This window comes from Athene cunicularia, assembly GCF_003259725.1.
Source record: "Athene cunicularia isolate RWA chromosome 1 unlocalized genomic scaffold, athCun1 chr1_part1, whole genome shotgun sequence".
In the NCBI taxonomy this organism is placed as follows: Eukaryota; Metazoa; Chordata; class Aves; order Strigiformes; family Strigidae; genus Athene; species Athene cunicularia.
In genome coordinates, this window is record NW_020799091.1 from 69,341,233 (window position 1) to 69,466,060 (window position 124,828).

General features: G+C 39.2%; 1 protein-coding gene across 20 annotated transcripts; it reads left to right on the forward strand.

Moving 5' to 3' along the window:
* The first annotated feature begins 23,989 nt into the window (after nt 1–23,989).
* INPP4A (inositol polyphosphate-4-phosphatase type I A) lies at nt 23,990–121,642 on the forward strand. Of its 20 annotated transcripts, none has more exons than XM_026859685.1 (29): nt 23,990–24,240; nt 39,770–39,829; nt 58,647–58,711; nt 62,945–63,007; nt 65,053–65,181; nt 65,384–65,602; nt 66,474–66,518; nt 67,974–68,092; nt 68,207–68,323; nt 69,344–69,423; nt 73,923–74,076; nt 75,020–75,110; nt 75,758–75,905; nt 79,377–79,507; nt 79,854–79,958; nt 80,763–80,871; nt 82,527–82,544; nt 85,176–85,359; nt 86,696–86,914; nt 88,043–88,316; nt 91,774–91,806; nt 97,737–97,909; nt 99,329–99,452; nt 100,280–100,406; nt 102,601–102,741; nt 104,252–104,349; nt 108,259–108,371; nt 108,722–108,876; nt 118,607–121,642. In XM_026859685.1, exons 6-29 carry the CDS (start codon nt 65,497–65,499, stop codon nt 118,737–118,739), a joined length of 2,997 nt encoding a protein of 998 aa, XP_026715486.1. In that variant the 5' UTR covers nt 23,990–24,240; nt 39,770–39,829; nt 58,647–58,711; nt 62,945–63,007; nt 65,053–65,181; nt 65,384–65,496; the 3' UTR covers nt 118,740–121,642. The 20 variants fall into 20 exon arrangements, with proteins under 20 accessions (XP_026715486.1, XP_026715458.1, XP_026715513.1 ...); XM_026859639.1 differs by lacking the exon at nt 65,053–65,181 and adding an exon at nt 29,021–29,088 and having other exon boundaries at nt 23,991–24,240; XM_026859620.1 differs by lacking the exon at nt 65,053–65,181 and adding an exon at nt 45,018–45,063 and having other exon boundaries at nt 23,991–24,240.
* Nucleotides 121,643–124,828: the final 3,186 nt, after the last annotated feature.

Below are 124,828 nucleotides of genomic sequence, written 5' to 3' on the forward strand. Positions count from 1 at the left end.
ATGTAGTTAATTTCCAGAGAGGAAGAAAGATGACTTAAAAGTAAAACCACTGTTGTTCAATTGACCATGTCTTCAACAAGCCATTGACACTAAGGAAATGTCGTCTTATCCTATAGTTGGTAATCTGCAGTTGTGATCTTATCCTTCCCATTTCCATCAGGTCCAAGATACACACCAATTTCTTCTCTCTTGTCCCAAATGAGCAGCTTTTTACTTCTGACTGGATGATTGGTTAGGATCTTTTTTAAGGTGACACTCTTGTGGCTGTTGTGTGTTAAGGCTGGAACTCTGATGCATTACTAAAATGTTGGTTTGTGGTCCTTTCTGTCAGGTAGCTCTGAGTACCATGGCATTTCAGATGTAATGGATTTTTTGTTTTCTACTGAACCATAATTAAGAGGGTGACATCCCACGAGTGAGAAGCAACTCTGTCCTCCTCCAGACCAAGCAGCGTGAGAGTTGGTTGTGGTCAGAAGAACTGCGTCTGCCTCTGAAAGCTTCTTCCTGTCCCTGTAAGCCTTCCCAGGCTGTCAAATGACAGTCAGCCCCCTTCCCGGTCTGGTCACCTGCCTCCCTGTTTACTTTTGAACAGCTGTTGCACCCTTTACAAGGTGAATGCTATGTGTTGAGGAAGGGTTTGGTTAATAGTGTTTAAATGCTTTGTGCAGGTGAGTTACTGTAGGGAAAATATTTTTTGTTTGCTTTTTTTTAGCGGATTTACTTTGTAATAGAGTCTTGCATTTGTCAGAGTTATTGTTTGCAGACAGGAATGAGATGATATAATGATGCAGGATATATTTGTGCTTTCCTGTTGTGGTACTTGTGGTTGGAAGTAATATGGGCGTAGACCTGGTTTTCTCCTAAATGACATGTTGCGCAGGTCAGAGAGCAGCCACTGTGGGTAAGGTAGGGGGAAGGTAGCTGAAGGTTGAAAAAGAAGATAAAGCTACATGTTTCCTTTTTATGGCTGGATAGGTTTGTTTTGTTGGGTTTTGTATGGTTTTGGGCATTCATTTGAATATTCTTAAATAACATCTAGTGAGATTTCTGTGAGAAAAAGAGACTTCCCCCATATGTGTATATAGCATGTGCCCATATTTATCAAAATAACAGAATGGCTCATAACTCTTGTTATGTTCTTGTGGCAGCCCAGCTAAAGCCGTTTTCCATGTTGCCTTGCAGACACATGTCCTGCTCTTATTCCTCTGATTTTACTCTTAAGAAACTCTGCCATATGGTGTTCAGACCTGATGATATTCTGGCTCAGTGTGCTTCACATGCTCAAAGTAGTCCTTTCCCAGAGACCTCCTCTTCTGTTGCATTTGCATTTCAAAGTGCTATTTTGGTACTGATATATGTGTATGACATTGTATTTATCGGATAATTAATTCCTCTGCAACATTCAGTGTTTGGTGCTAGCAGGGGTGGAAATGAGAGCAGGGTTTAGACCCAAGAAGAGAAATGTCCCTGGCAGTGATGTACAATGTGGAAATCCTTGAAATGACGCATATGACAAGCAAAGTTTTTAGGATGGGCAGGAAGACAGTGGTCTCCTCTGGCAAACAGGAGGGGTATGAAGCTGGAGTGGGAGGTATGTGATGTCCCCATAAAGATGATTTTTACTGGAAAATGGGGATCAGAGGCACATGCAACACATAAAAAGGCTTTGGAAATGTGATACTGTCATTTGCTTGCACTGTCAGGCTGACTGGCCTACTTTTTCTCTGAAAAGGATTTGCTAACAACTGTGTGAAAACCCTCCAAATGAAGATGTAGCCTCACATAGCAGCAGTCCCTACCTGTTGGAGCTGGAGTTTCTGTCTTCCATCAGCTTGAATCTGAAATCCTTTGCTGGCAGCAGTCCGACCTCCAGGCTTTAACTGAATTTCCATATTCAGAGCACTGGATGCTGGCTTTCGTATGGAAGTGGAGACAAGTTCTCTAGTAAAGAGTCTCAGAAAATCTGCTGCTGTCTGCACCTTCACTTTGCTGATACCACAGCTTTTTAATATTTCACTCTTAATTACCTTTATACCTCACTTCCATATCTTGGTGCCAGAAGAATGCTTGAAGCCATGTGGCTTCATATCCCTGTCCTTGGAGTATTGATTTCAGGTAAAGTTGAAAGGAAAGAGGAAGTGTGTAAGAGAAACATTGTTGCAGTTTGATAACACATTTAAATAATTATTGTTTTAAGGTGCAATGTATCAGAATCGGTTGTCTATATTTTTAACAGAAGTCTTGGGTTTTAATTTATTGTTAATATAAAAATATTTTGGTTTTATAAAATGTGTATGCAGCACTTGAGACAGCATTGCACAGAGTGTCTTTTTTTAATGCTGGAGTTTTAGCCTCTCTGGAGCAGGGTATTTACTTAATCATACTCTGTTGGATCTTATCTTCTTTTCCCATCAGTCTTTTTCATCCATAGTTCAAATGGCTGACTGAATATATGTTCTTTAGACGCATCAGCATGAAATTTTGCAGATGGCCACCAGTCTTAATACATGTGAAACTGTGATCACAGTTTTCTAAACAGTGCCAGAGATGCTGAATTATGTTTGCAGTATTGCCAAATCTCTTTAATCAGTCCTGACCAATAAAATGATGGCATAAATCCCAGATTACTAATGGTGCTTCAGTGAGTCATTAGCAGTGTTTGTCTAGATCAGATTGTAAAAGATATTTTTTACAGATACAAATGGGCCAGTGCAGGGCAAAGGGGGAACTGCTATGGTATAGCTTAGAGCCATTTTTAGGTTCTTGGGCATGTATAGAAGAAACTTCCCATGTAATTCACTCAACATAGTTATGGGATCTAGAACGCCATGCTCTCTGCTGAAAACAATTTATAGCTCATTACAGGTGCTGTTTTTCCTGTTGTTGCATCAGCTGTTTGAGTTGTGGGACTAGAGCTGGGTGGAGAAATGTGACTTAGCCCAACATCCTGGTGAGGTGGTAATTGCACAACAGTAGGGTCCTGCCAACACCAGCTCGAACAATGCAACCTGTGTGGCAGGGAGGGAGCGCATGGGTCTGGATTGTGTGCGCACATACATTTTAGTTGTAGGGGACAGTACCGGGGACCTTCATCTTCCCCGTTTCTCTTTTGCTGAGAATACGAAGGGGAAGGGCAAGGGCTGTTTGTGTGTTGAGGCAATGCAGGATACTGCCTGCTCTAAGTGGAGAGCCCTTCTCTGCCACTCCATATGAAGAGGAACCAGGGCAGTGTTGGGCCATAACCAAAGTGCACAATAGAAATGTTTGATACTAAACCAAAAAAAAAAAAAGCTCACCTGCAAGGACTTTCACACTTGCAGTGTTATCCCCATAATGAGTATCTTGGGGGACATTCTTGTTGTTTTTAGGCTGGCTGTCAACTGTGTAAGAGAATTGTCCATTTCAAAAGGCTTTTGTGCCAGGTCTCCCCTTGTGAGCCCAAAATTGTTTGTGAATATCTTCTTTTTTTTGATTGAAGGTTTGAACTGATGAAAAGCTGCGTTTTGACAGCTCAGAGGAATTAAATCTTAAATACTGTTTAAAGTTTGAGCAACAGCAGCATATTTTCCTTCACACTACAGGTCTTGAACTGGAAGGCCAGTTTTTAATGAAAAAAGACCCCTACAGAGAAAAAAGGCCCCGTTGTTTAACTCACCTTGGTTTCATACAAACATTAAAAAGATCATTTTCAAAGCTCTTGTCCAGAAATATTTCTTAAATGTACAGGCTTAACTGAGCAAAGTGATTAAACTTTTCCTTTTTTCAGAATAAGAGCTTTGTTTGAAGAACATGCAGCACTTGTCTTCTACTTGGATTGAATGCTTCTGCTTTTAAAGCAGTCTATTTCTACTCATTAAACAAGAAACAGGAAAGTGAAATGTGCAGTGTTTAATCCTTCTTGAAAACATTTGCATGAAGAAAATTCTGTACATTTTTTTCTGGACTTATACTCAAGTTGTATGAGAAAGGATATAATAGGCTTTAGTTTTAGTGGCAATGATGCATCACTTATTTTTCACCTTGCATTTTGTCTGGAAAGTTTGAATAGTGATTGCTTTTATATGTGCAGACATTTTCTAGCATTTTTGTTTAACATTTCACTCTTCTGATAGCTAACAGCTGTCTTATTAGAAACAGAATTTTACATTTATATGCCAGAGTTTCAAGATCAATGTCATGAAATATCAATATTTCGTTGAATCAAAGTTTCAGTGATACTTGTGATATCAATACACTTTCCAAATTCTTTAGCAATCGTATACTTCAGATTTTGGAGAAAAATATTTTCTCAACTGACATTACAGCAAAGCTTGACATCTAACTGGTGACATGGGTGTTATCACTTCTGTTTTCTACATATCTCCAGTAAATAAAAGTTCAATACTGTTTTGCCTGTGTTACAGTAGTAAAAATCAAGTATTTAGTAAAATCGCTAATTGTTAAATCCAAATATTTGTTGTCCAACACATCATACTTTTGAGTGAAAAACAAAATATTCAAGAAAAACAGCAAGTTTCTGGAGTTTATATAAGAATACATTTTAGTGAGATATATTTGACTTTGGGATGTTCTCTTGATGAAAGAAAAGCAAACCATTTCAGACCAAGCACAGGGCAACAGCACCTGTAAGCTAGTCAACTTCTCTGTTTTTTTTTTTTATTCAAAGTGACTGTAGATCAAATAGAACAGAAAAACTTCATTCTTATGTCCAATTAATAGGTATCAGTGTCTATTGATTGGGTAGATTTAGAGTAGCTATAAGGAAGAAATTCTTTACTGTGAGGGTGGTGAGACACTGTCACAGGTTGCCCAGAGCAGCTGTGGCTGCCCCCTCCCTGGCAGTGTTGAAGGCCAGGTTGGACAGGGCTTTGAGCAGCCTGGTCTAGTGGAAGGTGTCCCTGCCCAAGGCAGGGGGGGTGGAACTAGATGATCTTTAAGGTTCCTTCCAAACCAAACCGTTCTGTGATTCTATGATTATGTGCAATGGTAGTTTCTACATAAACACATATCCCATACTCCGGCTTTCGGATAGTTCTGTATTTCTGTGTGTTTTCGTTTTGGTGTGCTGTAAAACTGGATTTTGTTTCGGATGCTAAATTTGTTCAGATCATTCTATTTTTTCCCCATGACAAGTCTAAATGTAATTAAATATATTGCACTGTATGATTTCTTTTTTTTTTCTTTCTTTCATCCTTCCTCCCTTTTTAAGTAAAGAATACAAATCCCACAAAATTAATTCAGTATTTTTGGATTCCCACATCTATTTATGGCTGCTTGCATCATGGGGGAAAAAATGCGATGTGGCTCATAGGAGGGTGACATAAAGGTTATATGTGGCTGTTGACTTGTGAGAGTTCCAGTCTTTTTAGAATATCCCAAGAAAAAGTGTAAGCACAAACATCATAGTAGTTCTTTAGTTTTTTGAGTGGGTTTATTGATTTTTTTCAGTACAAGTCACCACCTGTATTAAAATCTGCAGGCTTTTCTCTCCTTTACTACCTCTGGTTCTGTCCAAAGCGATGGCTGATAGCAGGGGTGGTTGGCTACAGGTGGATAGAACTCAGTCTGGGACCCCCTGCAGTGCAAGAGGAGACCTGTCAACCTTGTCATAAAAATGCTGTGGTACCCAGGACGAGTGTTCAGCATTTCCATTGGTTCTGTTGCTTAACATGTGCAGCACAAGTATATGAACTGGTGCTGCATATGGACTGGGTTTCTTAGGTCATTATGCCAGGTGCTTTTTTAGTCAGCTGTCTCTTTTTGGACAGTTGAATGAGACTGGGGTCCTGAATTTGATAGGTATGTTCTGAATGTAAACTTGATTTTACAGAGAGATGTGAAGTATATGGCGGTTGCTGATTGTTACAGTACAATCAGTAATGATCTTGCTTTGGAAAAAGTATGTGTACTTTCCCATGCAGTATGCATGTCGGCTTTATGACAGAGAACTTTCTTAATGCATGAGAAATTAAAATGAGTGCTTTCTTATTGCTCAAGAAGAATGAAGTATAAAAAAGGAGACAACTTGTAACAGTAAATTATTATGATAATTTAATTGCTGGATAGAATTGTTGCTACCCTTGAAACTGGCTTTTAATTTCAGTGAAACAGAAAACAATTGGTAGCTGTTTCTTGTACAGTGTGTTATTCAGGAACTCTCCAAAAACAATGAAAAAGCCAATCAAAATATGTTTCTTTTTTTTTTTGGTGTGGGGTTTTTTTTTTTCTTTTGACCTGTTGGCTGCTTTCCTCTTTGAACTTGACCTAATAATGACAGATTTGCTTAAGATAAAGTTCTGGGAACCTGCATTTATTATTTTTTGGCTATGGACACAGAGAGCACAAATAAATGAGACATCTGTAGATGGTTTTCTGCTCAGGAATAGGTGTTTCTATACTCCTTTGTGGGTGAGAAACATTTACAAACATATTAACTTACATATGCATGTAAATTACATATACACAAAAAGTCCTAAATTTGGCTTCATGGCTGTACTGGGCATGTACTCAGGTAAGTAGGGACAACAAACTACAAACTTTTATAGGTAATAGATGACAGGATAAATATATGTAATATTTCCTGATTTATTTTTTTTCTTTCAATTTTTAAAAAGGATTTTCAGTTCTGTTGTGTTTTAGGAGCGTAAATAGGTCACAGCATGTGAATGGAGTTCATGATAAGTACACAGAGAATGAAGACCACACAAAACCCATCCTCATCTTTGTTTATGATACCTGCTAATCTCCAGTGCAGGGAGTCTTTGTTCTTGGCTCTGCTTCATGTGATTAAAACCTGCTAAAGCCAGATGCTACATTGGTCAGAACAGACATTTATAACCTGGATGTTTTCCTCTCTTTATGGTCTGATGTGTTGCTTCCTCTGACCTCAGTGGGTGTTGGATCAACCCTTTACTTCTGTGAAAATCTTAGAGACTGGGGATGAAAAAAGCACTGGTAAATTTTTGTAGCAGGAGAAAATGTAAGTAATGCCGGAAGAAGTTATTTAAAACAGACACCCAATTTTGTCTTGGTAGCAATTGGTACATTTGTTGCAAGTTCATTAACTGACTTCCTACTGTGGTTTGTACTGCTTGTGGTTACAGGCAATTAAACCAGAAAGGCTCATGATCAACACTTGCTGTAGTTTTGGGTAGAGGCAGATGACCTTTGTTGTACAGGAAAAGGCCACCTTTTGCATTAAGTCTCAGTCCTGTAGCCTTACATTTCTGCCTCTAAAACCACACAATTGGACAAAAATATGCAGTGACCATTCAGACCCTTGGAATGTGCATTTAGACCTTCACAACTATTAATGATGAAAAGTGCTTGTTTATACCCATTTTGCTGTTCATTTTGTTTTAAGGATGGTATTTTGTTGCGGGATTTGCATTTTACCTGAATTTCTCATCTGAATTATTTTACTATGTAGTAACTGCTCCTGCAAAGGTAGAACTTCATAGTGAAACAGACTGAGGAGGAGGGAGATAAATTTGTAATTAATCATGTGAACAGACAAAAAAAAAAAAAAAAAAAGTTTATTTCTCTCTTACAGGGTGCATAAATGGAAAAAATTCTAGTGGACCGCTGAAAGTAATTTTTAACTGGGTGGTTCTTCCCTTCTGGAATATAAATCTCAAGAAGTTTAATATAGGACAAACACACATGGAGAAAGATAACAAGCAATGTACAGAAAACAGAAATACTACTAGAACTTGTAGCTCTTTGATTTTAGATGAAAAAAGGAATTTCTTTTAAGCAAAATGGCATCATGTTCTGGTTCATCAACAAAGTCTGAAATGTTTAGCTCTTGTGAGGGAGAGTTAGAGTGGCTGCATGTGGCTTCTTTGGGGAATAAAAAAAGCCCTGCTTTAGCTTTGGTATCTCCTTTCTACTTGCAGACCTTTGAAATTGAGAAATGATTAATTAGAAGAAGAATACAAGGCTGGTAGTTAAACGTAGTTTAAGTGAAGTTAAGAGGTTTTTCGGTAACTGTTGGAAACCGACTGAAACAGGATGTGCTTGTTTGCAGCAGTATTTTACTGTTTTTGTAAAGGCTCTAAGTGCACTTGTATTTGTCTGAGCTTCAACCCAGCTGTCTGCACTCAGGGATGTGAGCCTGCTGTTGGAAGTAGGGTGTGAGAGAAGGCCTGACTCACATTGTTTTTGCTGCAGGTTTTACTTGTGAAACCAGCCCCAGTCTGGCTTGAACCAATTTGCTTGGGCCACTACAGGTAGGCATGTTAGAAAGTTTTGTAGCAAAGAGGTGAAAAAGTATATATTAGTGGCATGAGTTCTTTCTGATGAAGGGTTATGAGAATAACAGGTGCAAGCCAGAGGCAAGTTGAGGTCGAAAGCTTTGACAGATTTCAGATGGGATTTGGGGATTGCTATCTGAAGGCAGCAGATACAGTCAGAGAGACCTGAGGTCTCTGCAGTGTTAAATACTTTTTGTTTTCTTAATGTTTTTAATTTGTGCCACTATAATATTTAAAGTAGTTTTGCTGCATTAAGTGTGGAACAAGGAAACAGTTGCTACGAAGTATTTCTTAAGTAGTCTACATTTTACCATAGAGTACCTCCTGTTTTGCTGTTGCTTTTGCTTATACCTGTCCAAAAAAACCCAGAATTGTGGATCACAGATGTGTTAGGCTTTGCTGATCTCTCCTTTTGATATGCCTTGTTTCCTCATGGATTCTCTGGGGATTTTTTTGGTATTCATTGCTAAATGGAATATTTCAGCCATACATAAAGTGAAGCAATTCAGAGATATGTATAGTTATTGATTAGTGCTTCCTAGCCATTTTCTAAAGTGGAGAAATTTGCACGAGACACTTGAAATACTCATGATTGGTAACACGTATTGGATTTCTCCTCTTGGTTTGGCAGCTGTGCTCAGAGGCTCAAAACTCCTGCCTTGGGAAACTGAATTCTTCCTGTGTGTCACACAGTCCTACATATTGAAAAGAGCTTAAAGTCAAGCATTGGTGCCTTTCTTGTTGAGTACGTTTTACTGACATCAGTGAAGTTACTTGCAGAGTAAGGAGTTATTTGACTGGAGTCAGTGTTTTAAATAACATCTGTTAAAGAAATTACCTATAACCATGGGGAAAACCAGTTTGTCCTTGAGCTTTTTTCAGCAACAAATTGAAAGGAGTTACTGAAGGGAGAGGTGGAGGTGACTTTGCTTGTGGATGTATGGCTATAGAGTTGGAGAGCAGGAGTAACTGAGCAGGGAACACTCTGTGATGTGGCAACGTGCAGGAGATGCCTGTGTCTTTTTAGGGGGAAAGTCTCACATTGGTATTGTCCTTATGGAGGGAACCAGCTCACCTTTTCCATGGTTGTGGAAAAGAAAAAGCAAAGTTCATTGCTAAGAGTCAAAAAACCATTACTAGAATTCATGATGTACAGAAAATTTAAGGTGCTGTACAGTATAAGCTACCTAAAATAATGTTAAAAGTAGCACAGTACTCGCTCTGATTTTTATTACAGTATCTACTAATTTTTTGCATAAGAAAATTACTTAATGTAACCACTTGAGAAGCCCAAAGAATATGTCTGCAGAACTATTAATTGGGAAGATTTCTATCTTGCTCATGTAGCTGTCATCTCGATAACTCTCTGATCTTAGTGTTAGCAGTGGATTAGTGGAAGTGAACAACAATCAATTTTCATAAGAAAACCTCTGAGTAGTAAGTCTTGCTTTTTATCCTTGACTGATCTATCTCCTGATTTACTTGCATGTGTTACTGTTACATTCACTGTGCAGTAGGCGTCTCACAGGAGTGGTCTGATATGTCAAAAGGTGTTCTTCCTTCATGGCTTCAGCAGCCCTCAATCCACAAACAGTCTAGCTTCTCAAAGATGTATTTGTGTTGATTTTGTCTATTTAGGTCAGTGACTTGAAGACCAGACTCCTTATCCTGTTACTGATGTTTAAGAGGCCAGCATGTAGTAGTAATCTTATGCAGGTTTATTCTCAGCTCAATGCAGATGTAAGGTTATTTATCTGTGTAGTTCACAGTGGAGTGAGGTTAAGCTAAGTGACTATGCTGTTTGCTGTGGTTCAGCTGATATGTTACAACTTGTTAAACTTCAGTACTTTGATCCTGAGCTTTTATCTTTACAACCATCAATGTAGAATATCTTATTGTGACAGGGAGGTCTTCTGAGCCAAAGAATGGCATTTCTGTCTTTTGCATCAGCACTTTCCATGCATCTAAGATCGTCTTACGCTGTTTTGATTCTAACCAATATTCGTTTTTTAAAAATCCCAATTAAACAACAAAAAAATCCCACAAATGTTTTAAAAGTGTTATTTTTATAGAACAATATTTGTGTGGGATAGAAAGTACTAGTTATATCTGCTCTTTGACATTTGCTATTCTTGATCACTTCCTTAATCTTACTAGTCTTTCTAAAGGCATCACGTGTTTTGGAAAGAATAACTTCAATTCACTGCCCCATACACAGGTTAATACTACAGTGTTACTGCACTGAACTAAGCCTTACTTTTGTTTGGTTGCTGAATTTTAAAAAGAGAAAACATATTTCTGTGTTAGGCCCTAGTCTGACATACTGCAGGAGTGAATCTTTATATGCCTGTTTCACTTACCAGGTGCATGTTCATGTGAAGAGCAAGCTGCAGTGTTAGGAGTCCTTCACTTTCTCACATCTCAAGATGCAGTCCTGTTTCAGATGTTGTGGCCCTGTTGAAGGGATTCACAACAGACAAGTAGAAGTCATGGTCCTTCACTCGGCTAGCTGGTTCTTCTTGGTCCTGGCATTCTGAAATGCTGTGGCTGCAGGTTTCCTGGGTCTCCTGTGAGTTCATGAAGGACAGCTAGCAGCTGCCTCTGGCAGCTACTCTGTGTCTGCTCTTCTGCATTTCCTCCCTTTGAAAAGGAACAGAATAATTTGGTTGTGTTTTGTGGCAACATGAATCCTCCTTTCTGCTACTGAACCTGGGCTAAATATTTCTGCAGTATTCCAGTCCAAGCGACTGGAAGCTGGTATGGCTGCAGCTGCCTTGCTGCCAGTGGTCAAAACTCACTATTCAAGATAGCTGTAAATACTGATGAGGCTTTAAATAATCCTGGAGATCATTCTAATTGACTTCCAGCACTTGAACTTTTGTGGTTCATGTTTCAAACTTCCCTCTGCTAAATCATGAAAGAGGAGAGATTTGCAGTGACGGTTACTTAGTTTTAGAAGTCAGCCCGGAGACTTTTGTCTTAGTCTTACAATGTTAGCAATTGAGCATTTATGGAAAACATTGAATATCACAGTTTATAATTCCTGATAGGCTATATAGGTTCACAGCTGCTTTAAAACTTATGACCCTGCCTCAGCTTGGGGTCAACACAATGACAGAGGGTGTATCTTGTCAATGTAATGCTTCTCCCAGTAGTTTCATCCTAAGGTGTTTTTCTGCCTTAAATTTTCTTTGCAAATGTACCTTTCCTTGGTTTGATCTGCAGTCTCCCAGTGCAGCATTAAGCCAGATGTGTATGAACATGGACCTGTGCAGTAAGATGGGTAGGTCTGTACCTCTGTGCTGTCTGTCATCTTAATGTATTTGATGAACTTAATCTAAAGGGATTCAAGTTTTGTAGTCTGTGTAGCTTCATGTTCTAAGTGACATTTCTTCAAGAAATATATTAAAGAATTTCTTCTAAATACAAGAGTTACTTCTTTAGCACAAATTTTACATTGCTTTAAAGAATGCCAGGAGAAAACCGTTCCTGCTTTTACTTTTAAAAATGCCTATAGTAGGTAATTAGCTCTAAATGATTTTATGGCAGCTCTATTTTAATCGATTGAAGGGTGACAAAGCAGATAGACTTGGCAAAATAGAGCAAAATGAGTAACAAACTAGCTGATTGATTTTGTTTTCACCTGCAAATAAAGGTAAGTGGTTGATTGGTGCATGTGTGTGTGAGACGTTACATTTAATCAGCCCCAAGTGTAAAAGTCTCACCCTTTTTTAGCACCCATATGCAAAAATAGATTTATATTTTGTTTGCTCAAACTGGCAACATGATAAAAGTTTTCTGGGAGATTGAATACTCTTTGGATGTTTAACTGCGTAATCTCTTTCTAAAATAAGAGATACCAGTTTAATTACTTATCTGAAAAATATTGTCTCCCTTTTTTTTTTTTTTCTGTTTCTTATTAGGTTGTTTGCTCTCATGTTTGAGAGATTGAGGAGATAGAAAAAGGAGTTGCACTCATTTCTGAATGGTCTTATTTTTGTGCTTGCAGATGATAGTAGGAACACTCTAGGAGTTGATAGCTCTTTAGAGATTAGTTTAGAGACATCATTCTCTGCACCAGCTGCTCTCAGTACTCTCCCAGATTGAATGCTGAGGATGCTATCCAGTGGCTCATGTCTTGCTGGGATTAATTTTAGGCTATTTAAAAAAAACTAGGGCTGGTCTGCTTTGGTACACAAATTGGGGTATGTTGAGGGTTATGTGAGCTGAAGACAGGTTTTCATTCAGACTGGTGCTTTATTTCCCACAATGCTGCATCTAAACCAGATTTGTTTTGTACTTCAGCTGTTACTAACCTTTAGTTTTTAGAAATGAGGAGACTGGAATACCATAATATTGGTGTCTCTCTCTACATGTTCCCCACCTTCCTCCTCTGCTCTTTGTACTGTGAGAAAACTAATGAGTAAGAAAGAGACTGCTGAGGAAAAGGGAGGATGAGAAGCCTCCAAAACTTCCAAGATGTAAAGAAGTCCTGTTAGTTATCCCTTCCTCCTGTATTTGTCATTAATCCTGTCAAGAAGAGCCTGTACTTGGTAGCTCTTCCTTTTAGTACAAAAAGCAGTGTGTGGACTTAAAGAGGACAATAAAAGGCAAGTGCTTCAGGCAGCTGTGTTATGAATTTCAGGGTGTTGATTACAGAATATCATAGGAGGCTTAAATTTTGCAGTATTGTTTTTGCTTTTTCTGTGGATGTGTAACTTCTGCAGTATTAGAGGCCAAACCTGACATTGTACCTTTCCAGGCCTGCAGCCTGTGAAGTATATTGTGGAGGCTCTGCACAGCAGTTGTTCTCAAGTTACTGGTATTTTTCCTCTTGTTGGCTTTCTTGCCAGTGCCACTCAGTTCTGAAAAATGGTGCTAGGGTCAACTGACAGTGCAACACTTGGACTAAGCTGTAGTGACTATAAAGGAGTATTTCTGTTATAAGCCAAAAGCCTAGGAGTTTTAGGGACGGGTGGCCCAAACCAGCATCAAGCTCAACATGTCGTGTTTTGTGTAACTGAGCTACAGCATGCTTGGGGATAATGGGAGGATTTGCATAGCTCTGTATCACAGCTTCAGTAGCCAAATCTTTGAGCATTGCTTAATGGCAGGCCAGGAGTTTCTAATCTGTGGTCTGTGAATAGGTGGAAACTTGCATGGTATTGCTTTCCCTTTATTCATTATTACTGCCTTTATTGCATTAAAGAGGCTAAGCCAACCTTAAATGCTTCGTGTTAAGTAGCACTTGCTTTGATAGAATATTTTTTTTACGTGATGGTAAATGGTTAGTCCACTGAACAAGGAAGGCTTGATTGAGGGAATGGCTTTTGAAGCCTCTAGTAAGAGTTGTATGGTTTAGTGTCTTACTTGGGTTCCTGCCAGTCAGACTTGAACTTTCAGGGGATGATAAGTTCACATCAGAAAATGCCATTGGTCAAGATGTGATTAGGACCTTTTTCCAGACTGAAACCTGCAGAGGTCTACACGGTGCTTCAGACAGCTGTGTCAGTGGACAAGGCCTTACCGCTGTGAGGGAGCGTGGTGAAGTGCAGCAAAGTCTTAACAGCCTTAAAACATTTCTGCCTAAATTCAAAACAGGGAAAACAGCTGAAAAAAAATTTCTGCCTTTTCCAGAGACATGACAAACATTGGTTTTCTTGCCAAATAATACTTTTATAAAGCTTTCATGATGATCTCTTCCCAGGTCCTTTTGTCTCCTCTCTTTCCCTTTACCATCAGAGCTTCCCCAGGCATCTTGTTTTCTTGTGCTTGCTTCTGATCAGCCTGTCAGTCAGCTCACTCTTGCAGCATTACAGATGTGTGCCTGTGTCTGCCTGAATCACTCCTCTTCAGAATCCACCTCCTTGGGTCTTTCTCCATCATATTGTTAACTCTGCACTGTGTACTGTTGACTTGCCCTGTCATGTTTTCCCCTAAGATGACTTTCGTGGAGTTTGGCCACTACTTTGTTCTTCTTTTCTCTAAACCAGTTTGACCCATTAGCAAGTGGTTCTCTAAACCATTCTCTGGTTCTCTAAAACAGTTTGTCCCATTAGAGAGCCACCACAATGCTATTAACTTTTCTCTTTTCAAGACCATATTCTAGGAACTGTTCTCAGGTTGGTAAAGTAACTGGAACTTGTATCTTCTTGATGGTAACATGGATCTTTGCCTTGCTGAGAGTCTTGATTCCCCAGCTCTGACATTTCCTGTTTCTGTCTGTCATCTTCTAAAAACATCCCATAGCTCACAGCCAAATTCTTCCCATCTATGTTCTATTTTGAGCTCTGCTTTTACTGGATAGTCTCCCTATTTAACTTTAGCACTTAAGCCTCTGCAGCATTTCTGTATATCTTTGGCAGATATTTTTTTTTTATATGTTTGTAGGCCTGATTGGGGCATATTAGCCCCGGTAGACTCCATCCCCTTTGGGTTGTAGAGGGAAGTGACTGCCTTTAGAGAGGTGATTCCTGATACCTGTTATCAACCTAGCTCCTGCTTAGCTTAGGTGCTCTGAATCACACTTTGCCTGTCTTGTTTCTGAGAAAGTAGAGAATTCAGTGCATTTTCTGACTCTCCTGGACATTTCGTTAATGTAGTCTCTTCAGCTTCCAGATTGCATATAAGGGGTATGCATGGATTGTAGTAATTTTCAACCTATTAAAGAGATCAGAGGCATTACAGAATTTTAAGCCACAACTTTCTAATTTATGTTCTTAAATACTCGTTTTTTCTTGGTTACCAGGCTGCATCTGTAGGAGGAATCAATGGATTTGTTTCTTTAATGCAATTTTTGAAGTTCCTACTTTTTTTTTACCTTAATGGGAGATTTTTCAAAGAAAAACATATCTTTACAGACTAGTATTTTTCCTTTTTTAGTACATAAATTACAGGTTTTTAGCCCATAGTGATATGGAACATTGGAGTAATAAAGCTGAAAAGCCTTATTTTAAAAAACCCAAAAGATCACAAGTCAGATACCAGAAAGGTGTTGCTTTCCTGTGTGGAAAGATTTTTATGTAGGTTAAAAAAAAACCATTATTTCCTTCTCACTCTCTTATATAAGCTATAATTGATACCAATTTCATGCAAAGTCTGTTACTATTTGTAAAAAGGTTCAGTCAGGTCTCCATGATATTTTTTGAACTTGCAATCAGTTATTTTTTGGAGGAAGAACTGGGGGGGAAAGAGTGGGTAGAAGAAATGTGCACCATTTTTGTACAGAAAAAAGGCTTGTAGTGATTAGCTGCTATCTAAATTACAGTCTATAAAAATAAACTTTAAGCTCATTTATATGAAGCTGACAAAGTATCGGGTCCTTTTAAAACAGTGTTTGGCCGGTATTTGTGTGGTTTCAGCCTATTACATGAATTCCTTAAAAAGGCAGGCTATTTAGAAGCACTGCCTAACAGGTGCTGCTTGCATCTTCCCCTTTTTTAGACCCACTAAAAAGACAGACACCCATACTTTTGAAACTGGTTTAATGTGAGGATAGCTTTTACTTGTCTTCCTTTAATTTTAATGTGCCTCTTTCCTTTTCCGTCTTAACTACAGCTGTTACACTGAATTGCAGCCTGTGTATTTTAAGAGTCCTTCCATAGTTATGGGTGTGGATCACGTCGTTTCCATACTCTGCTGTGCCTGGCTCAAGGCAGCTATGGCTCCATGCTGGTATTTGCCCTTAGTTGTGATTTCCTCACTGAACCAGTACTGTGCAATAGTTAACTGAGCTGGAGATAGTTCGGTGATTTTCAAGCAAAATGGGTGGTTCTGAACCTGTAAATGACTAGTCTTTGTATTAGAGAATTTCTTACTCTGATGAAGAACTGACACAGATAAAGGCTCTGTCTTCTTTCTCTTTTGCTCAGCTTGGTGTCTCTGTTAAATCTTGATATAATGATATATCTTGATATAATCAGCCAAGATGAATATATTGTATTCTATTTCAGAAGCCTTTCATAAAAGGTTATTAGAATTTTTTTTCCCAAGAGAAGTTAATGGAGAATTAATGCTATTTTGGACTACAGCAATCGATAAAGTATTTTTACACTACCGATCTTTATGGCTCTTGCTGACTTACGCTTGTATTTTGTATTTATAGCTAGCTCTTTTTAATATATCTTCTTTATCTCTAAAATGGTTTCATGAGTGTTTGAAATCCTCCACTTGCAAAAGTGACTGTATTTTGATGTGCACTGGGAATGTGATTGTCATTTAATAAAATATTTCTTTAAACAGTTCTATATTGATTAGAATCAACCTCACAAGATTTGAATGGGGGATAAGTGGATATCTTCCTTGCAAAACTAAGCATTATCTTTGAAAGAAAGCTTGTCCAATATTTAGTGCACTAATTGGAGCTTAAGATTCAGTTCCCAAGACTCTTCGGGTAATGTCAGGCAAGTAATGAATAACATCATTACAAGCTCAGTGAGGTGGGCCCTAGACACTTGTGCCTCTGAGCCTCAGGCTCTATCTGTTTCATTCTTCCATTTGAAAAAACAACAGAACACAACCACCCAGTCCCATACCCCCCAAACCCCCCAAAATTCATGAGCTGGGGGGAGAGAAACCTTACCTTCCTCCATTTTGAGTTAAAAACTTTGAGATGATCTGGAGAATAGATAATGAGGATGGCATGACCTGCTGTCTCCCAGATCTCCAGGTGCATCCTTTTTCTTTATCCTGACTCTGTCTCAGGTGCAAAACACATGCCAACAAACCTATGCTTTTCACCAAACTAGTCTCCATGTCAAGAGAACCTTGGGTCTGTGGCCCAGGCAGGTCTGGGAAAGGGTAGCTGCATCTCCCAGTGGTGCAGGGTGGCAGGACTCATGGTCTGTGACCACTGCAAGCCTCATTAGGCAAGTGCAGGAGTAGCCATCAATTCCAGACAGCTAAGTAACTATATCTCAAACAATTAGAAAAAGATGCAAGTAGGGGAGAGCAGGGTAATAGAAAATATGTTTTACTGCCTTTATGATATAAAAGGATGATGCCAGTAATCTTACCAGTTTAGGCTGGTGGAACTGAACTATTAAAAAGAGGTTGTATGCACATCGCTTTTCTGCACAGCTGAAATTGTTTGGTGACTTAGATGGATCTGTTGAACAACTGAATGAAGGTATGCCATACGTTTGATGGGAAACCGAGTGAATGAGGGCTTTGTAGAATCGCAGGTTATAGATACGAAAAAATTACCTTTAAGCAGCACAGTAACCAGTGTTTTCCATATAATCACAATTCCTTGATACTAATCATGTTTCCTTAATACAGACACAGAAACATTGTTAGAGAAGGTCAATGAGACTCTAATAATGCATTAAACCTGGTAATCAAATGATGCAATGCCTTTAATTATTATCTGCCCAGTCCAGCTCCCTTGAAATTCAAGGGCGCAGGGTCTTTCCCCAACTATATGATGCAAACATCTGTAATCTCTGGTCTCCCTTTAGTTGCCAAGACATCCCATGCAATGAGACGTTTTACCATACTAGGAAGTGAAAATAATCTAGAAATATATACAGCAATATATCAATGCAAACTTCTGGATTATACATAAACAAATGAAACTGATTAAAAAACAACCACACCCAAAGCAACCACTCATTGCTCTTGTTATATACCACCTGATCTTCATTCATATATATATATATATATATATATATATATATATATATAAAAAGATATATCTGGTGGAAGAGCCAGCAAATGGAGAACAGGGGTCTGCTTGGGGCAGTCTCTATGTATCTGAAGAAAAAGAAAATTATTTCTTTAAGGAGATTCTGAACCTATTATTATTTTTTGTATTTTTTGCCTTATCTGTGTAGGTTTGCTGGTTTGTAGTTGTAGTTGACTGTTCTTTGAATAAGACATGTAGCTTTTAATGTTAAGATTTTTTGAAACCACACTAAAAACACTGAGGCACTACTTTTTGGGATCTTTTTCTGTGGCCTCATTTTAGGAAAAATCCCAAATGATCTGAAGTCAATTAAGTTCTGAATGTCAAAATTTAGATTAATCAGGAAAGAAACACTTCCATTATCAACACTTTTAATAAGCTCTTCCACCTCAGGGTCCCACTGGTCTGAATTCTGATATGCAACCCAGTGTATATAGTACCTTAATCTTTGGTCCCATTGATATTAGGTAGCATTAATCTGGGAAATAATTTACAGTGCACCACAAATAAAGGTTGGATTCACATGTAGTGACTTAAAATTTGTGAGCTTGCAGATGGCTCTTTCTGGTTGGATTCTTAGATAATTTATGTTAAAAGAAAAAATAAAGAATTTTGAGAGAGAAAGAAGAAAAATGGCTTAACCATGGCTTTCCTTTTATTAGATCTTTTACTGCTCAGCATACATTTGGGGACCCTCTTAGCTTTCTGTGAAGTGCTGTATTACATTATACTACAACAGGACACTTTTTTCATGGCAAAGGCAAAGAATAGCAATAATAGGAATAAGAGAATGTGGCCCTTAAGTGTGTCTAGGCTGGCAGTTACTTTTCATGACCTTACTAATGAGGAACACTTCAGAAGATTATTTCCTTGTTAACAGCAGGGGCTGGTTAACTTGCTAAGGAGTACAGATGACTTGAAACCAGGACAAAGCATTAGAAATCTGTGTGCAAACACAGAAATCTTGCATTACAGTTGCTCTTCCTTCATGCATATGAGGAGTAAATTTTCTAAGAAATAGTGCAGAATAGTCATCAAAACTGTCCAGCTTTACATTCAGTTTTACTGTTTATTGATTTAGTTTACCCAGTGCAGCAGATGGTACTGAGAAAACAATAAAGTCTTTGCATTGACTTTCTCCAGGATTGACAATAGTTCTTTCTGAGGCATTTGAAGAATCTACCAGTCATAGGTCACAAAGACCAGCATGAGATCTGCAAATCCTGCCTTGTGGAAACAACAGGAAAAACTTCACTTAGAAAATGTATAGGGTGTATTGAATGAGCAAAATGAATGGATGTAGCCAATTCCCACCAGAGTCTAGCATTTTGTCAGACAGTGCAAGGAACCATGATGTATAAGTCATGCAATAACATATGCCTGCCTCAAAATGAGTTTATGTCTGTGTTTGATTGTCTCTCTTGTTAGGATTCACAGATCAATGAAATATTCAAATATTCAATTGAAATCACTGTGAGTGCAGAAAATGGGGCACACTGATTTGAACCAGAGAGGTAGTTGTGCATTATGGAGAAAAATAAAGACTAAGAAATTTGTGTCTGTGTTGGTAGAACAGATTTGAATATTCTTGGAAGCCTGGAGAGACCAGGTGTTTTCTGACATGCTTTCTCTGTTATCCAAAGTGATCTCTACAGCATATACGTAAGATTTGAGATTACAGATGCTTCCGCACTTGCACTGAGTAGTTTTTTTTAGGAAAAAGCAGAGCTCTAAATCTAAGGAGAATGACATAAGGCACACAGCAATTGCAAATGGTGCATCACTTGATTATTAGGTTTAATGTATCATTAGGGTCTTGCTGACCTTTTCTGTCAGTGCAAAACATGGGCAGATGTTGGCATTGAAGAGAAAAAGAGAACAAAAGTGAATTGATATGAGCAGCTCAGCTGCCACTATGCTGACATTAAGTGAAATCTGGGGAGTCCTCCTTATCCAAGCAAGCCTTCACATGCAGCAAATGTATTGATACTTTTATACACAGGAGCCACAGCAGTATCTGTAAATGAGTGTCTCATCTGGTCAGTATATCTTTGTTGCTATGAGACATGTTTTTCTTGTCTTGTTTTGGCTGATTTCACTGATCTTAGTCTCTAGGACTCTCTTGTTTCATCTGCTGAGAACAGACCATAAAGAGGAAATGGGCATTTAGGTCACTGTGTGCATTTTCACTAGATTCACAGGAGTACTTCCCTCTGAGATTTGCCTGCAGTATGTTGCAGGCAGCTTGTAACTTTTTAGTCTTTTGCCAGTGCAGGTTATGTATCTTTGGATTATTGTAAGAAAAAAAAAAAAATTTTACATGGGTCATAGCTATAAGAGTGACTTGAGGAGGTGATCTTGGTGAAAAGATGTGTGGTGAAAATGGTTTCTCTCAGCCTCTTGCATGTTGCTTTGCTGACTGCTTTTGTAGAGATGGGTACAAGTTGGTACCGAGACCTTGGTGGATGATGTAGTGACAGTAAAAAGTTCAACCGCTATAGTGTGTCCTGTTATTTATCTTAAGAATGCTTGAGATAAACGTGATGAATAAAGGACATCCTCTACCCTCCTCCCATACCTAATCACTAAACCTCTGCTTTCATGTGTGTCTTTCCTCTGTTCATTGTCTGTGCAGGCTAAAGGTTCTGGTGCTGATGGTTTTCCTAGCAGGAGTTTCAGTTTTCCTGAGAAGCAAACAGTGCTTTTGTCATAGCATACCAAAATACCCATGACAGGTAATTAGCTGGATTAAATGTACCTACTACTGAGATGTGCTGAAAGGGAAGTCTGATAGTCTAGTGAGCAAAACACTGAAATCTAGTTACTGCGTTTGGCTTTGCTGTGGACGCGTGAAGCAACCTTGGTCAAATCAGTTAGCTGTGCTTTGTAAGATGATGCAAAAAGTATTTATCTTCTCAACTTTTTGCCTATGTCTTCCCAGAATATGTGCTCCTTTTGCACTCTTCTACTGTGTATGTGCATAGTGCTCACCTCCATGCGTGGCTGCTCACTGGTGGGGGCCTTTGGAAAGTACTGAAGTGCCTGTAATAATGGTGAAGGGTGTGTGAGCCTCTGCAGAAAATGTGCGCTGCTTTTTGTCTTGGAAACATGCAGCAGTGTTGCTCAAATACGAGTATCTCTGAACTCCCACCTTTCCACAGGTCTCAGAAAGAGAAGGCTACAAAACGTTAGGATGCAGCAGAGTATGCAGCTGATGAAAAGATGACTGAAAGGCTAGGATAGTGAGGGGGGAAGGAGGAGCGGAGGCATCACTGTGGATACTGGTGCAGTGGTCCTCAATCAGCTTCTGCTGCCTTGGGAGCCAGCTCTGTCCTTGAAGAAAATGAATACCTTTTTTTTTTTTTTCCTTTTTTTTTTTTTCCTTAGGACATTATAGTTAAGAGGAAAAAAAGGCTTGAGAATGGGAGTTCTCACTAAGAACAATCTGACTGTAGACTGAGCTTTCATGAGAAAGTATGTTAATATGGAATCTGGAACTTGGAAGAGGCATGGGAAACCATTTCCACCATCAGTGGCATAATGATGACTTAAAAAAAAAAAATCCTGAACAAATTCCCAGAGATAGGAGGATGATGAAGAACAGGATGCTTTAGCCTGACATGTCTGGGGTACCATGTTAAATAGGTACTATAGAAAGCCTTTGCTTGCTTGTTTCCTAAAGGAGGAGGAAGAAAAACTGTTATCTCTAGTCCTTAGAATGTATGTGTGCGTTAGAGTCTACATTGCCTTTTAATGCAAAATCTCTTGCAGCAGCATTTAGTTTTTCAGTCTGTACTAAATTCCTGTTCCAGATTTCATCTACATCCATGTAAGTTTTTGGGGTTTTACCTCTGCTGGGGTAAGAAGCTTCAGGTTTTCCCAATTTTAGACCCAAAATCTAAACTCTACTGTAGAAGGTCCAGCTGAGGAGACTGGTAAATGAGGCAACACAGAACTGCTGCCTACAGCAGCTAGATCACTTCTGATTTGCAGAGGAGGTTGTTTGCAGTTGAGGCTAGTATGTGCGTTTGACACAGTGCATGCTCTTGTTATGCTTTATCTCTTGAAGGCCTTTAACAGCTCTTTCCTTTGAGTCATCTTTGATCAAAATCTATGCTTTTAGGTGGACAGCAGCACAAAATTGAACGTAGATACAAAATTGTGTGCCATACATTTGAAACCAGACAAACAAAAACCACCACCACCACCCCCAAAAAACCCTAAAACCCCCAGACATTTAAAGTACCTTCCAGTTTTGTCTTCCTCTCTGCCTGTGTCATAGATGCCATTTGGACCGTATCCTTGATGTTAGTTTTCCTGTTTAAAATCTCAGGGGTCTTGGTTTGGGTTTTTTTGTTGCTATTGTTGGTTTGTTTTTTTTTTCTTTCCCTAGGCATACTGTGGATTTTAGCATTCTTTTGCTTATTCACCATATAAGACACAAAAATAAAGCCTTGAAAGATTGACAGGACCAAAGATTCACTGTCACTAAATTGGGGGAAAGGATGGGATTCAACAGAAGATTTTCCAAGTGATAGATAGAATACTGGTGGGTTTAGGCGAAAGAGTTTATTTCAGTGTGTCTTCATAGACACCAGCTATTCTTTATCCCCCTTGTTTATGTTATCTCCATGACCATGCTTCAAGGACTGTTTTGCTCAGCTTGATTCCTTCTCATTTCTTGATCCCTGCCAAGCCAGTGCTCTTGGCTGCTTTGAGATACATGGAGAGAGTAAACATTTGCCATCAGTAGTACGAAGTTCGTTCAGCAGCTTTAATAACAACCAGATACAGTACTGAACAGGGCCATGCACATATTTAGATTGGATGGGTGGGCTTACCTTTAATTTGTTTGGACTTAGCAAAAGAAGGGATTCTTAAAAAAGGCAAAATCCACAGAGCCATGAAAGTCATGCTTTGATACTAGCTTCTCCATGAGAAATCTCAACACAAATCTGTTTATCTGGGCAATATCCAGCTGGACATTTGCAAAGTATGAGGAAAGATGTTTAGCTGTAAATGCTTTGACATAAACCAAGTGCCTTTTCCCCAAAACTATCTGGGATGTTTATATGAATGGCTTTTAAGCAGATCCGTACACTTTAATGGCATTGTTCCATTGGCCAACAGCTTCTTTTGACAAAACTCTCTTGATTCATCCCACCATAATTTGTTTCCATGTGGTTGACCTGCTGGCTCAGTAGTAGAGGTCTTCATCTGCCTCTATTGATGTCTGGATTTACTTAACACTGCAACTGCTTAGTATAATGTGCCTTTCAGAAATAGAGTGTAATCAGTACAGCAGTGCATATCAAGCCTATCTAGCGTTAAGTGCCTGACTTTGGTGTCATGATGCCTGTTCTCAGTTGTATGTGTTGGGGAGTCTGGCAGGCCTGGGAAATAAACAGGAGATTAAATTGCTTCTTTGATTGTGGCGATCGGTGCCTAGTGAGATGGATAGCTGCGGGGGAGATGCCAGAATTCAACCCTAAACCCAATTGTGCTGCCCCTGTTTATAATGCAGCTATGCTCTTTTCCTATAGGCACTTCACCCTACTAAACTGGTGTCAGGCATACAGGATTTCTGCTCATGTGCATCCTGTAGTTTTTCCTACAGTTCTTTTATCTCACTGCCTTTGAGACCAAATTTGTCCTTCCCAGAGTGCTTAATGAAATCAGAGGCGCTTTGCTGTAAAATTTTCATGAATAAATGTATATTGCTCTAAATTAATACTTTTGTTTTAAGTGTTTAAAAACTTCTGAGTTCTTCCCCTAATCTTGATGAGAAGTATGAGCCCACAGATAGCTTGTCATAGCACACTGCCTGGCATACCCCAGTGTTGTCCTGGCTTGCAGAGCAAGCTTTTGCATTCAAGATAAATATATTTACAGTGAAGAAAGAAACCGAACTGCCATCCTGGAAAAAAAACCAAACCAACAAGATTATGTAGAGGATGAAATCAAACTTGCTGCTGCCAGAAGAAGCTGGGGCAGTCTGCAGGCGTACGCAGACGCACACAGGCGTGCCTGCGCGATAGAGCAGGAGCAAGCGAGCCAGAGGAAGCCTGAAACTTAAACTCCTCCTGCAGCTCTGCATCTGCTCTGAGTCACTGGTATGACTCACACTGACAGTGTTCACGTTAGCTAGCGTTCAGATGGAGCAGCTCTGGCAACAGAAGAAGCAGGTTATATTATTGATTACCTGCTGCAGCAGACGGTTGCGCCAAGAATTCTTTTTACGAGCACAGATGAAAGAGAGGAGGCTCTGTTGAGCACCGTTTTTATTATTGTTTTCTTAAGGTAAGAATGCCTGTTACTTACTAGAGAAGGATAGGAAGGGGAATTTAGAGCTTGTGAAGGCAGAGTCTCTTTCTGCTCCTGCTTATTCTCGGAGGACCTTGATCTTCGGAGCTGCGTTACTGCAAAGCTTTGTCTGACTGTTTGCAGTGCCATATGGAGAATCATATGGCTAATGGGCAGTGCATGTCCTAGGAAACAAAATAACTATATTCTCATTCATTGATGTTATGTAAGGCATGGCAGCCATGTTAAGGACAGAAGACCTCTTTCGAAGAAACAGTGCTGCTAGATAGATGGTAGGGCAAGGAAAACAACTAGTTTTTAAGCAGCACTGTTCTTTGGAGAGCACTGCCATTCTGTAGTTCTTGCTTAAAACTAAATGTACTGACTTCTGAATTTCTGTGTTAATAGAATAAATACCAGTGGCATTAGAAATAGCAGAATAATTTTTTACGTTTAGAATCACAGTGTTGTTTTGCCTTCAGCATTCAGGCAGGGAGTGTGTACGTGCTGTGATACGTGAAGTGGGTGGATGTAAACAGTTTCTTCAGATACTTTAAATGTTATTTCCAGATATTGGGGTCATTTTCATTTTGTGCCACTAAATGCCCACATATATACATATCCTGTCCTGACAATTGATTATATGCAAAAAGTGGGACATATTCTAGTTAGTGTTGACATTTGAATAAGCGATAAAGCAGTTTTTTGAAGTGGCTTTATTGCTGTTTTATTCAGTCTGGTGCTATAATTTTAATACAGTCTAAACTGGAATCACTTATTATTCTCATGTAGAATCCACTGAATCTTGAGCCTTTGCTGTACTCCCCACAAGAGGCTAAATTAGGGATTTGGTTTCTGAAACACAATAATTAATTTATCTTAAATTTATTTTTCTTTCATTTCATTCCCTCCCCCCCCATTCATTTGGATTTGCAAGGCACTTTAAAGTACATCTTACAGTGAGGTTGGCAGCTGCTCTTAGTAACAAGGGAACCTGGCTACTTCTGTATAGTATTTTCAGAATGAAAGAATAAGGATATTTTCAAAAACTGATGATTTACTATCTTACTTTTCAGCTACTTGGAACTACATTTCCTTGTAGAATTTACATTAAAATGACTACTGTCTTCTCTCAAAGACATATAGTGCTGTAGTAAGGTCATTTAAAAATTACACCAAACTTCATGTGGTTGATCTGTTTGCTAATTTATAGCATTCATTCATGCACAGTGTTTTCATTACTATGAAATAACTAGATTTGGTATTAATACCTTTTTAAAAAAATATTAGGTTTCTTAATAAAATGGAAAGTAAGGTTTATTAGTTTATTATACCACTTCTTGTGGCATCTAACTTGGAAAACTGTAGTGTGAGAGAAGCTTTTAAAACAAGGTCACTCATGGATGCCTATCTCCTAGAGCAAAATTTTGGTGACTAATTTTAATGATTTATGTTTCTATTGTAAAATATTTCTCATGTTACAGCATTATAAATGCAAGCTGGTTTAAACAATGTTGGGGTTAGTTTTAGGACTGCTCAGTTAACAAAGTTCTGGCACATGGCAGTCTTTCCCTCCCAAATCCAAACAAGTCCAAATAAAACATTTCTTTACAGTCTTTTCCATTAATTTATATCTGAATTATTGTTTTCTAAGATCGTGTGTCAGAATTGTATTTGCCTTCATGTTTGCCTTTAAGTATGTATGCTTTTAGAGTACAAATTCTGTATTATGTCAAACCAGAGCAAATAATTTACGATAATAAAACTCAATTATCTTCAATTGAGTTTACATAATTCTTTATTAATGTGTTGTGGGCACAGTTAAATAATTAACAGTTAACATTTTGGAAAGAAATTTCAAGAACATGCTTAACATCTAAAAACCAGGATGAGAGCTTCTGAGTCAACACAACCCCAAAAGCAGCCACTCCATCCTACCTGTCCATAAACTCTGTGCAAGTGTTGACCACTAGAGAGACCTCCCTCTGATTCATCTCATTCTCCTGCTGCCTGCTATGTCACTCTTTCGGCTGCTGGAATGCCACAAAGTGAAGCAGAGCATCAGCTGAAAAAAGAACAAAAAGCCCAGCCTTGCAAGATAACTGGACAGTTTGTTTTCTGTGAGTTGGAAAGCTTCTGAGAAGAGCTAAAGCAATTTTAGTGGTGTTTGTTCTGATACTGTCTTGATAAGTACATGCCGCCTTTTGGATATATCAAGAAGGCACAACTAAAATGTAAATATCCAAGGCAGGAGAGATTGTGCAGGGAAGTGATCATAACTTTGTGTTAAGTGCAAAGGAAGCAGCTGCGTTTGATCCTTCTGTGCAGGGATTTTGTAATAAGAATAATAGGGCTTGCCGGAGTCTGGCCTCTAGACATCTTGGAAGTTAGTTTTTGTTGCTTTAAATTGGCGTTGTATCAGGCCGTAAAAGCAACACATAGCAGAAGCTGTTGGGACCATTTCACCTGTACTTCTGTGTGAGAGTTCATTATCTCCTTGGCCTTTCTTTTCTGTAGTAAATGTTTGTTATTTCCAGCTCACTGTTCTCCCCTCCTGTTCCTAACCTACAGGACATCACCTGTGCTTGCATGCCTGGTTTTCTTGTCTCTGCATTACCACAGAGCCATGTTTTGTTATCTCTGCCCTAGCTGAAGCTTTTGCAGACTTCCTGTTGAAATTTAAGACCCCTTTTTTGATTCTCACTTCAGCTGCTCTACTGTAACCTGTTCAATGATTCTCTCCCCTTGGTAGGTTTTCCACCTAGGCAAGCCTTAAGTGGTGCAAAGCTCATGTAATTCAGCTCTTCCCTTTTGCTCCTGTGCAGCTTGCGTTGCGAACAACAGGTGGGATGTTCAGCCGTCCTTTTATTTGTTTCTTCCTTCAGAAAACCTGCTGCTTTTTTCTGTGGCTTCCTTTGTGGCCATGCCCTAACTGTGTTATTCTGAGCCCTTCGTCTTACTTCCTGGCACTTGGGAAACAACGTTGCTGGATTAGCTCTGATCTCTTACATGCTCTGCTTCCGCAGTCCTTGAGCAGAAGTTTTGAAACGGGCAGTGCCATGGTCCTTGTGCATAGTGTTCTACCTCTCCCTGCTGTGGCAGGGGGAAGTGACTGCAGGAAACATAGCTGTTGCTGTGGGTAGTAAGTAGAGAAATGAGTGGCATGGAGAAAATAAACATTTCTCCAAAATTCTTGAAGCTCTGAAACCTTTAGTGGGAGGGAGCATTTACACTCTGTTACGCAAAAGCTGTGTCAGCGATGATTTATAGCTTGCCTTGCTAAATGGCTGGTGAAGAGCATGGGGGAAATCCAGTCTTGTTATTGAAATGAATTTACATGAGTCATTTTTAATATGGGTGATTTTTTGATTGTATTACAGTTTTACCTATTGATCAACCCAAACTGCAGCAGTGCTGTATCAGATGCTGTTTTACACATAGTAGAAGGTGGTCTGTGAGCTGACTAATGATTTTTTTTTTTCCCCTCCAAAAAAAGGTTGTCATATTTTCTATAGTGATTTGCTATTTGACATTACTTTCTGAAAGAGGACTCTGCAGAAAAGGCAGCAGTATATTGGTGTTTCTATAGTACATCCTTGTGTCACAGAACAGCACCGCATTTCTGTTGTCACAATAAATTTGAAAAGAAGTGAGGGAAAAAGTTTGAGGGTTTTTTTAACAAGTTTTTATCTCTTTTTTTTCGAATGTTATAAGCAAGCCCCTGGAAACTGGAGTTATATTGAAATAAAGTCCTTTTGTGAGCAGTATGAATAGCACTGTTTGCAGTACTGAACATTGTATTTGTTGGAGAGCTCATCTTTTTATTTGAGAAATTTTTAGAAATTACAATTTTTATATCACTTGTTTTGGGGGTCTTTTATTTGTATATGTGCATGCATCTAAAGGGTATCTGCTTTTTCCTGTTTTCTGAATAAATTGTCTTGTCTGGATTAGATTAGTTGCTGTTTTTTTAGAGGAAGGGAAGAGAACTGTTAAATCTTCATTTATACTGTGTCCTGAAAAGCTCTTCACTTAATCCTGGAGCAGTTCAGGCAGGACACAGAGGGAGACGGTGAATGCATCCTGTTTGCCATGGAAGGCCCAAACTGCTAGAGGGCTCCCACTTCATTGCATTGCATGAGGTTTTGTATCACACAGAGAAAGTCACAGTCTCAATTTTTGTCTGTTGAAACCTTTGTGTATTTTTGAGCATGTGCTAGTTTCAATAAGGAGTTATGGGTGTAGCCTATACTGTCAATATAGCAATGATGATCCTTTCATTTGCCTTCAGGGTCTGAGTTCCCACTTGACTAGTCCTTCATGACTACGGGTTCCCCTGCCCTGCTCTGGAGTCAGAGCCAGCGTAAGGATGCCTTTAGTTCCTTTTGCTCTGATTAAATGAGATTATGACCTGGATTACAATGACATGTTACTTCTGTGCTGAAGCAATGCAGAAATCTGGGATTAACTCAGTTTTAGTTTGATGCTTCATCTTTTAAAGCAGCAGAGTACCTCTGACTCTGCTGTGTAGGTTTACATAAATGGTAGTGACTTTGTAGGTTTGATGTCTCACATGACTCTGAATTGATCTGTGTTCAGGTGAAACACAGTTTAAAATGAGTGAGTTCATGATCTTTAATTCAGATTTACTTTTTAGATAAATACTTGCTAGTGCCAGATGGCAGAGCTGCTTACAGCAGAGGTGGATAACAGAGCATGTCCATTTCTGTATGTTACTTGTGTAGCAAATCTGATTTTTTTTTTTTTTTTTAAAAAGACAGCACTGCAACATTCTAGATTGCACTAAAAAGCCAGTAACTCCATCAGGTTTCCTGTGTGTGATAGGTAAGTGTATTTTAAACTCCATATTCCTGAAATAGAAGAAGCTATAAAAGATTTCATGTTTCCTTTCAGAAGTAGACACTAATGGTCTGACTTTGAAGCCAAAAATTTGTTGAGTCAGCAGTGTGCCCAGGTGGCCAAGAAGGCCAATGGCATCCTGGCTTGCATCAGCAATAGCGTGGCCAGCAGGGACAGGGAAGGGATCTGACCCCTGTACTCAGCACTGATGAGGCTGCACCTCGATTCCTGTGTTCAGTTTTGGGCCCCTCACTACAAAAAGGACATTGAATGACTCGAGCGTGTCCAGAGAAGGGCAACGGAGCTGGTGCAGGCTCTGGAGCACAGGTCCTACGGGGAGCGGCTGAGGGAACTGGGGGTGTTTAGTCTGGAGAAGAGGAGGCTGAGGGGAGACCTCATCGCCCTCTACAGCTACCTGAAAGGAGGTTGCAGAGAGCTGGGGATGAGTCTCTGTAACCAAGTAATAAGCGATAGGACAAGAGGGAATGGCCTCAAATTGCGCCAGGGAATATTTATACTGCATATTAGGAAGCATTTCTTTACAGAATGGGTTGTTAGGTGTTGGAATGGGCTGCCCAGGGAGGTTGGTGGAGTCCCCATCCCTGGAGATGTTTAAGAGTTGGGTTGATGTAGCACTGAGGGATATGGTGTAGTTGGGAACTGTCAGTGTGAGGTTAATGGTTGGATTGGCTGATCTTCAAGGTCTTTTCTAACCTAGACAATTCTGTGATTCTGTTTTTTCCCTGGCATCAATGTTATTTCTGTTGGGCAACTGGGGGGGCTTCTCCTGAGGACATATGGACCAATATGGTAAAATGTTGATTCTTTTAATGCACATAGAAGGACGTGAAAAAAATAGTACCATATTGACAGTGTCTTCTGTTGTTTCAGGAAAGCTTACAAGAAGAGCTCTTTGAGCTCTGTATGTTAGTATGGAGTATTTGTATGAAAAGGATTGCATTCCAGGTATTACTGTCACTAAATAGTATTGTGACTGTGAATACATGACATAAAAATGCATGCAGCTGAGCTGGCTAGAATGTCTTTCTGTTATAAACTCTCTCTCTCTCTCTCTCAATGTGGGTGCCTGGGAAAAGTTCATGAAATTATTCTCTGTTCCTGAGATAAGTGGATGACTTTCAGTTGTATTTTGGTAAAGAGGAGGTAGTGAGTAATAGGAAGAATGTGGCCTTTGTGGTTTTGAAAGATAGAAAGATTTCTAATTATTGTCCCATAGCTTTGTAGACTCATTGGTGAGAACATATTAAAAACACTGATACAGGACAGTGATTTTACACACAACAGTTGCATGGAAAAGTGAGTACTTTTTTGCCAGTACATATGCAGTGAGGTGGTCTTGCAGACTAAGCCAGATATTAACTTTGGAAAGAAAGGCTACTGAGGAATTAAAGGGGATTCTTCTTGGCTGCCCTCCTCCTCCTATGAAGTCTGCAGTTCAACTGGGGAATAGATGGGAACTGGGACAAGTTTGAGCTCGAATTAATGAATTTCAGGTAAATTGCTTGTGATATTATATCAGAAAGTAAGTTGAGAGTGCTTATGCTTGCTGATTGGCCTTTTTTAGAATTTATAATGTAGTGTATGCATTCATACTGTCATGTAATTTGCTTTTTCCCAATATTATATATTGCTTTTTACTGGACCAAAGCAGATTAAATGACGTTTCAGTCTGAAATTGGTCTTGAAGGGATGTGGTGTCTTCTAGAGGATCCTATGAGAGGCTCTACAGAGATTTGCTGTCTTTAGTGAGTGTTCACAAACAGTTTGTACAATCAGTTTATCTATAGAACTTTCACTAAAATACATGAAAGTAGTCACTTTCAGGTGTGGGCAATGTTCTAGATTAAATAAAGAAATGGGAATTGAATTGAGGGGAATTGTGTTTGACAGTGTTTAATTCGTGCTTTGAGGACCCAGACCTGCGGTCTCTGGAGCGAAACCACCGCTACCGTTGCAAGAGGTGCTCAAGAGGCTTATTTTGGTGAGCTCCACAAATCCATGGCTGGAGGGATCAGAGTAAAATACAGTCAGAAGTGTCTCCTGTGCAGCAACCTTAATTTGTCACCTTTATTGCTATGTGGTGAAATTACATCCTTTATTGTTGTCTCCCTTTTACCAACATCTTTTGCAATTGAATGCACACGAGTATTATTGCCCTTTAAACTGATATGATCTGAGACTGAATCAGTTATCTGAGGAACTCCTCTGTAGTGAAACTGCAAATGCCACCCAGGAGTCAGTTCCTGTGGGCCTGAGTGGGCAGAGCGAGTCGTGACTTTGCTGCCTGTGGGGCAGGTTGGATTGTGAATGGCAGAGAAGCCTGTGGGCAGGAGGCTAAGGTAGCAACAGTCCCTCCTGGCTCCTACCATCCAGCCCTCTTCACCTCCTCTTCTGCCATGAAAGCCCCATTTCTGCCAGCTGTTCTGTGGCCCAGAGAGGGAGGTGGTGGCAGTTTGCATGGGGCAGTTAGTGTGTTTTGTTTTTCCCCCTGAAGAAGAGCTCTCTCGCAGGATCCTTTTGAAGATGCCCTGTCATTTCAGTGCATAGGGGTAGCAAAAAGGGTTGAGCAACTTCAGGTACAGAGAGGAGCAGGAGAGGGGACCTGATTGGGCATGTAGAGGAATAAACATATTTGCATAGGGAGCACTTGAAGGAAGCAACTGTTGTTGTGCTTGGAAGCCATGGGAGGCTGCCAGTGTTCGTGTGTGTGTGAACTGAGGAAGTGAGGTGCTTGGCTTCAACACTCATGGTGTCTGAATTTTGACTACCTTGTAAATGCTTTGCCTTTTTTGTGGTGTGCAAGTATTTCCTAATAACTCAAGAAGAACTGAATGTTCTTTTCTGTGTTTGTTATTGGGTTTTATATTTCAGATATGTAAACAGCCTTTAATTTAATGGAAAATAAAAAAAATCACAAGGGGCCACTGGTAAGATTTTATTGAGGGCTAGAAACAATTTGGCACACATAACAATCATCTCTAAAACTGGGGGTGTCTTTAAATATGCATTTTAGGTAAAATCTAGCAACAAATGGAGGGCACAACACTTATCAGTGAAGATCTGCTTAGCTGATGTTTTATTTGTGATAACTAGCAGACAAGAACTCCAGTAATTTGAATTTGTGAAGATTTAATACTGCTTTCTGTCACGAACAATACATATAGGGAAAATGGGGGACAGTCGTTCCTCCCTAGCACAGTGCTTACTTGTCACTAGCAACATTCACAAACCTCTAAAAGTCTTCTAAGAGAAAGAAGGGAGTTGGCAAATAGGTGTTTGGAAGGACTGTGGTAGCTGTTGGAGAGTGTAATGTTTTGCAGCATTTATTTTTTGAAAGTATGACATCTTTCCCAGCTTTGCTACAACTTGCACTTATTTTCCCCATTCCTCAGCGATTTCATATTTCTGGGACCCAAGAAAACAGCATTTTCCAAGTAAACGTGACTATTTATATGCAAAAATTAATAAGGCAGCCTAGATTTCCCCATATTGTGCTGCACATTTGATGGCTAGAGTGCCCAATGTTCCAATTCGCATCAGCTCTCAAGTTGCTTTTGGGTGTCTGTAAAATATGTCTGTGTGACGAGGTCAGTGCAATGGATCACCTTAGAAGGAAAACCCATCTTAATCTCAATGACATCTCATGGATTTATGTAAAACTGAACACACTCAGAAAATTACAATTTCGTTACAATCCATGAAGATAATTTTCACGCATTACTACTCAGATGTTTGGTTTTACAATGGGATATTTAGCCAAAAACATAGCCTCCTGTGATAAAAGAGAGCATGTGGGCATTTGGTAGCTAAGAAAAATGTGTCTTACTGTGACACTAATATAATAAATGAAAGAAGGGAATGAAAATTTTAGGTACTGGACACCATTCTTTTACTGTCAAAAATATTACAAAACTGTTCAAGTTGATTCACTGTGGCCTTGGGTGTTCTTCATACACCTCTTCTACATAAGCGTGTAGTAAATGGTTGGATCAATCAGGCTTGTAATGGCAATCCAGGACTTCTCTTTAGTATTTAAAATAGAATGTGAAATACAGGATCCACTCAAGCAAATCAGTTTGACATTGAGAATGTATTTTATAATCTTTTCCTTGCTTTCCATTTTGCAGGACAGCACTCCTTAGCTAGACTGACTTGTAGAGGTGTGTATGTAACGTTGAGGAACAGACCTAAACGTCAGGACATGCTGTGGGTTGTGGCTCCGTGTTTGTTCAACATAAGGAGGTACTGGCATGTACTATGATTTTCTTTCCATGAAAATCAGTTGCAGAGCAAAGTTAATTGTGACTGTGTTTCTGCCTGACACAAAGTTGTGACTCATTCAGGAACACAGCCTTAGCTTTAGGAATACTAAAGCACTGCTGCAACTGGTGATACAGATACAGTCACAGATGTGTGTTTTATTTCTTCCCATCTGGGAGCTGAAAATAGCTGAAGCTTTAATGTTGTGAAAGTACAGGTTGCATACATAATGCAAGCAAATCTGAAATAATTCTGGGGAAGTCAGATCAAGACAAGGCAAGTTTCCTCTTTTTCTGCAAGGCATATTTTGATATAATGGTGATAGCATTTTTGTAAGTTAGTACTACAGAAGGAGTTGCCATATTGATCACAATAATAACTTGCTCAGAATGCAGAGAGTTTATGTTCTTTAAAATCCTGAAGACTGGTGTTTCAAAATGGGGTATATGAGGGAAAACTTCAGGAAATAATACATGGTTTGCAAAAGGGTTTAAAGAATGTTACATTTTATTTGCCACAAGGCAGAGATTGGACAGAGCACAGCAGGAAACAGTATATTCTACTTTCTGTCTTCTTGACGTTTGGGGTCATAACTATCTTGACCTAGAAAAAGAATGTGCTGCCTGGGTTTATAGGCTGATTATTGGAAACTTGAGCCCTTAAAATATGTTTACAGGAAATGTCTTCTAAGCTACATGGGGTCTGACAACTTTGAGTGTGGTTTAGTTTGCAGTTCTGCTGTCATGTGGTTCATTGTCAGCTGCTTGTCCACTGCAGAGAGGTTCCCACTCCTCAAATTTGCCAGCATAAACAGCAAATATAGTCCGTCCCCAGCTTGGTTCTGTCAGAGTGCTTTGGTTTAAATTGTACCTTTTGCAGACTGTTCTGGTTCGCTCTATTTTTCTGTCCAAGTATTCTATGTGGTGGTGGGGGTGTGTGTTTGGTTTAGGTTTTTTTTTAAGTAAGTTTAGGTTGTACCAACATGTTCAGTTTTGCTGACAGGTAGGAGGAGGGAAAAGCAAGGACAAACAGTGGGAAGCAGTAGCTTAGATTGGCTCAACTCTCATGGAAATAGTATGTCTGTTGGACTGTGCCTGGATTAAAGCTACCAAAGCCAGCCTCTGGGCAAAGTAGCTCTGTTTTTCTCTGTTTAACTAATGGACAAAATCACACCTGGTGTCATGGGTTGCAGGTACCCTTCAGAGAAGTTGATACCACATTTAATTGCAAAGGAAGGGGGTTAGTTGTTCATTCCTCTCTGAAGTGATTTAGCTGATGTCCAGTGAGTGAGAAAGAGGGAAGGAGGGAGGATTGAGGACGAAATGAGAGATTTTCAGTAGGAGCATGTACACTCCTTGTCATTCTTACCTTGGCTTTGTATCACACTTAGAGGTTTCTCCACAGGGAATAGTGTCATGTGCTTCACTTTCTGCATTATTTAGGTATAATGGTGTGGCAGTTTTAATTGAGAACTGGTGTTCTCAGTTTGTATGGTAACTCTGGTTGCAAGTACAAGCAACTGGGAAAAAAAAAATCTCACTATATATCATTTCCTTACAGTAAAGGATCTGAATAGCTTTTAAAATCTGGCAGCAAGCACCAAGGCTTGAGCTGCCATCATCAGCCAATTGCAAAACAATTTCTATGTGGTTTTAATTAAGCAAAACCATGCTGCAGTCTTTGAAGAAACTTTTTTTCTATAATCATCATTTCTTGAAGCAGAAGGCCAGAGGCAGAACATGCCAAGAAGCTGGTGCTCCGGTGTGGTCTGCAGTAGAGAGTTACCACACTCTGCCATTGTTTTACTGCTATTCCAGGGCAATGTAATTTGTAAACTACGATACATGATGAAAAAGAGGGGCTTGAGTTGGTGCCCAGTTAGATTCCTCCATATGCAAGTGACATTGGACTCTCAGGGCTTACTACTTCAATTTAGTTGTTACAACTAAAGCTAGCACTTTAGTGGTTCTTAATCAGGTACCAAAGCACAATAGAATCGTAGTGCAATTAAAAAATGTGATTGTGTCAAACAGTAATTTACAGGCAGACTCTAGTTTTGAAAAAACAAAGTTGCTTTTAAAATGGGGTGCAAAGCAGGAGGGCACCTGTGGGAGGACAAAACTTGGTGGAGGATTGGTAGGTTGGATTTGCCTTCTCTGCAGAAGTTGCAATATTCTTCTAAAAATCACACTGATGGACTGATTTTAAAACACGTCGTTCTAGAATGTGTGATTTCCGGTGTTGCAATGCAAAAAGGATGTGACTTCCTGATGGTAGTGAGCAAGGTACAAATACAATTTACCAGCAGAGAAACTTGGTGTAGTTACTAGGTCGCATTGGCTCTATTTTACAGTTATGTGAGCTCAGCCACAGAGATGGAGAATTCACTGTGGCCACAAAACTAGTAATTTTCTGTTACAGGGTTGTAAATAGAACTTTTAGATTCCTTTATCACCTCTGCCATTTTCATTTCTTCATTTTAAGTGAAACAAATAATAATTTACCAGGTTTAAGGAGTTATATTAACTGTCCTGAAGGTGAATGGTGGTATAGTGTATTACAAGCTTGTAATGTAGCAGGTCCATTATATCAGCCCTTCATCTTGTGACTGTGGCTGGCTGTGACTTGCTTTGTGAATAGCTTTCACGGTGTCTAGGAGCTTTCACAATACATGCCCTGCTTTTAGAATGAGAAAAGAAAAAATAACTATACTAAATAAATATAGTTGGAAGTTATAAAGGATACCAAATTGGAACTTTGTGTGCCTTCACTGAATTTACCAGATAAAAAAATTATTTAAAATAGTAAAAAATGACTTTGCCAAAAACTATTGCATGTCATGTTTAACCCTGAAAAGAGCTCCCATAATGACAGTTGTGTCTCTCCTCATTGAGGAACTCTCCAAAAGCCAGGGTAAGTAAAATGCTTTGTAACTTCTCATCTGAACTGACAGTCACAGACTTGAAGCTTAAGTTTGTTCTGCCTTCAGCTTGGACATTGAAAGGAGAAAAAAAACTTGAGCTGCTTTATAGGCCACTTCTGCAGAGAGGTATAATTTTGTAAGAAATTTTAGATGCTTTGCTGATGAGTGTGTAGAAGCATAGGGCTGGATGGAGTTTCCTGAGTCTAGTCTTCAGACTGGCGTGATGCTCCTTTTACATGAAAACCAAGTTTTTCCTTGTCTAAACTAGCTTGCTTGGTTGCTATTATTCCAGTTAGGTTAGTTATTTTGTTAATATCCTATTTATCTTACTGTTTTTTTTTCACCTCTCTGATGTTTAGCTCTTGCCGTGTATTTCTGGAGAGCAAATTTTAACTCGCCTCAGCCTCTAATTTGCCAAGCTTAATTTCTTGGTCTGCTCTGTGGAGGCTGACTCTCCATTGTCCTCATAAGACTTTCTCTACATGTGTTACAGACTGAGGTGAACAGTTAAACTTCTTGTAGCCAGTGTTCCTGACTCAGATTCATTGCTGCTTTTTGTACTGGAAAGAGCAATTGGCTGGTACAACTTAAGACTATCTGCCGCCTTTTCTGTCTTCATTATCTGACATTGAGGTCTTTGTTCTTGGGTTTTCTTAATGCTAAACTACCAATTTGTAGCAGAAGTTCTTCTTGTTTGTCTGTAGTGTGTCTTTTTGTTGTAGTGCTTTTTAACTTCATCTTATTTACTTCAGTCCTGGCTCTTATTTGATAGCTTTGCTTTTCCTGATATCTACATATAGCACTGTAAACTGATTAATTGCATCTTAATTACTTCATCACAAATCTGTACATTGTTTGCTTTATGTATGAATTTTCTGTGAATTTAATGGTTTAAGCAGCAAAACTGCTTAAACTGTTCAATATATTTTTCTGTGAATTAAAATTTTAGCTTTCTTAATCCTCCTGTATATATTTATATATTTGCCCCGTCTATATATTTTACTAGAGAAGTATCTTCTCCACATAGGATCCTGTTGCCTAGCCACAGTTTTGTGGTACCACGATCAAAGGTTTCTAACATGGACTGTCATAGCAAAATGGCAGATACTTCAGGTTAAAAATCATATTTGTCCTGAAAAGCATAGTAGTTGAAGAGCTTTTGTTTTGGCCTTAAGGTAAAAAATTTGATCGATAGAGTTATTTGCTAACTCCCAGGTCTTTATTGAGAGTAAACAGACAGGTGAAGGTGTGAAACTGAAAGATCAGTTTGTGTGGTGCAATGGTTGTGCAGTAAGCAGTTGCTTACTTTTTTTTTCTTTTTTCATTCTGTAACTCTTTTGGAAATGCAAAATAATTGTACTACTGGTTCCAGTGGCACCCGTAACAACAGGTAGTTCAGCAGTGGAACAGTTTGCCAAGAGAGATTGAACAGTTTCCATCCTTGGAGGTTTTTAAGACACAACTGGATAAAGCCCTGAGCAGCCTTGCCTGATCTAAGACGTGATCCTGCTTGGAGCAGAAAGCTGGACTATCCTTTCCAGCCTGAATTACTCTGTAAAGTCAGATTCCACTACCTCTTGCTGAGGAATGGATTCCCTCTTGGAAAGAGATGGGTAGTAGAGGAATCATTAAGCAGAGTGTGCTGAATGCAGTAGTATGCCTTTGCTGGGTTTGGTTTCAGCTCTTCTGTAATGTCTCAGCCTGCAAGATGCTGTGATGCTGCAAAGGGGCAATCGTGCAGCTAGGCTACATGGATTCACGTAAATTCTCGTTTATTCTGACAGGTTTGTCATGTTACTTGAAAAAAAGAAAAAAAAAGGCTCTATCTGATGTGGTCATGTCTGGACTATAGCAGGAGATAGTAAATTCAGTAGGACCACATTAGGAAAAGCCTGTGCCTTGCCTTCAGGGTCAGAGGCAGAGAAGGTGAGCTAGAGTATTAAACTGGCAGCTCATTTCCCATCAGATTCATCCACATTTCATTCTCCAGTTTGGTCCCTCATCCTTATGCCTGACTTTTTATATACTGTGTGTTACTTTGCTTCTGGAGTGAGCGAGCTGGTTCCATGGACTGCTCCCCCTGTGAACAGCACTGGGCCAGGTTTTGTCTGTGTACCTCACCTTGCCCGCCGTCCCAGCAGGTTTTGCAGTATCCAACACCCCATTTGCCCTCATGCCAGGATGCAAGACAACTGCTTCTGGTTTACCAGTGTAAAGCACCATTCTGTTGGGTTGCAACACAGCTCTTGCATTATTTCGGAAACGGTAAACCTGAAAATTCAGAAGAACAGTACACTCACAAAATAATGATTGTGTCTTAAGATCACCATGGGAACTGAGAAGAGACTATGGGTGAAATGTTGAGTACTGTGTGACAATTGCGTTAGGCAGAACTGAGGCAGCCCTGGGCAGTGTGACGGGGAGCCTCCCCCTGCACCTCAGGGCCTCACTCAGGGGCTAACCCCAATAGCTGGTGGATTAAGCAGCCTAGATGTTGGATTGGGCTGGCTACAGAGGGAGCCTAGGAAGGCTATGGCTTTCTCAGGTTAAAGTTAACCTTCATGTCTAACTACCTTACTTTCCTGCAATGTGGATTGTGTTTCTGTTTGACAGTGAACTTGGATAAGGAGTCTGTACTGACTGATTTATGGGATAAAATGTGCTAGGCAATGTCTTGATTATACTTCTTGAAGGGAAAAATACCCATTAAGATACCTATTATTTAGGTGTGGTGAGTGATGTTTAGGTGTGGTGAGTTCTTTGTCATGATGGAAGAGCTATGGGTGTTGGCAGCAGGAATGAAACTCTTGAATCTCTCTACCAGTGGGATCTGAATTCAGTCTGGACCTGCAGGAAGTAAAAATCGTTTGGGGGTCTGGGTTCAGTTGTTAGCATTTCAGTTTCGCGGAGCATCCTCTTGGGGAAGGAGTTGCAGTGCTATGTGGCAACCACAACTGACGGCAGCTGGAATGAGCAGATGGGACAAGGTAGCTGAGTTGAGAAGTTATGCTGGGAGAGCTCAACTGTTGCTGGTGACATGAAATAGCTACTTTACTGAGCTTCCTATATCATAACTGCACTGAGTCTTTTACAGACTTAATAGAAAAGTGTTTTAGTTAAATGCAGTGTATTTTTGTTAATATAGTAGAAGGGAGATCTAGATAACAGTCCTTAAGTGTTAAATGTTACAGTAACAGTACCTGATTCTGAAATTTCTCTTTTGGCTTTATTCTTGTGTTCTCATTCCTCAGATGTGATCCACAGTCCAAATTCTGTTTCACATAGTAAAGGAGCTATGTTACAAAATGTTAACACGGTTCATTTTTTACAAGTTTTTAGTGATTTTTTTTTTAAATTTTTCCTGTATTTATTGCTTTCCCCCAACATTTTTTTCCTGTACTACTAGCTGGTTTATTTGGGTCCAGTCAGTCAGAAACTGTTTGTTCTATTTGTGTCTTTCAGGCTTTATTAAAAAAGAACTGAATGCACATGCTGAATTTCTTCTGTGGAAGATGGAGTAAGGTAATAAAATTTTAGTGATTGCTACTATAATGTGTGATGATCTGTGACAATGAATGCAAAGGTTCAAAGATTAAATAAATCAGAGGCAGATAAAGCAAAATGAATTTCAGCCTCAGAAATAACAAAGTGCTGACAAGATCCTATGTTCTGGTATCAGTGGCATGCTTACCCTGTGTTTTGTACTGTGGCCAGAGGTTTTCTGTTATCATTGAGTGTATTGTCCACAGAAGCTAGCGGCACTGTCATTTGTTCATCTTTGTTTCTGGAAGCTTCCGACATTGAAAGTACAGCCCATGCTGAAACGCCGGTATTTGTCACCTGTTTCCACCATGAGAATGAACTGGTGGTTCTTTAATTTTCCTCCCTTAAACATCCTGGATCAACAGAGATGGAGGAAGGCAGATCTGCCTCACTGAATATTTCTGCAGCATAGAGCAATATCCTGAATCTTGTTGGGCACTTCACAAACATTTGTCAGGTATTTAGTTCTCCACAGTGAAAGAGCTACTTTAAGTCCTGTGATGTAGCAGGGTACAGAGGCTGATGTTCACATTACTAGGCCCTGAGGTTAGTGTGTCCTGGTGGGGTTCCTGTTAGCAGAAGACTATTTTGAGACAACTCTTCCCCACTCGTTTCCAAGCAAAGTTCAGTAATAGTATTCCTCTTGCTTCCTGTGGGTCAGAGCAGCTGCTGGTGATACCATGGACTGGGTTATTTAACTGGGGCAGAATGGAATATAGTGCACAATGGGATGCCTCAGAGGCTTGTGTGTAATTTTTTACTTTCACCATCTGGAACCATTCAGTAAAGAATAACTTGGGAATCAGACGTGCACTTACAGATCTTTCTTGATCCTAAGAAGGCAGGGATGAAGTTGCCACCAGCAAATTAGCATTGCCAGACTCTGTAGTTAGCTTTACTGTAACTTAAAAGGAGTTGCAGTAATGCTAGTGATTTATATCATCTTTCTTTCTTCTATTAATCATTGTCTGCATTGGAAAAGATATGCCTGGGGCAATTCTGCATCTTCATTCAGTTCAGCGCTGTTCTTGCTGAAGAAATTAAAAGATAATTGTCATTCTTCCCCAAGACAGCTATGATTTCTCCCCTGTGGGGTCTGTCCCCACACTTTAAAAGAAATCCATAACAATAGAGGGAAAAAAACAGCATTTGGGGCTCCCCTACAGGGATAGCATGTCATCCTAATTAAATGTTTCTCAAATATGACCCAGGCTGTGCAGTCAACTCCATATAGACAGATCCCACTGCTCATTTGAAGCTTCGTGCTAGGTTACGTTTGGAGAGAAAATAGGAAAGAAAGAAAAGAGAATGCCACCCACTTTTGTTTGCTTGCTTGCTTAGCATTTTGGTGCATATTTCCTTACAACTGATTTGGATTTAGTGGTTTCATTACAAGTCAGACTTAGTTTTGCATATATAAAGCTCCACATAACCTTTTTTTGATTGAAGCTACTTAATGTGTGTGTATAAAACAGTTTCTCTCCAGTGGCACCATTTTTAAGAAGCAGTCTCTGCTTTCTCTTCAGTCGGCTCTCTGGGTGTCATCTCCAGAAAATGTGCCCTGCTAAAACATATACTGTTATAGGTGCCAAACAGAAAAACTGCATGAGTGACTAATTAAGGAGAGATAATTGTTATTAGCACAGCAAAGCTGCTTTATGATTGTTGTTGTTGCTTTTACTGCAAGTTTACTGTCGGCTTTTACAGTTTGTTTTTTAACAAAACCCAGCGTTCACTAGTTTGTTCCTTCCCTTCTTGCTTTTCCTTTTTTTGCCAGTTTGTAAAATAGAAATGCAGAGCAAGCCATGTGTGAATGCATGGCTGTGTTAAATGCGCAGTTGATCCTGTTTCTTAGACCATCATGTTCATCATCCTCTTGTTAGTGCCAGATCAATTGCACACACTGTGCTGGATTGGTATGCATAATTGCAGTAACTACATGTGCAGTTATTGCATAATGTGAGGCACTTGGCCTTTCAATTATGTTCTGTATTCCATTAGGTGTTTTTCTGACTGCTGATTCTAGTCTACAGAGTTAACCGTGACTTAGGCAGTGAAGACAAAAATGAAGGACTGAGTTTGAATATTTTAAATGAAGGCATAATCAGATTGAGTAGAGCCTGAATGCAGGGAGAAGGACAGAAAGAAGGGTAAAAGATACATGGCTAATGACAATGGCTGTAGAGAGCACAGGGTCAGGGAGAAGGAGGCAGCACAATTTCAGATATTTTAAGTGTCTGGAGACTACAATGATCTGTGGGTTATTACTTGTTTTCTTTACTGTGATGACTTCTGTCTCTTATTTAACCTACATTATGTTCTGCACAAGCACAAAAATTAGGAATTAAATGCTACTTTTACTTCAAGGCATTTAAGGTGTTTGGAATGTTATCCTGTTCAAGCTTACATTCTATTCAGTAACATTAATTTTACTCCTGTGTTTGCATTTTAATTATACAGCTGTTAAAGTGTTCACATTACAAAATGTATAGTAGCTAATTGTTAATAATCTCAGCATTACCCTTGGGAAGATACATAGATGAACTACCATAGAGTCATTATGATTTCAAAAATAATTGTTTCACTGAAACATACTGATAGGATTAATGCTTAATCTGAACCATCTAAACCAACCCTTAGCATCAGCTGCCTACCATACTACTTTAATTCTTGGAAACTTCACATATGGATCATTTCCTAATGCCAGTGATATTTTTCATATACCTAGGAAGATAAGATAGGAGGTGACCATGCAGGTCCTCAAGTCCAGACCTCCATACATCAGAAGGTCTGGACTGTGCAGTACAAACACTTGCCAACTCTTTCTATGGTCTCCAAGGCTAGGTGGGATATAATAGCTTGAAGCACTGTAATAAAAGCCAAAAATCTCTAGTGGTAGTATACTTCAGACTGGGGCATTGCTAGCATGTTAGTCTCTGCAGAATAAATACTAGAAAAGCCTCCCAGTTATTTTTAGCTTTAGGGCATGGTTTTTGATAACTTTTGGGATGGCATTGTGTATGGGCTTTAAATACCTGAAGGTCAAATTTTCAAATATGTATCTTTAATCTGAACTGGGACATCTCAGTAAAAGTTCTTTGTAGACACTGAACGCCTGCAGCCCTTGGTGAAGTCAGGAGCAGTTGTCAGTGATCCTAGGTCTCCCAGGAAGTCATGTCTGTCCTAAAGTCTGCATCAGGAGAAATCTTAACTTTTCTGTCCATTTCAGTAGGACTGAAGCTTATAGTTAGGTCTGTGCTCATGTGCTTCCCCTAAGCTGGGTTGCCTTGCTGAACCAGAGTTTATTGAGGTGCCCCATAGGTGTTAATTTAGATAGAGCCCAAGTAGAAGTTTTTAGCCATGATATTCAGAAGGAATCTTGTCTGCCTGTTTTGAACATTGTGTGACATGTACAGACATTACAAACCTACTTCTAAAGCACGAGGATGCAGAACTCACACTGCTGCTGTTTGAAGAATGAATCAGTAAGTGTCTTAAAATTCAGGCCAAATTTGTCTGAAGGAAGCAACATACACAACCTTTTAACAAGATGGTTGCTTTTAGCTCAAGGCATAGAAATGCCAATTTTGGTGAAAAAGCTTAAAATTGCAGACTACAGGAAGTTTTGTGTGCTTTTAAGGTATGTTTTGCAAATGTTTTGCATGTGTATGTCAAGCTGACAGAGATATGAAAGTGCTGAAACAACAAGAAAAGGAAAAACAGCAAAAAGGTTCTTACATCCCATTGATCAGTTTTCTTGACCTGGATAGGGTATTTATCCTTTTTAAAAGACTTTAAATTTTATCAAGAAAATCATGCCTCAGCCCAAAAACTTTTCCATATGTAGCATGCTTAAGTAAGTCTACATGAACATATTTTAACACTTTGTGAATATAAGAAATTATACTTAACGGTGGGAATCTAAGATACTGTGTAGCTCTTAAAGAGGTTTGTGTAACAGAGATCCCAGAAGCATCTCAGATTCACACTGGGGTTGACCATATCAAGTTGAGCAAGAGCCCTAGCTATATCTTGCCGTATATGTTGTGATTGTGGAGTCTCAGGAGCTTTCAGGAAATCTTGAGTATTTTACTTATCATTTCACATAGCTTTTTGTAATCTCAGAAACAGCATCCAGTTTTTGCGTCTTTCGTATTTTAAAAACAAAGAGACTTTCTGTCTGTCAGAGTGACTTTTTAAGTTGTTGTATTGGGAATTCCCAAATTGGGAATTTCTTAAAGGTACCTTTTTTTTTTTTTTTAATGTGAAATTAAAATATACATCCATTATTAAGATTTTTTTAGAGAAGTTTTATTACTTGATACTATTGAATGTTATATATATCTCTAAGGAAATGGAAAATATGATCTAGGCAACTTCAGGCTTGTTAATTTGACCTTAATAACCTTAGAATTTTTTTTGAAGGAATGAATAATTAAAGACATGGGAGTTGAGTGGAAGGAGGATGAAACATGTTCTACTTTTCTGGGATAGGTCATGTCAGACTGACCTAGTATCTTTTTTTAATAAGAAAGTAGTTTTTTTAGAAAAAGAAAAAATGTGCTAGATCTGGTCTCTCTGGATTCTACTAAACCATTTAACATGATGCTGCATCAAAATTACTGTTCAAGGTGGAGGAAAATTAGGTTAGTGTAAGAACTGTAGACTCATGCAAAGAACTGGCACAAGGGAAGACATCAGGAGGTAGATACATGAGATTAATTATTATTTGGGAGTTGGCTTGTTTAGTTTTCTTGAAGCTTTTTCTTTTTTTTTTGAGTTGATTTTGTTGTCATGTTGCATTGAAAGCAGGCTATTGAAACTTGCTGATGGGAGGAGGACATTAATTTCCAGTACAGTTTTAGATGGAATGACTATACAGTTGTACAATTAGGTAATACTAAAGGGATGAAATTCAACACAGCAAATTGTAAGGCTGCACACTGGTGGGAACTTACTTTCTCAGTTTAACCTTGGTATCAAAATTAGCAGTCTAAGTTCTTACATAATCAGTGGAAAGAGGCAGATTTTTAATTAGGCATCCAAGTCCTGCCTTTATTTCTTGACTGTTAACAGCCTAGGCACCTGACTGGCATCTGTGCTGAATTCTTGAATAGTGCTACAGCCTCATCTTAGGAAGTAATACAACAACTTTTTCTATGAACAGGGAGTTCAACAACAGAAGGGTTTGAAGGAGAAAGGCCTGTGTAAGGGTAAGTGGGTTCAAGCTTGTCTCAGTTTGGCACCATCATGAAAGCGATGGATGGGATCCAGGGAAGTGTCAGGAGAGGTATTTCCAATTGAGGGAGAGCAACTCAGCTGGGTGACTGCGAGCTGGGACCTGATCAGGCATAAGCGTGCAACACTTCGTGCAAATACCCAATAAACTTCAGCTCAGTATGTAACAGATGCAGAGAAGAGCTGCAGGGTGACCGAAGGAATGATGTTACAAGAGGAGCCTGAACCAGCTGTGTTGGATATGTCAGAAAGACTAGCAAAATGGGAAATGTAATTGCTGCAGCTATGCTGCTGGAGTCTTTGGGAGCTTTGGAATGTGGCTGATACCAGCTAGGCGATAGCTAACATACAGGATGTCTCCACTCCATCAGAGGACTAATGAAATTCTATGTGTAACAGTGCAGTATTGTATAAAGGTTCTGATACAGAAACAGAAATGTCCAGATGTATGATTTAGAGGTGTTGTGAACTGCACATATGGCACTTCTTAGTAGCTGGAGTTTGTGTGTGTACCTAGCATAGATAAAATATTTAACCCACATAGGAATGCATAGTGATAATCCCATAATATATGACAGTACTCAGTAGGAGAGCGCTTGATGTATGTTTAAGGAAGAGCATAATGATCTATGAAGGGCAATGATTGCTTGGATTCTTTGGATTTAGGCTGGTTGGCAGCTTGTGCTTTTTGATCACTCCTGTACAGTGTGATACTTGCTGTCTACTGTATTGTCCTGCAGGTTCCCTGCACTGCACAGGGAAGGCTGGGTGATAAATCAGGCATCAAGTGAATTTGTAGGGCTGGACAAAGGCATGTTAAGTTTAGCGTATGACAAAGATACGTTTAGAAGCAGACTGCTGGGTAGCAAACTCATGACCAGTGAGAGAAAAGCTTGCTCTGAAGTGAAAATTGTGGTTGAAGATCCCTGATGGGCCTGTACTGACAAATGATGGGTGCAGTACTTAAGAGTCAGTGGCAGCCCTTGCCCCAGATATCTCCTTAGTTTAACAAATGCTTAAACTTTTAACTGTATGTTGGTGAAGAACTACCCTTTGCCTATATGCTGATTTGTCCCAACATCAGCTTTGGAGAGGAACTGAATTCTTTGAACCTCGGTGAGTAATGTGTTTTCTACTCTGTTGCAAATCCTGAGTTACTCTAAGTGGCTATTAAGACATTGATCAGGTCATTCTTTAGCAGAATTATCTGTAAAATAACAGGAGGAAAACACCAGAGCAAGAAACCTTTTTAATGTACTCTGTCAACGCTATGTTTAGTTCTCTAGTTATTTGTTTATTAATAAGTGCTTAGCCTGTGTTTTTGAGGTTTTTAAGTGCCTAGAAGAATATCAGGAGAGAATAGTATGGCTTCTTTGTTTGTTTTTTTTTTTTTCCCCTGCTTCCTAATTAATCATTGCATAGTGGTACTAAGTAGTTATTGTTCTGTGGTAAAAACAATTGTGTGTGTGATCTCACAGTCCTAACTTGGAAAATTGCCAATGTAAAGAAAAAAACACTGTTTATGGACTGAATTATTACTAGTGTGGAAGGGGGCTGCTCTGTTGGAAAAAGTGCTTTGAATGACAGTCTGAGAGGATAGATGACAAGGAGGGAGGACTGAGAAGATAAGAATGAAAATGTGTGAGTGCTTTTTTAGGTTTATTGTTTATTAGAGTCATGGTCAACTCCCTGAATCTGTCCTAGTTTAGGTTTTGCCTTTTTCTATATTCTGCATTTTATGTAGTGCCAGTCACATTTCTCTGGCTGATAAACTGGGGTTTTAATTTAAAAATCTCTCTAAGCCTCTTCCTGAGAGACATCTCAGGCTTGCATGGCTATCACTTATAAGGATGCCCAGAAAAACTGGAAGAACATCACTTGAAGAGGTTTCTGGAGGAGAAAGGATGATCAGGTCTGAGGGACTTTCACCTCTAAGCTTCAGGAAGAAGGCTTCTCACACTCCTATTGAGGAAGAAAAAGAATCAAAGGAATTTCTAGTAAACATTTTCTTCCTATCACAAATCTTTTGAGCATGGGAGATGGATGAAATACGCTCAAATGAAGAGACAAACAGGAATAGTGTCAGGTTTGGAATACTTCCCTGGTCTGCCTGTTGTAGATCATTATTAAACTTGAGGTGTTGGAATGCAAATTTAATCCTGTTTCATAGTCTTTTAAAATAGCTATTTAAAAGTCAGAAAGAATTACCTTTTGAAGGTTCCTATCCCGCTCAGTTCTAAATAACTAGCTGCCTGTTTTGCTTCAGTACAGCTCAGTGAAGTGAATCCCATTCAAAGAGTATACACCTTCCTTAACCTTTTCATAGTGTGATGTTTAGTCATGGTAAACACTGTCCTTGTGGTTTGTTCACACAGATTCTTAAACAGTAAAAAAAATGAAATATGTTTGTACAATAAAAGAGGGTCTATGTGAACTGTATCTTTGCCAAACTGTATTCAGTTCAAGAGAGAAGGTTGATCCAATTTATTTGGATCTATCATGATACTTTTAATAGTATGCTTTCTGTTTGGATATATTATATGCTATAAAAATTAAAATAAACTGTGCCAAGGTATTTTGGAGGTTTGTAGGCAGGCATGACAGAGAGAATATTAATTTCTTTTTCAAATGTGTTTATGCTAATTTTGCTTTGAAATGAAATATATCCATTTTGGAATATTTATGTTCAAGATTGTTCTGTAATTTCCATATATATATAAAAAAAATAATCTTAGTGCAGCACCTGCTAGACTTTAAACCCAGAAATGCCTAGAATGCAACAATGAGATAGTCTAAAAGATGTGTTCTGGCTCAGGCCCTTGTGAGGGCTTAATCTCCTTGAAAGCATTTTAAAAATAGGGTGTCTGAAAATGTACTTTGTTATTGACTCTTTACCCATGTTAACATGAACAAACGAAGACAAAGAATAAAAGAAGTGCTGCTCAGCTGTTAACATGGAACTGGTTTTAGTGGGACATTTGAATACTGCTTTGGTGCTTCTGAAAAGGAGGTATTTTCACTGTGGTTGTGCATGTTCATGTTGGCAACTTTCCTTTAGGCAAATCATCTGTGATTTGTGATAAGGTGATTTTTGGAGCTGTCCCAGGCAGTTTCACCTACTGTGTGGTGGGTTGACTTGGCTGGATGCCAGGTGCCCACCAAAGCCGCTCTATCCTCCCCTCTTCAGCTGGACGGGGGAGAAAAAGAACAACAAAAGGCTTGTGGGGTTGAGTCAAGGGCAGGAAGAGATCACTCACCAGTTTTTACTATGACTTTACTATGAAGAAGATGAATAACCTTTCGGAAAAGAAGAAAATGAACACCTACCTTACAGAAAGAAAGTAACAGCATTGGGAAAGAAAACTGGTAAAAAACAAGTTGAAAGCGTCAAATTAGTTATTATAGTATTATGGTAATAATCTGTTAGTAATGGGAATAGAGAAAAGATGATAAACCATCAAACTCCATTCTCTTCAGCGCAATGTCATGTTCTGCAGCAAATGACAGTTTTTAATATAATCTTCCTTCTGTCCACTGTTAATGGGAGAGGAGTTGCTAGCTTTCTAATTACACGTGTGTGTGTGTGTATGTGTGTGTGTATATATATATATATATGAATAGCTTAGTTTGGTTCTCTGGATTTTTTTGTGTGATTTTTTTTGAACATTTTTAACAGAAGAGCTATATTTACATGGCAGTCTGTGAAGGTTTAAGCTTGGCATAGAATTGCAGTTATTCATCGTAAGTGATTTTCATGTTTTCGGTGTTAGTGATAAAGAAAATGTTATCAAAGCTTTTGTTTGTTATTGTCTTACAGTTCATAGGCTATATAAATGGGAACTTGTAAAAACAGAAATAGAGTTTGAGGGGATTTTTAATCTCTTGAACACTAAGGTAGGAGATAATACAAAATATTATAGGTTAACTGATGCACTTTCAAACAGATGAGTTCTTTGCTAGTTCAAGGGTGAGTTCTTTAACAGTATACTTAAATGGCTATTGAAGAGAAATTCTGAAAAAATGTCTTTTGCAAACATTTCACACATATAATAGTTTGAAAGGTAGCATTTTTTAATGAATTATAAATTTTAATAGTTTCTGGTTTATTTCCTTGGTATTTCTCTATGAATCAGCTTTGAAATCCATGTACTATAGCAGGAAGAAAAGCCTTTTCTATTTTGTATTTGTAAGTATGACAAATCAGCTTTGTTTTGTATGGTGCCTGTTGGTGCATTTTATCCTCAGACAAACAATGGGTTATATGTGTTAACCCGTTTGCTTTGATGGGTTAAGTGATAGTTATAAAATCAAATAACCCTGCCACACAGTCTTTTATTTCTTTGAGAAGGAATGAGAATGTTGGGAGAGCAGTGCTTTCAGATAGTATTTGATGCAGAAGGAGGAAAAATGGAAAGAAGTAGTTCTTGAGGACTGATTTTTCAAGAAGGCACAGCTGGGAGCAATAGTGAACTTGAGGAGCAGTGGTTATAGATTCCTATGGACAAAAGAGACACCCAGAGGATTGGATATGAATGGTCTCAAATTACTCTGTATTTTACCATAGATGTTTGTTGACACTTACGAACAAGCATCGAGTTGTATGGAGAAATGCACTTGTTGGTACTCAAAATTGTATGTAATTGAGAGCTTGGATATCTTGCTATGCAGTGAAGGGAAGAGGCAAGAACAGAGAAAAAAATTCTCATTACTTTTCTTTAAGTCTCAAAGTAAAAGTGGCTTGTAATTTCCCAACACACCTCTGGTCATCTGGAGCTGCTCTGCTGTGTCTTGTTTAAAAACTGTCCTTTTTCCCCTTCCCCAGGAGCACCAGTCAGCACCAGTAAGTATTACAAAACGTCTTTCGTTAGGCTAGACAAAATCAGTATGCTAGATAGGAGCCTCACAGAATGGGAAAGATCCCTTCCATGTCCAGCTGCATCTATCCCTACAGAGACAGCACTGGCATATTGTATCTTAATGTTTTGGCTTTGAAATCATACTGCACAAAAGGAGTAAGGTATCTTATGTCCTGAGGTCAGTTTCTGTGTTAGTGATCAGAAAAGAAAAATCTGAACATGAGAGATGAAAAGATGGTGGTTGTCAAGGTGTCTGAAAAAGAGACACAGCAATTACTACATGGTCACGGCTTTCTCAGAACTGAAGAGAAATTCATAGTATGTTTTTCACCATTGACTCCTGCAGTCTGATTTGTAATCTTGGCAGATTAAAGAGTCCTTTTATAATATGACAGATCACATTAGAAAAATCTGTTTGGGTGTTTGCAAACTCTGTTCTCACTTATGCAGGAGTGACCTAGGGGTGTCACTGGAGAGGAAAATAGAATATGTTTTAACACTAGTTATTTGGATGCCACTGTTGTCCACTTCCAGGCAATGTAATTTTATCTACAGTTGTAAAAGGCAGATATAGCTGCAGTTTCATGATGTTTGCTTTTATGACAGTTCAACTGCAAGCAAAACTGTCCATTTGTGTAGTGTTCATATTCTAGAAACAGAAATGTTAATAAATGTTATCTTTTGCATCTTTTACCAGACTGTACAGTCAGACTTCAGTAACTTCTTACACCATCTGGATCTCTGAAAGCACTCGTCCATTTGAAGGTTGGAGTTTACAGTACCAATCGTTTAAATTAACTAAACTGCTTGTGGAGTTTAGGTCATAGAAAAACTTGTAGTACAGCAGAAGCATAGAGAACAGTATTTTTGTGGCTTTATTGTGAACTGAGGCTGCATGCCTGATATCATCTAGCACTTGGATAGTTTCACAGCCAAGATAAGGATGTGATTCAGTAGCTTGTTGCATGTGGAGTTCTCCTTAAAATCTGGGTCTGTGTTACCAGAGAGCCATCTCTCAGATACTTAGCCACAGAGCTGTTCAGAATAGAAGAGTTAACAAAGTGCTTGTTGAGTACACACTAATGCCACTGTTTCTGCACGATCCTTTAGTAGCCTGAATTTTCATAGGGATTTGACACTGATTGTTGCTTCAGTGTTAGAAGATCCACAGGGCTTGAGTGGGGTGCTAGTCTCCTGCATTTCAACCAGTGGTCCCTGGCTTCATTCCTTACAGATAATGCCAGACTCTCATTTTTCTTGAACTCACTTTTATTGGGATTAGCAAATTGCTTGTTTGGTTTGTTGTTTTGTTGGGTTTGTGTTTTTTTATTTTTTTAAAGTGTATACATCATAAAGAACTATTTGCAATGTAGGGTTTCAGTTACGTTTTTTTTTTAATTTTCTTTGTTGAAAAATATTTTTTTTTCCTAATTGAATGAAGAAGTTATTATTAGACTTTCCCTTTTCAGAACTGGAAAATGCCCAGAAAGGCTTTAGCTCACACTTTCCAAATACAAATTTACTTCTAAATTGAGACCAAACATGGAAGAACTTAGAATGTCAGGTGAATAATTTGTGTAGTTCTGAGCAGATGGAAACAATGTATAAGAAAATGAAAAAAAATTAGTCTTGACAGTCATAGCTGTTTGGTTCTTATAATGTTCAAGTTGGTGGTTTTAAATTGTCCATGAAGTATGCAGATAAGTTGGTGGGAAGTGGCTGAGGAGAGCAAGCCTACGATCAGTAGCTTTAAATTCGTTTGTACCAAAGGGTTCTCCCACTGGAAAATTTTCAGGGAGTTTTCAAATCTGAAAAGATTGAAAACTATTGATATAAGAGTTTAATAATGTCCCATTGCATTTTGTCATAGTTCTAGCTTGTTGCAATTCAAACAGTTAAAATGTTTAGTTTTCTGACATTTACTGTTTTAAAGTAATTATTTGACAAAGATGCATTACACTGATGTCCATGATTCACAGTGATATCACTGTGGACAGACAGGGACAGACAGTCATTTTATGTTTTCAGTGGAAGCAAATAGATTGTGCTTGGAGCATAGATGCTATCCCAGTGATCACAAACTGTCCTGACAATGTTATGTCTAGCTCTCATTCTTGCATCTTTAGTCTATAAAAACTCTCTAAACTGAAGCTGTAGAGATGAGATCTGCATGACCTTCAAAAGCTGGAAACAGTAAAATTAGTTCTCCCAACTGTTAAAAAAATTCTCTCCTAAGCACTGGATGACAACAGCATCTGCTGATGCAAGTAAACAGTGAAGAATGGCACTAAATACCATGTCTGTGCTGTTACACTCAAAATCTTCATCTGCAAAGATGAAACACCTTATATCCAAAGGCAAGAAGTTGTTGTCATTATTATAGTTAGTCCTTACAGTGTAATCATTACTTGTTCAGATCTAATAATTACAGGAAAAGAAAGAATGCTTCTGTACAGGGGAAGGCATCAATAAATAATAATACAGCTAAAATCATTGCACGCACAAAGTGTCTACCTCTTCACCCTGCTGTAAGGCTCACCCTTCCACTGCTCCTCTGGGTCCTAAGGTATTTTCATTCTGGTGGTGAGGTTTGTGGAGGTGTTTCAGCAGTTGTCAGCAGATAAAGGACTTCAGATGCTGACAGGAGGAATATGATATTCTTGTTGATAGTTTCTTCTTCTTGACTCTAGGATCCGCTTGGGGTCTTTTTTATGTTTGCTAATAAGCTCTTAAACTTGGCTTGCTCTTCATTGTTCTGCAGCTCCATGTTATGTCCAATTTACTATATATGCTACTTTATATACATGTTAGATACTATTTTTTATTCTGTTTATTACCCCTAAAACCGGTTTTGTCCAGCCAAGTCTGCATTTCTTTAAGTGACCATGGGTGAGCTGTCTATAGCCACAGTGTCTCCCAAGTGTCAACATCTGTACCCTGCCTCTTCTTATCCCATGCTTGTACTCCTCTCCATCTTGTGTCTCCACTTCTCAAGTCCTCTGCTGACACACCACACCTGTATTTTTCTACACTACATCATTACATTAGAGTTGTCAAATGATGATAGTACCATGTAAAGATAAACAAAAGTCAGAACAAATTAGCCACAGACCTCTGGGCTGTTGGAAAAATTGTTATAACTAAACCAAGTTTAATTGCTAAAACAAAGTTGCAGCAGGTCAAGAAAAGTTCAGACAAAACAAGCCTGAAACCCTTAAGTCCTCAGGGTTTGCAGGCCCCCCCTTACAAGGTTTATGGCCAGCAACTAGTGATGGTAGTATGGTATTACAGAGCTACAGGGTAACAGTGCTGCAAGGGCCAGCGATGAATTCTGGGAGCACATTAGCTGGAGTGTTACCACCACCAGTTAAATACGGAGGTCTGAGTGTGATGCCCAGCTCAGAAAGTTCCTAGCAGCTTGTCAGATGAATCTGGGAGTGCAAACCTGGAGATGCCTCACAAAATACCAGTACTGCTCATTATGCTGTTTTTCTTAGTCTCTAGTGCTGCCCGCTCTCAGAGACAACTTCAGGCTTGGTTAAACTTTTGCTCTGACCCGGTCTTTGTATTCAGCTTTTGGTACCGCCCTTTTGCCAGAAGGTACTGCCTCTCTAGCAGAGGCAGTGGATGTGGCAGTGTGTGTCTACACTGAAATGTAGTTCAGTGTCTGAAACTTGGGGTTTCAACCCCAAGCCCCAAATTAAGGTTGACATATGGGTGATTCCCACAGCCCTTCACAAAGGGGGGGTGAGTTTGCCTTTAGGCTTCCCTCCAGGGTGTGGCCGGCCTGGCAGACAGAGCCATTGGGTGAATGAGCCCCAGGTGTCCCACATTAAATAAGCAAAGGTCAGGTGTCCCACTTAGGGATAAAAGCTGGGACCACTTGCAGGAAAGGACAGTGTCTGTCTGTGAGGTGGATGCACATTGTAGAGTTTTCTGTTGGGGAAGAACCTCCAACCTCCCTGGGACTGGGCTCCAGTCAGGTCTGGCCTCTGTGAATGCGGGCTATGTAGAGATTCAGTGTGTGGCTTCCTTGGCCTTATGTATTTGGTTTGTTGACTTGGTTGTCTCCCATCCCTTCCATGGGAAACTGCATTTCACCATTTATTCCACCCGTTGTTGGTCGTGCAGTGTCGTTGTTGGGGTCAGTGGGATTGATGTTGATTATGTATAATCTGACTTGTTTGTACTCCCAGCGCTCACCCATGTACTGACCCTTTTGTACCAAATACAATTTGGTTATTGGTTCATCTTTATGCTGGCGGTGTCTTTTATGTTAGGCCTAATAATTGGCAGAACAGTGTCTTAGTTTAATCTGTTGCTGAAAGTGGCTTTGATAAGATGGTGGACTATAGACTTGTGTGGTTGAAATGCAGATACCTGTTCTCATCTGGGCCTGCAGATCAAGACAGGTAGCTGTGGGCAGAAACATCATCTCTGCTGTTTTGTTTGCTGAGGTAGGCAGTATGCTTATGAATTTCTGATAAAGTTTGGTGGGAGGCACCAGCAGTTAGTAGGAGAAGCCGGCATCACTGTCGCTTGCCTTCAGCATGCCAAAATTGAGAGTCATATATATCAGTCATGAGAGTGAATTAGTCATGAACTTAAAGAAAGTGAAGTAATTTTGGATGCGTTCTTCACATATTCAGTCTCTTCTATATCCATGTGAAACTTGCTTTTAAAAAAAGTGAGATTCAAATAAACTTGGCCAGTAGTAACACACCAGTTTTATAAGGCATGTTAGTGCTTGGAGAATTGACAAAACTCTGACATTTAAGCTCATATTTTTGAGCAATGGGCGCTGCAAGGAACTCAGCACTAATAAAATGCCCTTTGTCCTTGCACAGCATTTATATCTTTTTGTTATCATTGCTACCATCCATGCTTTTTAAATAAACTTTTGAAGCCCTCTAAACTACATCAGTTCTCAAAATTGATCAGTACTAGTTGCTGAAGACAAACCAGTAGTTTGTGGTTAAAATTACTTGAAAAATGCTTTTAAAAGCCCTGGACTCCAAAAATCCATGGCCATACCCTATAGGAGTCTTAATTTTTTTCTGAATTTTGGACTGAAATATTTATTACACTTTGTCTGTTGGTAGATGAGAGTGAAAGCGTGTTGTTACAGCAGAATGAAGTGTTGCACAATGCATATTGCAGCTACACAAGTACTTGCTACCTTCTCTGTCTGAAAGAGCACTTTAATCTGTAATATGTTGAAGTGAGGAGACATGAACCTAAGTAAGTATGTGCAACATTTTTATGTTTCCACAGGTGTTTGCTCACTTCACAGAATAAACCAATCAGAATAGTAGAAATACTTTTAGTTACTCTTTACAAACTATACCTTTGTCTTTTCTGTCTTAGAGCTAGCATCATAATACCCACTACAACATATTTATTTTCTATACTAGTTCCTTTGTTCAATTGCACCTCAACAAAGAATATAGTATTTCAGCAAGGCTGGTAGGCAGAGCTGGGAACCCACAAGGGAATTTTCACAAGTAGGGAACAATTGTTGAAATGTGATATTCTAATAGAAAGCTGCTGATTTAACACCTGAGAATGGAATATTTCTATGAATTTGATTACAGATCAGTGATATTTGGTCTGATTTCCTCTTTTGAGGTCACTTCAAAGACACACAAGCCACTTATCTGTTTTTTTGTAGGTTGCATACTTTATTTATTCCAGTTTTGTTACTGATTTTGGCCTTTTAAATTCAGCAATCAAATATGGCAATTTTCAGCATATTCCAAACATTTTTCCAGTGTGTTTTAAAATGACCCATGTCTGTTAGTACATGTAGTCTTTCCCACACAGTTGTGTTTCAGTAAGTCTGTTAGAAGTTAAGAATCCATTTAGTAAATTATGTTATCAGTTGTCAGGTCCTCTTAGCAACAGTGTGGTTTATACTTGATGTGGAGTTTGCTTTTTTGCAAAAGTGGTGAAATATGCTTTCTCTTAAAATACAGGTGGAATTTATTCTGTGTTAAAAACACATAGGCAAATACGCTGGTCAGCAGAGTTCATTATGTTCCTGGTACAATCACAGCTTTCTATGGGCCTTGCTTACATCTTCTTGTTTCTCTTTTCTTACCTAAATTCTAGATGTACTGTCTACTGCTGATAATTCTCAATAGCAGAGTTACTAAAATGAAAACTTCTGTTGATGTTGAAATGTAGAAATGTCGGTTTCTCTGAAGTTACCATCTTAACCTGTTTTTTCTGAAGAGCGTCAGTACTGTCCTTGTGACCTGCAATGGGCTGATGGTGACATTTTGAGACCTCTGAAAAATTACTTTTTAATGTTTTCTGCCTTGGTTGGGAAATGAAACTGTGGCTTCCTTTTCTGAGAGGTGTGTGCAGCAGTTCCTTGCTTATAGCAGAAAAGCTTGGACAAGTTAGTGTATCTCGGATCCTGACACTTCATTTCCTACTTCCCCTTCTTGTTGGCCTTGTTCAGAATACAGCTGCTGTAACTGTGTTGAAAAGGGCAGGGGGGATGTATGTGTGTTTTGTGTGTGCATGTGGGAGAGAGGTTTGGGGTGCAGGGAGGAATCCTGCACATGTGCATCCACTGACCCAGAGTGTGCCAGCTGCACTGGGCAGTGCAAACACAAGATAACACACAGTGCCTTTAGTCATCCCTGAGTCTCCTCTGCCTCCTACCGAGTGCCTGTGCTCCTGAATCTGTTTTGAATGTGTAAACATTTTTGAGTATATAAAGGCTGCATCTTGTTCATGACCCACTCAGAAATACTTTGATTTCTTCTTTCAGTGCCTGTCCTACCACTTCTTGAGAAGCAGCTCAGCAGTTCATCCTTCCTCAAACCTACTAGTGCTACTCCCTTTTGACTGTCATTTCAGCTCACATTTGCCTTTTATCTAGTTGGTGGAGAATCCTGCATGAAACCCCATAGTTTCTCCTCACAACTTGGGGAAGAAAGCAAACCAAATGTTGGAAGTGTTTGGCCTGTATCCTAGGAATCTTGACAAGGTTTTCTAGATGAGATTGAGGTCTTTGACGGGCCAGCAAAATAGGGTCTGCTTGCTGTCTCAATAGATTGTCAAGGAAAATATTTTCAGAAACTGGCAAGACACTGAAGCAAACCCCCCCCTCCCTCCCCTTATATCTCACAGGGTGAGCTTACTGTTAACCCACAGGGTAGGATTGGCATGAAAAAGGATTCCTTTCACTGGGACAGCTGTCCCACCGAGCTGTTGAAATAGGAGCAGTGGTGGGAAGCACAGACTGTTGTTGGCCTGTGTGGAGTTGGATGCTTAGGCTTCCAAAGTGCCAGCCTCCCACCCCTTGTTTACATGACTCCAGAAAGGAATCCAGGAAAGAGCCTTGCAGTCAGCATCTTGGCCCATAACAACCCTCTTTCTCATTGATTTAGAAAGATCAGGGTAAACAAAGAAATCATTTTCTTTTCCAGGAAGAATAAATGAAAGCAGCACAAAGAAATCGGATATTTGGAACCAAAATAGAATTATTGAATTTGAAAAGGCATCCAATAACATGGCCAGTAGGCGTAGCCTAGGCATTCACTGTGTAAGAAAAAAAAAAAAGGTATGAGATACATGCACAAAACAGTTCAGGAGTACAAAACAAATGTTGATGGAGAAATAGGTATCAGCAGATTTGTATTAATAACGTAAGACTCCAGGTTTGCTATGCTGCCTAAATTCTGGTAATAACCTGTGTGGAATATTACTCCCACACTAACATTTATTTTAAATTTTCTAAATACCTGACACTTTTTCATTTCCTGAATCAGTTAGTAACGTCTTACTGAAAACACATATGTTAGAGAAAGAGTTCATGCATTTCTGGTTTGTCCTTGGATGCTGTTATGTATGTTTAATTTGTATAGACGTTTTAAGCGGTAAGTGTAGGAATCACTGCGAGTCAGAGCACTGCCTTGTAAAAATGGGAGATTTTTCTGTTATGCCTGTGACCTAACACAGTATTCTTTCTATGTGGGAAAATGTAGTGTCAGGAAAGTAAACGCATGTTTACATTGTGACCCGGAGCACAGTCCCATTGCACAGGAAACTCCGTGCTTTCAGAGCAGAATGTGAGATCCCATCAAGCACACAGAGGACAGTGCTAACAGTAGCCTGTGATTCCTGGGTTGTTCTGACCAGAATACACTAGCTTTAATTAGTGCTACATTAGTCTGTGAAGTGGTGAGTATTGTAGACAGCTATATCGGGTAATTCCCTAGACTTTTTGTTGTAATCCAAGCTTGAGAAAAACTGATTACAGATCTAGTTTCACTGCTTTTATCCCTATGTCTTCTGTGGTCCCCCTCTCTCATTGTCTTTATGTTTGAGGATTTTTTTACTGCCATCTGACTGTAATCAAGAGTCATATGAAATCTTCAGCTAATGTTAAGATGTGTCTGGTTCATCTCCACTTGAGGTCATAAACTGTTGGGAGGGGTTTTTTTAATTTTTTTTTTGCCTTTGTTTCCCCTACCCCACCCTTTCCTGCAGCAGGAGGAGCTCAGAGCAGGGGTTAAGCATTTTGTTTTCTCCAGTTGGTGATGCAGTTTCTGCATTGTGAACATCATGAAAGTCTGCTTTTAGAACAGGCAGGGTTTAGGAGGGTGTCTAGAGGACCATCAAATTCAGAAATGTGTTTCCAGTCCAAACTCCTCCCTGTTCTCATGGGCTTTTCCGTATCTGTATAGGTAGCATGAGAACCCCGAATCATGAGGAGAGAAGTCATCCCATGCGCAGGAAACTTCACCACAAGGTACCCAGCATGCTTCTTGTGAAGAGGGTAAAGAATAATTTAGGGTAAAGACCATTTCTAATCTGTTTCAGTTTCTGTTGATAAAACAACAGAGGAAGCTGAGAGGGTTGGGTGTCAAACTGCTCTATAGCAGGACTGATCATTTTCCATGGGATTGTGCTGTGATCAACTTGATAAAAGCTGTTCTGCAAAGTGAAACAGAGCTGTGCTTTTTCATTTTTAGTTAGCAAGCATTTGTGTTACAAATTCTTACTTCCACCTGTGGGTATGCATATTTTTGTGCTCTTAGAAGGAGGACTGAAGATATAGAAGTGTTGTCATCAGACAAGTGAAATTAAAACAATATCTCATTAACTTAAGGATGCTAATTGTGTTTCAGTTGTGAATATAGACAAATAGTCTTAATTTGCACAAAGAACGAAGTGGCCTGAATTGCAGTTTTCTATAAAAAGTACTCAAATATATTAAAGAGATAAAATTAGGTTTTTAGATTAATTGAGTTTTTTGAAATTCATAGCAGGGAAGGATCAAGAAGAAAGTTTGTGACTTAGATTTGTCTGTACATAAGTGGGAGAAGGTGGACAGGAAAGCAAAGAGAAAGCAAGCTACTTTCTGCTGCTGAATTGGCCTTTTATCTAAATAACACTGAAAGGTTGCATTTGGGGATTTCCACACTGCACAAATGAGTTCACTGTATCTTGTGGTAGTTTATTTAATTTTCTTGTGGAAGACTTTTCCCTATTGTTTCTGAAGTCACCCATTTGGTCAGAATCCTCAGGAGGGCTTCAGAGAGTGACAAGAAGACTCTTCAGGGCAAACTTTTGGTTTTTTTTACTTGGTAATCAAGATTCTGGTCAGTGGGAGGAGGAGGACATTGAACCAGCCTGTGAGGGGAACGTAGACTTCAGGAGTAGACTGAGAGGTGGAAATACAGCCTCTTTGTGGCGCTGACAGACTAGCACTTGCCAAGTATGTTTTTGGTGGGCAAGTAATTTCAGTGGGAGGCAAAGGTCCATATTGGATGCTGGCACCACCTGCTTTCTTTTGCCTTCCCAAGGGGCATGGTAAGGGAAATGTCCTAAGTTGTGGAGTGTGTGGAGTGAAACTGTTGTCAACCCGTGGATCTGCAGTAGATGTAGTCTGTGTTGCTGCCCCCACATGTTTGGCTGGAAGGAAGAATCTGTCCCAAGGTGTCAAGCTCATGGCTCTGGCTTTTCCTGTTGTGATCAGTGTGTGACTGAGGACATTCAGTCTCTCACGAAATGAGACAGAAGAGCAAAGTGCTTGTGAGACTGTAAAAAAGATAGCTCTTAATCAGTGTTGGTCTTAGCAGGCTTTTGCTGGGAGCTGCTGTCCTTCGAGCTGATGTTCTGCTCTTGGGCTGCCTCTGCAGCCATGAGTCATAGAGTTGATCCAGATCTTCACCTCAGGCCTTGAAGCATATATATATATATATATAAAATATATATATTAAAAAAGATATAAAGTTCCTTGCATGTTCTTTGAAACAGCTGTTGGAGATGGGATGCTGGAATTGCTGGATGATTGGTCTTGAGCCAGCATGGCAAATCTTGTTTCACTATCAAGGTTTTCTATGGTTGGAGGTAAAAAAAAAAAGAGATGGTGCTCTTACATGGAAGGCAGCCTAATCATAACATAGCATAGTCTGGCATTTCATCCTTTCCATTATTTTGTCCATAATGATACAGTTACTAGGATGTTGGCTGGAAACCTGGCCATGTTGCAGATCCAAAATACTTCAGGCAGTATTAATTTTCACTTTTTCATGTATAGTTGAAACATTTTCAGCCAGAAAAACTTTTTACTAAGACATTATCTGAATTTGGCTGAAGGAGCCCTCTTGATGTTTTAAAATGTTCATTTGGGAACAGGAACTCTAATTTGTAAGGTTCAGAGAGTGGTACAAGTCCTTATAATCTAGAGAGTGGTACAAGTATTTGCAGATACACCACAACTACTTTTTCACTCTCTCTTGGAGATGATGTCATCCTCTTTTTTTTTTCAATTATTAAAGAAGGCATCACGCTCTTCCTTTCTCTGTTATTCTCTTCATATAGATGTATTACTAACATTAGCCTTCCACTGCAGTTGCATTTTCTGCTTTGGCATGCCTCTCTACCCAATCAAATGCTGTAAGCCCAGAGCACTATGGCTGTAGAAAAGTACAGTCTCAAAGTAGATTTTGATTTAGTCTATAATTGGAGTAGCCTCTTTCTCCTGCTTATTGATGTGTGAACTGGAAAAATCCTGTTTCTTAGTCGTGTAATGAGTGTCAAAAAAGTAGGTGTTGGGGTGAAAGAAGGTTTGTCCTCATCTGACATGTTTGTTTCAAGGGGTAGTTTGGTAGGAGATTTTTTTCAAGAAGGGGACAGACCAAAGCACTTTGCTAGAACAATTGTGGAGGTAAGGAGAATATTAGTTTGTAGTTGTATAAGCTAATCAACAAGGGATTATTTGGGGGCTGAGATGGTCATCGGTTTTGCTTGAGATCTTGCAAGCAGTGATGAGACTAAATGTCTGCAAGTTTAAAGCCCACAGGGTGTGTAGCTGAGCAGAGTGGCATTTGCTTCCTGTGGCCAACTGCCAAGACTGAAGGTAGCAGGCCAGAAGTGGCATCTGATGAAAATCTTTTCTTCTGTTCATGTGCTTTTGTGCTAATAGAGCACCAAATAAATATTCACATAATAGAAGGGAGGCTTGTTCAGAAGCCTTTTCTGCACAGTAGAAATGACCATTACTGGTATTGGGGGTCAGCAGCAGCTTTTCATAACTGTTGAAGCCACAGTTGAAAATTGGGCTTGCAGCAAAACTTCATGAAGTGCAAAGCTGCACATATTGCCAACATCCACTATCTGCAGGATTAGTAAGGGCAAATCCAAAGGCTGTGGATGCATCATGTCATCTTCAGGATAGGGTTTGTTTGGACATGAATTACATCATCCCTTGGGATTGCTAGCTGCAGGAGTGGTACCAATCTTTGGTACCATCTAAGGAAACTGTCTGGTGTGTTACTACTACCTTTAATTTGGTGGGAATCCCACCTCCATTGATTTTTATCAAAAACATGATCATAAAGTTGTAATTGTTGAAACAGCTGTCATTCAAGAGAGTGATCAGAGCACCTGTCATTTAGGTCTGTCAGGCTATGCAGTGAATAGAGGGAGCTCATCCCTCCCTGAGCTAGCACAACTGTGAGAGGGATCCAGTTAGCTCAGCTGCAGCATCAGGCCTAAGCTAGTCATCTAAATTCTTTCTATAATTAGAGAGAGAAAGGTATCTTTATGGGGTGATTCATCCCACCTACCTTGGAAAATGGTGACTCATTCTCTGGAAGTGCCTGTCTCACCATTGACTATACAGAGAAACTGGGCAGTGAGTTGAGATCAGATAACCTGCCTCCTATGCAGTTTAAGTGAGATAAACCCCTTTCCGTAAGTGATGAGATCTCATACCTATGTTCTTAAGCAGTCTTGGGTAATTGGTAGGGCTGGCGATTGAACCAACAAGCTCAGACTGGACTTCGCAATCTCTTTTATTTAGTATGGCATACATGGAAGGTCTTAAGGCATATCCTGTTAATGCAAGTGTACTTGAATGAGATGGTACCACTAGCAAATACAAACCTTCAGTTAACCTATAGGGGATTTAAAAATGATTCACTTTTCATGTATGTTTATTGCTAGGTGTTCTTAGAAGCCTACCTCACATTTCACCCAATGGAGAAAGAGCCCTACATCCTGATCTGTAGAACTTCTGTGTTTTGACACAGGATCTTTTCTCCTGACAGTGACAGTTATGACTCTTCCAAAGAGCAAAATTTTGTAAGTTTAACTATAGAAAAACAGTATAGTAACAAAGGCTGTCTCATACTCAACATATCATATACATTCCTTTTTCTTAATAGCACCAAGCCTTTCAGTAAACATGTTAACATACATTTCTTACAGCTATTCTACCCACTCACCAAATGCTGACCTGAAGTCAGTCCTTTTCAGCATAAGCTTATTTCTCTGTGCTCCTGCTCTGACTATTGCTATGACTAGTGCTGGTTGAGGTCCAGCAGAGGATCATACTCTTTTTCTGTTTTCAGTAAACTTTAATGGGAGAGCTAGTAATCAGAAGTTAAATTTACAGTTAATCTGAGAATGGTACCCATCAGTTGGTTGTGATTTATGCTGTATAAAAAGACTGATTATTTTGTTAATTTTTTAGATGTGGATTTAACTGATGTTATGATATACAAAATCCCTCCACACATGAGGAAAAGAGCCCTCTGTAAGTATGACCAGTGTAAGTAAAGTAAAAATATATCATTAGGTAAAAAAATTAAAATTGCAATTTAAATGAGTAGTTGAGAACTTAGATTTGGAAAATTATTATGCTCAGTTTTATTTAAATAGAAATAGTTTCAAAACAAAGAAAATACCTGACCCTGTCTTAACTTCTCAAGGATGGACCCTTTTTAAGGATGTGAGCAATTACTGAGATTTTAGCTGAAAAACAGCTGGACATTTTAAGTCTGAATACTGCTGTCTGACCTGTACCTGTGTGAACATGCTATTCTCTAATGAGATATTTGTAGGATTTCGGGGAAGTGGCAATTGGCATCCTGTCTATATGTCTGCAAGCACATTTTGTAGGTGTTTTGTTTCATTAGGCAGTAATTTTAATGGACTTACAAACCATTAAATGTTACATTACATAAGAGCAAACCAAGGAAAACCTATTGCTGAAAGAAGGGAAAAATTAGGAGAATGGAAAGACTTGGAAACTGGCAAAGAATTTTGATGGAAGTTTTATTTGACCAAATCTTAGGACATTCAGTACTATTTGAGGAAAAACTGGTGCTTCACTACCCACTTAACCATTAAAAAAAAAAAAAAGCTTTTCTATTGAGTGATCAAACTTTAGAAAAACCAGGTTGGCCAGAGAGGTCCATCCTTGTCCAAAACCAACTGAACACAGTCCTGAGGAACTTGCTCTAGGTGACTCTACTTTTGAGCAGGGAGTTGGATTAGATAAACTTCAGAGATCCCTTCCAACCTCAACTATTCTCTGATTCCGTATGAATTGGAAAACTGCCTGCTTTAATTTTTGGCTGTCATAAATTGTATCTATAAGCAGAGTGTTGTTTCATATGCTGTCACTGAGTTTCAAAGACTTTGGGGATGGGATGTTCAGAGCTCTCAATTTCTGCTTCTTCCACTCAAGAATTCCCCTTTTTCCTATTTGGAATTGGCTTATGACATTATATGTATAAACCTGAGTTGATTCACCAAGTGACAGCATACTAGCCCATCTGGTGGACATAGCCCAAATTCCTTTTTCCCTAGAATGAGCTCCCCACTTAAAATCTCTCATGCAGATGGCCAGGGTTGTGTTCAACTCAGTCGTCTTAGATGCTAACTTGCAGATGAATTTTAGATGTCCAGTGAACCAGTGCTAGTTAAGAAGATGCCTTAGTTCCCTGTGGAGAGAGGGTGATTCTTTTGAAATCCTGCAGAGGGAGATGCTGACTAGTTAAATTCCAAGTCTTGTTAGGCAGGTTGAATGTTCCTTTGGAGGCCTTTAGATAATTTTAAAATGCTTATTTAAAGCACAAGAAAAAGCTAGGTCCTTTATTTAATTAGAATGCATCATGCCCATTGTTAGGTCCATCAATCTAAAAGGAAAAGAAATCTGCTTCCTGCAGCATGGTTCAGGTGTTTTGTAAAATGAATGAGGGGCTGCTGTGAAGGTATTAGTCAGTGTATTTCTTTCAGGTTTATCAGATTTTACTTCTCACTTCCTAGATTACTGGAGTTTGTTATAATAGTATGAAACGAATACAAAAGTTCTGTAACTGCATTGTTAATATGGCTGACAGAAGGAACATTCAAATTTTATCAGCCAAACCAAAAGCACCACATTTAACAATGTAACCAATTTTCTATAGGCTGTGCATTTCTTCCCTACGTTTCACTTAACAGGAATTGTGAGGAGAACAACTGTCATGGATGTCTGTAGACCGATAAAGTGTAGAGTGAAGGAAGAGCACAGACACTGCCACATAGCACATTAGCTGTCATCCCCTTTTGCTTTTTCTTTTCATCACCATCCCAGAATTTCAGCCTCCCTCTGGCCCAGTAGGCTTTATTTATAGTTTTCAATATCCCTCTCTCATGGCAGTAAGAGCCTGGAATGACACAGTGTGCTGACACTAACAACATTTCCTGCCCTTTTATGCTGTTTTCTGCCTACTTATTGTCCCTTTGTACTTATCCCTTGTCCTACCTCTGCAGACAGAGGCCCCATCTGACAAATTTACTTGTGCTCTCCAGGGATTATGGAAACCAGGAAACTTCATTAAGGATGGTTTAATAACTTAGACAAAGGAGAAGAGCAGCTGGTCTGTTAACGAGTCTCAGCCCCCCCCCCATTCTCTGACAGAAGAGCCTTTCTTGCATGTGGTAGTCATCAACAATTCACAGTAAAATGCTACAGATGTACAGTTCATGCAAATTGAGTTACTGTGCATTGGATCTACCGTGAACGTTTTATTTGAATGACCTGAGGCAGTTTTATAGCAGTAGATTTGCTGCTGTTAAAAAAAACAGTAGCTGATAGTGACCTAAAATTTTGATGTATGGTTTTGCTCTCTTTATTGCTTAGCATGGAATTGTTAGAGGAATAGCAATTGGAGACAACCTGCTGCACTCTGCTACTCTGTAGAACAAACATCAGTAAAGCCAAGCAGCAAGAAAAGAAGGGTTCTTCATGACAAAATGACAGCAAGAGAACACAGTCCCCGCCATGGTGCAAAATCCCGCACTGTGCAACGGGCCTCCACCATTGATGTCACCTCTGACATGCTAGGCCTTTCTCTAGCAGGTATGTAGTCATCTCAGCTATTCCTCCATTGCTCCTTTCAGAATATACCTTGTACTAACATTGTGTTTGTCTTTTAATTGCTAGAAGATTTAGATGTGCTCGGTTGTCTGAACAGAATGAGATAAAGGAATTATACAAAAATATTAAAAGATCTTAAGTTTACCTTATTTTTAAAGTTTTCTTATTTTTAAAATAGACAAAACATTAAAATTGGAGAGGCAAGAAAAAAACCCTCGATTTTGTGCAGTTATGTTTATCAGTCAAAAATAAGCAACAGGGGGAGAAAACAACAAAAGAATGTCAAGGTCTAGGAAGAGTTTTGGCAGCCTCCTTGTTTGACATTGTTTAAAACTTTCAAGAGTGTTCAGGGAGCTGAGAATTATCTCCCTTATCTTTTATGGCGAGTAAATTATGATTGTAACCCCCAGAGGTGTTCTTTGATTAGTGGGAGACAGGTACTTTCAAACTTCTCCCTATTTACTGCTCGCAGACGAGACATATCTGATTTAATAATTTGGAGTTAATAGTAGTTCAGTCACTAAGTGACTTTAATTCTATTGTTTTCTACTGAGATTTGGCATTTTCTATTCCCATATTCAATATAATGTTGCATAGGTTTACATATTTTAAAATGTCCTATAAAATGAGATCTCAGGTTTTTCAAATCATTTTTAGGTACCAAAGATTAGCTAATAAATATTTTAAATACCAGTCATGAGTCATTGAATTAAAAATACTATTTTTTTTTATATAAAATTTAATTTATTTCTTTATATGACTGTAACTTCTTTCTTTGTATGACTGCAATGAGGAAAGCATTCACAGAATAGCAATGTTTGGCTAATCTTTTGTTAATTTTTCTGATTTACAGGAAACATTCAGGATCCTGATGAGCCGATTTTAGAGTTCAGTTTAGGTAAGATTAGTGATTTTTTTATGCTAATTTTGTTGATACATGCTATTGAGTATGTGTGCATTTTTTTAGTTGTTGATTTTGAAGTGCCTTTCATATAGTAAGGATTGAAACTTTAATTCAATTTTTATGGAGGTGTGCTACAGTTTTCTTGCTCCCTGTATGGTATCTTTTGATAAGTAGCCAGCAGTTTGATTTTGTAATGTTTTTAAAAGTCTGTATTTAAAACATCTGTCTGATAAAATTTTAAATGTTTGTTATGTGAATGTTGTTTTTAATTTTTATTTTTATTTTTTAATGTGAACATACAGTAAAACTGTCTTCAGTCTCAGTATATCAGCAGTTCACATCTTCAAGAAAACTGAAGATTTGCTGGAAACACCATTTTAGGACAGAATATTTTCTAAGGGTTACCAAATATTACATATACCTTCTTTCCTTTGGTTTTTGCTGGCAAGTGATAATGTGAAATGCAGAAGTGACCTAGTTTCTGAGATTGGTTAAATTTGGACAAGAAGCTTGTTTATTGACTCACCTCACTTGAAGACTTAAGAAAAAAAAATTTTCTTCATGAAAATGCAGTCCACATTTTCAACTGCAACATGGTTTTCTTAGCAATAGTGGACTAATGTGCTTAGCAGTATGCTTGAAATGAAAAATTAGAAAATTTTCTCAGATGTATGTAATTGTGTTATGAATAATGATCTTAACAAGAACTCCTTAGAGCTGAATAAGTTAAGTATTTTCAGGTAAATTAAAAACATCTGGAACTGCAAAGCTGTTTAGTGTACATCTAAACATTTTGCTTGCCCAGGTAAATTTCAGAATTAACTTTCTGCATCTAGCTGAAGCAGAGTTGGACCACACTGTAGTTGCCTGTATCTGGCTAGATAGAATTTGGCTCTGAAGTTTAATGTAATTGTGTAGTAGTTACTCACTGAAATTTTTGGTAGTTCTTTCCTATTCACCATAGTCCCTTCCCAGCAGTTACACTCACCGTAACATTTTAGTGGAAAATAAATTGCTGTCCTTTTACAAGTAGTGCTCCTCATAGTAGTGCTGTTTGATCAGGTTCTCCATGGTGCTGTTTGGTAATGGTCTTAATGGAGTGTGACTTCAAATCAAATGCTGCCATGGTCATGAGATTCCCAGAGGGAAACCTATGCATGTACACTGTTCTAATGAGCTGTGCCAGGGGGATGGATAGGCAGGTGTCAGAAGAGAACTAGTTTAAATTACAACTCTACAGCTTGGAAACAAAGTGATCTGATTGCATATTTACTGTTTGTGTGCGTGAAGGTGAGTGATTTCTGCCTTTATAGTGTGGCACTAGAATGAATTAATGGCCCTTCATGGCTTTATTGCTCAGGGTAAATCATATGCTTTTATAGAAATGTAGAGTCTTACAGCAATATGGAAAAGATCCTGAATCTAAATTTATCTATTTCATACCTAAAGCTTGCAGTGAGCTGCTAACTCCATCGCTAGATCGAAAACCAAATAGTTTTGTAGCAGTGAGTGTAACTACACCACCTCAGGCATTCTGGACGAAGCATGCACAGACAGAAATTATTGAGGTAAGTGGTGAGGTATTCCTGGATTAGATTTTGAACTGAAGATAACACAGGAAACATTTCTTCCTACAAATATCACCTTGCATTAATTTTTGGCTTTTTTGTTTATGATTACAGGGAACAAGTAATCCTATCTTTCTAAGCAGCATTGCCTTTTTCCAAGACTCTCTTATCAATCAGATGACACAAATCAAACTCTCTGTGTACGACGTCAAAGATAGATCTCAGGGAACAGTAAGTTTTCTTTATTCTGTTACCTGCCCAGTCAGCATGGAACAAGCAAACGAGAGGCAAGGAGATAAAACTAGTAACTTTTGTGGAAGAAAGCAGAGGGCAGCAGCCTAGAGAAAGCAAGATGGGTAGGGGAAGGAGAGACATATGCTGTGAGATAGGCATGGCAGAGTGGGGAGCGTTGTCAGTTTTCTCAAATAAGGCTCGTCTGCAGCAAATTTGGGAACCACTGATTTAAATTAAGAGGTCCTGTCATTTGTGCACTTAAATTTAGACCTCTTTACTGAGCTAGATAATGAACAGGATCCAACATGTCTAACTGAGGCCAAAATGTTGGGCCCATAATGAAACAGTCCTTCTGAACAGAGATGCTAAATTCCAGAAATCGCCCTGTCCTGATACCTTAGTGATTTTGTTCAGAGGTAAGATTTGTTCCCTTACTGAAAAAAATTCAAATGTCAGTCCTCTCATGTAACTACTTGGATCTCTGAGCCATTTATGCTCAAACTGTTGCCCAGAACACACTTTCAGGCCCCACTTGTCTGCTTTTCCTTGGCTTCATCAGAGGCAGCACAGCTGTCGCTCTTGGTACAGTGCCTCATGGGGAGGCTCTGGGTAAAAAGGAATAACTCCAGAGGAAGCAAGTTCTTCAGGAAGAGCCAAGTTTGGGTCAGGGAGGGACTATGAATGTTGACCTAGTCAACCTGAGCCCTATTCATTTATTGCTTTCAGTGTTTGTGTGTTGCTGGACCTGAACTTGTATATATTAAGGTGCCTCCATTCAAGTCCTAGAGAAGGGAAAATGCTTATTGTCCTCCAGCAGAAAAAAAGGATTTTTGATAAATTACCAAATTTATTAAATTTTAAAGGGTTTTAATTAGTTATGTACGGGTATATGTAAATATTTTTTTGTTCTCAGATTTTTATACATAATGATTGTATTTTGGACTTCCGTGCTGTGGACAAAGCCTTTGTTCATTGTAAAGGTAAATAATTACAGTTCTGGTACTAATCTTCTTTCAGATGTATTTGTTGGGTTCTGGGATGTTCACTGTAAAAGAACTTCTTCAGGAGAAGAATCACAGGTTGCACTTAACACTAAGGTTTGTAATATTCTCCTTCATTTAGGAATTAATTCTTAATTCTTGAAAACATGCTTAAGATGTGATGAAAACTTCTGGTTGTTGGGTTTTTTTTAGTTCCAGGCTATTAATAAAACATGTAGAACATGACCTTTCCAATATGGTGAATAGTGTTAGACATTGGTTCTAGTTCTGCAAGTCAAGAATGTATTGTCAAGACCAATTTAGGTTTTGTGCATTTCATCCTATCACCTCAGCATATGGGTCTGTGGAGAGTGGCAAAATAGAGTATTTTTAACAGTCCTGATGTATGAAGAGCCTGTGATGGTGAGAATGAAACCCATTGAAACGAGGGGTTATCTTAGCTGTTTGGAATACCTTGGCTTAGATAAATCTAGGCCCTATTTACTATTATAGCACCTACCAGTTGCTAAATAGTGTATTTGTTGCTGAATAGTCTATTTATCAATATAATGCGCTAAGAGTAGGAGTTATCACATTACAACAGCATTGATGGATGTAATTTTCTAGTTTAATTCATATTGGAAGCTTCTGTGGAAGGCATGTGACTCAGGAGGTTGTGGGTCTAAGACCAGTCCTCAGAGTAGTAGTCCTGTTCATAAGAATCAAACCAAACTCTTGAAAGCCAGTGTGGGACAAAGTTAAGCAGAGGTTTGGGAAAGAATGAAGAAAGCAAAGTGAGATTAAGGAAAGAGAACTGTAATGTGTAAATGCACATTGTAGTATTATGTGTTATAAGTAGGACAGACATCCATGTCAGAGAGGTCAAGGGGAAGTCAGTTGGAGAGGGGAAGCATAATCAAGGGACTGAGGAGAGATGGTGTTGGTAGTATTGGCATAATCAGCACTGTAAACAGTGACTGATAAACTTGCAAAAAATTTGTAGCCCAGACACAGCTAAGTCTTAATGGCTCAGGAGCAGGCAGTCCCCAGGTGCTCTAAGAGAAGTCAGTGACAGAGAAGACCACCCTGGCTGAACAGGGAACTTTGGCTGCAACTCAGGAAGAGAAGGAGAGTTTACAGCCTTTGGAAGAAGGTGCTAGCAACTCACAGTGTTTACAAAGATGCTGTGAGGCTATGCAGGGTGGAAATCAGGAGGGCTAAAGCCCAGCTGGAAATTCATTTGGCTGCAGCAATCAGGGACAAGAAATGTTTCTATAAGTATGTCAGTAGCAAAAGAAAGACCAGGGAGAGTCTCCAACCCCTGCTAGATGCAGGAGGAAACATGATAACAAGTGATGGGGAAAAGGCTGAGGTCCTTAATGCCTTCTTTGCCTCAGTCTTTAATAACAAGACTAGTTGTATTGAGGGAATCCAGCCTCCTCAGCCAGAAGACAGAAACTGGGAGAATGACCACCCTGCAATCCAGGAGGAAACAGTCAGTGACCTGCTGCATCACACAGACGCACACAAGTCTATGGGACTGTATGGGATACACTGGAGGGTGCTGAAGGAGCTGACTGGGGTGCTCACCAAGCTCCTTTCCATCATTTACCAGCAGTCCTGGCTGACTGGGGAGGTCCCGACAGATTGGAAATCAGCCAATGAGACACCCATCTATAAGAAGGATCAGAAGGATAATCTGGGAAATTATGGGCCTGTCATCTTGACTCCAGTGCCCAGGAGGCTGATGGAGCAGCTCATCCTGAGCACCATCATACAACACCTGTAGGACAACCAGATGCCCAGGCCCAGTCAGCATGGGTTTATGAAAGGCAGGTCCTGCCTGACAAACCTGATCCCCCTCTATGACAGGGCAACCTGCTTATTGGATGAGGGAAAGGCTGTGGATGTTGTTTACCTTGACTTTAGCAAGGTCTTTGACACTGTTTCCCACAGCATTCTCCTGGCAAAACTGGCTGCTCAAGGCTTGGATGGGCACACGCTTTGCTGGGTAAAAAACTAACTGGATGGCTGGGCCCAAAGAGTTGTGGTGAATGGAGTTAAATCCAGTTGATTGCTGGTCACAAGTGGTGTCCCCCAGGGCTCGGTTTTGGGGCGACTCCTGTTTAACATCTTTATTGATGATCTAGATGAGGGGATCGAGTGCACCCTCAGTCAGTTTGCAGATGACACCCAGTTGGGTGGGAGTGTTGATGTGCTCGAGGGTAGGGAGGCTCTGCAGAGAGACCTGGACAGGCTGGAGCCATGGGCTGAGGCCAACTGGAGGAGTTTCCATAAGGCCAAATGCCGGGGGCTGCCCTTGGGCCACAACAACCCCCAGCAGCGCTACAGGCTTGGGGAGGAGTGGCTGGAGAGCTGCCAGTCAGAGAGGGACCTGGGGGTGTTGATTGACAGCTGGCTGAACAGGAGCCAGCAGTGTGCCCAGGGGGCCAAGAAGGCCAATGGCATCCTGGCTTGTGTCAGCACTAGCGTGGCCAGCAGGGACAGGGAAGGGATCTGACCCCTGTACTCAGCACTGGTGAGGCTGCACCTCGATTCCTGTGTTCAGTTTTGGGCCCCTCACTACAAAAAGGACATTGAATGACTCGAGCGTGTCCAGAGAAGGGCAACGAAGCTGGTGCAGGGTCTGGAGCACAGGTTGTACGGGGAGCAGCTGAGGGGTGTTTAGTCTGGAGAAGAGGAGGCTGAGGGGAGACCTCATCGCCCTCTACAGCTGCCTGAAAGGAGGTTGCAGAGAGCTGGGGATGAGTCTCTGTAACCAAGTAATAAGTGATAGGACAAGAGGGAATGGCCTCAAGTTGTGCCATGGAAGGTTTAGACTAGATATTAGTAAGTATTTCTTTACAGAACGGGTTGTTAGGTGTTGGAATGGGCTGCCCAGGGAGGTGGCGGAGTCCCCATCCCTGGAGGTGTTTAAGAGTCAGGTTGACATAGCGCTGAGGGATATGGTGTAGTTGGGAACTGTCAGTGCTAGGTGAACGGTTGGACTGGATGATCTTCAAGGTCCTTTCCAACCTAGTTGATTCTATGATTCTGTGAATAAAACATGGGCAAAGCTTTTCATGCCGAGAGAAGAGATGGATAAGGGGTTTTTTTGGCTTTTCCACAGCGGGGAGCAGATGAGGGAAATGAGTCAGAAAAGGCACCAAAAGTATGACATTAATAGTGGGTAAAATAGTCTGATTTATCATAGGTGTGAAGATGAGGATGTTTTGAGAGATGAAAACCAGGAGGAATGTGATGACAGGAGTTTCATGGTTGTGTTAGGTGTGATTATTCTGTTAGGTTGGTTCTTTCATGAGAAAGTTGAAACTGGACTTTATTAAACTCTCTTGTTTCGATATCAAGTATATTCTGATTATCAAAGTGTGTGAATATATGCATATCTCATCGCATTAGCCCTTGGATGTATAAGCTGAATGCTGAGCAATGTCTATAAACCTGCTGTGTGATTTGGATACTTAAACCTTTTCTTATAGTCCTGTTGTGTGCTTATTTCTTTTGCCTTCCCAGTATTGTCTGTTCCAGAGGGGTTGTTTTTGTCTTGGTTGTCCCAGTATATTTTTACATGTAAAAAACAGTCTTAAAATGCCATTTAGAATTTGTCTTAAAATAATAGCATAAAGTCTGCCAAAATGACTGTGTGTCACGGGTGAGACAGAATAAATGACAGCTGTGGTAGATCTGGGTATTGGTGTGTGTTTAAAAACCAGCAAGATTAGGGTTTTTACCCTTCTTGATTCTCTGGCTTTGGCTCGCTCACTCACTCCCCTCTGTCGTGTTCATACGATGTCAGCTTCCCTCCCCAGCAGGGAAATGGCTGCTGGTCTGGGAAGGTGAGACAGAAAGTTGTGCCAGTTTGTGCTGTGCAGCTGCCCAGCTGTTAGCGGCCAGGTCCCTGGGGATCTCTGGCATTTGTTTCCACACAGCACCCTGTTTTCCAGGACCTTCCTCCACCTTCAGGATCTTTCCTCTATTGAGAACCTTCACTTCTTCCCTAGACCACTCCTTTTCCGGATCCTTCTTTTTAGCATCAGCTTTTCTTTCTGGAACATCAGTCTCCCAGTTTTCCTATCTATATAATCCGTCTGCAGAAGCACAAGATGTGATCCGCCTCCTAACTAGTGGCCTTGACTGACTTCTCTATAAAGTGGAAGATTTGGGATGCGCTACTTCTGTTTAGTGCACGTGTTATCAAAACTTACCAGTTGCAACTGTACCAGTGGCAGCTAGCAAATAGCAGACTTCTGATTGAAAGTTCAGTTTCAGACATTCACACACACAGACACACACACACACATTTGCATGTACATCCAATTATCTTCTCCCTGTTAATGTTCACAATTTAAGCTGCTTTTTGCCTACAACAGGTTAATTTTAAAATCTAAACTCCTCCTGGTTGAAACACATCAATGGTTTTAGGTTGCCTTCAAATAGGTCTATACAGCATCTCTGTGGAATGAGGAGAGTGTTCTACTTTTGGAATAACATGTTATAGAAATGCGTAAAATCAAGTTGAAAAGCTTCCTATTTAAAATGTTCATTAAGTTTGAAGATTAATAGCCTTTTATAAGTGTTCCCTTGTTGATAAACAGGTCCACCTCCAAAAAAATCTCAAGGCAGAGTGTTTGTTGCAGGTCGGCTGAAAGTGACCGTGTAGGTAACATCACAGTTATTGGATGGCAAATGGAGGAAAAAACTGACCAAAGGCCTCCGGTGACAAGGTCACCTGATACAATTAATGGAAGGGTGAGTATGAGCATTGTATCAAATACAGAAAAACATGGATTTATTGCCGGCATTAAAATAAGCTAGGTTGACATCTGTCAACTTTCCTGTCCGTTTCGATATTTAATAGTTCATTACAAGTTCAAAATACTGTAAAGAGCAGCCTAATGGTATTGGAGCAGTTTTGTATTTTGCAGAGCTCTTGGTGCTTTAAAGTCTGGGAGAAAATTTTAAGCTTTAGCTTCAAGTGCTCGTGCCCTTCATCAGAATAGGCCTGCGATACTGTATGTTGGTGCACTCGAGGAATTGATAACTGGTTTCACAAAGGTGTGGTATTCCAGTTCACATTGTAAATTGGAATATAATATTAAGCAAAACTGTAATGGGGATGCTCGGGAAATTTCCAGAATTTTCACAAGCAGCTTAAAATATTTTGATAAAACTGAACAGGTTACTTAAATACTGGATTTTTTTTTTTTTTCTGATCCCCAAATATTTCTCTGAGAGCAGATACTTAGAGTGCTTTCTCAGCCTAGACATATGTTTAATTCTGTAAACCTTGTGTTCTGAATATCCTGGTGGTTATTGCACTAGTATCTGTGTGTCAGTCATAATGTGGATTAGTATCACTTTGTTTCCAGCCAGACTTGTAGCTGCCACATATTGTGCAGTACCTTTAAGGACTCTGGAGCTGTACTAATGTAAAGTTGTTGAAGGGCTGTATGAAAATTTTTACGTGTTGACTGTTCAGTAGAAGTAAATAGGAACGCTTAGATTGGTGGGTTTAAGTGGATTTATTATTTCAATCTCCAGTATTTTTTGTCCACAGTAAACATATTTGAAATAATTATTTTAACCATGTGTTGAATATTCCTTTCAAGTCTGTGTAATAGGGTCATCACTGCCTATTGCCCTGGTACTGAGGTTTTATTCTTTACTATTTTTGGTTTTTGTTTTTGTTTAGACTGTGTTGCCAGTTGATGAAAGTTTGACAGAATCTTTAGGAATCAGATCCAAATATGCTTCATTACGGAAAGATGCACTACTGAAATCTGGTAAGCTGCTGTTGGCTGTAACTAGAAAGCTTTAGGCATCTGTGGAAGCTAATCTTACTGTCTGTGGCCCCAGGGCTTTTAAGCAGATGTTTCATTTGAACAGGAACAGGCTGCTGATTGAGCAGCCCTTTGAGGGTCATACAAGAATAAATTATTTTATCATCTGTACTATATTTTGTATAGTAAAAACAGCAGAATCCAAATTTTGTCATTGACTGTGGTGTAAAATTTTCCATGCAATTTGCCAGTCTATTCTAATCAACAATTGGGGCATTAGAGGAGGAAGAGAGGAAAGTAGTTGCTTTAAACAAAAATCTTGAAGAAAGGTTAGTTTTCCATCAAATGATTGAATGAGAGGAAAATGCACAGTACATTTTAAAAAAAGTATTTCAAAAGTTGAATAGCTATTTCATTTGTTTACCAGTGTTTTAAATCATTTGGAGGCTTTTCCTGCAAACACTGGAAGAATGGTCATTGCAGAATGACCATGTTTGGAAAAGCAAGACTGATGCCTGGTTAATCCAGATCTTTACAGCAGTATGTTACAGCATATTAGTGAATTGAAGCCATTTACTTTAAAAAAAGAGAGACTTTGTACACTTTTAACTCAAACCCTATGCTTCAATAACATGATTTTATTTCTTTAGTGTTTGGTGGCGCCATTTGCCGAATGTATCGCTTCCCAACCACTGATGGAAACCACTTGAGAATCTTGGAGCAGATGGCTGAGAGCATCCTGTCACTCCACATCCCTAGGCAATTTGTGAAGCTTCTTCTGGAAGAAGATGCAGCAAGGTGAGTTCTGGCTGGTTTACACATGCAGTAATAAAGCAGTGATACGGCTGTTACTGAATTACCAAGGAACGTATCTGTGTTAGTGCACAGGGGCACTGGAGAAAAAGTAATAAAAGTAGCAAGTTACTAACTGTACAGTCACAATGAATAAAGATTTCGTGTCAGAGTATAGAGTTTGTACTTCAGTGTATGTTAACATGAACATACAGAGGTGCTGAGTGGAGAGAACTGTTGGCATAGTGAACACTTAGAATCATACTGCAGTTAACTGCAATTAGGAGTTATCTGTTCCTCTCACAAAAGTATTGATAAAGCCACAGAATATATTATTTCATAGTTGTGTGACTGTATTAAAACCAGCACATTAGAATAAATTATCTTTTTATATATATAATAATTTGTATACTTCAAGACACATCAGTTTTTAAACATAATTTAGTTTTAATATTAAGAGAAAAATGAAGTTGAATTAAATACAAAACATATCTCAGTGTTTCATAGGTGGAGGGGAAGTCTGCATAGATGAGACAGCATAAATGAAAGAGTAATAACTCCAGCTGCTGAGACTTTTGAGAAAGGAACAGAGATGACACAGAAACCAGCTGAGTGGAATGAGTAATTAGAGTAGCAGACAGGGAAGGAAAATCTGAATCACTTTGAAGGTGAACTTTGAAAAAGTCAGTTGACTTCTGTGCTATGAAAGCAAAGCAAAGATAGATGACATGAGCACTGACTCCACTCAGTGAGTTAAGAGATGGCTTTGAGAGTCAGAAGAGTAGTTTTGAATGGAAAACAAACAGAATAAAAGTAAGTAAAATGAGACACTGTAGGACAATAATAACTTTTTCACTCATTTATGAGTTTTACTTCCCTACATTTTAAGGCTTTGGTTTGCAAACATAATGGTTGGTGTATTCTCTATTAAAGCCAGGATTGGGATGGTAAAAGAGCTTTAGCTGTATTTTTGAGTATTGGGGTTTTATTTTGGCTGTGTTTGAATCCAATCCTAGAAACCTAACTAAATCTAACCTTAATTAAAAGTAAAACTATCTAGTCCTCTCATTATCCTGTATTAATACATTTCAATTCCTTTGGGATCTAGTGAAAGAAACTCCCGTGTTAATCCATACAAGCAGGCAGAAGTAGCCTACGGTGCTTTTGGGTATTTTTCATATTTTGCAAAAATGATAAATTCTCACAGGAAGATGTCAGTGACTTTTTGTAACGTTTGTGAGAACTAATGCATGACGTGACTGAGTTTCCAAAGGTCACATTAATTTTTACTTTGTTGCTGCCATTGACTTGGTTTTTAGTGACATACACTTAGTAAGAGTAGTTAGATCTTAGATTCTAGAGAGTGAATGCTCTATCTTGTCTAGCTGTCCTGCTACAACCTCGATGGCGGGGACTTGGGATATGCCATTACACATTTAAACATGGGTTATTCATTGTTTAATATCTTTGTTTCTCTACAGCTTTCCTCACAGTACGTTTAAAATCACCTATTCATTCTGAGATACAGCCATAATAATGTAAAGAGTTGGCAAGCTTACCCTTAAGGTGCCATCTGTAATGGATGTAGTTTGAAGACTTGAAGATAATAAGAGCAGAATTTTGGGTGAATGGGGGGGGGGGAAAGGGGGGGAAAAGATGTGGCTTTCTGTAAGACTGGACAGTGGAGTTTCTTAAGGTGTTAGCCATGAAATGTGACTGTTCAAAGGCTCTTGATAAGTGTAGCGAAATCGGTGGATACATATTGTATACAGTTGCAGGTTAATAGCAGCCCAGATCATTGCTAATACAAGGTTGTATGCTCTGAGTTATGTGGCTCAAAGGTAAATACTTTGTAATTAGCAAGAAATACTCCCTTCTCTCTCTTAAATCGAGGTGACATGCAAGGACACACTTTGTATTCATAGGATCTCTCAGATTTGGCCAAGTGCTCTTTTCTCCATTCTCTGTGCTGCAGCCTAGAGAAATGCCGGACTGCTACACAAGCACAGCTGCTTCTGTCTTAATGTCCTGGTGACTTTTTTAAAATGTTCTTGAATAATCACCACTGCTGTCTCTTATATAAAGCTCCTCTGGGCCAGAGCTCTTTGAAATGAAACATCTAACAGGGGGGAATATTTTGAATACCTCATTATTTATGGTATGCACATCCCCTGCTGTCTCAGCCCTATGGGACAAACAAGTAAACTTGAAGCGTTAAGCTGTGAATTAACTTCGGGATGACCTGGGCTCAGAAGCATGCCTAGTTTTAGGCAGAGAGTTTGACAAGGTCGATAATAATAGCATCTTACGCAGAAGTGGTTTACAAGATGAAACTAGAAGTGTCTTTTTCTGACTCACTGATAAACATAGTTTACGGTGTTGCCTATTGGTAATTCAATGATGTTTTTCTTGGAAATTTGCTTCCTTTTGATAATATCCTAAATACTGTGGAGTGGGAATTGTTATGTGAAATGCTGTCCTAAATTATGTACAGACAACTGATTAAACCTATGGATTAAGGCTATTGAGAGAACTGCCAAAAGAACTGCTAGATCCTTTTGACAGATGATTAGTTTACTTTTTCTGGGGTAATATGATGTTGAATAGTGTCTGGTGTTGACTTGTTTCCTTTTCCCCTTCTTCCTTTATTCCAAATAACATCTTAATCCAAGAACACAGTAATAGAAACATGATGTGAAATGTAGTGTATATTTTCTCAACAGTGCTGTAGGGGAACAGTATGTAACACAGGATTCCCATGTGTGACTGAAAACCTAGTGGTCAGGTGCAGTGGGAAGGCCAGGGTTTTTTCTGGTCATATCTAGGGGTATCCAAGGGTCCTTTTTTCCACCTACAGTGAAACTTTCCTAAAATCCTGAATCACAAATGAAGGTTTTGTTGGCTCATCTTTTGTCTCTCCAAACCCTTACTAATGTTTATGCTTCTTAGGCCTTCCTTCCCTTGAAAACTGGTGTGTAGATACCTGGCCAGCGCAGATACTCCTTGTACCTCGTGTCAGATAGGTGCTGATCTCCCACCTAACCTCTGCCACAGTTCTGATTTCATTTGAGAGCCACCAAAGTTCAGTGGAGTGTCCTAAAAAGGTCTTCATGGTTCCAAGTCACCCAATATGACAACAGTGCCCATAATGTGCAAATCATTATATAGTTTGAGTGCTCCTGCAGTAAGGTTGGAAACTTTGGTTTTGGCTAACACCTAAGGGTCCTGAGGGAACATGGTGTATTTTGCCTGTGACGAACTTACATACCTTGGAGTAGATCTCAACAGTTGTGCTTTGGGATGTATGTTTTGAAGCATCCCCAGTCTGGTGAGTAGGTTAGACCAGAGTGAATTGAGAATGTGTAATCTGAGGATGGTGTTACATTGCTACAGTGTGAAACTCATTCTTGGTCAAGTGGACAACGGAGCTAAACTCCTCTTCCCTCCCCTCCCTTTTTTTTTTTTTTTTTTTTTTAGGGTTTGTGAACTAGAAGAACTGGGAGAACTGTCTCCTTGTTGGGAAAGCCTTCGTCGACAAATAGTTACTCAGTACCAAACAATTATTTTAACTTATCAGGAAAATCTAACTGACCTGCACCAGTATAAAGGTGATTTCTTTTTCATAATAATATGATACTTCTCAGCCGTGATTGTTAGTGCTTCTCTGAAATTGTGAACCCAGAATATTTTAGTTTGATGAGTAAAAAAAATGCTATTATTAGATTTCTTTATTAACATTCATTGTGTTTGCTAATGATCTGAAATTATTTATCTGATTCATTCGTTCTCTTATTTTACCCTGAAAGTAGAGAACAGTTATGAACAGTAACAGAAAGGTTTGGTGGTTTTTTTTTCCTTTTCTCTGCTTTACTTTCAGCATGTAGCAAATGATGAATGAAGCTCCTTGAATGTTTTAGTATAAGCAGAAGGTTTTTATGATTAATTTTCTTTCAGGTCCTTCATTTAAAGCCAGTAGCTTGAAAGCTGATAAAAAATTAGAATTTGTTCCTACGAATTTACATATACAGAGAATGAGAGTCCAAGATGATGGAGGATCAGGTATTTGTTTCTTAGTCTCATTCTTCACCCTTATTCTGTTACTTTTCTCTCCATTTTTTTATTTCCATCCTCAATCATATAGCCAAGTTGCTACAAACTACTGCTCTGTAGTACTAGTGCTACTTGACATTTTTGTAGCACCTTCTCAGATTCCAAATTTCTTTTCTAAAGAAGATGTGTAAGTATAATTATTGCTATTCCACAGATGGCAAAACTAGGTTCTGAAGTTAACTGTACCATAGGTGACACAAGTCAGCCTCTGTGCTATGGAATACGATTAGGCTGCTATGTCCCTTACAGTCATTTTGAATTGTAACGGAATAGCAAAGGTTCTGACTTATGTTTGTTGTTAAGCTTGCCTCTGGAACCATCATGTATGGTTATGCCAAAACACATCAGTTTGTTCACATCAAGCTTATTTCTATCTAAATAACTTAAGTTTCTCCTTCTTTTAACAGTAATTCCCACTAACCATGGACACACACTTGTCCCATATATCCATGTGAGGGATTCCAGTAGTGGCACGTTTTGTGTAAAGACCGATCAATGTTCAAAGCTTGTTTTTCACTGTTAAGCTTCTAGATTAAGAAACAGAGGACCTGCATTCAAGTATGATTCTTTTACCTCAGAAGTATTTGATGGATTTTAAGGGCCTCTACAGCAGTTCAGTTTTGCATGTCCTTCAAAACACTGTCGCAAAGTTTTTAAAAAATCACTTTCAGAGTAGTTTTTTAATTTTCACGATTGTTTTTCCACATTAAAGATGTCAAGCTTTCATTTGTAAGCCCTTTTTGTCCATCTCAGATCAGAACTACGACATAGTCACCATAGGAGCACCAGCAGCTCATTGTCAAGGCTTTAAGTCAGGTGGCTTGCGGAAAAAGCTGCATAAATTTGAAGAGGCAAAGAAACAGTAAGTAGAAATGTTGTGTCTGCTGTTATTGTGCCTTTTTCTCCTGGTCCATTCTCAGTGATTTGGAAGATCACCTCATTCTATGTTTTTGTTGCATTTCATTCCATAGTTCTGCTATACAATGTGAAGATTATTCCATGTTTTTTTCCAAAGGAAAGACAAAACAGTTTCTTTACTGATGGACCCTTTCTAATAGTTGTTAAGAGTGAAATCTTTGATCTTCCTTAATACTTGTTGGTTCATTTAGCTTAACTATTTTAGGTGCTGGGTTTGGGTTCTGCCTACTTGTGTATTAGTTAATTGGTCTGTAGAACCTCCTCAGCTGCACTACATCATGCTTTCAACCTGTAATTTTCAGGAGACTTTCACCACTCTCATAGCTTCACGGTCCTGTTGCTGAACTCTTTTTAGTACAGAACAGCTGTGCCTGATAGGCCAATTCCTTATTGACAACTTGGGTTTAATTTTGGGACTATTGTTGGAGGCTTTTTGCATTGCCTCAAGGTTTATGCACAGATTAGGCTTCTGGATCTGGCCTCACGCTGCTCTGCAGGCAGACCCCCACAGTCTACTTGGCCTCCACAGTCCTGTCTTCATGGATTGTCTAGTGACCTCTCTGGAAGTGCAAACCATAGGTAATAGCGGAAGGGGCAGAAAGTGGGAAAGTCCCGTATGCTAAAAGGAAGGACCTGCATGGCACTCCCTCCAGCTCCCAAGGAAGAGATAATGTTGTCTGGGTCTGCATTACTTTTGCTATTGTATGGAGAATTTAAGGAACAATGACAGCAGCAGGACAAGGAGTCATTGTAGCTAGGGAAAAGAAGACCTTGATAATGCCCTTTCAAAGAAAGGATTTGGAGCTGCTGAGATGACAGAGTGATGTGGGGAACAGGCTTTGCCAACTGCAGAATTAATTTTGGCAGTGGAGAAGTGAATAGCAGCATCCTGTGAACATCAGTTAGATATGTACCGATAAAAAGATGGGTGCAAAAATATGTCTACTCTAATTATTCCTGACTTCGAGTGCACTCAGATGGAACTAGAGGAAACTGTAAACCTGGAAACACTGGTATGCTAGGCTCACCCTTCCTGTTCTTTTGATACCACTGTTGCTGTCTGAAATAACCTCCTTCTGTCAGTTTAGCTGCTGAATATATCTAAGCAATATCTAAGTTCACATGTCTTTTCCTTTTTTTTTTTCCCCCTTACCCAGTAATTAAGCTGATTGGAGAACTTAGTTTCTATCCAGTACTTTTCCTCTAAGCTTTACAGAACTGTTTCTTCTGGATCCATAAAAACTGCAGGTTCAACATTTGAAGGATAATTTTCCTTTTAAGTACTTCTTTGTTACCATAAAAGTTAGTATAGTAGAATTGAGATCCATCTTCTCAGTGTCATCATATTACATAGTTATCATTCAGTTCCTTCTCTTTTCACTGGCAAAACTGTTCTTAGTGCATCCACATTTCCCCAGAACAACACACAGGCATCTGGCAATCTGTGTTTTTTTTGCTTACAAGTTTAATTGTTATGTACCCGCCTTGTTGAAAAGATGACTCAAATAAGTTATTTCCCCAAACATCCTTTGTTTTGTTTTCTGCTTTTGGTATTTTCTAACAATCTGCTAATTTTATTTTGGTTTTTTGTTTTTTTAGCAGTTATGAGGAGTGTTGGTGAGTTTTCTGTTTCTGAGAGTTCTGTAGAGAGGGTTTCTGTTCTTTGGATTGTTTTATTTTTCTTTTCTTTCTTTTCTTTGGCAAAGATCTGGTGTGTTTTAAAGTGTGCAGGGCTCTTTAATGTCATGCATCATGGCATCTCTAATTGTGCTCTGAGTAATTGTATCTGCTTTGTAGAACATGATGTGTGAATGAATTTCATTTCATCTGCAATGTTTGTTTGTAATGAACAGCTAGATTCCTGGCTTTCTCTGATCATAAGACATTAGAAAGCTGAAGATCAGAACACAAGAATTTTCTACCTTTTTCTCTGTTACTTCCAGTGAAAACTGCCTGGAGAGAGAAACTTTCTGCCAGAGATGGAAGATAATTAAGATAACTCTACATATTTTTCAATCTTTATGGTGATAGATTGGGCATGGTTTATATTTTATAACCCATGTCTTCATTTAAACATCTGCACTTAACTTGTGTTTATTTTTCTTCATGTTGTGTTGTTCAATGCTATGAAAAGGAAACATTGCTTGATTGTTCATCAGTGCAGAAGTTCTGCTCTAAATTACTCATAGGTTAAACTCCTAATTCACTGAGAGTTTAAGACTGTGTTACGGTTTGCTGATACAGTACGATGAGAGCTGTTCATTTAAAAAAGCAATTGCAGGTTGGAAAGTAAATATATGTGAACTTTACACCATAAATTTTTCCCCCTGATCATCCCAGCAAATGTTTGTCATTAAAAATTTAATAATTCTAAATCAGATCTCAATATGCTGCATGGCCTTTCCTGCCAAATATGTCTTTATGCATGTTAACCACACTGTCGTGGAAAGAAATTGCTCAGAGGAATTGTCACAAAGATCACCCGTCAGTAGACAGCACAAATCGTGCAGGAAAGTCCTAAAAGCTGAGAGGAAAGTCCTAAAAGCTGAGATTAATTTGCTGTATGGCATAGCAGTACTGGGGAGTGGTTGTTCTCTGCTCCACTCAGGTGGGTGACCAGAGGGACAAAAATAAGGAAACTCTTTCAAGAATCCTTTGTGCCTTTTATCCTTTGAAAACAAATCCCTCATCTTTTCTTGTAATGGAGCTCAGACAGATACTGGGATTAAGCTCCCCCCCCCTTGCCTTAATATGAGTTAAGGGACAAGAACTGGTATTTGTGGCAATAATTTTAAAGTGTGCCCCATGCAACCCTCGTCTTACCTCACAGACACACTGCGGAAATTAGCAGCATTGCTTTAGGGGTAGCAGAGGAATTCACACTCCTCAGAGGTCATGGATCTGAGGTAACCATGCCTGGAAGAGAAAATCCTCTCTGTGTAGTTTCTCAGCGAAGCTGTCTCCCTTGAACAGTGCTGAGATCGGTGCAAACACTAGGTCCTTCTGTGCTGTTACTGTGCTGAAGCCATTCATGACTGGCAAAAATGACTAAAATTAAGATAATACACAGTTGGTGTCACCTCATGGTTGATGCTATGCCACGAATGGCAATCATGCTTTGTCACAACTGCAGCTGATGTAAAGGCCTCATCCTTGTATAGCTCTGCTGCTGGGAGTTAAAAACCAGCGTATTGCCTGGAAAGGGAGTAGTGGTGGGGTAGGCTCCATAGTTAACCAAGAGCACAACTTCAGCTTAAAGTAATGTTCTCAACTAAAAGGCAGCTTTTGTGAACAGCTTTTCTCAGGTAGGATTAAATCAGCCTTTAGAAGTGCTGTTCTCTCTCCAGCAGTTACAGAGGGAGTCCAAGCATCTGTCTTGGACGAGATAAGCAACTTCTGTAGACATCTAAACTTAGGGGACATAAATTATTTTCCTCTACTGCCAAGTAAGCAGTTTTAGTGGAGCTGCAGTATTCCCAATATAAAGATAAGTTTTATTGGTGTAGTGTGCTTCCTTTACTATTTGGAAAAAGTCAAAATTTGGTATTGCTTTTATATTGTTACAGCTGAGTTTATAATAGGGAGAGTTGTATCATGTTCCTAGTTTAGTACAGTAAGCGTGTCCTAACAGAAGCTACACCAGGGACAGAGTCCTTGGATTAGCCTGGAGATAAACTTTGCCGTTTATGTATCATGAGATTGCTTTTGCTGGTGTGACTTGCATCAGGCCTGCAATAGAGGAAAGGATATACTAACAGAAGGATTTTTTTGTTAATACCACAGTGTTTGCATTATGAATCTGGGTGGCATTTCTGTGTTAGGAGGAGTGCAGATTTTCTTTTAATTGTGCTAGCAGCTATTGTGATAAAACAGGTTTGTAAACCAGGCCTCAACGAAGTGTCTGTGTCGTAAGGAGAGGGAGAGCGGGGCAAGCTGTCTCTGCAAACAGTGGTTCTGTATCTGATGGCAAAATCTATCACTCACGTTCTCCTCGGCAAAACTGTCCCTCTGGTATACAAGCTCTGCCCACAGTCCCTTGGGATTAGTAAATCTGCATCTGAATGCCTTCAGTAAAGGCAGAGAAGGCTCTAGGATCATGTTCCTGCTGTGCAATTGCCCACTGGCCTTTCACTGTTGATTGCTAGCTTAGGTAAATTTTTGTTGTCTGCCATTAATTCCCCAGCATGTCACTGTAATACGTGTACCGCTTGATTAATTTTTCCCCTAAAATCAGTCTTTCTTTTTCAGCACTTCAACAAGTTCCCAGTCTATAATATACATCCCACAGGACATTGTTAGAGCAAAGGAAATTATTGCACAAATCAACACCCTGAAAACGCAAGTCAGTTATTATGCGGAACGGCTCTCAAGAGCTGCCAAGGATAGATCAGCTAATGGCCTTGAAAGAACACTTGCCATCCTAGCAGACAAGGTAGGAGAATAAAGCATTTCTATGCTGAAGCACAGTGTATTTTTTTTCTCCATCTCTATCTTTAGTAAGTTTCCTTGAAACATCTATTTGCCTTGTTCAGTAGTATATTGTAACGTGTGCAGTCCTAAAGAAAAAGCAAAATCAGACCAGCCTTTAAAATTCGCTGGTTTTTATTTAGGTTTTCTCCTACTTTGCACACTCGTGCCTTCACCTCCTCTTGAGAGTGTAGTGGAGAGCAATGTCCTCTTGTTCCTCTGTTCATTCATCATATTCCAGAAGTGTGCATTCTTCACTTTCTTTTATACCCTTCTCTCCATAACCGCCTGTTTTATTTTAATGTTCCTCTGAGTCATCTGTCAAGCAGCAGCATCTGGGCAAAAAAAGTTAATGAAACAATTCTGTATTTTTCCACTGACAAAATAAGAAATAATGGTGACACAGCCTTTGCTTGAATTCTAGTGATGTGAATCACTTATTTCTTGGTGGGTACTAACAGAAACCAGACTGGACCCACAGCTGCACACAATCTTATTTACAAGGACAAAAAACGAAATACAGTTTTACTGACCTCTTCTGGCCCTGAAGCAGATCTGAAGGTTGTAAATGGCAGTAATGGCCAATCAGCTTGCCATAAATTGTCCCAGTGGAGGGGGTATGCATACAGCTTTGTAGAGCGCAAAAACCAATGTGACCCTACTGTAACGTTCGCTCTAAATGAGTACAGTGTGTGTATAGCTGATCTGTGGCATTTTCTACAGCTGGACAACGTGTATATATAACACAGTAAGGGCTTGTTTGTCTCTTTCATTTAACAGACACGCAGGCCAGATACTTTTCATATTCACATCACTTATAGAAATCCTTTAATACAACACCACTAAATAAGACAGGAAACAAGTTGCATTGATTAATGAGTTATATCTTCAGCCCTCCACTTTAAGTCTTGTTATGATTTCAGACAAGATGGTGGAGATTAAGCATGGTCTCTGGTGTGGCAGCATTGTGTGGAGTATAAAAATGTCTGCACATTGTTCTATGTTTTCATCAAATGGACAGTGAAGTGCAAATAAAGGTGAATTGCACATTTATTAGCGAAATTTTCAACAATTGTGAGGCTAGTATACTAGTACAAACTTTGGAAACGTATCATTTGTGTTTTGGTATTCTATTGCTTTTTAAGGCTGTTCTGTAAAATTATTTAAAAGGTACCTTAGAGACTCCTAAACAACATTTAGTTTCTTTTACAGAATACTAGTTACTCTTTTTAATTTCTGTGAAAGATTATGGTATAACTTGTGTAAAGTTGTTAAAATGTGGGGGATTTATTACTTTTTAGACCAGGCAACTTGTCACAGTCTGTGATTGCAAGCTGTTGGCAAATTCAATCCATGGACTGAATGCTGCAAGGCCAGACTATATAGCATCAAAAGCATCTCCAACTTCTGGAGAAGGAGAGCAAGTGATGCTGAGGAATGATCAAGATACACTTGTTGCCAGGTGGACAGGAAGAAATAGCCGATCTTCTCTGCAGGTGGATTGGCATGAAGAGGAATGGGTATGTTTGCTTAGTGGAATGATTAATATTTTCTTCTTTCTAGGTTTGTTTTTTTTTTTTACTGTGTTCTTTTGTTTATAAGCTCTGTGACTGCTCACCAGATATCCATAGGATGAGTATTTTTGAGGTATTGGTCATCTAGCAAGGATGTTGCCTTTATCCTATGCTCAGTACTCCTTGACATGGGGATACAAACAGCTTTAATAAATATTTCTGGATCTCTGAAACAGTGGAAATCATTACAGTGGGATACATGGCTTTTCTGAAGTCAGTTCCAAGGGAAAGTAAACAAAGTGAAAAACTGACTGTAGTACAAAGGGCTTTTACACTTCTCCAAAATAAAGCCTATTTTGTGCATATTAGCGGTACAATTCAGCCTTCCTATTTTTATTTTCATCTAAATATTTAGAAGTTGCAGTTCATCTCTGTTTTGATTAGGAACAGCATTTTAAGACTTTTTGCACAAAGTATTTGAATGGTTTTTCCCTACCATGCTGCCAACTGAAATGAGAATTGGGCTGTGTAAATTCTGTCACTGTGTAACATAAACAGAAGTTAATTAAATCTCAAAAATAGTCAAGAGCAATTAAAACAATTATTAATATTGTGAAATATCAATTTTGAAATGAGATACAATTAATTTTGGAACTGGATTCTTGCTAGTTTTCATTGTTTTGGCAAAACACACAGTAATGAGATACGAATAAAGCAAATTCAGTTATTTAGGTAGTAATACAATACAGTAATTTTATCTGTTATTCACTGAGTTATATAGAAAAAAGAGATGTGTGATTTTATCCAATTATGTCAAACATGAGTTTCAAGAATAAGTAATAGTGCCAACTAGAAATTGAAATAGAGGTACTTAAAATTGTTCGGCAAATTTACTTAGAAAAAAGCTTTGCAATTTACCATACAAGTCATGTTGCTACATAGAGTTGACATGTTAGTATACATTATTTATATATCCAGAATTTGTGTGTGCACAAATGTAAACATAATAGCCCAGAAGAGACTTTGCAGAGGAGTTCTGACTAGAATCACAGGAGAAAATACTGCCAAGAGATTTGTTATCCAAGGTCTTTTTTCTTTTTAAATTGAGAAAGAATTTTTATTTTTATTTTTAAGGAGAAAGTTTGGTTGAATGTTGACAAAAGTCTGGAGTGTATTATACAGAGAGTGGACAAACTTCTCCAGAAGGAGCGCTTGCAAAGTGATAGCTGTGAAGATGTTTTCCAGTGCGACATCAGCTGTACTAGTAAGAAAGGTAATCGGGACACTCGTGCCTACTGGATAAATCCAGAAGATTTAAATGAGACCTCATCATCCTCACCATCTTCATCATCCTCACCACCACCTTCATCCACACCATCCTGTGCATGCCATTCTCTCAGAAAGACAAGTGCGTATGCCAGGCGCTGCTTCTTGCTGCTGCTCTCTTGCTGTGTGCTGGCATCATTCCTAAGCCTCTGCTACATCTTTCTGTGTGTTTTTAGTTTAGTGGTGGTGTTAAGCACTTAGGCAGAAAGTGCTGGTGGTGTACAGGGAGCTGCTAAGACCATTACTTACTTTGAAATCCCGATCCTACTGAAATCGGTGCCAAATCCATTGATGACATGGCATTTGGTTTTCACACTGGGTGTTTTAAGCTGGTAAAACTGGTTAGCATATGTCAAACACCACCTCTGGTAGCTTTACTGTTGGCTTCAGCTTCTTTGCAGCAATCAAAGCTTATTACAGTGAACCTCTATAAAAGATAAATAAAACTTGAGAGAAGTCCAGGCACTACAGCAACACTAACGGTCCCAGCTGGGCTGCCAGAACATAGGAGTGGAGCCAAGCAGTTCTATTAGACTGAGCTGAACTTGGATGAACCTACTGGAGTTTAAAGCAAATTTTAACCCAAATTGTCAAAAACTGTGGTGCTGAGAAAGGTATGAATTGGCAGTGCAAGCTCTCAGTGGAATAATCCTGTCAAAATTTGAGGTAACATCAGTGCTGGATTAAGTCCAGCATAATGCCACGGGTGTGTGAATGAAGAGATATCCTTAGCACTTAGGTTGACAGTTTTGCAACCATGCATTAAATTTCAGAATTATTTCATTTACATAAGTAGTTGTTTGGCTTATTCTCACATTCTTTACATGTGGTTACTATGATTTGGCCACTTAATAAAGCAGGTGTGCCAAGTTAAGCTATAGAAAGATTGATCTGTGTTTTCATTTCCTTCTTCCTGTTCTGTCTTATCATTTGATGGGCCTTTGTCCTTTATGTGCATCTGTGACTTCATGTCCATTCCATTGTTAATGTTGCAGTGGAAGGCAGTACCTCAAAAAAAAAAAAAAAAAAAGAAGTTAAAATAAATGGTTTTGTATTAAAATAAATATTTTTGTATAGCTTTGTAAATGTTACGTATGTTTTGCTTAGTATCTTAAATGACCATGTTTTTCTAGATCAGATTGACTTTTTTGTGTATTATAAGGGAACAGAAGAGTTGGTTCTTGTTTCAGAACGTGTTCACTATTAATCTTTGACTTAATTTCTTCTACCAGTTTGATACCTTTAAGTGTTTTTATTTGCTATCTAGTTTATGTGAAGTTTTACATGTATTTACATGAAAGTTTTATCAGTAAGATTCAATGCACCTTCATATCAATGATTAAAAGTTGTGACCTTTTAATTTTGAAAAAAAAATAGGAACAGTTTGTGCTGGATGATACCAGAAGCTCTTCCCAAGACAATTTGATGCTGAAAGCATCTTACAATCATTTTCTTTAATTTTCAGTCAGTCTATTAAATCTACTCTGGATCTTGACACTTATGCCATATAAAAATGGAATTAGCTGCACTTACCTACCAAAGGTTTTGTTTGTGCCAGGAGTTTCTGTAACCTTTCCCTGCTGTTCCTCCAAAATAGGAAAAAAATCTTTCCATTTAATACTCAGAACCTGAGACAGAAACATTAAACCAAGAAAGGTAGCAAGCTTTAAAGCTAAGGGGCTTGCTGCCATTTTCCAGTGCAGCCTGAATCTAAGGGCTAGATCTGAAGTCAGCTAATGTGGGGTGAATTTAACTTAATTAGAGAAAATCCTGTTTCTTAGGTATCTGGTGCAAACATTATAGATCTTAATGAGCAGTTTGAATTGCACTTGGGAAGTTTATTGTAAGCCAGGATAGGCTGAGTACTTGATCACATTCCTATCAGATGTAGTTCCTAATTAGTGATCAGTATTTTGACAGAGTAACAGGTTCAATACTATGAAGAAAACTGGTCTTACAGAAATCACTGGGAATTTTCCATTGAGTTACTTCCCTTTACTCCACACCAAACCCAGCCTGTTAAATGATTTTAAAGGAAGGTAGACTAGATAAAAGAAAGACTTTTTTACAATGCAGGTGGTGAAACACTGGAACAGGTTGCCCAGAGAGATGGTAGATGCCCCATCCCTGGAAAGATTCAAGGTCAAGCTGGACAGGGCTTTGAGCAACCTGGTCTAGTTGAAGATGTCCCTGCTCGCTTCAGGGTGGGATGAACTTTAAAGGTCCTTCCAACCCAAACTATTCGATGAATTCTCTTTCACTGTCACTTTCCACAACTGATCATGGGAATAATTGAGGGACAAAGAAGATCCTCTCTCTAAGTTCAGAATCAAAACATTTTAAAGTTTTTTTCCTTGACATGGATTCAAAGAACTAACACTTTTTCTGTTAGTAACTCTTGAGGTTTTACTAAATGACACTGAGTGGAGAGGCAGCCAGAAATTTTCTTGAAAGCCATGTAAGAACCAGCAAACCAAGATAATTCCAGAATTGGCAAGAGAAAGGCAGTCGAATGTCATTGAAGGACTTTAGAAGATCTCTCTATTAATTAATTAATTTTTGTGAAAGAAAATACTACCTGAAATAGTAGAAGGGAGACTTCAGAAATTATTTGAAAATTTATTTTTAGTGTAGGCTTGGGTATTCATTAAAATTGCATGGGGGCATATAGCTTCTTTAATGAACATGATGAATTTTAATTTACTGAGGGGTTTTTATCTGGGATTGTCTAGATCAGCTAATTGTCCTAATGCATACAATTGAATTTGGTATTTTCTGTTGTTATTTTGATATTCATAATTCCTTTACTAGTGAGTCTAGATATAAACAACAGAAGTTTAAATCCTGTTAGCTTAATAAACTACTTTTCATTAATGCAAGACTTGCTATAACAGGGTATATATTATTTTTTTACTATTGGCATTGCACTGTAGTGTATTTTCATCTGACAGCTTGTTCCTCCCACTGATGTGAGTGTGGAACACTCACAGGCTTCACTGGTGAGGTTTCAGTCTTTAGTTACACTACACAAACATTAGATTGTATATTATCTCAGAAATTGTATAACAAATTTGTCTAAGATAGCAAAGTACTGTTTCTTTATTACTTCTGTGTTGTGGGTGCCTTAATGTTATTTTCTGTTAAGTGCATTGAACTTACTGCTAGTCTTTTGCTATTCTGTTTAGCAGCCTTACTGCCAGCTTATTTTATAATTGCATTAAAACAGTGGTTCTCAAATTGTGCCCTGTGAATTGCTGGGAATTGACAGTGCACTTGCTGACAATCCGCACAGAGCCCCTGAGCTAGCAGGTACTGGCTTTCCTCCAAGTCCCCATCTAGGTGTTCCTCTGATCAGGAACAGTGGAGTGGAGGAGACAGCCCATGCCCTCAGTACCTGCAGGCAAAGGAGTATCTCTGCTGAGCTCCTCTTCCTTCGGTGAAAGTGTTTGAGAACCCTGGAATTGAGCATTTGTGTTGCTTATATTTAGACTATGTTGCTGCTCCTTAATCATGCATGTTGCCCCTCCATTTCTGTGCAGATTGCAGCCCCGCTCCGGAAGAATCTGGCCCAGGTATGTGCATTCATGGCTTCTGCTTCTTCTGAAAATTGCAGGGGGTTTGTTCATAATTAACAACTGAACAACTACCTTGCTGTTAAGACTGACCATTTTGAAATGGTAATGCTCTGCAATATCACGTGAGTTACCTAAGCATATTGGGAAGTTACTGTTTCCTAAATAATAGTGGAAGGGGGTATCTGGTAATGTCTCATGTCCAGGTATGGGAGAGCACTTGTTCATTGGTCTCTTTGGTTTCTCCACTTGATGCATTTTAGCAGCTGGTTGTAGGTGACAATGATTTGAGTTCTGTTCCAAATGTCCTTGAAGTCTGTGAGAGTCTGACATTTCAGACATGCCCTTTCATATGTACTGTTGAGCTGGCCTTTCTGAATGAGAACTCGAGCAGAACACAGAGCAGTCAGCAAGGCTGATGGAAAACCTGTTGTGACTACAAACCAAGCACTGTTGGACATTGTAAATCTGATGTTTCACAGTACAGAATTTAAGAGACTTTCATCCCACTGTTAGCCTTTCCTCTGTCCTTCTATTTCCACACACTTGCATCTACTGCAAGGTCTGAACAATATGCCTCTGTAATACGGCACTCTCCCAACTAGATGGCTGTAATTTCTCCCATTTGAGAGCAGTTTAATCTGAGTTCAGTGAAGGTTCAGTCTTTGAGCTGTTACAGCGTTGGCTCCTGGGTTTAGTGAAACTAATGAGAAATAAAGTCCCAGTGCAGGTATGATTTTCACTAAGTATATTAATGTTCTTCCCAGCTATCCACCCTCTTTTCTTCTATCACTAAGAAAGTGTTTTTAATCAATAAGAGACTCCACAAGTTTTTAATGGAACATCCCTTTAGTTTTTGCAAAATATGAATGTGGTGCATAAGTGAATGCTATTCATTTATTTTTTAGATAGGAGAAATTACAAGCAGTCAGGTTACCCCAACTGGGTACCCAGATATACACAGAACTGCACCTTAAACTTAAGTGACTGAAGCTGCAGTGTAGTGAAGCACTGAATACTTACTTCCCGCTGAAGCCAAATGTGACATGACTGTGTGCTTAAGTGTGTTGCTCATTGTACTTTGCTAGATCAGGGCTAAGCAGCTGCCACTTTTTTAATAAATCTTTTTTAGAGATTGTGAGTCCTTGCAACCCTGACCTGAACCAAGGGCAACTGCAGGTGCCCAGTACTTTTAATTTATGGATGCTAGGGGTTTTTTTAATATGAAGAGACTTAGAATATCTTTTTCAGAGCTCTGGAAGACAGTTATTTTAATAATATTTTTATTGCTCTGAAGAAGAGAGACTCTTGGGGGGGGGAAAAAAGCAAAAACCTTTCCCACTTGTCATTACATCCTTGATTTATTATAGGCCTTATGTATTAGGTTCTCATAACAAGACTTTTTTATAAGATAGTCTGTATTATGTAGAGTCAGAGAAGGTCCACTATGGGAACTCATAGGCCTTTCCAGCATCTCTCTTTTCTTCTTTTTTTTTTTTTTTTTTCCCCAAATGCCACATTTCAAAGTGTACGTTAAGGTTGGTCAGCAGCAGTCATAAGAAAAATAGCAAAGACTTACGGGGTGTCATAGTTTAACCCCAGCCAGCACCTAAGCACCGCACAGCTCACTCCTCCCCACTCCCAGTGGGATGGGGAGGAGAATTGGAAAAAAGTAAAACTCATGGGTTGAGATAAGCACAATTTAATAACTAAAAGAAACTAAAATTTAATAATTTTATAATAATATTAATGAAAAATAATACAACAAAGATAAATAAAACCCAAGACAAGTGATGCACAATGCAATTGCTCACCACCCACTGACAAATGATGGAGCAGTGATCTGCCCCAAGCCACGGTTTATGTACTAAACATGAAGTTCAGGTCAGCTGTCCTGGCCAGGCTCCCCCCAGCTTCTTGTGCACCTCCTTGCTGGTAGAGCATGGGAAATTGAAAGCCCTTAACTTAGGATATGCACTACTTAGCAACGACTAAGGCATCAGTGTGTTAGCAACATTATTCTTACATTAAATCTAAAATACAGCACTGTACCAGCTACTAGGAAGAAAATTAACTCTATGCCAGCTGAAACCAGGACATGGGGCCAAGTCTGGTCCTTATTTGCCAGCCAGAATTCAGTTGTAGCTGTCTGAGTGGAGACTACAGGATTTGCTTCTTGCTGTACAATATAAAGCACCTAAAGCAAATGCCAGGCACGCTGCCAGTTTGTACAATGCTGGGTTTTACATGGAATAACTTCTAACATGAACTAGAAACCTCTGATTAAAAAGCAGGATTTGTGTCCCAGACATACCAACAGCTAGCTTGGACTATATCTCCAGCTGTTGTAAATCTGTAACAACTTGTTGCATCTCCATTGTTTCAGGCCCTATGCCCAATCATCCTACCCATGAATCTGCTCAGTGGAGTCTGTAATTGTTTCAAAATGTTCTGGTCATCTCCTAGAACATAAGATCAAAACTCAGAATAGGGTCCACATTAGAATTAGTGCCTCATGGTGTTTGAAGGTCCCATTGATTGATTTGATAGAAAATGTACTTTCAGTAATAAAGTTCTGTTAGGAAAACTAATGAGGGGGAAACAGAAGGATGGGAAAATCTAGGTAAAAGTTGAACAATTAGTCCTTCTACATTTATTTAAATGCTGCTGTGTTCCAGACTGATTTGAGCCTGGGAGTGCAATTCCTTTTATTTACTGTTAATAGCAACTACTGTTGACTAAAAAATTAAAAGAACACAGGTGACACCTCTGTGAAGTAGGTAGCAAAAAGCATTTAGAATTTTTCAAACTGACAAGGGTTTGTTTCTTCATGGCTGAAATTTTTAAACTAAGAGAATACACAGTACAGAGGATTTTTGCTCGTTACCCTGGATGAGCCACTGAATTGCATGTGAGTGTTGAGAGAAAAAGACATCCAACACTTGCTTTATCTTTGGACAGGCTGGTATACCACCATTGTGCTTTGTGATTGCCACAGATAAACATATCTTTCAAATGAAGTGCTGCCAGACACACCACAATTTTAAATCTTCACTGAGTTAATAACTATATACATGTATGTATATCCAAGCAATGAGATGATGATGATATACTGGAAGATCTTTGTGGTGGGCTGACACTGGTTGATTGCTAGGTGCCCACCTAAGCAACTCCATCCTCTGCTCCTCAGCTGGATGGGAGGAGAGAAAATACAATGAAGAGATCGTGGGTCAAGATAAGAACAGGGAGAGATCGCTCACCAATTACTGTCACAGGCAAAACAGACTTGACTTGGGGAAATTAATTTATTACCAGTTAAATCAGAGAAGGGTAATTGGAAATAAAAACTAAATCTTAGAACACCTTTCCCCCACCCCTCCTTTCTTCCTGAGCTCAACTTCACTCACAGTTTCTTAACTTCCTCCCCCTGAGCAAGGCAGAGAGACAGGGAATGGGAGTTGCAATCAGTTCATCACCCATTGTCTCTGCTGCTCCTTCCTCCTCAGAGGGATGACCCCTCACATTCTCCCCCTGCTCCTGAGTGGGGTCACTCCCACAGGAGACAGTCCTCCATGAACTTCTCCAACATGAGTCCTTCCCACAGGCTGCAGTTTGTCACAAACTGCTCCAGCATGGGTCCCTTCCATGGGGTGCAGCCCTTCAGGAACAGACTGCTCCAGTGTGGGTCCCCCACAGGGTCACAAGTCCTACCAGCAAACCTGCTCCAGTGTGGGCTCCTCTCTTCACGGTGCCACAGCCTGCTCCAGCGTGGGCATCCCATGGGGTCACAGCCTTCTTCAGACATGCACCTGTTCTTGTGTGGGGTCCTCCACAGGCTGCAGATGGAGATCTGCTCCACTGTGGACCTCCATGGACTGCAGAGGCACAGCCTGCCCTCTCACCACGGGCTGCAGGGACACAGCCTGCCTCACCAGGGTCTTTACCACGGGCTGCAGGGGAATCTCTGCTCCAGTGCCTGGAACACGTCCTCCCCCTCCTTCTTCACTGATCTTGGTGTCTGCAGAGTTGCTTCTCTCGCATATTCTCACTCCTTTCTGCTGGCTGCAATTCTACAAGTTTTTTTGTTCCCCTCTTCTTAAATACATTATCCCAGAGGTGCTACCACCATCACTGATGGGCTCGGCCTTGGCCAGTGTCTTGGATCCAGCTGGCATTGGCTCTGTCAGACACAGGGGAAGCTTCTAGCAGCTTCTCACAGAAGCCACCCCTGTAGCCCCCTGCTACCAAAACCTTGCCACACAAACCCCATACAATCTGTCAGTTCTTTCTGTCATTCTCATTTGTTTATATAAAAGCTCTTAAATGCAGTAAGAGAAACAGTGTTAGTATCATCTGTTTTGCTTTTCAGGTGTTCACGTGGCCATGTTATAGCATCTAATTTATTTTGAGAGAAAAATACTTAATGGAATACAAAAGACAAGCTGTAATTCCTAGCCTGTTCTTTTGAGGTTTCCTGCTTTTGGCAATGGAACAGAGCCAAACAACTTCTCCTTTTTGTAGTTTATGAGGTTATCTATCTACCACATAGAACAAAAGCAAAAAGGATAGTTCTGTTAATCTTGTCAGTCATGTTTCTGTTAGCAGACTTCCATAGTTCCTCTCTTTGGCTGGCTATCAAAGAAACATATATTATTATTAGTAGCTCTTAGTTCTGCCTTTGAGTCAAAATCCCAAACAGCTTCCTTTCAGGGGCTTGAAGTGCCCCATTCATGCAGGTCCTGATCTGTATGTTGCCTTGTTCCTATAGCCAGCCGGGCTGAGGGTTGTGTGTGTTCTGTTTGTGAGCTCCAGTGCTTTTTAAAAATAAAACACACTGTCCTTCATTTTAAAAAGAGAAGTGTTCTTCTGTTTCTGCCTTATGTTAAGGAGGGCAAAACCAAAGCACTGTTCTATTTTCTTTTTATATTGCAGAGAGAATGGATTTTGGTATAACATCTGAATAATTTTTAATAACAGTTAAGGAAATGGGTTTTTAAAATCGGTGGTTAAGACAAAAGATGAAAGAAGGAAAGAAAGGAAACTGAGCTTGTGGGACATTTTAAGGCAGAGCGTTTTCTTAAGGAGAAGGAAGGCCCAATGTTTGGGGTACTAAAATAGGATTTTGGCAACCCAGTTTCGTTTCTGTGCTTCCTGTGTAGGACCTTGAACAAAGTTCCTCTGTGAAGTATCTTGTGTATTTCAGTGGAACTGAACTAATTCCAAGGATCTGGCCAACACCCATCTAAATCACTAAATGTTTCTTGTTAGCTAGCTCTAAGCCTTCAAAATCACTCAGCAGACAGAAGATACTTACCTATATGATTTTTTCACCTCTCTACCTTATTCCTGTGCTACAAATGATAAGTAAGAATCATTGTACATCACCGAAATGCAACAAGTGTCAATAAGGTGGTGAGGCACGTGAATGATACACCTATGAGTCCACAAAAGGCAAGATATTTGGGAGAAATCTCATTGACAGAAATGGCTAAGCAGATGTTCACTATTTCTGTTATACAATGGACTCCATACTGTCTGTCCATTTATGTGCTGTGAAAGGGTGTGTTTGAACATGCAGATGCAGTTATATACATGTATGTATACAGATATTTATGTTTCTGTTATGCTTTCCAAATCAGCTATTGTGTAGCCTATTCTGCGGGCCCAAATCTGGGTGATGTTACATGCTCAGGAAAGTCATAACAGCCTTACAGAGTAAAATTCCCAATATTTTCCTCATGTGATAACCACTCTGTAAGATTAGTAACAAGTAGGGAGTAACTAGCCAGCCAAAATAAAACAAGTCCTAAAAGTGAAGATTTATCAATACCTTTGACTTGCAACAGGAAGTTTCCTCTTAATGCATGTTTGTTTGTTTCAAATAAAGTACTTATAGTGCTGCTGATTTTTTTTTTTTTTCTTTTAACCAGGTGAATGGAGTGAAGCTCTTTATCCCTTGCTGACAACACTCACAGACTGCGTAGCCATGATGAGTGACAAAGCAAAGAAAGCCATGGTCTTTTTATTAATGCAGGACAGCGCCCCAACAATAGGGCTCTGCCTGAGCCTTCAGTATCGCAGGGATGTCGTCTTCTGCCAAACTGTAAGCAAGTGAATATGAATGATTTGATTGCACTTTGACGTGTGGTGGAGTTTATATGAAATTACTGAATTTCGTATGAATTTCTGAAAAGATTGCTCTTTTCAGAATTTTTCAGATCTGTTCCACTCTTGGGTTTAACACCATGATCTCTTCTTGCAGATTGTGCTATCCTGTCCTTACTGGTCACTTACATGCATTTGACAATATATAACATATGTGTCCATTGGACATCACTATTTTAGAAAAAAAATATTCCAGAACTAGTTTCTACAGAAACAACCATTGCCTTCCAGTGCCACCAAACTAAAACCAGAAGTAAGATGTGAAAAAGAGGGAAGAACCACCATGAGCAGAAAGGGTACTCCCTCTGTTACCTTTTGTTGTTTTCTGTGTGAAGAAAACCAACAGGACCTGTGGTACCTTAGGAAAAAAGTCCAGCTACAGGAAGAGAAATGAGTGCTGCTTTTTTAACTAGAAGCTCTGTTTCAGGGCCTGCCTGGGGTGTCTTGTGTCAGCCACTGACTAGCAGATGTCTGTACTAAAAAACCTTCTACATTTCTTCTGCCCACCACACTTCTGTGGTGTGTCTACTTCCCCATGAAATGAGTATCTCATTCATTTATTTCAAACAGCTTATTTCTTGGCTGTTGTTTAGTAGGGCTATTGTCCCAAAATGTAATATCTCATAAATTCGGGGAATTTTTTGATACAAAACTCACTTCATATTGCAGATAATTTTTTAACTCTGTGTTTTGAACATGTTTACCCATCATAAACAGAACTTTATTCCCTTCTGTTTATTTTTGTAACAAAGTCATACACCTGTGTACATAGCATATAGCAATCACTCAGGAAATTCCTTTGTTGACAGCGAATTAAGACTAGTACTGATCTTAGTACTAGGTCTTCAGGACTTTGTCTTCAATATCTCATAACACTACAGTTTGAATCTTTGCATATTGCAAAGTGATAATTCATTTTTACGCTTTCTCAAAATGTCTTATTTTTTTAAAAAAAAGTAATTTATTCATACTGTCAAAATTCATGATCTGGAACTAGCTGTGTTGCTTTTTCATATGTAACAAACAATTCTCCAAGGAGACTCTTGTAATTCCTAAGTTGTAGGCCCTAATACAAGGTGTCCAGAAAACAAATAGGTGTGAGTTCAACAGCAGTCTCATTTTGGGAGAGCTTACAAGATGAAGGCAGTGTGCCCTAAATCTGATTTTATTAATGTTTTGGGGTTTGGTTGGTTGGTTGTGTCTCTTCAGCTGCAAGGAAAAGAAGAGTGACATTTAAGGGAAAAGAGCATCAGTCTTACAGATTTTATGACACCTCTTATATGTGATACTGTTTCTGTTTGGGGCTGAGGAGCCCTTTTTGTCTTGAATCATTTCACTCTTGTTTTCTTTCCCACAGCTGACAGCTCTCATTTGTGGTTTCATTATCAAGCTGAGGAACTGCCTGCATGATGATGGATTTCTAAGACAACTCTACACCATTGGCTTGCTGGCGCAGTTTGAGAGCCTGCTGAGCACTTATGGTAAAGACACAGGGCCATTGGGTGGTATTAGCTGTTGAGTCAGCAAATTCTGCTTCAATTTGGCTGCAGCAGAATGTGAGTGTTTAGGGCAATCTGCAGCTCAGATGCAAAATTATTTTGAAAACTAAATGCAAAACCAGATTATATCTGAAGTACTTAATTAGCTACCGACTCTGAATTTCTTGGCATTTAAATTAATTACTTTTGAAAGATAAAGTGTTCTTGCCTTATAATACAATGTCAAAGGTTTAAAAAAAAAAAAAATTTTTTTTTCAAAAAATAAATGAAATTAAAATTCTGGTAAACTGAAAGAAACTGTGCCCAAAATACACTTTTTGAATCGTCTTGACCTCCTGTAATCCTACAGTATGAAGTGAGATTGAAGAGAGGATACAAAAAGGGAAAGTACTTCACTCAAAAGTGTTTCACTGCTGTGTCTGAACAGCCATCTGGATGCCAGTTAGGGAATGTTTTACTGAACAAATCCGAAATACCTTGTAACTTTTCCAACACACTTTTCCAAGACAAAGGTTATCATGACAGTGCTGAGAAGTACTTAGTAGCATCGTCTAAATTGTAAAATCAGCATGTAATCTACTTGAAGAACAGTGAGCTGTGCTATGTAATTGGTGTTTTCCATATTTGCTAAACTCATAAAGTCAATCATGACATTGTCTGTAGGTCAAGGTGAAGGCCTGGGCTCCTGAGCCTCTTCATCCATAGAACTCCTTTATGAGAGCAGTGACCTACAGTTGTCATCAAATTGATAAAGGGAAGTTGTACATAACAAGTAATGATTATGGTTCATTTTTTCCTTCTTGATTTAGGTGAGGAGTTGGCAATGCTGGAGGACATGAGTTTGGGAATCATGGACTTGAGGAATGTAACCTTTAAAGTAACTCAGGCCACATCAAACACATCTACAGACATGCTGCCAGTCATTACTGGAAATCGGTAAAAAAAAAAAAGTGGGGAGAGACAGAGCAGGGAGTGGGGTGGGAGTGCAGATGGGAGAAGTAGTGATACTGTACTTGAAATTAATTATGTGCTTTTGTACTGTGCTGTTTTTCTCCTCAGAACTTCAAAGAAATGTTTTGAAATGGACTTAAACATTTTTATCGGTGTTTCATTTTACAGGGAGCTAAGCTGAAAAGGGATATATGGCAAGGCTCAAACCATGCAGTATTGTTTTATGGATAAATGTCATCTTGACGTAGCCTTCCACAGTCATAAGCCAGAAGTATTCAATCTTTTATTAAGCATTTGTGCTGGTTTTAAATTTCAGACTGACTTTTCAGTCTGATCTCGGTGCCTGAAATTCCCTGCTGTTGATCAGTTGGTCAGTGCTTTAGTGCATGCCACGTTAGCACAAGGGGACCTGGAACGTGAATCAGGGCTGCAGCTGAGGTGAGGCCTATTTATGATCAATTTCAAACTATCAGGCCCAAGCTGGCTTTAACTTACAAATGCTTGTGAAACACCAGACTGCTGCTCATTCTGACCAGTTGTCTGAAAGGAGATATTTTCAAGTTTGAGCTCAAAAGCAATTTTTGTTTTAAAAGTCTGAAGTAACAAACATTCACATCCTCAGGTAAAGTGGAGTGGGAGTGATCTGTTACAGCATTATTATGATGGGAAGCATTTACAGCAGTCAGACTTTCAGTTTGAATGCTGCAGCCTGCTTATCAGCTGGCCTTGCCCTGGTTTCTGACATGGGACTGATGGGCCCCCTGCAACAGTTCTTGCCCAGAGGGAGCCAGTTCACAGGTGGAGATGAAACTGTGGAAGGACAGAAGCCTCATTGATTTTTTTTTAATGTTTCTGTATTTCAGACTCTTTAGAATATTTTAGTTTTTAATCTGATTTCTGGAGGAAATAAGGCTTATTTGAGTACAGTGTGCTGTACCAAGCGTCACTGGAGCTTTGACCAGCTTTGTCTACATCTGAAGAAGAGCTAGAATTCTCAAAGATAAAAACATTTAGAGGAACTTCGTTAAGGTTCACATGCAATGAAAAGTGCCCCTACTGAAGGAGGGCTGCAGAACAGTCATGTGTGTTAAGGAAATTCCTGAGACCTGTGGAAATGGCTGATAGCTAACAGAAAATTCCTTTCAAAGACAATTTTTAGTTGAAACTATTAGCTATAGGGCACTAATCAGGAGGAAACCACTCTTCATTAGCTTCAGGTCTGATAGTGTTGCTTATTATTTGGCTGCCTAGATTTTACTCAAGAAAGAGAAGAAAGAAATCATGCAAACTACTGGAAGCTTTACATTTAGGGGTGAAAATATCTTTTTGCTTTCAGGCATAGCATAGGCTTTGTGTGTCCATCCAGTGTAAATGTGGAACAGGCCAATTTTAATTACCTTAGTATATACCCAGAGCTCGTTTACTATACTAGAGAGTATATGCTGTACTTGAGAGTTCTGCACTGTAAAGACTTGGACGTAACACCAAGGTACTGCTGCTGATAGGCTAACACACAGCACACAAACCACAGCAAATTGTGTCTTGGCAGTTCCAACAGGGTAATATGACATAACTTAGTCTGCACTGAGGTTATGGGATAAGTTGTTTTACCTCACATTTGCCATGAGATAAAGCATATGCAGCACTCTTAGCTGGAGCTCAGCTGACCCAAGGTAGCCTGTTGTGCTGCAGAAACAGCTTGTAGGTCTGAGTCCTGTAAACAGTGCTTTTCTTAGTTTCCCCTTCAGTTTATGCTTGGGTCACTACTATCATTGCCTCTATCCTTCTATGTATCCTTTTATGTAGCATCACTAGCCTTTATCACTTTAAAAGAAAATGTACTTTACTCTTGATGAGGTGGGGACATACCAAAATTTGACTTTTTCTACCCTAGTTGTATGAGAACTTCAGTATTAATGAGCAGACCAAAATCAGCTTTTGTCAGGAAGTTGGCCTATCTGATTGAAATGTCCATGAGGATATAACATCAACATTGTAGGTTGCTCAAGATTTGTTTTTGAACTGAAATCGAGCTTTTCTGATTGGGAGCAAGCTGTGGCAGTTCCTTAAGACTGCAGTTTTGTTATGTTCTAGATGTTACCCCTCTTTACATAAATAACACATTTTTGGAATATAGTTTTTTGATCTTTATGTCTAATAGCTGTTTATTTATTTGCAGTGATGGATTTAATGTGAGGATCCCTTTGCCAAGCGCCTTGTTTGATTTGTTGCCGCGAGAGATTCAAAGTGGCATGTTACTGAGGGTTCAGCCTGTTCTTTTCAATGTGGGAATCAATGAGCAGCAAACCCTAGCAGAGAAGTATGTATTCAGTCATGCATGCTCAACCTTAATGGCAGTTCAGCAATCTCCCATTCTGATGGAAGCATGTCTCTATGGAGCTGCACTGTTGTATTACTAACAGTGATTCAGTTTCTCCAATACATGAACAGGGGAATACTAAATGAAGCTGTCAAATGCAAAACAAACAGAAGGAGGTCCTGCTTTATATGGCTTATAGCTGTGGAGCTCCTTACCTCATGCGTTTGAGTCTAGTGCAGGTTTATATGGCTCAGAAATGAATTTGCAGAGGAGGAAATGGGCTGCCCAGGGAGGTGGTGGAGTCCCCATCTCTGGAGGTGTTTAAGAGTCGGCTTGACTTAGCGCTGAGGGATATGGTGTAGTTGGGAACTGTCAGTGCTAGGTGAACGGTTGGACTAGATGATCTTCAAGGTCCTTTCCAACCTAGTTGATTCTGTGATTCTCTGAGATGGGCTATTTAACACAGAGCTACTGCTTGTGACTTGAGATGTCTGTGAGTGACAGATCACTAGAAGCTCAGAGATCATTCTGAGTATTGTTGTGTGTTTGCCCTCTTGGTTTTGCACTCTCCCCTAGACTCTCTCTTCTGACCACTGACAAAAAACAGGATAATGGGCTAGATGGACTTCTGTTTTAACATAGCTTTGCAGCACTTATGTAATGCAACACTGTTCTTGTAAAGCTGAGAAACATAACTGTGTTTGCTAGGGAAACTCTTCAGTTTTGGATGAGCCACCAGACCTTCCCTGTGTTATGACCATATCCTGTAAAGAATACATTGACAGAGTGCTGCTCTAAGGGAGAACTTCAGTGAAATCAGGCACATGCATGTTGTTACATCAGCCTTGGTAACAGGGTGGAGTGTGCAGTAATGACGGTGGACAACTAGAAAAAGTCTGACAAAGGCATTCCAGCAGTTACTGTTGTCCTCTGTTGCCTATAAAGGGAACCCAAGGTGATTAGCACCATTACAGATGTCAACACTCTGTGTGTATCTATGTATCTATATAGTTAAATGAGATGAATCATGGCATTGTTGACAATATTTATTATATTCATGGTTTATTACTCCTAGATCCATATTTCTTATTTACATACCTGAAGCCAAAGTTCTCAATCCTGTCTACTGATACTAGGTTATTATTAGCTTATGAACGAAACTAGTGAATCCATTATTAAAAAATTGAATTTTGTCAAAATGGTTTACCAGATGAGTATTTAATATTGAAGGAGAGATACAAAAGCCAAAGAATTTTAAATACTATTTTCTACAAGATTTTTCTTTCACCTTCCTCCCCACTTTTCCCCTCATGCTCATATATTTTCTGTTTTCTGTAATGAATCACTACAACACTTCTCTGTTACACTTTATTCTTCATTTGAGTGGTTAGGAATTTCATGGGATGAATCTTTAAACTGTTTTCTGGTGATCATATGGCCAAGTGCAGTTTTTCAAAGAAGAGAAACTTTTTGCCTTGGGCTTAACTGTTCCCTTCTTCACACTTCAAAGGTTTGGAGACACCTCACTGCAAGAAGTAATTAACATGGAAAGCTTGGTGCGGTTGAATTCGTATTTTGAGCAGTTCAAGGAAGTTTTGCCTGATGATTGTAAGTATTTGGTTATCAATGATAAATTTGGTTAAACAGCACAGTTCAGGCTGATTTTTTTTCATTTGTTTGCTTCATGTTAGTTGTTTAAACATTGATGATATGTCAGTGTTAGTATCCTCCCAAGAAATGATGCAACTCTATTTTAATATACTAGTACTAAGTAGAGCAGATTCAAGAGGTTTAAAGGTCAGTCCTTTTTTTGATTAGGAAGATTAACCTTCCTTTTTTAATTTACTTCCACTTTTATTCTTTTAAGTGACATTATGTACTGTACAAACATGAAGCTAGGCAGTTAGATTGCTGTGAGGGGAAGACATAAAAGTGATAGATTATAGCAGCAGCGCTTTTATGTGCAGTTTTTGGTCATGTTCTCTGCACTTACAATAACCTGCACAGAGAGCAACTGTCAGTTTTTAGGAACTTAATCACTTTTCCTCTGCTTATCCTTTGGCACTTTCCTACAACTGTTGCCTTTGCAGCCAGCAACAGAGAAGTCTAGCACTTGGAAGGCAGACTAGCTACAAGCTTGAATTTTACTGGTTATATAGGAAAATTTCTTGCTTGTTACTGTTTTTTTGGGAGTCAGTGGCGTAAATGTAATTTACATGTGACCACAAAAATTGTGAAAATTCATTGATTCATTATTATTATTAGTATCAAACCTCTTGTAAGCTAATTTCATGGTCCCACAATTGCATTTTTATTGCAGAAATACAAATGCAGCAACGTGCAACAGAATAATAAGAATTCTGTCTGTTAAAGTATGTTACTATACTTTTTTTGTACTTTAATAGTTTTATTGTACTTGATTTTTTTTTTGATGCAGCTAAAAGCAGACTGTTTTTCTCCTTCCAGATTCATACTCCTGCATAATTAATTGTCTGAAATTTTAGTTGCAAAATTCTATTTTTTTATTACATAGTAGTCTAGTATCAGACTTTCTTGTAAAGTTCAAAAGTTAAAGTTATTTTTGTTCTGCTTTTCTCCCTGTTACTTCCTGTCTCTGTCTAGTCCTCCATAATAATAGTTTCCATTCAGCTCCTTCCTCTCCTTTGATTTTGCTTGCTTTTTTTGACTTCAGTCTCTTTCCTTATTCCCACACCTCTCATGTTAATCCAATCATCTTTTAGCTTTTGCCTTTTTTGCTGAAACTCCTTTTTTATCCTGCAATCTGTTTTCTGTCCAGTGATTTGTTCCTTCTCTTTTCATGTTTTTTGAACTCCATATTTATTCTCCCCTGTCTTTAAAGAGCACTGGTGCCACAACCTTAAGTTTTTACCAGTAACATTTATGCCTTATACCAGAGGTTTTTTTCTTCAAGTAACTTGAAGTTGTGAATAAGGCTGGTGTGCAGTGTTCGACAGGTGGCATTAACAGTCACCTTAACGCTAAAAGAAAACAAAATAGTCTTGTACCTTAATGCTAAAAGAAAACAAAATAGTCTTGTGTCCACCTGTCCATTCTCCCTTACTCTGGTTACTTGTCATTACATTGATCTTGCCACCTGAAATGAATACCACAAAGGGGGAAAATCTGCCCTCTGCCAGAACTTCCTTCTGCTTCACTGTTTGTCCTAGATAAATGCAGATATACTAAACCTAGTTTTGCAATCCAGCTTGGACAAATGGGTTTTGGTTATAAACATTAAGCAAAAGTTTTGATTAGAAGTGTGAAAAAAATATTGTGGGTGTGCCAGCAGGTGAGTTAGAGATGCTCTGAAAAGCTGAAACTATATGGACAAACCTGGGACTGTGCTTGTCATAAGGAAGGTCTGAGGGTGTGTTTTCTAAGTCCTCTGTGGTGATATTTAGGACATACAAAGTGAAACATACTTTTCCATGAACCCTTGTCAAGAAAAGAATAACATATTTAACTGTAAAACAGGTGGGTATTATGACTAGCCAGTGGTGTAGTCTGTGGTAAGTAGAGACAAAAGGAAAACTGAACGGATCATTCTCATGACAAGAGGTTCAGTGAAATCATTGCTGGCAGCTTGTAGGAGGTGTTCCCTTCAAGAACAGTACACCAGGAAAGTTGATTCCTGATTCATTGTCCTTGTCCCTGTACTCTTAATTCTAAGTACTGCAGAATTTCTAAATGAATTAGTGTCATAGCTTCATTAGCTCCTTGTTCCATTTTCTTGTCTTTAGAAATAGTTAGGGAGATGGTCTGTGCCTTCTTTTGGTTACAGGTATTACTTTCTTTCTAGGTGTAGAGTTCCACACAGAGTAGACAAGTATAGACACGATATTGCTAATCATACAATAGAATCATAGAACCATTTAGGTTGGAAAAGACCTGTAAGATCATTGAGTCCAGCTGTAAACCTAACACTGATGGGTCCACCACTAAACCATGTCCCTAAGCACCACATCTACATGTCTTTTAAATACCTTCATGGCTGGTGACTCAACCTCTTCCCTGGACAGCCTGTTCCAATGCTTGACAATCCTTACAGTGAAGAAATTTTTCCTAATATTCAATCCAAACTGCCCCTGGTGCAAATTGATGCCATTTCCTCTCATCCTATCTCTTGTTACTTGGGAAAAGAGATTGACATGCACCTTGCTACAACCTCCTTTCAGGCAGTTGTAGAGAGTGATAAGGTCTTCCCTCAGCCTCCTTTTCTCCAGGCTGAACAACCCCAGTTCCCTCAGCTGCTCCTTATAAGACCCTTCACCAGCTTTGCTGCCCTTCTTTGGACACACTCCAGCACCTCAATGTCTTTCTTGTAGTGCGGGACCCAAAACTGAATACAGTATTCAAGGTGTGGCCTCACCAGTGGCGCCAGTACTGAGCCCTGGAAGACACCACTCGTGACTGGCCACCGACTGGATTTAACTCCATTCACCACAACACTTTGGGCTCGGCCATCCAGCCAGTTTTTTTCTCAGTGAAGGGTATGCCTGTCCAAGCCATGAGCTGCCAGTTTCTCCAGGAGAATGCTGTGGGAAATGGTGTCAAAGGCTTTACTAAAGTCCAGGTAAACAACATTCACAGCCTTCCTCTCATCCACTAAGTGGGTCACCTTGTCATAAAAGGAGATCAGGTTAGTCTCACATACTGTTTCCTGTGAGAAGATATGCGGTCTAAAAATAAAACCTCATGTATCACCCATGGAGGGTTCTTTTTGTCACATAGTCATTTTTTAACAATGCATACCTCCTTACCTTCTTATTTCTCCAGTCACAGCTTTAGTTAGTGTCCTCTTTAAAAAAAACAAAACAACACACACACAAAGAAGACAACCTATTTAATACCTGTCGTTGTCGTATCTAACATTTAACACCTCGACCATATAAGATGATACTGAAAGCACTCTGAAATACTGAAAAATTTCAACTTATTAATTAATATTTCCACTTAGTGAAATATTAATAAACATATAGTGACAGTATAGTGTCCTGTCAGAGAGAGTGTTTCTTGTAAATGATAACTGGCCAATTTGGAGATTTATAATAGAAAATGTCAGCAGAATATCTCCAGAGCTTCTGTGGAGTCATGCATGTTCTCCTGTCACTTCTGAGGGGCAATAATTCGGGCAGTTACGTGCTTATATACAGTTCTGAACAGCGTGTGAAAGCAAGTACATCTGTGACACACAAATCAAGATACCAATCTTGCTTCCTTTGTTTACTCTGTTGTTATATTGCTATCAGATTCTGAGCCCCTGAAGTTTTAAAAAACCTGAGTGTATATTTCCAGTTGAGTTAATCAAATTTGAATTTGTTTTGGTGGTGGTGTGAAGTAATTAAGAACTGGATTAATTGTTGTAAGCTTTGATAGTTTCAAGAAAACACGATAAGTGTTTGCAACAGGCATATAAGAACACTTTCCATGTAACTTACCTTTGTAAAAGTGTTGAATACAGATAAGTAAGTGGAGTTGGTTTTGTTTGTTTTATAGGTCTACCTCGATCTCGTAGTCAGACGTGCCTGCCTGAACTGTTAAGATTTCTGGGACAAAATGTGCATGCAAGGAAAAATAAAAATGTTGATATCCTTTGGCAAGCTGCTGAGGTAATTATTAATCTAAGCATCTCTGCATAGTTCAGCTGATTTTGTGTATGCGTATGTATTTTCCACTTTTTTATTACCGGTATGTTCGAATTTCTTCATTTGCTTGCATGTAGCTTGGAAATGCTGCCAGATTAAACCTCCTCTAGAATGAGACATGGGGAGATAAAATGTATTTTCCACATTAGTATTCTCCCTGCAACTCAGGCAGTGAAGTTCTGCTCTGTCAAAGATGACGACTTCTAACATCAAAGTCCTACACAAGATTTGTGTCTCAGAAGAAATACAGGTGTGTTCTCTGACAGAAGGTTATGCGTGAGGAAGGAATGATGAATTGTATATCCCATTTCTAGATATGCCGCAGACTAAATGGTGTTCGATTTACAAGCTGTAAAAGTGCCAAGGATAGGACTGCCATGTCGGTCACCCTAGAGCAGTGTTTGATCCTACAACACGAACATGGAATGGCTCCACAGGTCTTCACCCAGGCTCTGGAGTGTATGAGGAGGTAAGAGTTTCGACTGCGTCACTTACTCCTTAAATGAGGAACCATGCAAACTGCAGAGGAGCAGTGGTCTCTGTTTCTATCAAAAGGAATAAAAAAGTAAAATAAAGTCAGAATACTGCAAAACTGCTAGAATTCATCCCTCCCTTGCATGTATTAGTGAGTTGCATATGCTAAAGCTGGTTGTCACCAGTTTTGCATCAGATGGGCTTTATTTTCCAGTGGTGAATCAGGAATTTCCAGAGAAGCATGTGAAAATGTGGTTTCAGTTAATGCTGAGCTTACAGGACAGGAAACTGGTGCTTCTTTGAAAGCGGATTAATGGTGAGGTTACCTGAACTGTTATAGCACTGGGTTTCTTAGTTCTAGATCAGGCAGATTTCTCAGGGATGACCTGTCTTTTGTTCTTGGAAACACAGACACCTGCAGTTTGCACTGGTTTGCCATTGTATTCTTTAGCAGTGAAACTGCTCACTGGGTGAAATGTCGGTATGAGTGTTTCACAATACAGCAACCAAATTTCATCACATGTCAGTGTGCTGTTGTATCAATATAATGATGTTCTGTATTCTGAAGCAGCAGAGATGTTTGCAGAACTAAATACTGTACTAAAAAAAAAAAAAATCTGTTTACTGTTGTTCAATGCCTTGTTTCAAGCACTGCTGGAAAACTCCGTAACTCACATACCAAAAGAAAGGATAAGAAATCTAGCTTTAGTCTTTATTGATGTAGTTCAACAATGCTGTTCAGTCCTGTTTTTCAACATTCACTCTTACTGAATGTACTGTACTGTGTGTCTTCTCACCAAATTCTCTAGAGTGTTCAATTCTCTTATCCTTTCTGTATGTTTTTACTGTTTGACCCTTTCTTACTCTTCAGTTACCTAGAAGGAAAATGTCTCATATAATAACACTTGCAACCTCTTACACTAATAATTTGGTTTTTATCTACATCTAATTGGATGTCACTGGACTTTTTATTTTTACTTTTTTGCTACAGTTTTTGTTGCATTGTTACAGAGTTAGTACAGAACACAAAAACTGCATTCAGAGACTAATTAAACCTTGATATTAGAAAAACAACTTTGTGAGGGAGAAGTTATTAACTTAAAATGGAGCTAAGTAGCTCTCAGATACCTTTATTTAAATTACGCAACTTGTCAACTTAGACATCTGAAAGAAGAAGGTTTGTTGCACAGTTATTTAGTAAGAATAAAAACTGAACTAGTATAATACTAGGAATCTTGTTACTTTTTTTAAATTAATTACTGAGTTAATGTGGGGTTTTTTTAATGCACTCATGGACAAGGTAGAAACAGAGCTTAACAGCAGCAGCATTGTTTTGGACCTTCATATAACACAGCATCAGATAAAAATACTGACCCAAGAAACGCATTGCTTTATGTTGACCTACCCAAGGATATTGAAAGAGGGCCAATTTAATCAAAACCTTTGGCTTGTTTGTTCAGCAACATCAGGGACTTGCTCTGACAGGTGAAAGATGTGACTTTCTCTTCTGTTAAATCTTTGACTATGTGATGGTTTGACTGGCTAAATGCCAGGTATCCACCAAGTCGCTCTATCACTTCCCCCCCCCCTTTTCCCCTTGTTTTCTCAATAGGGTAAAGAGGGGAAAGAAGATAAACTAACCCTTGTGGGTGAAACAAAAGCAGTTTTAATATAAGCAAGGCAAAGCAAAAGTCCGCGCGCGGAAGCAAAAGCAAACAGATTTATTCTCTACTTCCCATGGACAGGCGATGTCGGGCCTTCTCAGGAAGCAGGGCTCCAATACACGTAGTGGTTGCCTCGGAGGACCAAGGGTGACCCCACCCCCTTCCTCCTTTCTCCCAGCTTTATACTGAGCAAATGTCATATGGTATGGAATATCCCTTTGGTCGGTTTGGGTCAGCTGTCCTGGCTGTGTCCCCTCCCAAGATCTTGCCCACCCCGTCCCACTGGGGGAAATATCAGAAAGAGCCTTGGTGCTGTGTAAGCACTGCTCAGCAGTAGCCACAACACCAGGGTGCTATCAACACCCTGCCAGCTCCCAGCATAAAACACAGCACCGTGAGGGCTGCTATAGGGGAAAACCAATTCCAGTTCAGCCAGACCCAGTACAGTCTAACAAAGATGATGCAGAACAAATACTGACTAGTCCTAGAGGAATACTGATTAGATGATTCTTCAAGCCCATCACTCTTTCTTCCCCATATCTCATTGTTTTTTGGGGTAGGTGGTTGTGGTTTTAAAATTATTTGCCAATTCTGCTCAGGAACATTGGCACAGAATTAACAAAGCTTAACAAGAAAGATAGGATTATGAAACAAATATGTAGGAGTCCAACTCCACCCCAACCCATTTCAGCCTGGATAAGATGACCTGACCTAGGTGACAGGAAGTGAAAGGGTAGTAAATTACTTCCAGGACATTCAGAAAACATGCTTTCTCTTTTAACTTGGATCTTTTATTTGTGTAACTGTACTGGAAAAGGGAAGGCTTAGTTCAGTTCTGAAGACTTCTGAAGTTTCTGGGGCAATTGAAAGGGCAGAGAAGAAGTACTATTAGGTTGTGGAACTCAATAGAAAGTATTTCATCTCTTCTCTACTGGTAACTTTCCAGAGAAGAAAAGCATCCTTGTTTACACTGTTCTTGAAAAATTAAGAAAGCACCCTCTTCTTCCATGTGATGTTGGTCTTCAAGGTGTTAGTTCCCACTTACTCATCCTCAGGGACTTCCTAGTCTTGTGTTAATTATGTATCCATGATAATTATGTTCAATGAGCATGGACATCAAGGGAGAGAACATTGAGTGCTCATTGTAGATTCTTGTAGAAATTCACAGATACAAGTTTGTGACTTTCACCTTAGAAACAAATATCCTATTAGAATAAACTCACCTTTCTGTAAATAAGTGGCAGCTTTTCCAGTCCCAAATCAAATACATGATAAGAGACAACAAATAATAAAATCATGATGATATGTCTGCAAGTCCAGGCTACAGAGGAACTGACTACCTGGCCACTAAAGGCAGCTCAGGAGTCAAAGTCCAAGTGGATCACGTAGCGTCTTCCATCTGCAGCAGTGCCAACACTCCCCACTAGACCTGTGACTCCCTGCCCTCCCTCCCCCAACCAGATTACTGTCCTGTCAGATACTCCAGTGGAGCTGTGTGAATATGCTCTAATCCAGTTTCAGTCAAAATAATTCACATGGTTAAGGTAGCCCAGCCCTTCCAGTTAGGACATTGTGACACAAGCAGTTCAGTCATCAAGAGAAGAGCTCTCTCTGATAGGGGCTCTTGAAAAGCAGCTGGAAATGGGGTGAGGGAAGTAATCTTGCCTAGCTGCCATGGTGCCCTGACTGTCATGTTTGACTGTGACCACTCACTGCAATAAAACAGCCGTGCTAAAAAGCCTGGTTGGATTTCTTCACTGGTTGACTGCTTTAAGAATAAAATTGTGGTGGATTGACCTTGGCCGTCTGCCAGATGCCCACCCAGCTGCTCTCTCACTCCTTCTTATCAGGACAAGGAGAGAAGATATGATGGAAGACCTTGTGGGTTGAGATAAACACAGGGAGATCCCTTTCCAGTTACTTTTACAGGCAAAACAGATTCAACTTAGAGAAGATTAACTTATTAACAATAGATTTGGATGGTAAGAAACAAAGACAAAAATTAAAACACATTCCCTCCAAAACCCCTTTTATGCCAGGCCCAAGTCCTCTACCTCCTCCCCACACTAAGCAGTGCACAGATGTGGAATGGGGGTTTTCAGTCAGTTTGTAACAGCTTCTCTCTGCTGCTCCTTCTTCCTTGCACTCTTCCCCGACTCTAGTGTGGGTCCTTCCCACAGGCTGCAGTCCTTCACAATAAACCTGCTCCTGCGTGGACTCTTGACGGGCTCCAGTTTCCTTCAGAAAATATTCACCTGCTCCACGATGGGGTCCCTGACAGTCTGCAGTGTGGGTATCTGCTCCACTGTGCTCATCTGCACAGCTGCAGGGGAATCCCTCCTTCAGCACCTGGGGCAACTTCTCCCCTCCTTCCCTGACTTTGGTGCTCACAGGGCTGTTTCTCACATCTTTTCCCATCACTCCTCACTGCCATGGAGTGTTTTGCCTTTTCTTATCACACTTTCCATGAGGCACCACCAGCGTGGCTGAGGGGCTCAGCTGTGCCTGTGTGGGTCCCTTTGAGCTGTCTGGGAACGGCTCTGTCTAGCATGGGGCAGCCCCGGCCTCTCGTCGCAGAGAGGATTCCCATACACAGGATGGATTACCAGGGAATTTGCTTTTTCTCTTTATGCTGGTCCTCTCCTAGAGGTAGTTTGCTGATGAATGTTTTGATATAAGACAGTGTGCAATTTGGTATATTTGGTATTTCCGAAAGGTGACTTTTCACCCCTTGGGTGGAATTATCTACATGGGCCAACAGTGACAAGGAGAGCACTTTCCAGCTCTTGCTTCCATTCCCACTGCATGTGTATGTGCATATGTCTTTGTGTAAAATTGAGTAGCTTGGTACTAATTTTTAATGGTAGAGATGTGGCATGTGATGGTCATAATGTCATCTTGTAATTTTGAGCTTGGCCTCCTTCTTTCCCTCTCCCATTGTTATACTTACCAATATTTTAAAACACTTTTCTTCCTCCAGACTCTTCTGTTAGCCTTTATCCACCACTTTCCAGTCAACATTAGCTTTGTACTTAACTGATTCTCCTTGCCACACACATACACCTTCCTAACACTAGAGAGATCATTGGGATTTGTAGGCATCACAGCTTCAATCTGCCCTTATCCAGTGTAGGCACCAGGAGTGAATTTTGGTCATCAATTTGGATGTGTTAATCCCGGTCAGAAATACAGTTGGTTTAGTTCCCTGCCCACCTAATTACATTTGACTTGAAGTGCCACCAGCATCTGAAGGCCTTTTTTCTCCTCTACCACCTCCAGGGTATCTCTGATGTCTTCCAAGACATTGTTTGTTGGTTACCTAACCTTGCTACGCAACCAGCGGGGTTATGTATCACCTTTTATGGATGGAGTGAGTGCACATGTTCTAACAGGATCAGGCTCATGGGTTGCATTTAGTTGGTGCTTTGTAAACTAAAAATAGAGTTGAACTGCACAGGGTATAAAAGTGATCCAGAATGAAACGCCACACTGCAGAGGCTCGGGTTACCTGCAGAGGCATTCTCCACTGTAGGCTTTTGGTGCTCAAAGTCACATAGGAAGCAGGGCATAATGAGATGGGCTGTGCAGCATGTCTTGCTTTCATGTGCGTGTGTTGAGGCACTTCAGAAGCATGCATTTTTGAAAGCATATTGATACACACTTGAATTCATGTTGAAGCAGAAAAATATGTGGGTGGTTTAGGGTTTTTTGCTTACATATTGAATAGGTAGTTAAGAGGTTAAATTATTTCACTGCAGCCTACACGGAAAGATGTTTGAAAGGGTCAAATACTACAATGGTTATTCATGTTCAGCTTGCTTTTCAGAGCTCCACTTCTCTGCAGCATGCGGAAGCATGGCATATAGAAGCATGAGATACTATTGCTTAGTAATCTGAAAGAATGAACATGGAAAACCATTTATGTTCAACCTACATGTATTTATTTTCAGTAGACTACAGTACTTCTTTCTTATTTTTCTCTTTTATTCTCTTTCCCTCTCCTTATTTCTGTAACTGTGCTGATACATATTTTTGAGATGTTTTTCCACTCTTTCTTTACTTCATCTTCTGGTTTTGTTATGCTTTATTCCATGTTTTTTCATTTTCTTGACCACCTTGTGTTGCCATCTCTTTTTATACATTCATTTGCATGTCCGTCTTTCTGTTTTATTTTCCCTCCTCCCAACCTTCTTCCTTTTCACAGCATTGGAACACGGGAGGTAGTCACCCAGAAGAACTTGAGTGGCTTGGTGCCCATCCGAGATTTCAGACTAGATCCCAGCCTCCTCTACTCTATTCCTTTACTAGCTCTCAGCCCCAATTTACTGATTGTGTGGCTGTTTCTGAGCATAGCATACCTGGTGGCCAGATTACGTTGCAAGTGAAGATAAGGTTAAAAAAAAAATCAAAACAACAAAAAAAGTGCTTGAATGTGTATTGCCACTTGGTATCTGCTGGACAAAGGAATGTGTCATAGCATTGTCTGCCAAGAATTATTATTATGCCTTACAATTTTACGTTTCTATTGTACTAAACTGTAAATATACATCAAATTATTTTATCAAAAAGAACTGTATTGAAACTTTAAATTATTGTTCTGCTTTCAGTGCTTGTAACATAGTCTGATTGGCCTGTTACCTCGTTACTTTAGCCAGCCTGAAGATCTCTTACCAAATACAGTTTTGTGTTACTTGTTTCATGTATTCCAGAGAAAGGAACTCTGTCTGAAAAGAATTTGTATCTTTTTGTATATTTAAAGCATATGCTAATCTTGCCTTTCATTTTTACGAGGTATGAAGAGAAAAATAAAACCATGGGTGGGGTTTATAAGAAATTGTAAGAAATTTATTTAAAGAAATAAAGAAATTTCTATGTTCATTTCAAAGCATAATATCCAAATTACATTACTGAACAGTTTGTAGAACCATAGCCTTGTTCCTTTCTCATGGTTAAGTATGTTCTAATAGACTAGTGTACCCACTCAGAAAACAACTTGCAGTGTGCATGCAGAATTATTTCATTCTATTTGTAGATCTGCATTTTGTAATGTATTAAAGACATAATGAGAATGACTTGTGGTTAGGAAGAGGATGTAATTGGCATTAGCCTGCTAATGATCCATTTGCTGTTTCAGGTGCTTTGTCATAGAACTTACTCTGAAACAGGGTCATTATCATCCTGAAGGTTAAAGATACTGGTCTTTAATATTTCAGGCAAGAACAGGGAGGTATCAGTTAGCTCCTTTAGTAGGTGGGTTTGAGGTTTTCTGTTGGGCTTTGTTTTAATGACACTAGACTAAATATTACTGTTATTTCCATTTTTAAGCGTTGGACAGCTTTAATAAATTATGATGTTGATAGTGACTTAGAGATAAATGAATGATGGTAAGTTAAAGTTGATTTAAGTGGTGAGACTAAAGCGGCTTACCTAGTTTAGTCAAGCAGAATAACTGCAGATGAAATTTGATCATTTATATGTAACATCAGACTAGGAGAGGCCTATTTAAACTGAATGATTTTGTTGATGCAGTGGTCTGACAGAGCTTGTCAATAGCAATAGCTGATCAAAAAACCTAACCTCATTTAATGTAGTTTGCTAAATCTGGGATTTACTTCGCTTGGTGCCTGAGATGACAGAAAATTGGGCTTCTGAGGAGAACTCAGTTCTAGTACTGTGATTTCTATTTTCTACTATTATTAACTTGCTCAGAAACATAGTTAGCTATAGATTGTATTATTATTTTTAATGGAATTTGAAAGCTTCTGAGAAAGGTAAGCTTTAAAAAAGAAAAAAGCACAGTTAGCATAAAAATTAGAATAAAATCCTAAATTTGGTGAAAATTCTAAATAAAATAAAAGTATGTGGTTATATTTGTGTCTTCATGAAATCAGACTGTACAGTACACTATCTCCTGGTATTTTTCCTCACTATTCTCCTAATTTTGTTTTGAAAAGAAAAACAACAAGAAAGACATACATATATATATATATATATATATATTTATTTATTTATTTATTTAAGATTGTTTCCTGTTTATTTTTAGTTGCAATGAATTTAGGTAAATCCTTACTGCTGCTGAGATTTAAAATCATGGTATGATGGTATTGGACATATCCACGTCCTGTGTCAATATGTCTTACCACTGTGTCTCTGTACAAATCATCTCTTCTGTCTGATGAACACTGGTTCATTTGCTGTGGGTACCAAAATCTTCCTTTTTACAAAGTGAACAAATGTCAAGTTGGACTATGGCCTTGTTCTTGCAATGTGATGACTGTCCTGGGTTCAGTCTAACAAGATCTGAAAGTAACTTTAGTAGGCATATCTGCACTGAACTCCCTGAGATTATTAATCTCTTTAAATAACGTATGAAGGCTTTGCTTATGACTATCCATAGGGTTGCAGTAAGACCACCCTTAAATTCATCTAGAGTGAAAGCCTACGCTTTTTGAAAACAATGTAGGTTTTTTTTCTTTTTTTCTTAAACTTTGGTGAGGACAAGTTTTCATCTTTTTTTCTATTTTTAGCTTGGTCTATGCTTTCATTCAGGCATTCAGATATAAAATGCTGTAGTGCCTGCTGCTTATGTGCCTCCAGCAGAAGAAACTTGGCACATGAAATGGTGTGTGAAATATATCTTTGTCACCATCTCTGTGGCCCACCTGTGCCATAGAGGGACACCCATATTTTCTAGTTAAACTTACTGGTTTTATTTGTACTCTGAACTATAATTTTTGCAAATTTTTGATTAATCTATTTGACCGCTACAGCCTTTTTGAGGAGAGTTTTGTAAAACACAAACCAGTGCCATAAAAATAGTGTCGTCACGTATGATCCATTCTATAAAAGGCAGGCACAGAATCTGCTTTGGAGAAAAATTTCAGACTTACTTAAAACTGCTTCTTAAAGCAAAAATTGACAGTGTTTTATGAAGTCAAGCTAGGTGGTACATACAGAACACAATTATATCAGTTTAATTTACCAAAATTAGAAGAATGGTGAGGTCAGTAAGAGCAAGAGAGCTGTCAAACTGAAGCAGAATCCAAACCCTCCTTTTGAATCAGATGACCACAGTTTACCTGGTAGATGCTGCAGCCATCTCCAAGAGAGGAGTAATGTGACATTTCCACCATAAGATGCTGTACTGTACACTTTGCCATGAAGTTCTAGTATTTACTGTTTAGCTTTCAGTTCTCTATCAGGGAAAGACATTCTTCTGCAAGCCTAAATTGATTTATAACATGTATTTAAAAGATAGTGCTTCCTCTTTGTATGTCTGTTTTTGGATATAATCAAAGGAACTCTGAAATAGATTTGCAAGTGTAAAGAAGCCTTATAACTGGAGTAGTTTTTTATTGTAGCAGAGAACCTCTTTGTAATGTGGGGCAGTTGCATTGGGTAAAAATTAAATTCTGCACAGCTTTGTTTCATTGGGGTGATGACTGTCAACGCAGCCAATCTTTTTTGCACCCACACAAAGCTGCTATTTCATGATCAAGGTTTTTTTTTTAGACTGTGTTGGTTTTCAAGTCCATTTATGCATGCAGAGATAACTGGAAAGTCATTACTTTTGTATTAGCTCTAATCTTTAAGTACTGATACTACTGACATGCAGGGAACAATAAAATCACTTTAAAGCTCTTATGGAGAGCAGTTTTTCTTTTTCAGCTTAATATACTAATAAATTATCAGAACTGCTTGTAAGCAATCTCTTGGGATCCTTTGTGCAATGAAGCGGCATGTGAACTCCACAACAGTGTACCCTGAAATACATGAAACCATCGTGAAAGAACTTTTTCAGTAGATGCACTGCTGCTTTCTAGAAATGCAAAACTAGCAATCAGACATAGCATGTGTCCATTCTGTGTGCTTCTTACTAGCATTGTATGATGAGTCATCATTTTTAATATTTGCAGTGGCAAATTAATTAAACGCTCATTAAATATAACCAACTTTTTGTTAATGCTATAAAATAACCAGTTCATTTCATCTTAGTTTAAGTCTTTTTTTTTTTTTTCCTTTTTACTGCTGTCATTTTTTGTGCTTGTTTTTTTTCCCCAGTGAGGGTTGTCGGCGAGAAAATACAATGAAGAATGTTGGATGTCGCAAGTATGCATTTAATTCCCTGCAACTGAAGGCTTTCCCAAAGTATTACAGGCCTCCAGAAGGAACTTATGGAAAAGTTGAAACATAAGCATACTATGTCCTTTAATCGCTGTTCCATTAAAACATGTGGATACACTCTAGATTAATACATGATTTTGTCATCCAGAAGAGATAAATAACCTTTTTGTACGTTTCACTAGGTTATACAGAGCATGTTACTTACAGAATTGGAATCTATAGTAACATTTATTCTGACACCTTAGCTTGAGAATAGTGTGATGACTCTCTGCCCGTTTAAATAGCCTTCAGTGTATGTAAGATGAACAGATGTTGTGCTACTTAATAATTACCTATATGCAAATAGCTAGGTACCTCCTGGATGGGCAAGGACTCTAGGAACGGCATTTAGGCAGCTGTTTCGCATAACATCTTTTTATACTGAGTTGACCTGAGATTGAGCTTTTCATAAACTTTTTAAAACTGAGAGTAAAACTCTAAAGTTGTAAATAAAAAGGGATTGGATCCTAGACAGTCTAATAACTGTAGAATGCATTGTTACAATCAAGAAGCAGAAGTTTAACTTAAAAAAAAAAAAAAAATCACATTAAAAGCCAGGAGTATGAATTGTTTTACTGTATATAGGATGCCATCTTCATGTATGAAATCAACAGTACATAAAAGGCCAGGAATATGAGGTCTCGTTTCTAGTTCTGTCCAAATAAAACAAATTCCTGTCATCTTTGGCAGATAAGGACTTGGGCACACATCTTAACTGATTTTAAAAAGTTTCAGAAACGTAATGATGCTTACCCATTAATGCCAGCAGCAGTTCCCCTTGCCCTTTCCCTGCTGTAAGGCAAGTGTACCAAGCAAGTTGCTAATGTTGCACGTGACGGTTCAGTATGTTCCATGGTGTTGTGTATTAATTAACATATTTTTACCCATGGCTTTTTATATCACTTCAGGATTGGAAACATTAGTATCTCGGGGGGGGGTTACAGGTTTTTGATATTTTTTTTCCTCCAAATCAATTTTGTATGTTAATACAAAAATGCTCAAAGTGCCCGACGCATCCCCTTTACTCCACAACCCAAATTGGTTTCTGTTTACCTTTGTGTTTTACCTGGGCAGATGTTCAGAATTCTGGGGTGGGGGGTGGGAGGAAGTATGACTGTTTTCAGAGTATTTCTGAGGAAGGTAGTGACGCCCCATGTTGATAGAAAGGAACTGCTCGTGTGCTACCGCTAATGTGCAAGAACCACAGATGTGTTCTAGCTTATGACTAAGGTGATCAGTTTGATAGCATTTGATAAAAAATGTTCAACAGATCTCCTTGGAAGTAACCTCCCAAAGAATGCCTTTGAAGCTAAAATACCTTTTTAAAAAACAGCTAAACATTAATTTTCAAATTTTAACAGGATTAAGTCATCTCTAGCTAGCTTCGTTCAGCACACTGTGCCCTTTCCTTCTTGGTTTTTAAGGATGTAAGCTTTAGAACAGAAAAATATGCTTATTTATTCTTGTGAGAATAGCAACAGCCAGGTAAGTATGTGGCTGTTTTCTGATTTCTTTCTCCCTCTCACTGATGTTTGTCTGTGCTGTCACTGCTCTTATCAATCAGTCATGTTCATTCTGCTCCCATGTAGGTTTGGGGGTTCCAGGTCTATCAGTTTTTGCATTTTGCTTTTCGCAGTTTAACACTGAGCAGCATGTCACAAAACCAGGTCAGAGAGTTCTGCTGAACTAGGTTGTTACCATTATTTCAGACTCTCTAGGATAACAAAACACTGAATTCTGTGCAAAACCAATGTATTGTAGAACCTATACCAGGTCTGAACAAATCAACTACAGTAGAACAGTCCCTTGGAGGTTTTATGAATCCTGTTTGCCAGTTAATAAATGTCTCGATTTTATGTTATTTTTTGCTAATATGTAAACAGATAACATGGTGAAAAACTTTTCAATGGGATCTCTTTAGACATGTTACTCCTTTAGTTCTGCTCAGCCTTCAGTCCCTGGCTACATTTATTTTTGTATAAACTATACTCTTTATATCCCTTAGTTTTTATGAGTTGATAATTTTATTTTGTATATTTCAAACATAGTTAATTATATTTTAAGTCCTGTATTGTTACACTAAAAATCTTCCAATGTTCAGCTTCAGAAGAAAATATCAAAGAGGTCTATTGTAACAATTAGCAGAGCCACTCTCTTAGACTGTGGCCAACAATCATTAGATCTACTCTAGAGCTTAGTGATCCTTTATTTATTTTGTATACCAATGTAATCAGAAAATGTTACTGAATTTTGTATGTGCATGGTTTTTGCTCACCTTTTTAAAGTGGTAAAATACCAGTCTCAAGTACTGCATTATTTTGTTTAAAATATTCTGATTTCAGTATGCTTACATGTAAAACATTGTTGTCCAGCTAACTTTTTATATATGACATTGTCAGTACATGCACATCAATGGGCTTGTTTAAAGGGCGTAATGAACAGTAAGATCTCGAGGAGTTCATCAAAAAAGAAAAACTGTGAAACTTGAAATCCACATAGGACGCTTCACAAGGGTGGAGTAAGCTTTTCTGTTGCACAGGAGAGGTGAATTTAAGGATTACTGTACAATGAAGTTCTGTCTAATGTTCTTTTTTGAGTACATTTTTTTAAATTATAAAACATACAAAGGTAAAAAAAGAAAATTGTTGCCAAGTATGTTCTGTGTATGTTCTGTGAAAGTACCTACAGCACAGTTGCCTTTTGTTTCATTTATACATGTAAAATTATTGTATAATACAACACTGTTTTGTCCCAACACAACTGTATTTGCCAAGCTTTGTGCATTGAAATATTTTTATTTATTTGTTTTTGGGCAGTATTAATATATCATAAACATATGGCTACTGTTTTATATATTCTAGTTCATCCAATCCATGTACGCTGTAAATGTGCTAGTCTTTAGGATGAAAACCAATAAAGAACTGACAAGAGTAACAAACAGTGGCTTACTTTTAATGTGTTTGTGGTAAATTAAAATAAAGATGTTCAGATTCCTTGACTTGATATGCTTTATCTGTTGAAGAACGTATTAAGCTAAGTTGTGTATGGAGATATTTTATGCAGATAGGCAAGTCAGGAAGTAGTTATGTCTAAACCCTGATAAAGTACAGCTGCTGTCAGTTTTCTATAGTTAAGTCAGGCACCAGTTTGTCCTAATGCTGTACATTCAACAGCAACAGTTAAACAAAGAGGCAGTATGATGATTTTATTTCTCATAATTTTATATACTTTCTCCGTGAATCTTCTATAAGACCTTCCTGAGCTTTGTTCTCTGCTTTTCACACTTCCTTCCATTAATAGAATTCCTTCTCTGCTGCTGCTTCCCCTTTAGCTAACTCAGCCCTCCAGCAGCGCTAGTAGTTGTGCTACTTTTCAGCAGGGATAGTTTGTCAGTATTGATTATCATTGTGATTTCAGGTTAAATTTTATATAATAGTGTAACAGACAGTAATCCAGAGCATTCTGACTTCCATGAAATAGGAAGAACGGAACATAAAAATGTAATTCTACTGTCAATGTTTCAGAGCTGCCAAATACAATTTTATTTGCATGTGAAAGAGGACTGAGGGCCACAGGTGGGGCTCAGTGAATACATTTTTCTTGTTACACAGAAAGAAAAACAGTACCAGGAAAAAAAAAACCAAAACAAACCCACGCTGTTTTAATTCAAAATGCAGAAAGAGAAGATGCTTGACAGGTAGGAATTCCTAAAATGGAGATGCAAAATACATAGGCATACGTGTGTGTCTCTATGCATATCTCTATTTCAGAATTTTTAAATTGGTGTCAAAAAAGTATCCACCAGTGTTCTTTTAAGTTAAAAAGGTGAGTTGTTTAAAAGATGGTTGAATGTTTAAGATCTTTTAAAAGGCATTCTGAGCTATTAGAGTAATTGTCACTCGTTTGCAGTTGAGTATGTGTCTCCATAAAGATCTCTCCATTCAAAACGTGAGGCACCCGTGAATCCGGGATGCCCGTGGAACTGTGGCTGTATGAAGGGCAGATTCGTGTCCACGGGTTGTAAAGGATGCTGGGGGAGCTGCTGGCAGCAGCAACAACTGCGTGCTTGGGTGTGGAACTGCAGCTCGTTCCATCTTCTTGCCATGAGTTTTGCTGTACTACAGCCTTTGGGCAGGACTTTTAAGCTCTGGTACAGCCTTTTACATGCGGGCACTGACTGCACTTCAGAAAGCCTTACGTGATATCGCAAATGTAACATCTCACAGTTTGGAACATGTGCTCTGACAAAAGAGAGGAAATTTTAATAGATGCAATACAAAAAATACATGAATAATAGAAAACCAAGAAGAATGCAACAAAAATAGTAAAACATTTGTTTAAACCAGAAAGAGTCATCATCAGAAGAAACTGTAGGTAGTTTTGGTGACAAAGAGTAAGCTTTTTCAGCATTTTTCAGTTTATGAATTCCTAAACATTTCTAAGACCCACCTCAGAAATTGTCTGTCTACTGTTGCCAACTGCATATGGGTTTGTTTAAAATTGCTCCCCCTAATGAATGATGGGACTTCCGGGCTATGAATGGGAAAGCTTAACAGCAACCTCTTGAGTCCTCACATTATTTTAAATGCCAGGCAAACTTTCTGCTCACAATTAATGTCATATGTTGCTCATTTCAACTGACTCTCTGGCAGCATGATGGTGACATGTGGAGCAGTGTATTGCTTTATTCAGTAGTGACCAATGGGATCAGTTGGTGGCATGAAAACACAGTTTACAAAGGCCTGGTATCCCTGCCAAGCATCCCGTTTTTTCTTAAGTCGTGCCAATATTAAATTGTATGTTATCTGCCAGTCAGGTCCTACAATTTCTGATGTTTTATGATTTCAGCATCAAGATCTGCGTGGGTTTTTTTGTTTGTTTGGTTGGTTGGTTGGTTGGTTTGGTTTTTTTTGTGGGGGCTATTGTACCTGTGCATATACCCTCAGTATTCTGAATGTAAAATTCTGCAAATCTGGTTTTTACAGGTTTTGCAGCATAGGGAACATGCTGTACCTCCCCTAATGTAATTTATTGTAAAGTTTTGATCCTTGCAGTCAAAATACTTGAGATAATGGGCTGTTTATTATTTATGTGTATCATTTTGTACCTATGTACCTAACTCCAAATCATTACACTTGACTGTTCTGGAGGGAGCAGGGTGGAAAAGCCTTTGCAATGCATCCAACTGTAAGAGCAGCTGTAACCCCTGACTGGATCACTAGGCCTGGAGTCAGTCACTGCCCGTCAGGCTCCCTGAATATTTATTATTCATAAAGTTGAAAAGTTAACAGTGGCCAAGGGGAAGGGCATAACCTGGAATGTGAGTGAATTACACTGTGACTGAAAAGGGTGATCTGGGGTGGGAATGTTTTTGTTTGCTTAGTGCTCCCATCAGGGACATTAGAAACCTTTTCTGCTGAAACTACACAGGAATTCCTGATAAAAACCTTTGGGAGGGAGTTTGGAAGTATGTTCCAGTTGGATGGTGGGGGAAAAAGGGGAGAAGTTTAAAGTTCTAATGGTAAGGAATATAGAACTGGAATATAAAGCAGTTACCCACAGGACTCCAGATCAGCCCTGGTGCCGGTAACTACAATATGCACTTAATTGCTTCAGTCTGCTACTTCACACAAGCTCATAGAGACTTTTGAAGATGCACATCAAAGCATCATTAAAAATCTTCCTGCTGCCTAGGCCCTGTGTGAGTTGCACTTACGTGCCAGCATGACGCAGAGAAACGCTGCTACGACATCCTGTGATTTACATCAAGTCAGGATGGATGCAGTTTATCCATTTATTCACGATGTAATAAGCCAGCGATCAGTGCGGAACAAGAGTAAGTACCAAGAACTGGAGTGATTAACAAGAACAAAGTGACGAGGCGAGGCCAAAGGCCTTTAAACCGTCCCGCGGCAGGGAGGCCCGGCAGGTGTTCTATACAGACCCAAAGCCAGGACTGGCCGCAACGCCGTTGGCCACAGAAAACCCCCGTGGAGGCAGCCGCGGGCGGGCACCCGCGGGAGGTTTGGGTGGGGCGAAAAGAGCCGTTCCCCGCCAGGAGGTTTCTCAGCGCGCCCTCCCCGGCCCGCTCCGCCCGTCTCCGCGCAGGGCGCCGCCAGC

Bases quoted from the DNA above. Each gene is read 5' to 3' on its own strand.
- INPP4A (XM_026859685.1), top strand. From the start codon at position 65,497: ATGACAGCAAGAGAACACAGTCCCCGCCATGGTGCAAAATCCCGCACT. The intron at 86,915-88,042 runs GTATGTTTGCTT...TTTATTTTTAAG, and splicing joins ATTGGCATGAAGAGGAATGG to GAGAAAGTTTGGTTGAATGT. The intron at 99,453-100,279 runs GTAAAGACACAG...TTCTTGATTTAG, and splicing joins GAGCCTGCTGAGCACTTATG to GTGAGGAGTTGGCAATGCTG.